Source organism: Dermacentor andersoni, chromosome 8 (genome assembly GCF_023375885.2).
Source record: "Dermacentor andersoni chromosome 8, qqDerAnde1_hic_scaffold, whole genome shotgun sequence".
Taxonomy (NCBI): Eukaryota; Metazoa; Arthropoda; class Arachnida; order Ixodida; family Ixodidae; genus Dermacentor; species Dermacentor andersoni.
In genome coordinates, this window is record NC_092821.1 from 152,553,338 (window position 1) to 152,697,516 (window position 144,179).

General features: G+C 45.8%; 2 protein-coding genes and 1 long non-coding RNA gene across 6 annotated transcripts; 1 reads left to right on the top strand and 2 right to left on the bottom strand.

Moving 5' to 3' along the window:
- Positions 1 to 6,116: 6,116 nt before the first annotated feature.
- Positions 6,117 to 38,850, bottom strand: LOC126525906 (transmembrane protein 104). 3 transcript variants are annotated; one of them, XM_050173876.3, is made up of 12 exons: positions 38,627 to 38,850; positions 34,886 to 35,007; positions 32,583 to 32,721; positions 27,856 to 27,928; positions 27,586 to 27,653; positions 27,475 to 27,505; positions 26,473 to 26,572; positions 22,872 to 23,001; positions 21,045 to 21,138; positions 15,227 to 15,519; positions 13,721 to 13,969; positions 6,117 to 10,426 (listed from the first exon to the last, which is right to left on the bottom strand). In XM_050173876.3, the coding sequence occupies exons 1-12, from the start codon at positions 38,669 to 38,671 to the stop codon at positions 10,118 to 10,120; spliced, it is 1,653 nt and encodes a 550-aa protein (XP_050029833.1). In that variant the 5' UTR covers positions 38,672 to 38,850; the 3' UTR covers positions 6,117 to 10,117. The 3 variants fall into 3 exon arrangements, with proteins under 3 accessions (XP_050029833.1, XP_054923679.1, XP_054923678.1); XM_055067704.2 differs by lacking the exon at positions 13,721 to 13,969; XM_055067703.2 differs by lacking the exons at positions 32,583 to 32,721; positions 34,886 to 35,007; positions 38,627 to 38,850 and adding an exon at positions 29,913 to 30,063.
- A 261-nt stretch (positions 38,851 to 39,111) lies between these two features.
- Positions 39,112 to 90,857, top strand: Arpc1 (Actin-related protein 2/3 complex, subunit 1A). 2 transcript variants are annotated; one of them, XM_050173886.3, is made up of 9 exons: positions 39,112 to 39,236; positions 41,450 to 41,534; positions 44,913 to 45,194; positions 45,856 to 46,033; positions 52,360 to 52,469; positions 59,057 to 59,235; positions 69,407 to 69,507; positions 79,823 to 80,003; positions 85,590 to 90,857. In XM_050173886.3, exons 2-9 carry the CDS (start codon positions 41,471 to 41,473, stop codon positions 85,626 to 85,628), a joined length of 1,134 nt encoding a protein of 377 aa, XP_050029843.1. In that variant the 5' UTR covers positions 39,112 to 39,236; positions 41,450 to 41,470; the 3' UTR covers positions 85,629 to 90,857. The 2 variants fall into 2 exon arrangements, with proteins under 2 accessions (XP_050029843.1, XP_054923680.1); XM_055067705.2 differs by lacking the exon at positions 39,112 to 39,236 and adding an exon at positions 39,454 to 39,547.
- A 6,989-nt stretch (positions 90,858 to 97,846) lies between these two features.
- Positions 97,847 to 100,008, bottom strand: LOC129383234 (uncharacterized). Its single transcript, XR_008611117.1, has 2 exons — positions 99,658 to 100,008; positions 97,847 to 98,324 (listed from the first exon to the last, which is right to left on the bottom strand). It is a non-coding gene; the product is annotated as an uncharacterized lncRNA (long non-coding RNA).
- Positions 100,009 to 144,179: the final 44,171 nt, after the last annotated feature.

A 144,179-nucleotide genomic window follows, 5' to 3' on the forward strand; every position in this document is an offset into this window, starting at 1 on the left:
TATGGGTGTGGTTTATAAAATTCCCCTTAGCTGTGGCCAGTTCTACGTAGGGTAAACGGGACGGTGTATCAATCAGACGCTAATGGAACATAAAAGGTCGTTAAACGGTGGATCGCCTTCTAATCTTTCCTACATTGCCAAGATTGTAACTGCACGCCAGAGTTAGATGAATGCGCGATATTGTATACAGGCACAAGAATGAAGATACGCGTCTTATGGTAGAGGCATGGTATATCTATAATGGTGGAAGTGCATGCGTGAGTCAGCCTACTATTACTTTACATAAGGAAGAGATTAAGTGCCTTAACAGCTATCTCTCACGTAGACCGGCACATGTACCCGACTGACACGTGGTGATACCATTCCAGAGCTTGCGCAGATGAATTTTGTCTTTCTTTTTTCGCCTCAGTGCTTCCTCCAGTTGATAGTCGGCGTTCGTGTTGTCCACTTGTGTCCTGTCTGCACGCCTCACCTTTTTTTCATAATGAATACTTACCAGCTAGCTCAGCTTTCTGTAGTTCTAAACGGTTGAGAGCGCTGTCCACTATCTCTTCACATTCGCCTTAGTCCAACAAGGCTTCTCTTGAGAGGAGTACAAACGATGCTCACGGGGACTATAGCAAGAGGCGAACTCGGCATTAATTTATTTATGCGAACGCACAAGATGGCCCATTGAGCGAAAGAGCCGGCGGCTGTAGCAGCGAAACGGCACCTAAATTCCCAATGGCTGCGACGTCACGTCAGGTGCGCACCTCGACGGAGCACAGCGGGGGGAAAGGGAACATCTGCTGGCGTGCCAGGTGTTGCGTGAGGGGAGAGGGCAACGCCACGGCACCCTCGCCCTTGGAAGCCTCTGCGCAAGCTCTCGCCCGCGCCTCAGTAATCGCTATGAAGACATCAATGTGCAAAAAAAGTAGAATAATTTCGAAAGGAAAAACGTTCGCGCTAGCGAGTTTCGAGCCTACGACCCCACGCTCAGAAGCCGCGTGTATTACAAACTGGGCTAAGCCAGCGCCTCTCAGATAGCACGTCCGTGCACTCCGCTTTACGACATCGTGCTGCTTGGTCCGAAATTTCCACTGCCAAGCCCGGCGTGACGAAAGAGGTGACGTCAAAATTACACTGGCTTACTCGAGACCGTCCCCGTTAGATTATATGGCAGCCGGGCAAGGTAGCATGACGTCACCGATCGAAGTGCACCGGCCTTGTGCGCCAAGCGTCTCAACGAGCTCGCTTGGCCGCGAGGAGCTCATAACTCGAAGGTCCGCTCGGCGGCGTTCAGCTGGACATTGATGTTTTCGCATTCACAACTCGTAAGAAGTGCTTAGGTGTCCGCGCATTTTTAATTTATTTATCTTAATCGTTGACAACAAATATATATTTTGTCACCAGCTTCTCCACGACGATAAGTCGTGTTGTGTGAATGAATGACGGCGACAGGCGGAGTGATCATCCTTATGCAGTTATTTAGCAGCTTGGTACCACGCGAAGAACAATAAAATGCAAATTAAAAGAAAAGAAGAAAGCGGTCGCCGCTGTTGCATCTTGAAGCCGGCGCGAAAGGATGGCACAGAGACACGGTCGGCGACACATTCCTACCGAAGTCTATATCGCTCGCTGCAAGCGCTCGCGGCACGTTCACTTGGCGCTGTGACGTTATATAACCGCTTCATTTTTTAGGACAGAGGGATGAGGAGCAGGCGCAGCGCGCTTTTCGGGTATTCATTTCAGATATGTATTTCGAGCTTGTCGGAGACGATATAGGGAAAGCCTGCGTCTGTTGACAAAAGACGACGCTCCAGACTGTTGAATGCAGTTTTCTTGCACACTGTAATGGTCGGCTGTTATTTTTTGCTCATTCTGGTCGAATGACACTAGGTGACCACCGAACGCACGAAACCTATCTCTGGCCATAAACTTAATTTGTGTGTTCCTGTCACTATATTGAATACAACACCTAATAGTTCGTACCACGTACCATGCGTGAATATCATCTGCCCGGGACGCACGTGACCTTATTCTTAAATTTTCTGCAGCGTTTTTACACCATGCACATATTATTGTTCTTCCACTTCCATCTGTAATATGCTAGGGCACAAAAATGGGATGATAAAATAATATAATCTGAAATCGCACAACAAACCAGAGACTAAGACGGGATAAGCATTTAGTACGGTCTCCAATGGCAGCTCAACGCTCAACCAGCAGAAAAGGGTACGCGCACATTTCGCTCCATGTTCGTCGAAAAGGATCAGATACAAAAGCAAGCACAGCAGAGAATGACTCGCCCAGAATTTCATCACCGGCGTGCGTGCCGACTTCATACAGCGTTTTACAAGCGCGTTCATGGCTGCGACCTGGAAATGCGGGCACATCACAAGCGGAAGAATGCCGCACATGCGGCGCGCGTGTATCCCAAATCATCTGCTCGGCCTTCCGAACAGCAGGTGCAGTGCCCTTTTCCAGGCGTTATGTATATATCATCAACACTAACTACGATCACTGTACACGTGTATCAAGCTTTGAGCGCATATTGCGCAGTAGCAAGGGCCAATGAGGTCCAAACTAAGGCGCGTTATTCGTGCCATCCTCCTGGGCCGCCTTTCATCTCAGTGAAACATTTTTCTCTCTCTCCTTGAGCGCAAGTGTCGGCAAAGGCAAGCGATGCTTTTCCAGCGTCGTTTCCGGAGATTCTGCTGTGCGCTCCGATAGATTTGTATAGGGCGTTGTGTGAAAGCGAAGTAACACACGCATAGCTTCACCGAAAGCAAATAAGTGAGGAAACTACACTGCGCCTACGCCTCTGCGAAATTATTTGACTTTCTTGCGGAGGGGAGCGGTTACACAACATGGTAAAATACATTGTAAATGCGAAACTATGCGTCGATATACAGGTTGGCGAAAAATGTTTGAGAAAAGAAGGCACAAACACCACGAGAAAAACACAGGCAAGCTTAATAAATTTGCAATACTGGACACGCAAGGACACAGTAGTAGAAGTTACAGAAAATAGTTTTCTCATCATACACTGTCGCAGCACAACGCGGACTGTAGACAGCGAGACGTTCTTCAAGAACAGCAGGACAACTTGTTCAAAAACAAACAGGCCAGAGGCACGTCTTCTTCGTCCTCGCCGAATCTCACTGACCCACTAGACGAAGTCCGTTAATGTCTCTATCGGATTCGTTGTCGTCTGCATAGAATACACGCGTCAATACGATGTCACCTAATGCGTCGTGATGTTGAATAGCGGCTAGCGGCGCCAGATACCCGTAGCTGGATGTACGCGTGCCACTTTTGTCAGACGTGCACCGTGTTAGAAAGAGATGCACGTCGGGGGAATGCGGTGCATTGCATCTCCATCTGGTAAGCGTGGGACTCGATAAAGGGGCAACTATAACGTGGGGCGCAGTTGTTATCGGGATATACCTTGAGGCGTGCGTTTAGGCGTCTCCAAACTTTACAGCTCCGAACGACCTCACAAAATACTTCTGTTTCGCCCAAGGAGTTAAGTTGAAAAATATAATTCCTGGGGTCACAGCCACCGCAGATTCTTACAAGAAGAGGGGAAGCCAGCGCTTGTCTCGACTTCACCCTTCAAAGCGTGCCGAACAAAATGGAAGACCGGTCGCACATATGTGTTCAACTGTTTCCTCTCCGTTAATAACCGGAAAATAAAGGCTGGTTGTTTCGGGCTAAAAGTTGCGAAGACGTCGAACTCATTCATTCCGAAACCAGTGACACAGCTACACATCAATCGAGATTGGTTGTATTAAATCCCGTTCGAAGTGAGGAAAAAAAAGAACAAGAAATGCTCTGGGGTTTTACGGGCCGAAACCACGCAATTATGAGCACGCCGTAGTGGTGGCCTCCGGATTAATTTTGTCCGCATCGTAGTCGTGCGTATACGCGAAAGCACCTTTATCAAACGTTAGCCTAGCTGTATATTCAAAGGAAGAAAAAATATTAGAAAGAATGCGGTGCATATTACAACTACAAGATATACAGTGTTCGGTCGTCAGAACTCCAAGACCTAACACAGGAGTTCTTAAAATCGTATCTTTCATCGTTATTTATTTATCACCACGCTATCTTTTTTTGTTGTTGAGCAGTTTGGCTAAACACCCTACATACCATTTGCGACGCCAAATATCAAACAGTAATTAAACCACACGTTCTTAATCGACATAGGCCCCTATTTGTCGCCCTAGTGACACTGACACAGTTAATGAGCTTTTCGTTCAAGGTCTGCGCTCTTGTCCGTAAACACGTTGCCGCTTGCAGGCTGTGGCAGACATGCGGGATGCTTATAGCAGCTGCGTCAGGGAAGGCCGCCCACTTAGCCAACTTATAGCTGCGTGCCCCCTACACCGTACAACCAGCAAAATGCTAGGTAGAATGCAGTTTTTTACATGCATAAATACGCAAAACGCGCGGCTGAATATTGCTGTTTTTCTTACCTTCATGGGGTGCCAGGTCAGTTGATCTGCGCTCTGATCGTAGCTATAAGAGCGCGCAGGCTGAAATAATCCGTCGAGTGACCGCCCTCAAGACGTTCTCTTGGTGTCTGGTTCTTACTGAATATGAATATTTAGTACGAATATTTAGTGACCTAAAGCAATATTAATTTTGCTTTAGATTATCAGCTATATTAAAATTGGCGTAAATGCGTGCGCAGCATGTCACCGCTCAAGCTTTGAGGTGGCTACTCATAATTTTTTTTTTCTTTTTAAGTGCAGAAGAATGTACAGTGCACATAGTTTGGTAGCATTTATGCCGCACATTCATTTCTGTTCATATCGTGTGAAGTCGGAAGACTTCGTCGTCTGGTGGAGCAGGTACGGCGAAGGACAACACGAACGGAGAACCCAGAGCGGCCGCCGCCATTTATTACAGAAAGAAGCCGAATATACCGTGGATATCACGCGCTCTCGTCCCCTTTACTTAATTTACTTAACTACAGACAACCTACAAAGCACTGTAGTGTCTAGCCGCACGTCTGTTAGTGGATATTGCGTATGCGCGCTCCGCGGATGAGTACAGTGAAGTACTATTTTTCGTGGTCCGTAGTTCCGATCGGCTCGCGTCAACTCTAACTTCCCCGCACCCAACGCTGCATTGCATGGATCAGTGGATGAGCATAAATGCATTTCTTCTGTAAGCATTGCTTTTCTAACGCTACAAGTTTAGAAATGAGCTCAAATGTGGGCTAAAATTGAGCGGACCCATCATGCTGTCATTGCCAGTTTTGGCGACGTCCGCTGTACTAGGGTTCCGATACCATGATCACGACAAATCAGTCGTGTTACAACAGCTACGAACACTTATATCTGAAAAAGAACACTGGGCACTCTGCAAAATGGTCATGTCAAACATGTCAGAACATGCCTGAAGATTGTTGCACAGAACGCCCCACTCGAGAGCTGGCGTGCTTTGGCATGCACTTTGTTTCAAGCTTCCCTCAAGTTCCGCCTCAGTTGTAAAACAAGTAGTACTACCTGGCACATTGTATCCCACAATTTACTAGACAAGTGCCTTCTGCAAATCCTTGAAGGCAGACTACGGATAAATTAGGACAGGCGCTTTGACCACACAAGCCACGAGCTTTAGCCTTGCAACATTAGTTTGCTGCCCGTTAAATCGTTAGAGGCCATATCTCGAGACTGGCGATTCCGCTGCTGTCGAGGAAACTTGCGAAACGCGGGCCTTCTTCCAAAATGATCTGACGGTAGGTTCGTTTGCGACCTACGAGTAACCCAGGTACAGTTCTGCGAAGCTAGCGACTTCTCGGCGGTGTCGGGCGACCGTTCAGCAGAACTAGGGAAGCAGCGGTCAGTTTGTCTCAAGTGAAAAGAGAGGAAATGGCAAGAAAGCAGCCCAATGTACACTTAACAGTGTTCCTTTCCCGCCTAATCAATACCTACTACATACAACTTTACCATATATTTCCTAGCTTATGACGCTGCTGTGCAACCTATGCATTGAACTTGCCCATTCTTATTCTCACTGAGGCTTACTGAGGTTGTATTATACGGGGTCCAAATTAAGCAGGGGTACTACAATGCACTAATGTTTTGCAATTTCTTGAAATATGAAATATGCACAAGGCCACAGTGTATTCGAAAATACAATTTATTACTCGTTCATAGCTAAGACGGAAAACAGCCCTGCATATAACACAACTGTAAACACATGGAAAGTAACATGTTCAATTCAAACCAGTTTAATTCTAGAGTAAATGAGTAGGAGGGTTGTGGCCGGTGAAATTATACAGAGCCTTATTCCCTTCAGTAATGGCAACAGCAAAATAAACACGCACAATCGCCAATAGGAAAGCTTAACGAGCAGACTCTACACGATTGACAAATAAAATATCTGAGTTAGAAAGCAGAAAAATTCCTGTGTTTCATGTACTCAGCTTAGTAGGGTTAAAATAAAAAGAGAGGGGGGAGGGGGGGACTATCATAACATTTGATGTTTGTATGACTAGACAGGGTTGCACCACAGAAAAGTCCACTGGACTAAAATTAGTAACTGAAAAAGATGGGAACTTGCAATAGTGAACGAAATACAATAAACATAGCATGTGCACATCACAAAAGGCCTAACAGGAGACTGCCAAATCGGATAACTCAGATGTTCAAAATTCAAGCCAAGAACAAGACAAAGCCATCATTAGTACAAAAATATTCCGAGCATGTGATCATCCACAGATTTGAAGGCAGGATGCCACTTCTTGGCAAATATAGTCACTTTGTACAGTGGGGACATATTCTAAGCATTTGAACAGCGATTAATTTGCTACAGACACCAGTGACATGCATAAACTAAACTAATCAGACAAAAAGAAACGCAAAGAGGTATGCGGGTAGTTTGTCAACACTGACCACAATGAATGTGCAGACATTGATGAAGTTTGAATGACTGTAGTGTGGAATGGCTGCAAACTGCCCGTTCATTCTTGCAGATGACAAGGGAGTCACCGAGATGACAACTGCTTTGGACGGAATTGCACATTGTTGGCAATTAAAACAAGAAAAGAAAGAAAGTATGCAGTTCAACACACGGAAATAGATACCACAAGTTCAGAGATTAAAATTAGTGGTCCCATCATTCCGATTATCATGGTATGAAATGTGCACAACCGTGTCCCATGCAGCAACACACAGGATTCAGTCGTATTCCACATCATACCCTTTACATCTACAATCAAAAATGGCAAAAGAGCTAAGAACTACTAATAAAAAAAGCCACTCTAGTTTTCTATGCCATTTCATAGAAAATTCTCAGCTGCAATATTGTGAATTTGCATCTGCAGAAACTGTGCCCCACCAAAGGAGACCAGCTGGAGTTTACCTAAATTATGATGTTATTTGAAAAAGTGAAAACTGACGATGTGCACTTGACGGCGGCGGCAAGCTAAAACCCAATATAAAACTAACATAATACTGCAAAACAAAACAATCTTAAGATTACCCACAGTAAGCCACAGTCATTAAGCAGCCATGCCAACATCCCTGCAGCAAACATTTTAACAGACATGAAACGAGAGCATATATGCAACAAATATAAGTTAGTATTTTGTATAGAAGACTCAGACCTTAAATTGTACCTTTTTGTTTACTTGTGCCTATGCCTGCAGAATTGCAGGTACTGCTAAAAGCGAAAAATGTCTATGCCATACTTGCAATCCAACAAGCAGTAAAAGCTAACTGATGAAATCTATAGTTAAAAATGAGAGCATGTAGCTGTCAAAATTGTTTCACAGAATGTACATCAAGAAGCAACTAAGTTGTCCACAAAAGTAAATATACAAGGACTGTGGGGCCAACTTCAGGTACACAATCAATCCCAACACCGATCCTTCACCTCTCCAGAATAGTAAAACTTTTCATACAAGGTAGAATGTTCCAAAGATTTCCCCCGGTACTTAACTAGGAGAGTTTTATACCTTGCGACAATTGCAGATATGAAACCACACCAGGCAAAGGCATAAGGAACATAGGCAAAGTGGTAAACCTGAATTTCTTTGCCTTCTAGGCATGCAGTCTGGCATTGAAAGTAAAAGTCTGAACCAATACCTTTTACATTACGCACCTATACTGTGAAAAGCTTACATGATTTTTTGAGGGACCCATGGTCTGCCTTCTTTTGCTGGCGGGTGCATGCTGTGAATGAATGTTGCTGCTCCAATTCGTGCATGGAACTGCTGTCTACATATCCAATATAGAGGGGGCTGTAACGGTGTGCATTGTTTCACTGCTTAACAATTTGTGTCCCAAATTAATCTACAATAAAATGGAGAATAAATGCAACTGCATCAGCAGTGCATGGAGGTTGGCCAGTGCACCTATTGTAGTGCATAGGGCAACACATACAGCAAGGACTAACCTTTACAACAGTCAATGCCACGTGAACCAAAGAGTTGAACAATTGCAGTGTTCAAGAAGATGTAAAACAGGTGCAGTAAACTGTGAAAGCTAGAAAGAAGCACAACGACACTCTCAGTAATCACTTTCACTAAAAGAATGCATGCAACTAACGCTTGCCGCCATCTGCACTTCCCCCATCAGTATTATAGCCACATTGTGTTACCCAACACACTGAACGGACAAGCAGCAAAACAGTCATGCTGTCATTAAATGTCCATATACAAGTCATGCTGGGCACTACAAAACATGAAGGTGAAAGTATGCCTAAAGGTGATTGGCTGAGAACATACTAGTAGTGCCAGGGGTGTGCCTTCTTTCTCTAACTGAAGACATGCTGCTTGTGCTGCGATGAGGAACACTCCTTCAGAGTACAGGATCATAATCGCGCTCAATTTGCGAGTGAGTTTCATGGCCAAGAGCATACTGAACAATTATTGGTGCCAACCAGTGCAAATGGTAGGCAAATGCAAGTTGCAGAGCATGGAAGACTTAAGCAGAGGACCACAGTTAGTGACACAAGGCCTACACTGGTCTGGTTGATCACCATACCCAACATGTTCAATGTTCTGGAGAAATATGTTCAAAGGCTGGAACACAAAAGAGGCAGCTTCATCGATAATCTGAGTAAAATATAAACAGGTCCATTAAACCAGGGGAGAGCTCAGTGTGAATGTACCATTTTATCTAAACACTGGAACAACATTTTGCAATGGCTGCTCACATTTAGCACACTGAATTTTATGTCACATAAACGCCAACAGTGCTGCACATCTACTGGTGCATCATGCAGGCTGAATACCAAGTGCAGATGTGCCCTGCTTTTGCTGCAAGTCTGAACACAACTTTCCTCACATTTAGGTTGCCCATATAAGTAAACAAATCTGTCAATGCTTGTGCTAGTCCACAATTGAACTTATTGTTGCTTTACAATCAGAAATCGAAAATAAATGAAAACCGAAATCTTTGGTAGTGCTTGAACTTGGCAAAATCTCTTGGCAAAGCACTAACAGATTGAAAGTTCAGCACCAGCTGTGCATTTGCAGCAGTTCCACATGCCTGCAGTAATGAACCTGGCAATGTATGCACATGAAGTGCTCATTGACCAAAATGCAGCAGCAACAGCAGCAGAGGCAAAGTGTCAAGGCCATAGGTGATGCAACTCAGGGAATGTGTTGACGTGAGGTAGCTCACCACGAAGTACCAATGCCTATTAACGGTTCTGCAGGTTATGCAGTGACTGAAGGATTATGCAGGGTCACAGTGCCACTGCGATATTCACCAGTGGTCTAGCTGCGCCACCAGCTGTGTGCTCTGCTGAACCAGGTTCATGAAAATGCACTCCAAGAGCAAGATTTAGGATAGCGGCTTGGGCACTAATGTTTTCATCGAAATCCAACAATGCTGAGACTGGGCTGCAAGTTAACAAAGGGGTATGAACCAATCAAGACCCCAAGAACTCCCACCTTGCGCTGCACACTACACAGCTGGTGGAAGCACATGGCAGTGCATGTGGTGCACGAACAGGAAACTGTGGTATCACTGGCACTTGTATCAACGGTAGAGTCCCAAGAAGTGGCAAACATTGGACCAGGTCGGAGGAACAATGTACACGGTAAAGCTGTTGCGGTCACATGCACACAGTGATGCTGCCATGCCACCGGCGGTGGCAGTGGAGGAAAGGCGTGCTATGCCCTTATGATGATGTGGTTTACGGTCACCAGTGTCACACATGCCACTGCCCACACCAGCACAAAGATGAGCCAAGCACCATGGCGGAATGGCGAGGCATGTTGGTTTTTGACACCGAGTCCGAGCGCCTCGAGCACTTGCTTCCTGGCTCGATGCACCAGCGCCACTGGTATGATGTACTGGATGAAGGCACCAGCGTAGGAACCCGTGAAGCCAACCAAGAACTCTACGCTCTCAGTGGCTAAAGCAATGGCAACTGGTGGAAGCAAGGCCAGCAGTGGGAAGATGAAGCGCTCTACAAGCATCTAAAGAAAAAGAATGCAAAAAATCCCAAGACATTTGCATTTGCTTATTCAAAACTTAACCAGAATAACATTGCAACTTTTCAAGTCCAATCTGTTATAGTCATTAGCTACCATGCTGATATGCCTTTATTAATTGCCGTATGACACAGTGGATAATAAACAATGGTAAGAAAAAAGAAATTCGCTACCTGACCCTGGTATCACCAGCAATACCTATTCTTTAAGGTTTCTGGCACTAACGTCAGATTCATTATTCGCTTCCTTGCATTGGTGCATTAGAAACAAGGCAAGCGAGAAGAGTTACACATGACATGGATCATCTACCCAAAATTGCAACCATTGTGTAAGCAAAAAGCTGTGTGGACTTTTGTATAGTGGTTTACTGCACTGCACTCCCAATGCAGTTGTCATGGCAACACAGTGTATGGCCTGTATTCAGCATAAAGACAGCACAGTTCACTCTAGATGAAGGGTCATGCCACTGAACTAAATTACATCTAGATGTAGTGCTGTGGCACATCTACTGATCTACGGTTTACAGTTGCTGACAGACTGAGCAGGGACCACCTAAATGTCTAAATTATCAGGATCTAAAGTAAAACAGAGGTCAACCATGCTCCACTAGACCAATGATCGCAAGTTTCTTAGCAAATGCCATGTTTCACATTTCCCTTGTTTTGTTACACCTGTCAGCGTCGAGGGTGGAGTTGACACCATATAAAGCTGCTTTGTTTGAAAGGGCAACAATTTGTAACAGCACTTGAAACCATGCCACAATTGAACACTAAGGAACAAAAACTGGACATCTGAGACACATGTGACAACCAACCAAATGCAGCCTTGACAACTTGGCAGCTTGGCTTACCTCTTGTTTTGGTGTGGCAGCTACTACTGGATACATAGTTTCCTACTAAAATCACTAGCGGTAACTGTGGCACTGCTGTCATGCAGCGGTGGCGCCCTCTGGATAAGAAACAGATCTTGAAGGCTACAATTTTTTTTGTTGCATGAGGTGGAAGCGACTGTGAGGGCCAGGCACATGTCACAGTTGTCAGGTTTTGGGCACCACAAATATTTTGCTGAATAAGATCAATTTGCAAAGTCCCAAAGTCGCCTGAAGCCAGAAGGAGAAAGGCCAATCTATGTACTAACCATCATTCCCATGCTGAGTTGAGCCACCATGCTTGCAGCTGCCATAGACACTAGCACCGGAGTTCCTACAATATTAATTTTTGTAGGAAATTGACTGAGTCGAATATGTCATGGCTATTGTTGTGACTGGGGGCCCGAAGATTTGGGGCTTTCATGCACAGTGAAGGAGTAGCGATTGTTGGCATTGGCCTGACGTACAAGATGTTTCAAAAACACATTTATATTTACATTACTTACAAGAAAATAAGAATGAATATGACAAAAAGTTTGTTTATAACTCAAGCTGCCGATTCCTCAAAAACCGACTGTCTTGTCTTGTATCCCTTCAGCCTTTCCAGTCGTGTCATCTCCCTCCAATCCAATGCTAGGAGGCAGGTGATATCATTACGGCCAATTAGGTGCTAGGAAGACAGATGTCATTTTTGGCCAGCCGAGAGGTTCGAAGCACTCTCCCTCCGAGGAGAGAAGGTTAGCGCAACGGCACTGAGCACAAACATGGAGAGGGACACACCCAGCGGACACACAATCCACATTATCCGAGCAGTAACAGGAGAAGGAAAAGCACAGCCAGTTCACCTAAAGAAATGCTCCTTCCCAATATGCCTAAACACACCTTGACTTTGTCCAATAGGCTGGCATAAAGCAGCACACTTTGCATCGGCAATTAGCTAGCTCTGGCGAGAGTGTTAGCTAAGGTACCTTGCAGAGGTAGAGCACTCCCCCCCTTTTTTTACACACCCTTTCCGAAGAATTTCTAATCGTGTTCTCATGAGGAAAGTCATCAATCAACAGCTGCTACTTGACCACTACGCTGGCTTTGTCTGACAAAGGGGCTGCATATTTGAGCCTCGTAATGTGGGTTAGCAGCTGGTGCTGTGGGGCCAACGCACAATCACAACACTATCTATAGCCGTAACGTCCTTCACTACTTCCATTTTTGAGGAGATGCTGGCAACATGTCAAAACAAAAACATCGGCCTTTATCTCATCTTAGAGGCTGAATCAAAATGTGGTCAGGTAAGTGGAGTTCGAATTGTTGAACACTATCCTAGAAGGTGTCCAAAATTTCAGTTCACATTACACATTATATCTATGGGGTGTTGTTGTAAAGCTGTTCAAATTATCAGCAGGCAACTGTAGAGCACTCCCTTTCAAGCCTGTAATCGTGCCATGCTGCGATCATAAGAATGGGTAAGATGAAATTACAAGGATGATCTTACACTTCTCATAGACCTAGCGACAGACAGAAAAGGTGGCGAACTTTGGGATATTCAAAAAGAGCCGACCGACCTGTTCATTTTTGGCACTCATAATGGGTGCTCATTTTCAACACGCAAGTTATGAATGCTTCACACACCAAATTAGGCAGGGTTAGCTGTTTGCAGATAGGATTTTACTTTAAAATGTATACCAATCACGGACACTACTATCAAGGCATGGATCGTAACATTGTTATTATTGCAAACGTTGTTGAGCTAGTGCCTGTCCCACAATATGAAAAATAAAAAGCAGGAAGCATGCAACTGTCAGTCCTCAACATGCAATGCCTCATATATGTAAGTGTTAAAGGCAAAGTATGACAATATGTTTTGAAAATTTAGGCTAGCAAGCACTGCCTGCATTCAATGCTCCAGTTTTCTGGCCCTTGCATTTTCCAGGATTTTGAATTTTTTTTTTAAAGTATACATCAATAGAGTACTACCATATTAAAGGGATGCTAAAGGAAAATATGAAGTCAAGCTAGAGTGAAAGATAAGGCTTCTTTAATAACGAATGCGTAATGGGTACGAAGAACAGGGTTTCTGTAAGCGAGGAAATGACAACAATGTAAAATTGGAGTGGCACCAGCAAGTTTGGACTGTGGTACTTCTCATGTGACAGCGCTGGATGCCTTCTAGAGAGTGGCACACAAAGAGGTCAAGTGGGGATTATGTCAACTAGTCCGTTTTGGTGCAGGCAATTCAAATTTGGGACCTCTGGTGGCAATTTTCTATGCAAAAAAGTCGTATATTGGCATACAGATTACTATAACAGACTTCTAGACTAATAATCTGTCAATCTAACTCAACTCCATACTTTCCTTTAGCAACCCCTCAGTGAAAAACTTAAAAGCTGCGCATGTTTGAAGAAGGAGTTCCCCACCTGCTTGCATGACTGTGGTGGTGGTGTTCCGACATGGATGGAACTACCCGATGATGATATGCTGCGGGATTTCAACCCCAACTGGCTGGATGCGGATTCCTCACGGAGGAACAGGGAGCGCAGGTTGTTGCGGAGTGTGATGGCAATGATGGGGAAATTTGTGCTTAGCGTGAACACTGGGAAGAGCGACAGGAAGTACTGGAGCACTGGAATGCGTGGAATGATCGAGCTGCCCGTGTCGCTGTTCGGCTGCATGAGGGGGGAAAAGAAACATAGTACTAAAGTCAAGTGAAGACTCAACCCATCGCAACCAAATTTCACAACACTTTCCCAAAGTGTGGCCCATGATTGGCTATTGCCACGACTGTCTGCTTAGTTTGGTAATCATTGTGAGTGATGCCTGGCCGAAGGCCAGCTAATGAGGAAATACTGTTACATAAGAGCAGAAGTTTAGACAGTCCGTGCCCAGGTGGACAAGAATCATGAAAAGATGAAGTCAAATGCACTTGCCAAATTTAACAAAGCATAAGTACATCTTTGAAAATTCTTACACACTTGAACGCAGCACTGTACTATGAAGGAAACTTATGGGTACCTCAGGAAGAGCTCTACAGTGAAAGAAAAATTCGTCTTGGTCGGTGTGGAGATCAACGCAAGAACATCAGGCCATTGGACAGTTGCTTGACCAACTGAGCTGGGCAGGACGCTAGTAGCTGGCAATAAAAGGGCAAACTAATTGCATAAGAAAATAGTGCAAAGAAGAGACAAGAAGCAAGTACACAGCACTTCCCATCCATCCTTTCCACTGCTTTGCTTCACATTCCATCCAACCAGCCAACTTCAGTGAACTTATGTGATTTATTCGATAGGTCAAAGCACAGGAACACTTCGGCCAGAGTAAATCAGCCAGGTGCAGGTAGACTTGCGAAAGCTGGTATTCTCTTGAATTTTAGCAAAAAAGCTAAAAGCACAAATTTGTTGGATTCTGGGGAACCCATACACATTCTCTTTCACAGTGCTCAGGCTGTACACCTACACCCAACTGCACAGAAAGCTGATAGTGCTTCATCAAGCTGGCAATGCTTCATCCCCCCCCCCCCCCTACTGTGTCACAGCACAATAAGTTACAGAGGAAGAAACTAGCAACTTATTTTACCGAAATCACATGGAAAATGCATCTGCCAGGTTAGGTCACTCTTACAAAAACTTAAAAAAAAAAAAAAATTGGTTAGAGATGTTTTTCTTTTGTTCTTGATTTTAGGTGTCCAGCTTGTACTGTGAAACCTTCAAAAGTTATCTCAATAAAGTTATGTCAAAAGTTATGTCAATAAAGTTGTTAGTGCTTCTCTTGTTTCCTCAGTGTTTTGGAGTTTCATGGCATGAGCACAGCACTGCACGGGCCTGGGCTCGAGCCAGTTAAGCAATGGCTAACTCAGGTCTAATTAGGGTGGGCCCTGGCCTCAAAAATCGGCCCCTGCAGTGCTCTAGCTCAGAGTGCTCTCCCACCTGGAAGTCGAGGGTGTACATGTCGTGCAGCTCGGGAAAGGTGAAGATGCCAGTGAAGCTGAGCAGGGTGTAGAAGCCCAGGATGAGCATGTAGTCGGCAGCCAGCAGGGGGAACAGGTTGCGCTTCTCCCGCCACGGGGTAACCAGCGAAGGCAGCGAGTGGTGGCACATGAACGAATAGACGCACACCCCAAACAGGTTGGGCAGGCCTGTGGGCACGGCCAGGGCAGGGTGGCCCTGACCTTTACCCTGGCCGAGGGCCAGAGCACACAGCACGATCATCGAGGTGAACGCTGTCACAAGGGAGGAGCAAATGCAGCGCACCATTTCTTGGAACAAAATAATATTTATTACATACAATATCAAAATACAAAAACAAGACTGCTGAAGCCAAATGAGGGCTTGAGAGGCAGTACTCAGCAGCTGAAGACACGAGGGCACAAACAAGAAAAAAATACACAAGAATTAGTTTTATATACAGTGAATATAAAAAGCTTTCCAGCATTTCTATAAAAACATCTGTGTAGGTAAATTATTAAATATGACTGGAACATAATACAAGAAAACCTTGTAACAAAGTTGAAGAGAAGCCACAATTACTTTGTTATATCCATTCTTTCATTATATCCTGCTTCATTACGACGAGGTTTGACTATTTGCAAATACACTTTCCATACCTGATGTCCACATAAAAGAAAAGAAAAGAACGCTGATGAGGACAAAGCTCTCTTTCAGGCGTTTAAGCAAGGCAAGACTTGTCTACTAGATGTACTTTAGCACAACTGTTTCCTTACACAACAAAAACTAAAAAAGGCAGGAGCCACAAGATGAGAATGCATAATCAGGTGAAACTGAATGAATAAACAGAAGTTGTTACACCAGTATTTACTTAGGATTGGATTTTGTAGTCTCACGTGTAAAAACCACGATCTGATTATGAGCCATGCGGTAGCAGGGCACTCCGGATTAATTTTGACCACCAGGGAATCTTCAATGTGCCCCCAATGCATGCAACACGGGCACTTTTGCATTTTGCCCCCATCGAAATGCGGCCGCTGTGACCTTGTGCTATTCGCCAATACTACCCGCTACCGCGGCAGTTAGTATTAACTTAAAAAAACAGCTTCAGCTAAAGGGAGACCAGTATGTTCTCCTATAAGTCAGACAGGTGGAATGCTATTAGGAAACTAGAATTTTCAGAAATACTTGTCTTCACTCTAGCTCTTGACATTTTAAAATATTGTACAATAATGTTAATGCGCAGAGCTTCTCAGTAAGTCATTGCTGGATATGTGCCTTTGTACTTTTTCCATAATGGTTGCAAGACCAGGCATAAAAGTAATGAACACTTGCAAAGTGTAGAAGCTTCAAGACAGGATAATCACACTGTCAGTTACACAGTAGAGGATAGCTCGAGAGAATTCTGCACCAAGCACTCTGCAGACACCATGTCGCTACGTGCCCATCGTGTCTAATAAATGTAAATTTGTGCAAAAACTACGGCCATATTGAGGCACTAATAATGCATACTTACAAAAATACACCTGTTGATGAAAAGAGAAGGTAAAGAATCTGGCATTACGCTATCAGTCATAAGGCACTGCGGGTCTGGCACAGAAAACTTGGCATCTTGAAAGGCCACTCATCAGGCCTCACCAGGAATTTAGGCTACACACTAGATTGTAAAGAGCCATCAAGGGAGCACTCTACCACAATAATTTTTAATAAGGTTTTAATGATAGCTGAGGTGGAAGCAAATAAAATGTTGTGAAGTGATAATGCAAGGAGCCCCTTCCCACATCGGAGGTTTTCTCACTGCCTAAACTAAAATAGAATCCAGTTTTTCAGGGGCAGCAGAAAAATAATGCATTATATGGGAAAATGTAAGACTTGATAATGCTTGCCGCAGCACTACAGATGAGGTGAAAAGCTACATGCGTACAAAACTTTATCTGAAGTTAAAGAGAGCCATCAAATTATTGGAAACCCTGCAAATAAAGTTCGCTATGGCGGCTTGACAGACTGAATTCTTTAAAGTCGCGATTTCTGTCTGGTGCTTCTGCCAAATGTTTAATAAAAACAGCCTCTTTTCGAGCATTTGCCCTATTTTTCAGTTTCTTTACAGTCGTGTAGATCGAAGTACTGTAAAAATTTGTATGGTATGGACCCACACATAATACGAGGCGAGATTTGGGAAAAGCAAAAAGCGAAAAAAAGTTTCTTCAGCATAAATATGAGTGAGGCAAACTCCGTGAAAACATCTACATCGGACTTTGTGCGTCAATCATTGTCATCTTCAGTTGCACAGTCTTGGAACAGTTCCTTGTCTGAAAACTTCTTCCAGAGATAGTACTCTTTTGTGCTGTCAAGTGCATTCAAAATGCCACACTTGTTAAGGGGGGGACACATGGGTCTCAAAGACCAAAAGCTGTGAGAAAATTGATTTTCTTTAAATGTTATTTTTGGATTCTACAGAAACCAATGCATGTTCTCTGAAATTTTCACGTGTTCTGGATCGTTAACTTAGTTGTAATACTGTTTAGATTAGACCTGCAAGCTAAATTTTTGCCGACAGATGCACAGATGACGACAGATACCCTTTTCTTTTCTGCGACATGCAACTGCGGCCCTACATTTTCGATACCAGCGACTGCAACCAGAAAGGCTATGTTCCTGGTGCCTACTGATCACTGTTGAAATTGCAAATATTTTCCCATTTTTTTTGTTCCTGTTTACTAAAAATGAGCTTATTTAGCTTTTTTTCTTTTTCTGAGAATAAAAATTTTGGTTCCCAGCAGCTAGAGCTGCAATTTTTCTTGTGGCTTGTAGCTGAATTTTCAGCACACAGGGATAGGAGTGAAATTTTTTAATTAGCTCTCTGAAAATGCTTAATTTCACCTTAAAGTGGAGCATCAAGTAGCCATGTTTGCAACACGAAACTTAAAATACAGTAGGGCAACTAAAAATTATATAAAGAAAGAACTCCTACCCCTGTATGCCCTGTGCTTTGAAGTTTCTAGGTAAGTGCCTAGAGTAACCATCTGAAAAGTAGTTTTTCTGTTATTGTACCTACAAACAATAGTTATATTAGTTATCTCTAAAAACTAACTACAGAAAAGGCAACTGCATATTTGAAATCAGCATGAAAAAGTGAGCCAGATTACTAAGCTTTGTTACATTAACTCAAAAACTAAAAAATAAATTATTTGAAACCAGTGTGCCCGTTAAATGTCACACGCAAGGTCCTCCGGGATGCTCGCCCACGCATCCGCAATTCACTTGCACAGAGTGGCTGGCGATGCCCGCTTCAGCAATTTGGTCAGCATCACTTTGGGTGCACCTGACTGCATCCATCACTTAGCATCGCTCGACCCGCTCCTCGAAGAGCTTGCTTATGTCAGCAACTAGAGGCTTGTGCTAGCTCCTGTGCATTAGCTGGTGTGCTGCATGGGTGTGCACTCACCAAGTCAGCACAATATGGTGGCCTAACCCACTCAATCTCTAGGTGGCACTTCCTGTATGCTAGTGGACAATGAGGATCATGGAAGCCATGCAGCAATAATAAAACCAAAACTTTATGAGCCCGATTTTTGGCAGTAATTTTTGTTCGGATCCACATAGAGTACGAGGCGGAAACTTGACACTGATAATTGAAAAAAATCTTCATATTATATATACGGGTCTTTACTGTAACCACACAAGGTACCAAAAGCCATGAAAGGGGCAGTTAACCTAAGTGCCACTAATGTATGACGCCATGTCAGTGGTGCACTGTTATCGCCTTTAGGTCCATAGGAGAAGTAAATGAGACTGGTGCTTCACAGCACAAGAGCCATGAAAATGTAAGAAAAGGGAACATATATCAATGAGCTTTTACTCTAGTGTCTGCAAGCAATGTTCCTTCCCTGCATTCTCTTATCAATTTAAGAGCTTGCATCACATTTACATCATTTTTGAGCTGTGCAATGCATTTCCAGTGGAAGTTTTGTGCGTGCTGTGTTTCATGTTAATCCCCAAGTTGTGCACATTACTGCTAGCCGTTTGTGCACAACATGGTCTTGTGATGCCTTTTCTGAAGAAAAGTGCGGCTTTTTTTCAAAAAGAAGGACATGTGGGCATTTATTTTTGCACGCTATATGTCAGTGTAATACCTTGCAGACGCAATCATCACTGTAGTCTGTTTGTAATGCCCAAACCTGGTGAGCGATCCTAGGAACACTAAAGGTGAACACTAACTTAAACTGAAATACCTTCCCGAGTAAATCATCCTTCATTTAGTGTGAAGGCAAGACAGCACTGCACCTGCTCGAACTAACTTGGAACTGAAGTGCACGTATCATTCATGATCTCCAGGGTTGTTAGTGCAGCACAGGAGCCCTGTTCTGTGCCAGCAATCTTGCAAGCCATGCTCTGGCGACTGAGAGGGCGGCAGAGATAAGACTCCATATGTCTGCAAACTGCATAAAGCGGCAATAAGAGGTAGAGAACAGACCTCTCCTGGGGTACACATCACACAGCACCGGTGATGTCCACGGCGCACGTGCAGTAACCCTGGTTGGCAAAACACAAGCCTTTGCCAGCTTTCTGCGTGGTGCAGTCGCACAGTGCTTGGTGTAGGTGGGTGCCACGTGGGTGAGTGTTTTCTTTTTTGTTTTCTCTTCTTTTACGTGATCCTCCACAATTCTCTTTCCAGGTAGATTAGCAGTATAGTGTGTCGGAGAACATCGACACATGTTAAACTGCGTGACGAAAATCTAGCTATGCTGGCCCCCCTTTTTTTTTTACTTGCGAACGTGAACCATGCGGTGGTCTGCGAGAGATTATGAAGAATACCGGCTTATCCATTGAAGTGTGGCACACTTGAGGTAAAGTGTGCGGCGAGAAACAGTAACAATATCGGCTCATTTTTGAATAGGGAAATGGACAACATTATGTGTGTATGTACTACACGATTAGTAATACATTCCCGCTTACGAGACTCAACGCTTGCTGTTAGTAATAAGGCCAGTCGTAGTGATGAGGCGTCGACATAACTTCAGGACCCGTAATTATTGAACATGTGAGTCTGAATGAGACGTGGTGATTAGCGAGTTCATGTATCTCAGTGCTATCTGCACTGTGTGCAGAAAATTAGAAAAAAAAGAAATCATTTCAAGGTAATGTATCGACTGAGAGGAACGACTATGAATGCGCTCCTAGCATGTTTTAAACACTGTTGAAGCTGCGTGTATGCCTTTCACCACGGGGAATTCGCATTCCCACCTACCCATTCGCCACCCAATTAGCATTGTAACAGAGACAAAGATTCGTGGCTAACATTAGCCACAGATCTTTGTCTCTGTTAGAATGCAAATTTCAGTATCTTCACAGCACGTGTGTTAATCTCAAGTAGTGTCTTTTTGTTGTTTTTTGGCTTCCCTATCTTTTGATATGCTTAACTGATGTCTTTAGACCTTGTCATGTTTATATGCTGCGGTATTTGCAATCACCTATGTATATGTTAACTTGTTAAACGATTTCATGACGCTATTCTACGAATATTATTTCTGGTTTAACTAGCACATTTATTGTTGCATAATGCATTCAACAGGAAACTGAAGCATATATCTATACTTATGATGCTGACAGTGGTTGCACTGCGACCTGAGTTACTGCAATAAATAGTGGCCTCAAAAGCCCATTGGAAATTTGGCATGTCAGCAAACAAGGTTGAACTACTGGTTAAACATAGAAACACTAGCAACACTCATTGTTGAGAGGACTGCCAAATTGACTCTACAGATCAGTTCATGCAAGTGAGTGAGAAACTTGTGCTCACCAATCCAGCGCATCAGGGTTGTGAAGATTTGCAAGTACTTTGTCTTCTGCACGTTGAAGAAGGTGAACGGCCCAACGAGACCCAGGAAAGCCAACTGAAGCAACACGCAGAATAAGAGAGGTTGGTCGCTGTCAACTTAAAACACCTTGAATGAACATGCACTGAGTGCAGACCACTTTGCGATAATCATGAGCATGAGTTTGCTGGACCAGCTTGTGCACAGCTTGATGAATGGCAAGGCTAAATGTTCCAAAGTAACACTGATGCTATGAAAGACACACTGGTGGATGGCTATGCACTAATACGAATAATGTGGGGTCCTTAAATGCGGACCCAAGTCTAAGTACAGTTGGCCACACAGATTTACGGAACACAATTTCTACAACAAATGTGAATTTCTTCTCTTTAAGGTGCGGTGCTCTGATTTAATTAATATGCAAGTAAAAAAATACAGTAAATCAAAACAGAATTCAAGAATATGTGCCCAAGCCTCGCCATATTGAGCTTTATTGCAAGTCATGCATGGTATAAACTTTTGCGACTTAACTAAATAAGCATTTCTGTACTCTGGCCTCACCAAAATGCAGCCCGCTGTGGCTGCAAATCAGAACTGTGGCCTTAAAGGGCCCCTCAACAGGTCTGGTTGTTTTGAGCTGACAAGTGCGGAGCGTACAATGCATGCTAATGATCGTGTTTGCGAAGAATTATATTGCTACGTACCGCGGAAAGGTCTGAAATTTTAATCCAAACACAGTTTTCCCTTTCCTCGCGGCGACTGCGCTCCAAGCCAGATGGTGACGTCGCTCGTGGCGACACATGACTTCGATAATTATTCAAGGCAATATCTGTTATTTGTGCGATCTGTTGCTTGAATTGACAAACTGAAGTTTAGAGAAATAACAAAACACGCAAATGGCGTGTCTGCGTGTTTTTTGTTTTACTTCGCACCAAAGCAAGACAGATGTACTTCCGCTTCGTCTGCTTGTCCCCACGGTCGTGCAGTCACATGCACACGTACCAAAACTACAATTTCCTACCGTGTTCCAGCGCGTGATCGTGCTCTGCGATCTGCTTGTTCTGCCTCAGTATTCATGTAGCACTGAATTATACCGCTACTCCCGTGTCCTTGAGCACAGCGTGCAAGATCGTGCGCTGCACTAAACTCGCGAAATCTCGCTGGGCGCAGCACTGCAAGACAATCACCACAGCTCGCTCGCAACGCCGTCAACAAAAAAACACAACACTGGAAAAAAAAGAGAGAGAGAGAAAAGGAAAAGAGAGGAGAAAGAATGAAGTCGGGGCCCATGACATATGCGTCATGCAATCCTTGAGGTCCGGTATGGGCGAACGCGGGGAAGGAATTTTTGCTTGCGGAGGCTAGACGGGGCGAGTGGAGAGAGTGTCTTGCAATGCAGTGGAGCTCACCTCCTGAAATCATGGGTTCGCAGCACTGAAATATTTCTATCTTCGCTATTAATGAGCTGAACTGAAAAATTTCAGCGGCAGAACGCTCCCTAGAGGACACTTCCAGCATATAACCAAAATTTGCTATGGGGCCTGGTGAGGGGCCCTTTAAGCTTAGCAAAGGACTGCAACAGCCACTTATCAACTGTAATGCATACCACACGGCTTAAATTCAAGGAGTACCACAAAATGACAATGACAACAGGTCAAGAGCATTAACATTCTGCTAGGTCTGTATTTGCAAACTAGCCCTCTGCTAGAGTTCAGTGTGTGACAATATTTTCGCTCACACAAAGACAAAATTCCCAACCCCAGCCTTACACAGCAGAAAAGACTAGTCATAAAGAGGAGGGAAATTCCTACCAAAAATATCCTGTAAGCATTTCCACGTGTGATGGTGGAGCTTTTCCAGCATGGCAGGTCATTTGGATGAGTTTCGTTTGAGATGTTGGTCGGAGTGGTTAAGTTTTCTATAGAAGTCGCTGGTAGTTGGCTACGACAAGGACAGAAAAACAATTTCATTAACTAGCATTTCACTTCAGTGAATGCAAGCACCAAACTTGTGCGAAAGTTCTCGAAAAACACTATTGATGTTACTCAGCCCAGTGTAGAGCACGACATTTGTTAGGGTACCTTTATAATGAAGAGGCATTAAAGAAACATGCAATAACCAATACAATCTTCTGTGCAACAGGACCTCGCGAACAATATAGTTAGGCAGAACACAATGCATAAACAAAAATCTACCTTTGAATTATAATCTAGCTTATGCAGTAAGACACAGCCATTTATTCCAGCAAAATTTTACATGATGACCCCCCCATCTCCCTGGGTACCAAAAATGCTCAATTTCACCGAGTTAAGAGGAAGCTTTAGCTAGGGCCCAATGCCGCCTATTCAAATACATGTAAAATGCAGAAATGCAAAAAAAAAAGTAGAAAAACAAGTAGTGGACCAATTTTAATGATATTTGTTGCATTTGAAGGGGCCCTGAACCACCGCTCGGGCTTGGTGAAATAACATAGTCCGTGGGTCGCACACGCTGCTGTGAACATCTCAGCCAACTTTTGTTGTTGTATGCGGCGTGTGGAGCTTGCAAGCGGATTGCAAAGTTACCTTTCTCTCACACGCTCTCTTTTCAACAGAAGGCCCTGTCCTCACTTTCTTCTGGGTGCTTTATTTTGTCATCGGACGCTTTATTTCGTCATTCCCCTAAGCTTGCTTTACATGTAAGTGACGGCGCGGTGGTGGTCGCAGTGGCTGAGCGGCGCCGCTGCATGCAGACGTAGCTGCGTTTCACACACTTTGTTTCTGCACGACGCATGCCACTTTAATGCACAGTGTTGCTTGCGAAAATTGCCCGTGAGCCGCGGGTTTCAGTGGTCTTCAAGAGCTGCGCCTTGCTCCGCATTTCCATGTTTTGGCACGCTTGAGCTGTGGGGTTTGATTGGTATAATGAGTTGGTGCTCCACTTTCGTGCTTGTAAACCTTGCAAAGAATGGAACTCGAAAACAACGGAAACAAATGGCAACTCTGAGGCCCCAACGGCCATGGCTGATTCGAGTGACGGCGAAATTTATTTTATGGACGTATGCGTCACTTGCGGTGACGAGTCCCTTCCGCTTCAGTCCACAACGTCTTCTCAAAAAAGCCTCCTCTTAACTTTGTTGCGAAAACCCTTCATTTAAGCATTCCAAACAAGTGGACATAGCACAACTTGAAAGATGAACAGCTCGATGAAGACCGCGTGAGACATTTCAAACTGGCAGCAGGCATAGCCTGCTCAAGTGGGCGAATTCCCTGGTAGGGTCCCCGGTTCCCCGCGCCGCGCCCGCTTCGGCCATGCCCCTGCCATGTGATCTTAATGTCACTGCTCAAGGCGCCCCTTCATTGGTTGCCACTCTTGCCACTAACGAACTTTTCCAAATGTTTTGATCGGGATCGCAGCGGCGTGCGCCGCTCGGAAAACTGGCATTGGGAAAGGAGGCTTGCTCGCACACCATTTCTGGCCCAAAATTGCTTGCATGCTTTAAGAAACAGGCTTTAGATGGCTGCTATTGCCCGACAGCTGACATCAAGCTGCGGTTGGCTACGTGACGTAGATACTGCGGCCCCACCGCGGGGTGCCGCCGCGAGTCCACTGGCCAAGCGAACTGTGGCTTGCTAACAACCACCGCGTTTGGCTTACGTTTAGCATGTCGTAAGCACCAAAGGCGGAAGTCGTGGCATCTATGTTAACATCCAAAATGATATTTGAAATGCGCGCCACAGTGACATTTAGAAGGCAGAGCGTTGTGGGCACGCCCTACTGCGCCGTAGCCTTTGCAGTGCAAGGCAGTGAAGAAGGAATGGGAGAACAGCGGAGGCTGTGTTTGGTTGCCTGTAACTCCGCTTCCGCTGAATGCATTCAAGTACTTCTTGCGGCAAAGTATTTCTGAAATAGCCTATTTTCCCTTTTAATGCCTTTTTTCCCTTCGATAAAAAGTGGTTCAGGGCCCGTTTGAGAAAGTAAAATTCTAGTGAATACCGTAAGTGGAATTTTGATTGAGGTTCTGAATTTTTAAAATTGCCCCAAATTGATAAGCTTGAAAAAAAAAAAAAAAAAAGAAAACCAAGTTTACAAATTCGTAGCTCTGCACCAAAAAACATATTGCAGTTCTGTAAACTGCATTTGTTAAATTATCTAAAGCAGACAAATTTGGTACATTAATTTACAGCTCACATTAATTTATTACTCTGTTTGCAATGGTCTTGCAAAAGTCCTAGTCACAAATAAGTAATATATTTCACGGGAGTGTGTAATATATCAATTTTGTCTACTTTAGATGCATTATTAAATGCAGCTTACAGAATCTTTGTCATGCTTCATTGCTGAGCTACAGAATTGTAAACTTCATAGCTTCATTTTTCTCAATATTGCAGTTTTCAAGAATCCTTATTAAAACATTGATGGCCTAAAACAAAAATGCACTTTTGACGGTCACTACATTTGAGCTTTTCCTTTTAAATCTAACAACCTCACGTCCGGTGCAATGGTTGCCGAGGAAACAATTTCTGCTTTCCCATGTGATTAGATAGGAGTCCCCGAGATAAAGGTTTCTGTTAACACCAAGAGGCCCTGAATACAAATTGCAATCGCTCTCGAACAGAAAAACACCTTTTTGACATACAAACATTTGGTCTTGAACAGAATGTTTTGCAGCTACCTCTACAGTCTTGCCATTTGTTGGGTGTGTTGGTAAACTGACATGGAAAAGATATTTAACACCAGCGAACAAGGATAAAAGAAATTTGTGCTGTCGTCGCCCTTCTGTCCTTGTTCGCTAGCACTAAATATGCTCTACAGTCTATTTATGCTGAAGAGATTATATTATAAGGATTCCAATAGGATTATGATTTAGAAGTCTGTCCATCATTTATGTAAGGTTCATGCATGTGTACAGTTTGATCCACTATAAAGGTAAACACCTAATTAGGATTCAAACCAATGTGCAGCTTGAAAATATCAATTTCAGTGAAATAATGTGCTTGAGACAGCATTTTCACTCAACTTATATTTGTAAGAAGATTATTGTCAAGGCCTTTGAGTCAGAACTAAGCTGTAATCAGTCCTGAAATAGGAATTTCTATACACCTCTTAATAATTGATGATGTGTAAAATAACTGTTCTGCATGCTTTTTTTTTCTTCTCTTAACTCACTGCCTCGTAAGAAAAGGCTAAAAGACTAGGCGATACTTTCACTTCTGTGCTCAACCGTCTTCCTGTACACTGGAATACACTTTAATTTTGCATTGTGATGCAATTACCAATGACACTTGCATTATTCTAGAGAATAGAGAAAAACAACAACGAATTTTTAATGTCTGCGCTTGATTAATGCATTATATCACTAAATGGTGCAAAGTGAATGCAGGTAAGCTTCTGAAGCCGACGAGTTCAGAAAACACTACAAGAGCAGCTTACCATGCTACGTCACGAACAGACTTTGAAATAGCCGCACCGTATATGGCCAGGTCTCCATACAGGTACACAGCTATGCAGATGTAGAAGAGATTCACACCCACTGCCAAAGAGAAGCGATGTGAAATGAAAGTAATACAAGCTCTTTGAGAAGGACAGCAAGGGCACTTCAGAACACAAAGCTCAGCAAGTTGCTCAGCAAGTTAGTACAATCACACGATGCAACAGACAATGAGGGTCGCATTGTGGGCTTGTCGGTAATGCATCTTGAGTAAAACTTGGTTTTCAATAGTAAGACATTGTTGGAAGTTAGTGCAATGTGTGTGCTTGTGTGTCTTTTAATTGCACTATGGGAACATCTACTCAAGCAACAGACAATGCAGGAAAATGTGCAGAAAAGCAGAGAATGTTCCCAACTTGAGCACTCACGAGCAAACACAAAGCTAATGACCAAAGAAAAAGGGAAACAAGTGCTTACAAAGCTGAGCGCTTCTTTCATTTATCAATACATTGGTTATGCTGTTAACACACAAACAAGAGGAAGCTGCTTGCTGTACACATTGCTGCATAGTATTGAACCAGATTGGAACAGCTGCAATAAACTTTCAGCATAAATATTTTTGCAAGATGTTCTTAATTTTGGAAATTAGATACTATCTCGATTGATTTAAATGAGACATTGCTCCAACATTGCATTAACAAAACATGCTCTGCAACAGCGAGCATAGGAAGACTTTCTATCATCCGCTACCTAATGAAGACAACCTTCAATAAAAGCTTCGAAGCTACTTGACAAAACCTTTTCATAGGTAATTTACTGGGGGCCCTTGAAGAGGCTTTCGTTTCTTCAAAGCCCCAGCGAACAGGGGACCAGTGCTCCTCAATGCCTTGAGGCTCGGAGTACGAGGTATACTAAAATGGCCTGGCAACAGATCCTGTCTTTTGTGGAGTGGCTTTGAAGCTTTTGAAGAATACTGCACAAGCAGAGACATGATGAGACTTCACCTTTGCTGAAAAAGAGGGACGCCATCTTGCCCTGTGCACAGAAAAGAGCTTGTAAACGAACTGAGCACCACTTGAATAAAAATTGGTGAGGAAAATGAAAAAGATTCGCACCAGCTCGAAGCGTTCAGTGATGGCAAAATAGTTGACGTGTGAGGACTCTGCCATTCGCTCTGCTGCATCTGAAAACAGGTGAAAAATGTTTGATGCAGTAACCTGGGCTCCGAACTTGCCACCATAATCCATCTACAAGTGATAAGTTTTGCAACCCTCTAATCCAGGAGGACAGGTGCCAACAGCCACACATTCGTAATATTGTATCGTAACCTAACATTGTAACAAGTAGCCTAAGAGCAGGCATAAAAAGTAAAACATTGACTCAACTGCTTAAGAGAAGAGGCACTCGTTCATCCTCATCTACACACTTGGAGATGATGTCATCCGTCCTGAGTTCGTTCTGCGAGGCAAACCGAGAAAGGGAAAGAAAGAAATAAGGTGCAACTCTAAGATAAACAAGCCAGCAGACAAATAAAGAAGGAGTTCAGACTCCGAGCTTCCACAGCACACCATGCACTGGGCAAGTCTTCTACCCCCAACCCCGTTCTATCTCTACTCCTCTGCAGTTAACTAGAATAAACGTTCACAATAATGATTATGCTTCAAAAACAAAAACAGAAAGAAAGAAAGCCCTTTATATGCAAATTCTGCATGTGCTCTTAAAAGCTCTTTATGTACAAGTGTTCCACCTTCAGTGTTTTATGTTGCAATGGCATTGATATAAAATACAAACATGGCACTGACAATTACTAGACAATACAGTGGGCAATGCCAGCACCGGTAATGCTAGAAGCACAGCAGGAATGTGCTCCGAACACTGCCACTGACTGACGCTTGGTAGCAATGACTTCACCAGGTGCTGCTGGCATTTCTTGCTCGATTAAAGTGTAGATGTCTGATTACACAAGCAAACTGAGCGATTAAGCGGTTATGTTCAGACAGCTGTTATAAAAAATAAGCATCATCCTCTGCCTGCTTCCGTAGAAGAGACCACCAGCTGCTGCAGTCCCGTGTCAGCCACACACATTGTGTCCCATGCATCTCTCTCACCGCTAATTCCCCTCAACAGTTATAAAAGCAGATTTCATAATCAGGTCACTTTAACTAATCCTTTATAATTGTTTCATTTACCTTGACACCTACTGTGTCACTCTAACAGACCACTTGTTATTTGTTCTCAATACAGTGAGATCCCGATAGTTTTAACTTAAATCGAATAATTCGAATGGTCCAAGCAAAGTCCTATGTACTTGAATAGAGAAAAACTCCCATGAATTCAAACTCCAAAAAGGGTGCAAGGGTTATTTCCACAAAAAAATTTGGCATGCCTATGAAACAACTTTTGGACAAACTCGAGCCAAAGAAGAAGGTTTGATATGTCGCTAGCAGGGCGGCTGATTGGGCAAGTTGGAGATTCATAATCTTGAATGCTTGTCCTTGTCACTTGTCTCGTCCACGTTTAAAGTTTGCGCTGCACACTCGCAAGTAAAAATGACGACAAAAGACACTTGGGGAGCCGACAGTGAAACAGAGCCAGCAGAGGGACGTGCACCCTCTTTTCCCAACTGGCTTAAAAGGCACAGGGAAGAGGTTCTCAGTGCGCACTTCAACACGTTTCTGCACGCTTACCCACTCTACCCTGCTAGCGTGCGCTTGACCACACCATCTCCAATATAGGGCAGGAGGGAGAATGACACGCATCAAGCCACCATCCTTCTCGGCTCACCCTTGCATATCTTCTCTCGCACCCACACCAAACAGTATGCACGAGCTTATCACACTAGGACTATACACGTAACCTAGGCTACTCCGGCACATGGCATCACACGCTCATGAAGGAAATATGAGGCCTTTTTCAATACGAGCCCAGTGAAGATTTTGGTTTTGCACTCTTGATTGAAGGCTATATTTGAATGGGCTCTCCTTAGTTTGAACTCCGGTTCTGAATAAATTTGCAGTCCCTTTCGAGTTTGAATTAACAAGATTATACTGTATTACAGGACATGCCCCACTCCAATTCCTTTAATCTTAACATGGGTGCCACATTAAAAGCACATGAGCCAGCGCACAGCAATGGAAACTACAGCATAGGTGTACAAGCAGACTTAACACACAGATAAAGCATTCCGTAGCAGAAATCCCACAGCAAGAAACAAAATAGAAGTGGGGAAGAAAGCAATAAAGGAGCAGAAAATGAATGTGACATCACAAAACAGGCTCAAGGCACGTATCTCGACAGCACGACATGTATGGTGCCAACATATGTATACACAGTCGCCAAGCCTCCAAGACCCAAAGTGTAGCAACGGGGAAGTTGGCTGTCGTCCGCCACCAGATACAGTGTCCGTAGCCAATAGTGACATCCATGCGCTCACTACTCACACAGTTACCCTTTCGATCTGAATGGCCAGATAGTTTCGCTTTGATAGTTTGGCCTTCATGGCCGCTGAGCGACCTACGAGTTGCACGGTAGGCCACGCGCTGCACTTCAGGCACTTAGAGCACCCCAAGGCACAGTACTGGAAGAAAAAGAAAGCCAGGAGCATTGCAGACAGCGCAGCGGGCATTAGTGTGGCTGCCGAGACCATCATGTAAGGGATGATAATCAATATAGGTATGTCTTGTTTTTCACTCTAGTAAAACTTTAACAAAGTTGTTCAAAATCCTGTAGCCACCTACACATTACTCCCTATTAAAGAAAGTTTCACTTGAAGATCCTCAGCACGAGGCAGCTTCCATGTGTATGAACTTTTTCATGAAGTTAAGAAAGATAAGGTAAGCACAAGGGATGGCTTAAGTCTTTAACCTAGAAGCACTCAGCTGAATTATTGTGTAATTCTAAATGATGGGCCCAACATTCCAAAGCATCTCACGGGCCAACAAGAGAGGCTACAAATTAATTTCAACTACCTCATTTTTTTTTAATGCCCACCTAAATCGAAGTACACATATGTTTCCACTTCCATCCAAATGTAGGAATCAAACCTCATTCTCGGCAGCCATAGCCAATGAACCACCACGGCAGGTCCATCGTGAAATTTGCAACAATGTCACGTTTAAAGTACAAGCCTCGATAAGTGCACCCTTTTATATGCCTTTTAAGTGCCTCAATGTATAAGTGTTTGCAATGCTCATAATAACAATAAAGTAATTGATAAATGCTTAGTAATTTCATAGCAATATTCTACACATGCTCTAGTTAACCCCTTCAGTTGCCAATTGATTATGTCTTGACAATTAGGTTCACCCCACTTCTTGCATCTTCAAAATCACAAAAAGTGTATAGCTGCGGAAAAGACTAAGAATTTTAGATTCTTGAATGAGTTTTGTTATGTTTACAGAATATGGACTCCGTGCGAGAACTCTACAGGAACATCGCATATGAGAACATCAACGATTTCATGCCTATAATAGCATACCTGGAAAGCACGTATCAAGCCACTTGAAAAAAGGGGACCCGCTTTGTGATGATATACTGACAAAGAGAGCAAACACTCCCCTTTCAACTTGTTTTACCGAAACGCTATATACATATTCACACTTGCAGCACAGGTCGAGTAATTGTTTCAAGATGTAGCCAACCTGCCTTAAATATTAATATTTTCATCAGTGCCTTTACTTTTCATGGGTTATCTTGGAGGGAATAATTGTGTACACAGCGCCTAAAAGGGGTTAAGTGAATTTTCACTTAAACCTAAAGTCTTGCTTTAAATTTCACCGCCATGCAAGTGGCACCGACTTTTCGGTAATTTGTCTTCACATGAAAAAAAAAAGAAGGAAAGAAATGGTAAAAGTACTTTTACTAAAGCTGGCCAATAGTGCCCCCACCCAACTGTTGATAGTGGTACTATATCATAACACTTTGGTGGCAAGATACGTTAACTGCCCCAACAGCAATCTGCTGCAGAAGTTACTTTCTTAACACTAAAGCAAGAAAACCAAACTATGGGATTGTAGTGCCAAAACCACGATCTGATTATGAGGCATGCCGTAAGGGGGACTCCACAAATTTGGACCACCTGGGGATCTTTGACGTGCACCTGAATATAAGTAGACGGGTGTTTTCGCATTTCGTCACCATCGAAATGCAGCTGCCGTGGCCGAGATTCGGGTTCCCGCAACCTCGTGCTTAGTAGTGCAACACCAAAGCCACTAAGCAACCACGGCGGGTATACGTAGCTTGTACAATGCATTGAATAGTCTATATCTGCAGAATACGTCACACATATTGGGACATGCTTAACGATAATTTGCTTCTATAACAAACACTGCACTGAAGCTAAGATGAAAGTTAAGGTGTGGTATATGCCCAGGAATCAATCACTCACACTGATCGTACTTTCATGTGTGTTTCACAATACACATGACTCAAACAACGATGCAGCAACCAGTCCAGCCTCTGAAAGTCTTAAAGCCAAAGCAGGAGAAGGTGAATGATGTGCTTGTGCAATTAAACTGCAACAAGCCAGTATGCAAGCATAAAGCTGAAGCTCAACAAGCAGAAAGGGGGAGGGCATGGAGAAAGCTCTGCAACAGTGCTGCAGTACGGGAACAACCAAATAATGCCACACAAAGGAAAGAATCAAGAAAAAAAAAATAATGCGAAGAGGGAGCACAGTTTATAGCGGTACATGTTTACGCAAGTCTGCATACAGCAGTGACAAGGCATCACAGCCATGGCCAAAATAATGCAAAACTTCTATTCATATTCAAAAGGCATCTCTGGCTGGTTCAGAGTAGTTCATGATAAAAATAAAATCAGACTAGAAGCTGCTACATTATGCAATCAAACCTTATAACGAAGTTGCACCTGACACCAAAATACATTATTACCCAGTATTAGTAGTTAATTACATAATTACTTCATTGTATCAATAATTTATTATGTGCTTGTTACATTGTGGTTTAACTGCATCAGCTCATATCGCAGCTGGTAGGAGAGAGGATCTAACCTTTGGTACATTTACAACACTGCACAATTTCGCCAGAGATTCCTACTCTGTGCTGAAAGCGGTGTATTGATACTGCAACAACTGTGCAAACAGGTCACTCACCACCATGTCCTCCTGCTTGGCCTGCGTGATGGTGCTCTCCTCCTCATCAACCACACGCTTGTAGTGCTGCAGCGTCTTCCAGTGAACAAGTGCATTGGCTGAAGCCATGGCCTCAATCACAAATGTCGTCGTCAAGTAGCTGCCAGAGTAGGCACCAGGACCAAGAAGAGCAGGAATGCAATGCACCAGGATAAAAATGCTAGTACAAGCATGCACTTAAAGGAACACCAAAGGACAACACAATGTGTTTTGGTGTCTACATAAAGGGGCACTGCAACACATTTTGAACATGGTTTTAAGAAAATTTTTCCAATGTGTAGGGAATCCTGCCACGAACATGCAAGCTAAATGTTATTCCACTACACACGGAAGGGAGCCCACAATATTGCTCAGCAATATTTTTTGAAGAATTAGTAAAGCAGGTACTTGTAAACCATATTGGATGTACAGCGTAAAAGAAAGAAAGAAGTGGCACATATGATAGTGCTGTGTTGTCAGTACATTCTTTCATCTATCATGCAGGCAGTCCTGTCCTGGATGGCTTTTTGAAAAGCTGACAAAGAACAGCACGGTAGCGGCTGTTAAGTATCATGATGATGTACGTGAACTCACAAGCATAACACCAATTTGCATTAATGACAAATGTGAATTAGCAGATATCACATGGCTTCCTTAATGTCATGAGAACAAGGTGCCCACCACATTCTAAGCAAAATAGTATTCTGCACTAGATACCATTGCAAGGATTCATTATGGAATAGTACACAACTAGGGTTCTGAGTTTTCTGATAAATCCTATAAAATTGAAAAAAATTGGAATTTCTGGGTCCACAGTTGTGACCATGTGACCGTGCATCCCTTCATTCGCGGAAAACAATAACAAAAAAAACAAGTAGCTGAAGACGTTTGCCATGAAAACAATCTCGTCGCACAACTTGCTCATCCAAGCCGAGGTTCCTAAAGAAGAATTCAATAAAATCTTTTAGTTAAGGAACTAGAAGCTGACTACACTTCTGCATAATGTGTAACACCTGCTTCCCATGCATCTTCAGGCAGTACTAAGCTTCTGATGGATTCCACCGCTCGTCTCGAATGCACAGGCCACTACGCACTTTCAAGCCACACGACTCCTGTATGAACATTAGGCTGCAGTGTGTGCAACAATGCGTAAGGACAGTAAGGCGCACTAGTGGTAAAGAAAAAAGACAAAGAATAAAGGCAGTGTTCAGTAAACCATATTTGTCTCCGTCTGCAACCTCCTGCTTGCGTCACGTATATAATTTTTTTTCCCCGTCAAGGCTATTTTGGGGTAGGGTGAAATTAAAGGGCAAATAACACTAGAAGGCACGACGGTATGGTACATGGTTACACTGCTAAGGCGGCACATACGAGGACATAGACAAAACAAATATGAACGTTGACATAAACACATGAAGTGAACAGGGAATGCACAGTGTCCCCACGTATGCCACCTTGACAGTGCAACCATACGCAATAGTCAGGCCGCACCAACTAAGCCCCACCAAAGCACCCTTAAGAGGCCAAAAAATCCCAATTTCATTGTGCTGAAAAAGAAAACTTCTATAAACCCCTGCTGTTGAACAAATGAGCTCCAGAAACCTGTACATAACAATTTTCAGATCTGTTTGCACTGCGAAGTGTTGTAAACATGAGGTCACCATTTTTTTGAACATTTGCTCAACTAGACTGTTAAAGAGCAAAATAAAAGTGTGCTTCCAACAGTCACTAGAAGTTGACTGCTTTAAATGCAATAAAAGCTTGTTGCCTAGTGAGAATACAATGAGTATTTAACTGACAAAGCCCAATGCATTATTGCTGCTACACACTTGCATAGTTCAAGATTTAAATTTACGTAATGGAAATTTACCGCAAATGCAAAGCCCAAAGTATCACTTTTTATACACTGGCGAGAGCTTTCAGTTGTGGATATTTCAGCAAGCCAATTACTAATTAAGTAATTGATATGCTAATTTTACTCACCTAGCACTTAATTGTTTTTGGATGAACATGGCCAGACATAAAGGTGAACAAATTATTCTAATTTCCTTGATGTGGAATGGTGTTCAGGCTTTGTGGGGTTAAAGATGGATGGAAAGAACTAAAGGTTTTGTTTTTAACATTGAGTACCCCACTTTCCTTTCTGCCACTTATTGCGTTGTCTTCAGCTCTCTTTCAAGGTTCCAACCCCCCCCCCCCCCCTTTTTGTGTGTGTGTGGATTATTAGGCCTCATGGAGAAGTACTGGCAGAATCAACTGGTTGAACACCGAGTCAATTGACTTACCTCATAAATGCAAGCACAACAACAATGATGAGACTGAGGAGCCAGCCAGCATCTTTGAAAGCTGCAGGCATTGTGAGTGCCCCTGTGCCGACAATCAGGTTGAATATGTACACCAGTCCCACCTGGAAGAGAGCACAAGAACCACAGACCAAAAAGAAGCAAATTCGAGGAATTAGGACCCAGAGACACCATCACAACCTTGCAACATTCATGTAAGGTTCTGCCACCATGACATTCTAACAGTGCAGCTACAAACAATGTTCTTTCAACCTGCAAACCACAAGAACTTGCAAGATGTTCAGCACTGAAAGCATTCTGTCAGACTCAACCTTTGTCAGCATCAGCCTACTATCCACTCCAAGACTCCCAGTTATCTACAACCAGCTCAGTGTTGTGCCTTAATCTCACCACATCATGTAATTCTCTGCTGTCCTTGACTGCGCCTTCCGTAAGGGCAAGGATGAACTTGGGATCTACTGTACAAGTATATGGGAATGGAGAAATAATTTCACTTGGCCCCAACAGAACTTACTTCAATAAAGTCTGCTGCACTTAAAAGGAAAACCTAACGCTAACAACTGTAGGAAGCCCAATCTTCAAGTTACTGCTGGTCACTGCACTAACCTGAGTGTATGGTGGCTGAACAAATGCAAAAGGCATCCATAATAACAACCATTAATCAGCAAAGTGATGGCACACCAATGCCTAGAGCCAACTGTGCACAAGACTTGCACCCACAAGACAAAGTTGCCATTACCTGGCTCCACAAGCTTCAAAATTGGCCCAAAATTCATTGCACAGTTGATAGAGCTTCAAGACAAAGAGGATTCAAGGAACAATAGCTATGATGCACAACAACAAGCCTTGGTCTACTTCAGAGTGACAATCTGAGTAGCACTGTAAGAGCAAGGACAAACAAAGTATGACAACATGTGGCCCTAGCTTCAAACTCTGTGTGTGCTGTCAGAACTGATACTGCTGCCTTGGTCTACTCCAAAGTGCTATACCATTTCCCCTGCATTTTTTACTAAGATACAAGTGAAATGATTTGAAACAGCACTACTGAAAGTTATGCATCTTACTGATTTGCCCAGTTCTGTTTTGTACCAGACTGCCTTTTGAAAGCAACCATACTGTACAACTCGCTCACAAAGCAATCACAACTAATCAATCACAGGAATCTCATGCTCAGGTTCTTGAATCAAAGTCAACGACTACTCTGACTACTTGGTGAATTGCTCATGAGACTGGAAACACTGTACAGCCCCTGTGAGGACTACCAGTGTGACAATATTAACTGACACAAATAGTCTGGATGCTCATTGCGTCTTCCAACAAGGCAGAGTCACACTAACTGCCACCCACATTTCCAACGTGCAATGAATACATGGCCACACAGGAATCTCGTTCAATAGCACTGCACACGACATTTCAGCGCTTTCTATAATGGAACTCGCTACCATCTGCTTTAAAATTAATGAATAAAAAAATTTAATGAATAAAAGCTAACGATCACTTGCTTGAGCTCACACCACGTGCAACAGCTTGAAGTGATTGTTGAGACTTTTGATCATTGAGCATCATGACTGTGTTTAGAGAGCACAGTCATTAGTGTAAAGAAGAAGAAAATAAACTTTATTGAAAAGAATGGTTCGGCAGTTTAGGTTGTGGTAAAGGCAATTTTCTTTTTTAGGCACAGAGCAGGACAGGTCACCAATGTGAAGCAAGAAATGCAGAGGCCCAAGTACAATATCCTAGGCTGGGATACTGCAATAATTCTATTCCAATCCTATTCCTTTTCGTGCTCCATCAGTGGTCTGAGCAATGCTCCACCAACGTTATCGGCGGGATCTGCTGACGGAACGGTGGATGATTAGAAAGGAATAGGATCGAGAAAAAGGATTCATTTCATTTTAGTAGCCCTGAGTACACTAGAAGATGCTGATGCTTCTGAAGAATTACACAAGTTGAAGGAAACATGCGGACGCAAATTATAAACTACCGATTCAGTCCACAAGAAAAAATACAAAGTACAATGAGCAGACACTTAACAGCAGTAGTGTTCCAGCCTTTGGTTCTGACCACCGTTTTAGTTTATCTTTAACATGTCTTTTGCACAATGGTCAGGTTCTGCTTTCCACCACAGATAAAGGCATGACAATGAGTCTCATTCAGGTACTAGACAAAACATGATACGTAGGACAACAGCGACTTGCAGTTGCTTTAGGGATGGCGTTTCGCACTGCAGAACCCGCACTGACAAAGGGTTCTCATGCAGAGGGCTCCAGCGATACAGTTGCATTCTTCCGTCACAGCAAGTTGCGTGTAATCACCCCCGGGAATATTTAGACAGAATAAATTGCGGCAAGCCTAGTGCTTTCTCATTTCTTCGTTTCTCATTTTTGATGAGTGAATGCACTTTAAACTACAAAATACAGCATTCAAGAACAAATGGTCACATCAAAAAGAAAATATATATTGCAGCTAGACACATTGATTGGGTGGGATATGGGTTTACAGTTACCGAGAGCGGACAGAGAGATATGGCGATAAAAGGGTTGATGCCTGCCATTTATCAGACACTAATGCTTATGGACAAAAGATGTTGACCAACGTACGGCCCAAGGAATGGACAGTTAACTGCAGGAAGTTTCTGAGAGTGTAACCTCTGCCTCTCACACTACCAGTTACAAGTGTACGTACAAAAAAAAAAAAAAAAGAAAGGAAAGAAAGAAAGATAAGATTGGAGGTTTTCTGAAGTAGACAACTCCACTTCTTCCACCTATGTGTTCCGACTATTCGCACAGTAGGTTCTGGCTAAGAGGAGAACACCAGGAGGAGATAACGACCTCCTACTGGTTGCCAAAGATAGCAGTCATTACAAAGTGACATGGCACTTCCAAAGTTTAGCGACACGCGACTGCAGCACAAACTGGGCAGCCACGCCAAATTATTTTAACGACACATTTTGAGATGCACATTCAGTAGTATGACGCATGCAGGCTAGTCCCCCAGTTTTGGCAGTACATTTTCTTTTTATAAATTATCCAACATGCCGAACACGGCACCGATGATATTTAAACGGAAGTTACCTTCTGTGCCTGAACCAAGCCAAAATTTATGGTTCTAAGTGCACGACACTACTTTAGGAAACATAGTTGACAGCTAAATAGAGTAACAACGCATGGGACAAAATACACGGAAGGAATAAACTTGTTCTTTTCGCTTGTCTCAAGCGCTATTACTCTATTTAGCTATGACACGCTGTACTTCTGTGGCACCGCTTGAATTATTGTGATGAAGCGATGCAGGAGGAAGTTTCGAGAGTGAGAAAAAAACAGACGATGTGTGTAGTGAACACTACTTCGCACTGGGCAACGCTAAACGCACAGGCGAAGCTGAGAAATAACACGTAGCCGCAGCAATCAACACCTGTTCAGCGCATTTAAGCAGTAGCAGTCAGGGAACAAATAAAAAAAAAAAGAACGCTGCCAAGCTGCTCATCACGAGCTAGAAACCGCCTCGCATGTAATACGTCATTTTCGCTATCAATGTGCGCACGCAAAACCAAAGTCACGCGGGTTGAACTCGAAGAGAGTTTTCAGCATCGACAAGTCTACGCAAGTGACAGCGACAAGCACATTCAGTAAAGGTGAACAAGAAAACTGACCAAGAACGAGTAAACAAGCTGTCCTTACACGCGCAGAAAATGGAGAAATATCACGACATAAAGAAACTCACCAAAGGTGAAATACTGTCCGATGCATCCGCCGAGTCGCCTGCCATGACTGTTTCGGCTTGAAGCTACTAACGAAGCGCTCTAAACTTGCAAGTACTTTGGGGAAAAATGAGTATTTAAAAATTACCTACGATAATTTACAAGCTTACGCGTTCCTGACATCGCAAGCCACAACCCCCCACGCAGCACCGAATACACCAGCTGGACACGCTGGCGACAGTAGCACACCGTCGCGGCTATTTCGATTGAAGACTTGAAGACTACTATGAAGACGATTGAACTCTATGGATTGAAGTAAACGTGTTGCTGATACCTTTTGATGAAGTTGTCATTATAAACAACTACCTCAAAATATTAAACAAACACTTGAAAATTACGATATAGAGAAACATTATGCTCAAATAAGGCTCAAACATCGCCGCATTTGGCCAGATTATGGCCAGACGCTAGCCACTCCGGTATCCGCCGGCAAAGCCAACACAATCCAATATATGAGTCGTTTTTTTTTTTTGTCGCAAGAACCGTGGAGGCAAGCTCCCCGGTCAACGAAACTCGCTTGATTTTCTTCAACATTCGGCACCCGTTTTCATGTCTAAGCTGCCGGACGCAAAGGTAAGTGCCTCAATCGCTGTATCTTTATACTGACGGCTGCGTCTCAGTTAAAGCTTTATTCTCACCAAGTTTTCGGCTACGATGACGGGTTACTCCCCCGCAATGCCACTAGGCCTAAATGTTTGCCGACGAAGGATGTGCCACCGTTCCGGTGATACGACTCGCAATCTTTGTACTGGGCGCGGCTTCGCCTTTGCCTCCAATGACATTGCGCACCTCTCTCGTACCTTCTTCCGTTAGCTTCTGCTGTTAGCGCGGTGGCAGCGTCGTTTTCTCCGTCTTAGCGAGAGCGCAACAGGTTTTCGACGCCGGTGAGTTGCCGTTCTTCGCTCTGTCCGAAAATAATGCTGTGCATACCGAGTCCTGATTTGATTGAGTGACAGGTGCGTTCGTCAAGCTGCCGCCGATGCGTTTAATCTGCCGCCGATCGTTTCGATCATACTTTCATTCTGGTGCGCCAGTTTATTTCAAAGGTGAGGCGTTGCGTCAAGAAAAATGGGGACGCGTTAGCATTACTTCGCATCGTCTTGCCTGCTCGGTGTTTCCGGACTGCAGACCGTTTTCGGAAGGCCTGATTGCCAGCCAGGTTATCATCCGGTGAGCTGACCTCCTTTAAAACTCTGTGCGTCACTTCGTGATTTCAGCCGTTTCAAGTTTCTGCGCTGAAATCTGGCGGTGATTCAACACGGCGGCGGGCGTAGTGGATCCGGCCATGACGTAACTCCCGCGACCAGAATGTTTAGACTGTGCCGGGTTGCGCCGAGGCGAAAACATTCCAAACGGTCCCTAAGCGGACCGAATGACGTCCTCGTTGTGTCTTGTAGTCCTTTGCTTTGTGCTCCAATTGTGTCTTTAACGAACCGCCGTGCGGGCCGGAAAAGGGGCGAAGCGAGTGGGCGTGCGGACGACCGCAGGTTTCCGCTGGCCGAGGACTGAAGGCCGTTGAATGTTGCTTGACGTCGCCCAGCCGTAGGCTAATTTCGTGTAATTGATCAAAATAATAACCCCGTGTGCAAGTGCACTAACAGGTTGTCAAGTGGCAGTGGAGCGAAGAATGCACGCGTCAGCGGGTTTTCAACTGTGCCCGCGCTGCCACCTGTCATTGGCAGGCCCATTGTATTGTCCCACCGATCTTTTTTTTTCTTTGTGTTGAGTGAGCTTTCGTGCAAATTTTCAAGGGCCTGCCGTCGGTTAGTTAAAGGGATGCTCGCGTAACTTCCCGTGTTCATCGAAAGACGTTTCGCTTGTTGTAGACATGGCACCATCCACAGTAGGACAGTGCAGTCGGCGAATTCCGAACGTCTATCATCCCGTAAGAGAGATCATCTTATTACAGAGAACAAGAACTAAAGGTTACTCTTTGTTGATATATGCACTCTAAAAGTACTGATGAGTTACACCTCTCAACCATAACTTTTTTTTCGTGCTTTGTTTTTTGAAAAACTGCTCCCCAACTTATGTTTATCTACAAATGACCTGCTATGTTTGCTGTGTTTGTTTACGGGAGCTGTCAAGCGAACCTGTGAACTCTGCTCCCTTGCCCCACTGCCCATTGTTTATCTTTTGTGATCCTAATGTTTGAGAGTGAGCAGACTTGCTGCCACAAGTCTCGCTCACTTTGTCTGCACACCCTGGTAGAAAAGTGGTGCGTCATTCATTAGTAGGCCGACCCATGCATAAGCACCGATGCGCGGCACGCTTAGGTCATGCCTGACTAGGTGTCCACAACACTGAGAGGGTCGGGATTCACACAGCTCCAAACAAGGCTGTTCTCTTGGCCAATTGTTGCACGTGATGGTTGTAAGCCTGGCTGTCCATGTTATCAACACACTATGCATGATTGAGCGTGCTGTTGAAATCAGTTTCTAGCACACAAGGCAACATTGTGAATCGAGTTGGTGCAGTCTGTACTTATGTGTCTGGTAACGCCTTTCCTGCTGTTTAAAGCCACATAATAAGTGTGAGAACACAGTGGTAGCAGTCAAACATGATTTAGATCCGATAACTAGAGAACAACATCGTAGATTTGAAGCGGGATCACATATATGTTCTTTATGACAGTTGTGTAAAAGCTTGTTATACTTCTAACGGTATCTGCAGACATTGACTGATGATAGCACACATTTTCTTATGCAATGTGACTTTGTGTGCTGACACGCTTTTATGCAATACTGTGCAAAAGTGTCTGAACTCTGCATACACTCTTGTTGCAGTGACACCTCCACTCTTGGGCCATGGATGTACACTGTTTTGGCGTAGAACCAATCACCTGCCACGCATGGAACAAGGATCATACAGGTAAGCCCCTGGAGGTTCTGCCCATTTGTTCACACTTTGGAAAAGCGGCAGGAGAAGATGGAATAACAGTTGATTTAATCAAAGATGCAGGAAGCATCATGCTTGAAAAGCTTGTGGCCCTTTATACACAATACCTCACGACTTGAAGTGTACCAGGGAGCCAGAAGAATACTAATAATTATGCTAATCCATAAGAAAGGAGATGTTAAAGAATTGATAAGTTCACTAGCTTGCTTTCAGTATTGTATAAAAACACACCCAAGATATTTTCCAATAGAATCAGGGCAACACTTGACGTCAACTAAGAGAACAACCTGGCTTCAGGAAGGGATATTCTACAATGGATCACATCCATGTCATCAATAAGGTAATTGAGAAACCTGTGGAGTACAATCAACCTCTCCATATGGCTTTCGTAGATTATGAAAACGGATTTGATTCAGTAGAGATACCAGCAGTCATGGAGGCATTGTGTAATCAAGGAGTACAGGAGCCACGCGGGGATATCTTAGGAAATATATCCAAGGACTCCATAGCCGCCTTAATTCTTTACAAGGAAAGTGGAAAATACCTATTGCAAGTGGGGGTCCAAAGATGTCGAATGTACTTTGCTCATGGAGGAGTAAGAGAAGGTGGGGCTGGGCCCGATATCCAGGACGTTTTACAAGCAAGTTTATATTTACAAGAAAATTCATAGTACAGAAAAAGTTCATGAAGTTGTAGCAGCCAGTCACTCCCGCCGTCCGTAGCTCTTTTTATGCCCTGTGTGGTCATTGTTCAGTCACCTCCCCCAATCCGACGTCAGGAGACAGATGACATCAGGTCCCACCAATCCGGAGGTCTGTTACCCTTTCCCTCCAAAGGGAGCTTTGTCGGAAACATGCGTAAATCACTGGGCACAAAGGAGAAGTGGGATCATACACTGACTCCCTCTCTATCGTCGAAGTGCCAATTTGGGCAGCTGTCGGGAGATGGACCGTATCCTTGCTGATTGCCCAAACCTCTCCTGACCGAGGTACTCCTGTGCTGGCCATAAATAATCTGTTTTGAGAACCGTTTTGAAGAGGCCGTCAACTCGTTCCCCATAATCGTGCTAGCCATGACTGGAGGTTGTCGTGGGGTGAACGGCCGATCACAACACTATCAAGGTCGGGCAAGCAGACGCAATCTCTCCAGTGCTGTTCATTGCATGCTTAGAGGAAGTGTTCAAGCTATTACACTTCGAAAGCTTAGGAGGGAGGATTAATGGCGGCTTTCTTGGTGTGAACTAAATTTTCTGTAGCCCGCAAGGCTTTCTTTGTGAGAAACCCGTATGGGTTTCCTTCATAGTTTCGTGCTACAATTTGGGTAGATGCCATTTTTTCCCTTTCATGCACTTTCCTCTACCTTGCGGGTTTCTGCAGAACTGATTTGTGATATTCAGTGTCCCAGTTCCTCAAGTTGTTGATTAATTCGCCCTTGCCCTGCGATTGGCTAGCCTCCTGAAGTTACTGTGATCTAAAAGCATTTCGTTGCTTGTCATTCACTGCTGTTCCAAGTTCGCTGCATCTAAAGGTAAATGATTGTTAATAAAGTGCATATATATATCCCACAGATGTAGTGCTCTCAGTGCCAAAAAATATGCGTGGTATTCCTACCTCCCTTTTGTGTTTGGGGGATTCTAAGTGTCTTCTATACGACATAGCACAGCTCTGTTGCCATACATACTGACATGATTAGAATTGCAAATAAGTGTATTTGTGTGTTTTATATAGTAGTATCTAGCTGCAGCACATTACTTGTAACACTAAATTGGAACACATTACTTGTAATTCCAAGCACATTCACAAAGGATTGGTAACAGATGACATTCTCATGATCTTGCCTTGAAGGGTTTTCTAAATTGATTGTGAAGGATGAAAGAGTGCAGTGGCGCATAATTGGTGAAAGAAGAGTATGGCACCTTGGATGTAGATGCTAGTACTTTGTTGTAAACAACACTAGCATAGTTCAGTACTCCACAATGCATATTTTACATGCTGCCAACTGATGATGATTTCCGTTTCAAGGTGCTGACTAGATGTGTGTCAAGTAGCGAGTGTTAGCAGTTCTGAAAGGAGTGCACATATGCACCCATTGCAGTTACACGTACAAGTAACCCTGGAACATTTTTTTGTCTTCCAGTCTCTAGCCACCATGTTTATGCAGTGTATGCTTAAAGTTTGCCTGAACTGATGTTCATGAAAAGGAAGTCTGCAGAAGAAAAATATGTGGCTTGCAGTGCATTTGACAAAAGTCTGCAATGCAGCTTATCTCTGTCCTTAAAAAAGGATGTCATCACTTAATTTTGCCACTATCCTGTGGGGCTGAAACTTAATTAAAACATGTAGGAATGCCTTGGGAAACTAAGGTCACTGCAAACGGCGATGAAAATATAATTGACTGGTTAAGGGATGGCAGCCATAGCTTCGCAGGGTGGTGTTGAGCAGGCCATGAGATGGTGAGATGGTGCCAAGAGAAGTGCAGTGTAGTGTGGCAGAAGGTAATTGCAGCTGATGTGGGGTGGGGCTAACTGCTTGTATCTGGTAGTGCTCTTTGCCCTGCAGTGGGTGTAGTGAGGTTAAGAGGAAGCTTTAGCTCGGGCACAACTACGATGCGGCCTATTCAAATACATGTAAAACAGAAAAACATTCTTCTGAGATAATCCCTGGACTGATTTTAATGAAGTTGCATTTGAAAGAGAAAGCTAAATTCTAGCGACTATATGAAGCAGAATTTCAATTAAGAGCCTGAATCTTAAAGTTTTCAAGAATTCGAAAGTTAGAAAAAGATAGCGCGATGTTTACAAGTTAATAGCTTTGCATCAAGAACAGATATCGCGGTTTTGTAAACAGAATCCACTAGATCACTGAAAGCGGACAAATTTGGTATGTCATTTCATATCTTACGTGAATTTGTTAGGTTGTGTACAAGGGTTCTGCAAAAGCTGTATTTCTATATTAAATTTTTTAGATTCATCTGTAACATATCAATTTTCTCTGCTTTAGATGTACTATTAGATGCAATTCACCTAATTGTGATATCATTTTTAATTGCTGAGCTAGAGTTGTAAACTTCGTAGTTTCGTTTTCTGAGAATTCTTGATTCTTGCCACTGTTTAATAAAAAATTGACGACCTCAATCAAAAATTGGAAACCAACAGTCACTAGATTGTAAGTTTTTCTTTTAAATGCAACAAACCTCATCAAATTTGGTGCAGTGGTTGCTGAGAAAAACGAATTCTCCTTTTACATGTATTTAGATAGGAGCACCCGAGCTAAAGCCTACTCTTGACGTTGATGATAGCCACACTTTTTTTCCCTTCCTGTCCTGAATGTTTGTCCCTCACCGTGGTTGCAGAGGTGGCACTGTGTCCCAACAATGCGGATGTGCAACTCTACAAGCGAGAGGCGGGTGGAGGATGGTCACGGGGGCAGACGCTCAGCCGGCACGACCTGCGAGTGACCAGCATCGACTGGGCGCCACACAGTAACCGCATTGTGACGTGTGCTGCAGATCGCAATGCGTACGTCTGGACCCTGGGCTCAGAGGAGCCTGGCACCAATGCCACGGTGTGGACCCCCACCTTGGTGCTGCTGCGAATCAACCGTGCTGCCACCTGTGTTCGGTGGTCGCCCCTTGGTCAGTGAGCCTGACCGCAACATTTTGGAATAGTTATCTTACTTAGTTCAACGTTTCGGTTAATAAAGTGATGGCATGGTAATGTTAAACATGTGCATCTGTGACATTATATGGAAGGTAGCTTTAGATCAAGCTAGGCTGATCGAAGTAGTACAGTATGAAAGCATAATTTGATGTAGTTATCAGGCAGGTCATGTGTATTTAAAATTTCTGTGCCAAGTGTGGTGTGTGAAATTATAGGCATCCCTGAATTTCACAATGTTTTGTGACTCCTGCCAGGCTTTGCTCTCACATTTTCGTGTTCATTGAGCCGAACGAGTTGGCTCTTGTTTTTTCTAGCTGCCATCCGTGAGAGCACATGGAACAATGACTTAATCTTTCACTTATGCTTCTTTCTAACCATAGAGCAGACACACAGGAACTGAAATGGACCTACGAGCATTATTGTTGTGGTGATGTGTTTGGGTTTCCTTTGTGTTATTTTTCACAGTGGTGGCGGGTTACAAAGCACAAGACATCCCTTATGTGAACTGATGCAATGCACAGGCGCTGCTAGTGTGTCGTTACATCCACGCCTCATATCTCACAACTTGTTGACTTACAGGAGACGCAAAGATGCCAACCCACTGCAGTAGGTTTTACGGAGTTGCTCTCTGTGCAGAGAACAAGTTTGCAGTGGGGTCAGGTGCCAAGCTGGTGTCAGTGTGCTACTTTGAGGAGGACCACAACTGGTGGGTGAGCAAGCACATCAAGAAGCCCATCAAGTCAACTGTCACCTCGGTCGACTGGCACCCCAACAACTGCCTGCTTGCCTGTGGCTCCACCGACTTCCGCACCAGGTTAGCACTGCCTCTGCTTCTAGGAGTCGAGGGTATCCTTTTCACCGAAGCTGTTCCTGCACTTAGCACTTTCAGGGCATTCCACTGGTTGAAAGCAACTGGAGAAATGCCCCTTCGGGACTGCACCCGATAACAAAGTTACACACTCGCTGCAGTAGCTCCGTGGCGGTGTCGTTGTGCAGCTGAGCTCGAGGTCGCAGGTTTGATCACAGCCACGGTGGCCACATTCCAACTGGGACGGCATGCAAGAACGCTCCTGTATCGTGCATTCTGTGCACAGTAAAAGAAGCCTCAGGTAGTTAAAATTAGTCCAGACGTCTCCACTATGGCGTACCTCACAATCAGATTGCTATTTTGGCATGTAATATCCCAGAATTTAGTTAATTTTAACAAAGTTGCAGCATTATAGTAGAGGCAAAAATGTGATAATGAGACGAAACACAAGAAAAATATGCCAATTCCTCCAACTTGCTCTGCTTTTAAACATAACCTAAATAATGAAGCATTTTACTGAAGTCCCATTCATAGTTCCTTCCCTTTATTAAGATAATAGTTCATAGTTATAACCGAAATTAGCCGTAGGCTGAATGGAGGATACATTCACCAGATTACTCTGGAGTCTATTATTCTGAATCTACAGCATGCAAGCCAAATGTGCCATTCTCATTGTTTCATACTCCCATTATCGTTGCCCTGCCAATGGCACTGAAAGCCTTCCTTTTTTGGCGAGTCTGCTCTAATTGTTTGATAGTGAGCACAGCTTGTTCATCATTTTGGTTTCTGCTGGAAGCAAGCAAGTGCCTCTTCTATCAGTTCACGTACTACACTGAACACCTTCTTTTGGGACCCCATTTGGAGTTTCACTTTTCAGGACGCTGTACTTGGTGTGTGCCATTTGCATACCTACCGATTCCCCCAAACTTTATGTAAAGTTTACGAATGTGGGCTCATTCTAAAGGGTTACGAAAAATAAATTCTTCTTATGACTATGTTTTAAAGCTTTTGAAAGATGTGGAGGCATAAGATAGTAAAAATGCATGGAAAAAAAGAAAAATTGTGATTCTACTCAAACTGTGCTATCCTGTCAATGCAAGGTGCCTTGCGTTGCCGCTTCTAGTACTTCGACGTGCTTGCTTAGAGCAAGTTTTTTCAGGTAAGTTCCTTTGTAGGCAAAATTGGCAATGGCAAGGTTGCTGAAAAAGTCAGCAATGTAAAAAAAAAAGGGTTACTTGTCAGTACAATGAATGTCAGATTTATCGGTCTTAATGGGGACTGTGAAAACGTCTGAAAATGCAATCTGAAAAAAGAATGAATGCATGCACAAAACACATCATTTTGTAGGTAACGCTCAGACTGAAATGGTCAAGGGCAGAGTAGCAGACCGTCACAACTCTTCATTGAGATGGCTCTGAAAAGAGCTGCTGATAAAAAGAAATGTCAACAGCGAGTGCCATCAAAGTAGCCAGCACTGTCTTCAACACCACTCAGAATGCTGCCTTTTACTGCCTTAGTGACTTCAAAAATTTGTTGATTCGCTTTCGTTTCGCATTCTGCTTGCACACGATAATGTCTGCTTGATATTTGGCTATGGTGATGATTGCTGTACAGTAAAACCTTGTAATTTTGAGGTTTTACTATTATATTACACTTGCTACAGTTTATGTGCCATGTCTAAAGCAAACAATCGTTAATAAAGTGCATATGTATCTCTGTGTGGCTGGCGCAAAATAAAAAAATAATATAAAAAGAGGCGGGCTATAACTCCCATTGTCATGTCGCACAATTTTTTTGAATTTTGAAGTTCACAGGTTGGCAGGTGTACATTTGGTGAAACAGGTGGAGGTGGCTAAAATAAATGTGGGGCCAGGTACATACTGTATTTACTTGTGTAAAGCCCGCCCTTATGTAATGCCCCCACCTCACATGTAAATTTGGAAAAAAGTTTCACTAAGTGTCACATGCATAACTGCATGCAGGCTTATTCTGTTAGCTACTGCTAGATGGCACTCGTCCTGCCAACGATAGAATTAATCATCACTGTATTCTGCACTTGGCACCAAAGTGTAGCGTAATTTTAGTTGCAGACTTTTACAAAGCCACACTGGTTAGACCGAGACGTCAGATGTGGCGGGCAGCAAGCCATTGTGGGAAGTTAGCTCTGAAAAACGTTTGTGCCAGTAGGCCACATCAACAATTGGACGCGAGATCAGGAGCCCGGGCTGGACTGGCACCCGAGTTTGGCTCTGCAGGTGATCTGCCGGCAACTACTGCATTCGTGTGTGCACTTACTGGACAGAACGATGTAATTGAACGTGTGGCCACAATATAGCAAGAGAGCTTTGAACTGATGTTGTGCAGCAGCCTAAACTGGCAGTGCCATGAAGTAAAGGCTGTGTGCACGATACCTGCACTTTGCGACAGCGCACGACGCATGTCGGTCTATGTGATGGGTGAACATGAAATGCACCCGCAGCTTTGGCAATCACAAAATGCAAAGTAAATTAAATTTTAATTGAGCACTACCCTGAACAGGAAGTCTGTTAATGAGTTTTCCACTTTGTTGGAGCTCTAAAAACCAACGAAATAATTTTGCCATCACAATTAGTTTTTTCGTACCACAGTCGAAACCCGCAATAACAAAATCGCCTGGGAAAGCAAAAAATTTCGCTTTTGCGGGGAATTCAGTTAGCGAGAGAATGAGGCAGAAAAGACAGGGAAGGGAATTGGCTTGCAATAATTTAAAAAAAAAATTATTTACAAAGGTCAGTCAGCTTACTTTGCCGATCCTTGCCTTGCAGCAATTTTACTGCTCTCAATTCGCACTGCAAAAAGTGGTCCATTGCCTCGTCGTCATCGTGCTCACTGAAAAATGACCAAACTACATCGAAGGCATTCAACAGATCCCGCGGGTTCACAGTCTTCTCATGATTAGGTATCTGGTGGTCGTCGGCACCTTCGCAAGCGCTGCTTATGATGACCTCACCGGCCATCTCTTCATGCACGACAACACCTTCATCCGCACGAACGTACTCATCGATGCTGAGGCCATCTGGAACACCGTCTGTCACGACAGAAAGTTCAACCCATGCGTGGGCTAGCTATGGCGGCACTGCATCGTCAGCACCGTCATCGAGTGCGCCTTCAGGCGAATCTTCTTGCGATGCCACTGGATCAGTGCATGATGCTTGCCGAGTGGCAATGAAACCTGCATGTTTAAAACAATTAGCTATTACGGCTGGCGATGTCGCAACCCATGCGGCGGCCACCATCTCAAGCGCCATGAACATGTCCACTACGATGGGACACTTCAACTGGAGGTTCAGCAGCAGATGCTGAATCAGCCTCTCCCTGTAGGCGCACTTGACGCTACAAATGACGCCTTGATCGAGCGGCTGCAGTACGGAAGTGCAGTTTAGTGGGGAAAAAACCAATCTCACTTTTCCAAACTCCAGGTCATCAACATGATGGGCACTACAATTGTCCAAAAAAAGGCCGACTGACCTGCCTGCCTTCCGCATGTCCGTATCGAAGGCCTCGAGCCAGCTGCCAGATATGGCCCCGGTCATCCATGCCTTCAGGTTCGCGGCGTATTGTACGGGCAGCGGCCGTTTATTTGTGCCTTCCATGTTAGTGCACAACAAAATTGTTACGCACCGCTTGCTGTTTCCACCCCCCACCCCCCCCCACCCCCGCGTCTTTTCTGGCCTTTTAAGTCCAGTGTTTTTTATGGCAGCATCTCGTAGAATAAGGCCATCTCATCCCTATTACAAATGTCCGAGGGCTTGTACTGGTCCAATACTTCTTTGTTGCTCAGCAGCCACGACGACGTTGTCACAGGGTCGACGGCTGCTGCGTCCCCGGAAATGACTTTGGCCACTATGTCACGGCGGGCTTTTAAACGGCTCAACCAGCCAGGGCTAGCCTTAAAATCAGCGTGCCTGAGAATGCACACGAAGTCCAGCGCCTTCTGCTGAAGCACTCTGCCAGACAACGGCACTTTGTTGGCATGCTCTTCAAAAGACCATGCGAACACCGCCTTGTCTTTGTCCTGAGATGCTGCAGTGCTCACCATTTTGTTCTTTGTGCTCACACCCTCTCTGAGCGCGTCGAGAATGGAGGCCTTGTTTTCGGAATCGTAGATATCGAACTCCACACAATTCCAAATTCTTCGGCGATATCCATTTTCTTCCTGCCCTTTTCAGCTTGGGCAATAATTGCAACCTTATCCTGCAATGTCATAAATTTCCTCTTCTTGACTGGAGGCGGCATCTTAGCAGGCTGGCAAAGCAGATGGTCCGATTGGCACTCAGACACACAGTTGACGCACTCTAGCTCCGATGACACTGAGCACATGACTGTGTGCAGCGGTACACAAAGCCCCACTGATAAAGTGTCATCCGGGTTATCCGAGCCTTCACGTGTAGATGTCGATTTGGCTGTCACAGTGCCACACAGGCATTTAGCTCTGCATTTAGCACATGCTGTGATTGCACACAGGATTCAATAAAATGTGCTCACTGCAAGGATGCCTACGATTCGTCTTTTTTTCTTTATTTATAATTTATAATTTTTATATTTATTTTATAATTTAAATATTAATAATTGCATTTTTGGCCCAAACACTGCGCAGCCACCCGTTGCGACGGGCGAACGACGACCATCTTCATCATCACTGTCGCCTGTCACGAGGTGTCGTGGGGATTTTTTTATTGTAAACAATAATAGCGGCCGCCACGCAAGTGTGCTGTGGCGGTAGTTCATGCAATTTAAGCGCACAACGAATGCATGTGAGCAGTTTTTGGACACAGTATTAGTGTTACATGAGTAGATTATTTGCCGACTGTCGTTTCAGAAAATTTCGTTAATGAGGGATTGCTGTAGAAAAAAGTTTCCTTGTCGTGAGATAGGAAATGCATTGACTCCTATGGGTGTTTGCCGGGGATTCGAAAATATTTCGTTGTGGCTAGAATTTCGTTGCCTCGGGATTTCATTACTGCGGGTTTCGACTGTACCCGATTATGCGGACATTTTTGCGGCAAACTTCGTTGGTAGCTGTAAATGTTTCATAGTCATTCACCAGTGGTGTCACTTATTTTGCATAGCAATCCGAGAATAGTGTGTGACTTCAGTGAGTAGCCATAAGTCTGGAAAAAAATGTGTGGGCCTTGCGCGAGTGAGTACTGCAGTATCCCTACTGTGTTGATACATAGAAGAGCAGGCAGAAGTGTTCTGGTGTTCGCATATGCCTCTCACTGCAGTGAGTCTCTGCACAATTGGGACTGAAGGCTGGGGGGCTAGTTGGTAACGTCTAGCACTGGTTACCAGCTTGCTGAAAGACACAGGTTCATGTTCACAGCTATGGGGTGTATTACACGATAGGTGTACAGTGCTCAGTGATTGAAACGCAGTGCTCAGCATGGCGGCCGACACTTTTTTTGCGCCACCGATGGACGATGGGGACATTGAGCTGATTCACTTTTATGTCCCATGAGAACGAGAGTCATTTTAATGCATAGTGACACAATTGGGCCCCCTCAGCGATCACCCAGCACTCGCCTGTGGCGCAAGAATCACTGCCTGCCACACTGTCCGAATATCGCATTTCAGTTGCCGAGCATTGTACATACATATATAGTCCAACCTTGTTATAGTAAAGCCACATCTGACAGGAAAATAGTACCTTCGTTACACGCAATATTTGTTATCAGCCGATGTGCTGAGTTAATCGGAAAACAAATATTCATGATCGGGTCTATGCGAAAGAAATGCAAACATGCGTGATGCCTCAGACAGGCCAGTGATGGGGTCTCCGGTTGATTGTAACGGCCCACAGGTGGCTTGCAGTGCAAATGCATGCCACATTAACAGCGCTGAATTACAAACATGCTTTGTACTGACGCTCGTGTGTAACTGTGCAATTAGTGTGATCAGACCTGATCGCCACGTTTGCTTGATGGCTGCGAGCTAACCAAGTCGTTGGTCAGAACACGCATAGAAATATTTGCTTTGCAATAACCGACATTGTCTCAGACCTTGCATTTTCGTTTTCGTTATAGCAGTAGAATAAGCATCAAAGCAAAGCATGGCCGACCAGATTCTAGGTCTACTTTGTTATATTCTATGAGCTGCTTCGTTTGAGTTTGTTACATTGAGGTTCCTCTGTAGGTGCACCACATAAAAATGAGGGCACCAACCCCCAAAAAATGTTAAAAATCTGTTCAGCATGGCTTCTGGAAAGGCGTGAATTGAAAAAAAAAAAAATATTCCGTTGCTGTTGATGTTATGCTTTTTCTTGTGACTGTTGTCCTTGGTGCCCGTGTGTGCAGGGTGTTCTCTGCGTATATCAAGGAGGTGGACAGTACTCCTCAGGCGACACCCTGGAACGACAAGACCACCTCGTTTGGCAGTCTAGTGGCTGAACTTTCTGCCAGTGGCAGTAAGTGTCTGCATTGCACATTGTTTGTGGCACAGTAACATAATTACGGCACAGTGGGTCCATCAGTAAACCAAGCACCGTCTTGTAATTATGTAAAGTACCTGCATCACTAGGAAAATAGGTGGTGTCAGAAAACACACTGGACATTCCTTCACCCATAGATTTGCCATTCTCCTGATAAAATGATTACTAATGTGTGTTTTGGAGTTAGATGTGAAGCAGTCGCACCTTTGGCACCTAAATTCAACTTAAAGAAGCAAACCTGGCCTTCTTTGTGCATCTATAATTGCATGCAGCACATCCCACTTTTCAGAGGACAAATAGTGACGGCACGGTGTGCCGAAAACGTGGCCTTGAGATTATGATGCAACATGCTCTTGCAGCGCTAGAAAGCCACTGTCTCGAAGCCATCTAACTTGATGCACGCACAGAGTGTTGTGGCACCATAAGGAAGTGGGACAATGCTTAGTAAAACTGAAATGCTTGGCCGCAACTTCTAGGCCCGTTTTACTACTGCGAGGAAGCCACGGTACCGACAAAAAGCCAGTAATAGTTTTTTTGTTTGTTTGTTATGTTCTCGTCGGTTTCTATTAAAGGGGCCCTGAACCACTTTTTTTTTTTTTTTTTCGAAGTGGAGAAAGGCATTTGAAGTGAAAATTGGCTATTTCAGAAATACTACAGTGCGGCAAAAAGTATTTTAATGCGATCAGCAAAAGCAGAGTTATTTGCAACAAAACACGGCCTCCGCTGGGCTCCTGTTCCTTCTTCCATGCCTTGCAGTGTGAAGGCTGCAGCGGAGTGAAGCGTGCCCACAGCGCTCCACCTTCTAAATGTCATCGTGGCGCAGAGTTCAAATTTCATTTTTACACACCACGACTCCCGATTTTGGTGCCTATGGCACACTAACCGCAGGCCAAGTGCGGTCGTACCCAGCGAGCCGCTGTGCGCTCGGCCAGTGGACTCCTGAAGGCACCCTGTGACGGCCGCGGTATCTATGCTGCGTAGCTGACCACAGCTACCAATAGCAGCTGTGTATGGGAATTCATTTTATTACGAAACAAAGTGTTCAGAGGAGAGTGAAGAGTAGGCTTCTGTTTGAAAAGAAAGCGTTTGAGAGCAAAGTGACTTTGCACTCAGCTTGCAAGCTCAACACACTGCGTACGACAGCAAAACTTGGCAGAGATGTTCACAGCAGCTTATGCAACCTGCGGACTATAGACAGTTTTAGTTTAGCGTACGCTATACGCTAAAATGTAGCGTACGCTAAGCAGTGCACGCTTTCTACAATTTTATAGGCCGGCGATATCTTCAAATCTCAGAGGCCATATGCCGTCGTTGCGGCTATTTTGCGCCTGTAGCGATAGGTGGCGCTGACATCGCGAACGTTCCTTTCGTTAGGCTTCGACTTGTTCGAAACGAGAAGCGATCTCGAAAAGACCACGAGGTTATCCATAATACTCTGTCGTCGAAGCGGCCTGAGACTAAGCGAAAGCCGTTTACACAGTCATTTGCTACGCGCGAAGTGCATTTTACAAAAGCAATGCCAAATTCAATTCCAAGCGGGCAGCCGGGACCGCCGCCATGTTTCCCGCAAACTCTGCAAACCATGGAAAAACGCTAACGCTAACTCGTTTGCGTTGCGTACGCCCGCTATACCCGCTATTTCATTTAGCATTCAGCGCATGCGCAGTGATGACCCGCTATTTTTTAGTGTACGCAATGGTATAGCGTACGCTATACTTATGTTATTTCACCAAACCCGAGGGGTGGTTCAGGGCCCCTTTAATCTCTTGAAGCGGTTGCTGGGAAGGTCTGATGTGGATATCACCTATTGGTATTATACTGACATAAGCGAGAATAATCACTTGTTGTAAGGCTATCACCTGATAGCAGCAAGTACACTGTGGTTTGCTAATAAAGGAAACGCCTAATTAGCATTCAAGTCTGCACAATGTAAACACTTCATCTTACGGGGAAAAAAAGTTGGTGCTACGCATTAGGGTAGAGACCTCTACAGTCGCCAACCATTAATTTGGGCTCCTCGGGGACTGCCAATAAATTTAAATAATCAAGAATCCAAAATACTGGATTTGCCTGAAAATAAGTGGCTTTATTTCACAAGTGGCCAAAAAAGGTGCGCCATCATGTTAGATCATGTTAGATGCGAAGGTTGTGGGTTCGGTCCCCACCTGCGGCAAGTTGTTTTTTCATCCACTTTCATTTTCATTAATTTATTGTTTCTTTATTGCATTTGTTAAGCGCAAGTAATTTCTCCTATGTTGTCCTTGGTGTCAGTGTTTGTTGGCTTCTTATGATATCACTAATAAAAGATTGGGCCCCTCGGATAATCCCCTTCCTTCTCGTTCATTACATAACGAGGGTCTCGAATGCGGCAACATTGATTTCAGGTAGCATGTGTGGGTTTATTGACCAGTCTCCTTCACCCAAAAAGATCATTCTCATGACGCCTGCGGTAGAAAGGATGTTCCACGTCCGCCGCCAAGGTCTGTGAGTGGTGGCGCTGGCTAAAGCCTGTTTCACATGCAAGCGGAAATGCTCGCGAATCCTGCCGCCGCGCCGCAGAAATCTGTTTCGAGTGGTGGCGGTGGCACTAGCGGCGGGAGCGGCGAGGTTTGGAATTTCATCGCAGTGGCAGAGCGGCTGCACCGCTTCCGAACGGCCCGCCTCGACACGTGACCAGTGGAGGACTAGTGCGGGAAAGCCTGTGCATAGGACGATGTTTGTTTACTTGCTACACGTGGTACGGGCAACATGCCAAGAGAGCTTTTCAATGAATTGCTAATTGCTAAGCGCAGGATATGTATTTATAAAATAAAAATTTGAGAGGCAGGGACAAAGCAATGCTCATGTTGATAGCCGCAAACTACCGAAACTGGCTGAAAGTCCCGTGTTTTTTGCCAGCAACATTGCTATTCGCAGCGGCCGAAAACGCGCGGCAGCAATGCATGTGAAACGAAACCTTGCGAAAAGCTTCGCAGCGCCGCGCCGCTGTTCGCTCCATTCGCTCAATCGCTTGCATGTGAAACAGGCTTAACACTTTAAGGGTTCTACTAGGAAACATAAATACCCAAGAAAGTGGATGGAGAAACAGCGCTGCGGTAGCTCAGTTGGCAGAGCATCACACGCGAAATGCGAAGGTTGTGGGTTCGGTCCCCACCTGCGGCAAGTTTTTTCATCCACTTTCATTTTCATTAATTTATTATTTATTTTTTAAACAATACTGTAGGCCTTTGCACAGGCCCAAACAGGAAGTGGATTGTAAAAATACACATGAGCATGGAAAAGACAGGGGGGAAAAGGGGGGGGATAAAAAAATAAAGAAAACAAAAGAAAACTGCCATACAAAAACATTGGTATTCAACACAAGACACTTTCTTTGTTTCTCATGAATCAAGGAATAACAAAAGGTGCTCAAAACAATTGCAATATTAGTTGTATAACATTCTTGTAGTTATTGGGGGTCAATAAAACACCACTATTCAGCACATTGCAATATTTACATATGAAATCATAAGGCTGTATACAATCACACGTGCACTAGTGTCCAATCATTCAACCAACTCATTATCTTTAAACTACGCGCTCAAATACTTTCATGAGCAACCAAAATATGGCTCCAATTTTGCGACAAAGCCATCCACAGAATCTGGTTCCACAATTTCCTTTGGCAACGCATTCCAGATTTCGATTGCCCATGGGAAATGTGAATATCTAAACGTGTCGCACTGTGTCGGGTACCGCCTGATGTGTTTATTATGACAGGTTCTATTGGAGTGTCGGTGTGGTGATTGCACGTAATCTCACTTATTTATGTTAATGTTGTCATTACATAGCATAAAAAGAAATTTCATGACAGCCACACGACGTCGACAAACAAGTGTAGGCAGTGCTGCTTGGTTTCTAAGAGCACTTGCGCTTTCGTGTTGAGAATACTTATGGTATATAAATCGCAACGCTTTATTTTGAATACGTTCTAATTTCTGTGAGAGACCTTTCTGGTGCGGGTTCCACACTATGCTACCATACTCAAGAATTGTCCTTACTAAAGTCTTATATTCTGCTAGTTTCACATAGGATGGTGCTGCACTTAATTTTCTTCGCAAGAAACCGAGTGTTCAGAAGGCCTTCATACATGTATTATCGATATGGGTATTCCATCTTAACGCGCTTGTAAAGGTTATGCTTAAATATTTTACCGTGTCAGCTTGTATTAAATCGTTACTCATTAATGTATAATTGAACCTAAAGATCAACTTTCTATGAGTTATGGTCATATACTGTGTTTTCTTAAGATTAATTTCCGTTTCTTTATTTCATTAATTTATTTTTATAGTTTCTAGTTTCTTTCATAGTTTCTTTTATTTCATTTTCTTATCGTTTCTTTATTTCATTTATTAAGCACAAGTAATTTTCCCTATGTTGTCCTTGGTGTCAGTGTTTGTTGCCTTCTTATATCATGTTAGATTATCACTTTTGGGGATACCTTTAATTTCGCTTGACTAGTGCAACACACATCAATGTCCAAGGGACAGTATTTTCGGCAGAGTATCAAGCATGCTATACAATCCAACCTCGATATAACAAAGCTCGATTTAATTAAATTCACAATGTAATGAACTAGTTTCATTTCCCAATCTTAGTTGCATTGAAAACCATCCATATGTTTTTGTGATTTAACGAAGTAATTTCGTGACACGGCTTCAATCTAACGAAGTTTTCGGCCATCTTAAGCATGTACTTGAAGCTTTGTATGGCTAGTGAATCTATCCAAAGAATATAAAAAATGTCGGCCGATGCAAAAGTTATTTCAAGTGCCCTTATGCATGAAAACTTTAAGCGGCAAAACTGCCGTCAAAGCGTGTCTGCGGTAGGCAGGAAAAACTGATGCGCCATTTGTTGCATTTGCAAACAACATGTGGAGGTTGCGAGGCGTGCGGCAGCTCACAGAGCTTGGAGAAATACGAGAGCTGACGATTCTGTCTGTGAAAAAAGAATGGGGAGGGAGTGAACGTGCGGTAACGTGATGGCGCACACGCTGGGGGGAGGCAGTGCAGGAACGCGTGCCTATCTGCTTTCTCCTCTTAGCATGTATGCGTCCACGCTAAATGGGCCACGCACTGTATCATGGAGGTGATTTCTCTGCGGTAAGTGAAAAGGCTGAAATAATTGGGGCCTTCACGCGCATTTTGTTGTTCCCGCACGTCTAGTGTTGGCGGTCGCGTAAACTCAAGTTTCCGAGACACGGGGCGAAGCGCTCACTCACGTTGTGGCTGTGAGTTTGCAGTCATCGAGTGAGGCTTGTTAACGTTTGCCTGAGTGCACGTGCCATCAATGCTCTGCCTTTCTGGCAATACTACTATTCATTTTTTTTTCTTGTTTATTTTGCTCAGGACGAATACCGTATCTTTTTACACTTTTATTTTTATTTTGTGGATGCTGGCTGTGGGCACTAAGCGCAGACAGCTATGGTGTCCGAGATTTACGATGCCATGCAATGCAACACACGTGAATCTCTGATGCCGTGAGCCACGTCGATACATTGCTCTCGGCGCGATCTGCACCGCACCAGCTGGCGCTCATAACCGTGCGATTGTGGCCCGACCTTCCTGCAATTTATTTATAAGTGCCCACTAACAAGGTACTATGCACCATGAATGCTCTGCGAACTTGTAAAGTTGTTTTGAACATTGAAACTTGCAAAGCTCAATTTAATGAAATTCGAGATTTCACAAAATTTTCTTCTGCAAGTACAACTTCGTTATATTGAGGTTCGACTGTACTATTATAGCGCAAGAACACTGCCACTCATTGATGTCTGCTGCTAGTCGCACAAAATATTGCAAAAGTGATCGTATCTTCAAAAGGGATCGTCCAAAAATACAGCACAAGTTAATGTGTTGCTACTCTCGCATACGCTTCCCTTTGGGCTAGACAGTGATTTTCTAGCCATGCATTTTATGCTATATATTTCTTTCCACACAGTTCATGCTTTGTTAGTGGACAGAGCAGTGCTCCACCCGCATTATCAGCGGTATCAGCTGGCCATGAACGGTGGGCTATTAGAGCAGAACATAGCTAGCCCGAAAAATCGTAAATGCAGCCTATGTGACTTGGCCTGGCTTGTCCTGCGGTTTGGCCGCGATTGGCAACTACTAGATCGACTAGGCTTTGCTAGTTTCGGTTTTGAGGAGGCACCGGTGGCCTGGCCAATGAGCACGCTGGCGAAAGATCAAAATAAAATAATCTCTATTTCTGCACGACTCAGTGGCCAAATTGGCACATGTTCGTGCAGTTGAAGTCCAAATTTTTGCACAGTGCACCGTAAGGTGTCTGAAATTTCAATCGTCCTTATACATTAAGTGTATGGAGCCAGTGGCGGTGCTGGTGAGCTGTTCAAATAATGAAGCATGTCCAAATTACCAGTGTCCGAATTATCAGTGGGGGACTTTGTTGGTAAAGAATTACTGCTAAGGCCTTCATGTCAAAGCTCGGCTGTAATAAGTCTTGGAATACTGACTTGGTGTTTCTTTTTAACAGTGTACCGCAACCTTGCTGGCTTTTTGCAGTTGGCTGGGTTCACTCAGTGTGCTTCTCGGGCGATGGCACTCGGCTGGCCTGGGTTGGCCACGACTCCAGCGTGTGCGTCGCGGACGCCCAGCGGGGGCAGGCCATCACTTGCGTGCGCACCCAATACCTGCCATTCCTCTCCTGTCTCTGGGTCTCCCCCACGAGGCTGCTGCTGGCCGTGAGTGCTCATTCTTTCCCGTCATGCACACCTTGGCGCCCACCATGGTGGCTTACCGGCTATGGTGTTGCGCTGTCATGCATGAGGTCGCGGGATCAAACCCTGGCCGCCGCGGCTGCATTGTGATGAGGGCGAAATACAAAAACACCCGTTGTCCCGTGCATTGTGCGCACGTTAAAGATCCCCTGATGATCAAAATCAATTTGGAGTCTCCCACTACGCGTGCCTCATTATCAAATTGTAGTTTCAGCACGTAAAACCCATAATTCAATTCCCGTCTTGGCGGTGAGGCCTTATCTTGCTTTCTGTTACAGTGACAGTTTGACAATTCGTCTCGATTGAGGAGTGAGTTCAAATAACAATAGCTTGTTTGTATACATATTTCCCTTTACACTGTTTAACCAGAGCTGTTACAGTAGACTTCCATTACTTCCACTCCGGTTAGTTTGACTTTTCGGTTAATTCGATCTCAGCCAGAGGTCCTAGCCAGCACCCATACATTTCCCTGGGCCAGCGCTCTTGTTATTTTGATTCTGAAATTTACCTTCGCCAAATAATTCGGACTTTACTTCAAGCATATACTTGCCTAACCCCAATCGTGACTCTAATGGCTGCAGCATCTGCCCTGTTAGCAGTAGAAGTCAGTGGATGTGCTGTTTTGGTACGCCCTAAGCAGAGTTTTGACTGAAAATGGCAGCTCATAATGTGTTGGCATACTTGCTCAATTCTTACGAGCGCCATTTTTTCAAACAACATGAATATGAAAGTTTCCCACACGTTACTCTTGGATCCGAAACTGAAATCGTGTTCGTGGTGTTAGCAACAGCCTACTTGTCACATTGCCTCTGTCATTTCAAGATGGTGAGAGAACAAGTTTTCACATAGCAAAGGCTGGCAGTAGAACGGTTGCTTGCTGGGCTAGTTGGTTCAATGCAACTTGTGTAACAACGTGAAACATGAGGAAGGGACGGCGATAGAGACCGAGTGAAAAGAGGGGTGACTTCCAACTGTTTATTCTACTGTCCATGCTATGCATATGTATACATACATATACATTGTCGCCCCTTCCTCATGTTTCGCGTTGTTATGTAAGTCGGCAGTAGTAAGACAAAATGGTGTCTTTAATTATGAATGCTCCTTAAAAAAATAAGTTATTATGCTTGCTAAGCTAGCTGCAGTGGAGCTGAGCCATGTGTTACTAAACTGTCAGAGCCTCACATCGCACGACTAGCGCCATCAGACATAAAGGCCTGGATGGTAGCCTGGACGTCAACGCAGTCACGTGTTTAATAAATGGCAATTCTTTGTGGGCCTTCTGTTCCTACAAGATGGTGGCCAGGATGTGATACCACATCATCACTGTATACGTCTACCAAGTTTCTTCTCGACGCCATGGAACCGGCTGCCGAATAACGATGTCTCGAGGAAAACACATCTTCCGTCGACATACTGAAACTTTCCAATTTCTGGCCATTGAACTGTGAACTCTGGTTCATCCACATCGAGGCGCAGTTTCGCCGTCACTGAGTAACATCTCAGGTGGCCAAGTACAACAACGTCGTGAGTGCGCTTAACCCGACCAGTGCAGCTTTGGTTTGTGACAATTTGCTAGCTGCTCCACCCGATGATCAGTACGATACCCTTAAGCGGGAGTTACTATGGTGCACCACCGACTCTTGAGTCGCGACGGATGCAACAGCTCTTCTCATTGGAGGAACTTGGTGACAGAAAACCGACTGAGCTGCTTTGCTGCATGATACAACTCCTGGGAACCAGTCCATCATCAACAGACTCGAAAATCCTTCGCGAGCTCTTCTTACAGCGTCTACCGAACCAGGTACGCATGATTTTATGTGCTTGACCTACTAACATGTCTGTCGAAGCCTTAGCGATGACGGCAGACCAGATTATGGATTCTTTCCATCCTGTGATATCCACTGTTGACCGTGGTAATGTACCCGTTGCGACACAACCCCAGTTGCAGCAGCACTTTGATGAACCCGACAGTTCAAGCATGCGCCTTGCTGCGCAAGTAAAGGAGCTAACTAACCCGTTGGCTGCCTTACGCTCTCGGGCAAATAACCAGCAGCAGCAGCATCGCTCGCATGACCAGAACGTGTCACGCCCTCCATCTCCCTTTATTTGTTGGTATTAGCCAGATATGGCACTCGCGCACGGCAGTTCAGTCTACCTTGCAACTTTCTGGGGAAACTGTCGGGCCAGTCAGTGATGACAGCTAGTGCTACTGGCTCAGCTGACACCGACCGTGTCACCAAAGCTTGCGACCTTGTAGACACTGGTGCGGAAATTTGTTTAATTCCCCCTACTTTTCAAGACCGCAGAAGGCATCGCCATGACACGTCTTTTCTCACTGCCATCCACGGTTCCAACACTGAAAGGTACAGCCAGAAATCTGTCACCCTTGACCTTGGTCTGCGACGCCCTTTTCGATGGTTATTCACAGTCGCTGATGTCCGCAGGCCAATCATTGGTGCCGATTTTCTGTAGAAGTTTAACCCTCTCATCGACCTTCGCATCTCCCACCTTCTTGACCCCTCAACAAACCTGTCCTTGCAAGGTATCACCACGTCTGCACCACCTTTGCGTCTCGTACAAGCGCACACCTAGGTACTGAAACCGTGGTCCATCAACCTGGACTTTACAGAGCTGTTCGAACCACCCTCGCCAGATCGTCCAACAGTGCACAACGTCATGCACCACATTGTGACTAAAGACGGTCTGGTGCTTAGCACCAACCGTCTCAAAATTGCAAAACAAGAATTCGAACATATTCTCAAGTTGGGCTTCGTTTGTCCTTCCGCTAGCCCTTGGTCATCTGCTTTACACATGGTGCCCAAGAAGACGGGTGATTGGCGACTATAAGCTGATTACTGTGCCTTAAACAAAGTGACGATTCCCGGTAGGTACCCATACCTCACCTCCACGATTTCATCGCATTGCTTCATGGGTGCTGCATATTTAGCAAAGTGAATCTAGTAAAAGCCTACCATCAGATTCCTGTCGAGCCTTCCAACATTCCTAAAACTGAAATCATTACCATTTTGGCATGTTTGAATACGTCTGCATGCATTTGGCCTCCGTAATGCTGCTCAAACATTTCAGTGGTTCGTCTACCAAGTACTCTGTGGCCTGACTTGTTGCTTCATCTATTTAAACGACATTCTTGTATTCAGTCGCTCTGCTGTGGAACACGAATCTGACCTACGTAAGGTGTTTGAACGTCTCCGTTAATATGGCCTGGTTGTAAACATCTCGAAGGGTGAGTTTGTTCTCTCGATTTCCTGGGGCATCAAGTAGACGAGCAGGGCATCCAACCGGTCCAAGCCATTAAAGATTTCCCACGTCCGTCTTCCACCAAACAATTATGGGCATTTCTGGGCCTCATCAATTACTGTTGTTGTTTCATTCCTCGTTTACAGCCTCTGCACATTAGACTCTCTAGCACACCACGAGGTAGCAGGCCTATATCGTGGACTAATGCTGCTGAATCTGCTTTTATCTCTGCCAAGAACACCTTTGCAACCACTACTCACCTGCAACCAGATGCTCCATTGTCTGTTATGGTGGATGCCTCTGACATAACTGTTGGCTCCGTGTTTCAACAAACTCACTACAGCGCTTTCGGTCGCGAATTGCTAGGACTCTACCTTGCAGTCCGCCACTTCCGTCACAATCTCGAAGGGCGTCAGTTGTTTATTCTCACCGAACACAAACCACTCATTTGTGCTATTACCTCCAACAGTTTCTTGTACACTCCCCACGAAATTCGCCAGCTTGCATATATCTCCGGATTCACTGCTGATATTCGGCATATCAGTGGTGCCGATAATCCTGTCGCTGACACTCTGTGACGGATTTATATAAATGCGAGCCAAGTAAATAGTTCTGGCAATGACTTAGTCCGCCTTGCTACCGCTCAACGCACAGACCGTGAACTTCAAACACTCTGGACGGCCAGCGATTCTCTGCACTTCGAAGATATCTTGCTGCCTGGCTGCAACGCCACAGTGATCGGCGACATGTCTATGGGTCATCCTTGACCGTACGTTCCACAGCAATTTCGGCAGCAAGTTTTTGACACACTACACTTCTTATCGTACCCTGGAGTATGTTCTACATGTCTGGTCACTTCCTGCTATCTGTGGCCGCGTAGCTGACGTCCGTTGCTGGGCTCGGGCATGCAAACAGTCCCAGCGCGCCAAGGTCAGTCAACACACTATGAGTGTGCTTGGTCATTTTCCACCACCAGATGTTTGTTTTGGCGACATTCACATCGATATCATTGGTCCACTACCACCATCCTCGAACCAACGATACATACTCGGTTGTATCGACCGCTTCATGCGCTTGCCTGAAGCAATGCCTCTCTCTCACATTACTGCAGAGTCTGTAGCCCAGGTCATCTTAAATACCTGGGTTTCTTGTTACGGTGTGCCACACACCATAACGACAGACAAAGGAAGACAATTTGACTCATCCCTCTTTCAAGCTGTCTCCCGTCTTCTAGGTGTAATGCACATGCGAATGACAGCTTATCACCCAGGTTCCAATGGCATGGTAGAACATTTCCATTGTCAATTAAAAGCAGCACTTCGTGCCCATGACTCCATGATTCCATGGACAGAGCGCCTACCTGTGGTTCTGCTAGGTCTTTACACAGTTCTGAAAGCATATGCACAGTGTTCCTCAGCAGAACCCGTTTTCGGCACGACACTTTGCATACCCGGTGAGTTCTTAGCCTCGGAACCGTCATCTGCTTACCTACAATCCTACACTGGCCGCCTTCACATTACAATGGCCACTGTTTTACCACCGCCGCTTCATAAAGACCGCAGAAATGTTTACATGAGTCCACCTTTACTTCATAGCAGTCACGTATTTATCCGTCGCGACATTACTCGCACTCCTTTACAAGCTCCGTATGACGATTCCTTTAATGTCCTCAAACAAGACGCAAGTTTTTCACAATTCTTGTCAACAGATGTGAATAGACCATTTCCATTGAACGCTTGAAGCCAGCTCATCTTGACTCTGGCTGTGCCATCTCCACAACTTAAACCGCTCAGCGGCAGTGCCTTCATCGCTAGGAGGGGAGCCCTGTAGTGGACAGTACTCATAGAGCCCCGCGCTGAAAGCAGAGACTGGACTAGCACCATCAGTCCTATAGGCTCGACGATAATAGCCGTGAAGTCAACGCAGTCACCTGTTTAATAAATCGCAATTCCTTGTGGGCCTTCTGTTCCTAAAGTAGCATTGAGATTCAACTCTGAAGATGCGACTGTTCCAATACACAGTGCTTGTTTCACGTACAGTCGAACCTCAATATATCGAACAGCGCGGTGATCGCGAAATAGCTCTACATAGTCAGAATTTGATAGATAAAATCACATAAGAAACGTGTCAAAAGCTTTTGTGAATCTCTCAATGAACCAAGGGCACTATCGGGGTTGTTGTTCGGAGCGAGCGTTTAGTTGCGCCACACGCAATTTGCCTAGGCTGCGCCTACTTCGCCAGCTAGGGAGAGCGCGGTCGATTGCACCGCACCCAATTAGCCTAGGCCGCGCCAACTTTGACGGCTATGCGAAGTCTGCATGGCCTAGGCCAGTCATGCGTGGTGCAACTGAATGCGTGCTTCGAACAACAATCCCCAATCGTGCCCCAATCGTGGCGCAGTAAATACTCACTTGATAAAGCTTCACACAGAGTATTTATGTGCTTATTTGGATGAAAGTACTGCAGCAGTGTAGCCTGCTTCTTTTGGCAGCTGCGTGCTTAAACACGAAGTCCTCAACGTAGTCTAAACGATCCACAAGTGATAGACCGGTGCCCTCTATTGCGCCGCAGTAGCGGCATAGAAGGGCCAAAGCAGCTACAGCCTCTGTTAAAGTCAGGAGCGGTTCAAGATCTGCACTTGTGGGATCAAACTTGGCAACATATTTGTTTGGCCACTACTTCTGCCGCGATCTCCACGTCTTGTCAATTGAAGTATTTTTAAACACTGTCAATAACAAAGAATTAAGTGTGGCGTCAGCCAAGGCGTCTTGAGTGAGCCCAGTGAGCACGCGCTGTCGTGCGTCTTTGTGGGTGCAAACCACCAGTCCTCGCAAGGCACGGCAGGCAGCAGGCGCAGAGCATGGCACTGAGGAAGAATCAGTGCGGCAAATGCATTGCGTTGTTGACATTGCCGAACTAGCCAAGCCACTGCGTGCGTACGCCACTATGTTCAAATGGCGCCCTCAGCGTGATCGATGTGTAGTGCTATAGTGCGCAGCAGTCGAGAACGCCCATCGCGCCACCGCTATCTTTGAGGGTGTTGCGGGAAAGTTCACCGCCAGTCAACAGAGCGCATGTGGTCAGGGGCAACGAGAGCACGATATATCCATTGTACGTTCGAACCCATTCAAAATAAAAAATTGAAAATGTGTGCGATTTTCCAGTTGATATAGAAAGTGTTTGATATACGCAATAATTTGATACATCCGTGTTCGATATATTGAGGTTTGACTGTATTTTTTCAACAGAGGGCTGCATTTTTGGAGCATTATGAGTGCCCAGTGGCTGCACTTTGTGATGTCATGTGTGCCAGCTTACAGCAACAGCAGCAGGCATTGTTGTAACAAGGAGTTGAAGTTGTTTCGAAATTGTTCACACTTAAGTTCTGAATGCTGTACAGAAACAGGGCAGCGATTTGCATGTTGTGTCAACAATATTCACAGGCCCATACAGGCACTGGACCATGGTGCAATAGCAAGCATATGCATAGAACGCCTGTGGTGTACGTTTGTAGTCTGTTCCAGTCCACCTTCTACTTGCGCTAGCGCTGTGGTGTGTCCACTGCGGACGCTATACGAAGCTCTCCCATAACATTACACGGAAGTTTCGTGACCAGATGGCCGTGCTCTCTCAGGAGTTGCAGAATCAAGCATCTTTTCCTTTTAGATCTCTATCTAACCAGACTTAAATTATTGAAGGACCCTGCTACTACGGTGCCACAGCACCCTTTCACTGACATGCCACAGCTCTGCAGCAAAGCCGTGTTCCTCTGATAGTCACTGCCCTCGAAGTGTTCAGAGCCCAGAAAGCCGTGCTTGACAGTACCCATGTTGACTGTGATGGGCGTGCAGCGCTAATTCATATCCTTCGAAGCTTCGGCTCTGCCGGAAAGGTACGACACGGCTTGCCTCGCCCGACGATACTTGTTTCACCCTTGCGCACAGTAGCGTAGAGGCATTCTCCTGCGTTGTTCCAGGTGCTTCATTGATCACATTACAAAGCAGCACGCTACACAAATGGCGATTTTGAAGACTTGGGAACAAGCTCCGCTTGTGAAAACAAGTATGCTGCCGCGAGCAACCAAGCATTTGAGACATCGTTTGCCGTCCGTGCGCGTGGACAGATGCGGGCGATGGCTGGCATGCCGGCATCCGGCACAGAGACGTCACTTCCTCTAGTTCACGGCGTGGCCGCTAGATAAGGTATTTTGCGAAAAATGCATTAAACTCTTTATTTTCTGCTAGTTTCTGCCTGAAAACATGGTTGCGTCAACCAGTTTCAGCACCCAAGCTTTCATTTGGGCTACAAAGCTTAGTGGCAAAAGATTTGCCCAGTATCCCTTTAAGGAGTCACTTGAGAAATGGTAAATTTGAAACACAATGGAACACTCTGAGGATGACATGTTGTGGCCGATAACAATAAAGAGGTATCTGGAAGGGTTGTATATAAAATTTCCATTCTGAAGATAGTCTCCAAGTTTTACGTTCTTCCTATTGTCGGGATTGGAGGTATGTTACATTTTTCTTGTTATAAAATTGTGTGCATGTTTGATCTGGATGTACATTATCATCCACTTTGAATTGTAAAAACTAGCTGCACATTTTATTTGGGAGCTTGTCTTTTAGCAGCTGGATAATTCGATCAATTCGGACACCATGGGACAAAATTGCCACATGGTGTAGCAGACCAGTGACCGAAGGTGACTCAGATTGCGCACCGATGCATACGCTGGGAGCAGTGCTGAATGTCTGAAGACTCAGCATCAGCATGCCATACGCTGTGCTAGACCAATCGCTATATTCTGCTTAGCTGCTGTGGTAAAGCACTGGCAGTCATGTAACTATCTGTACGCAGTTCTTTTCTTATTTTCCTTTGATGAGATCTGTGTAGCAGTTTTTTGTTGGACAAAGTGTCACAAAATGTCATTGCCAGCATTGTTACTACCGCCCATGTCCATGAAGGGTAATATACGTATGCAGAAAAGCTAAAGCTCTCTAATATGGTCCACGTTTATTAATTCGACCCTGATAGGACCACTAAAATTTATCGAATTACCTGCTGGATGTAAAAAAAAAGAAAAGAAAATGCCATAACACAGCTAAGTCATTTGACAGTATTTGCCCAATTCTAACATGCTCCCGAATCAAACTCACACCCGCTTTCTATGCTTCCAGAGTAGAAAACTACCGTAGAGGTAACATTAACCCTTTGACGGTCAATGGCGTAAATATACGGCGCCGCGAACAAGTCCGAAAATGGTCGATGCCGTATATTTACAGCGCCCTCTGTACTTTTAAAAAGCGCGCCAATTTCCTAACTTTTTCTTTTCTGTCATGTGCTACCAGTATGTGGGGATACAGGAAGCTTTTTTCGCGCGCCTCCCTCTCTCGGTTTTCGTTCCATGGTTTATTTTAGCGCTAGTTTGTTCCCGCGCGTCTATATACTACCGCTCGCGCATTGGCGTGCGCGCAGGCAGGCGGTCGTTTGGATTTTGTTTCGCGGGCGCTTTCAGCTTCTTGCGCTTGCGAAACTGATAGCTATCTCGTTCCTAATCGCTCAAAGGGCGACCGCTTGTTTCTCGCTCGTTTAGTACTCACAGGGGTGCGCGTAGGAAGGATGCCGCCGTGCATGCGTATCCGTTTCTTTTCTCTTTTTCTTTGTGTGTGACTCGCGAAAACTAATTGCCCTAGCTGGTTGGCGATAAGATGAAGATTAGCGGAAGTTTGTCACGCGTATTGGTTTTTTTGATGGGCACCCAACCAAACAGTTTTCTTGAGTGTGCGCACCTACGCAGTTCGATTACGCTATGGACGTACATATTAGTCTAAGAGCAGGAACATTTGAGGCTTGCGAAATATTCTCGTGTGCGGATTTTCAAAGCCTTGAACTATGTGCATAAAAATGCATCAAATTTTAAATTCTGATAAGTTTATTTCTTTTTTTATTGTTGTTATTCATGAATGAAGAGTACATATATACCAATGCAAAATATTTTTTTCTCACTTTATGGTCACCCTAAAAAAATTACGGTAATTTTTTTTTTCAAAATAAGTCCCTAAGAAGAATCGGAATCTGCAAAAAAAAAAATCGACCCTGGGCGGTCGCATATGGCAAAAAAATCTACCCTCAAAGGGTCAAAGCTCCTAAACAAAGAAATTTAATGTGTTTTATTAGCAAGATAACAAAACGCATTAGCAAGGGTCTAATATGTGTTGTACAAAGACGGGCGATTTCCGAAAGTCAGCTTCATTGCAATACAGCCATATTATTCAGCAAAGCATATAAACACTGTGCACTCTGTTTTTGGTCCAATATTTTTTGCGGGAAAAGGGTGCTCGTTAGAATTTGGTTAACGCCGTAATTGAACATTGTGAGCTACAATTATTGCTTGAAAATGTTCCTAGAGCAGACCAGATATAGGCTTTTTCAACAGGAGATGGCGTGTGTTGAACGTATTCACTGTCCCCTAAGCTCTGCTGAGACAGGCGTTGCCCGTAAGGGGGTTACGTTCAGGGCCACCATTAGGGGTCAGGTGCATGTACATTGAATGGTCAAGTTCGAATTATTCGTCGAAAGCTAATTTTAGGATCTAAAGAACGAGTTTAGGCCCATAAAAATAGATGGGCGCTGGCCAGGACCTACAGGCGAGATCAAATTAACCACAGACGTATTTACAGAAGTCTACTTTATGTCCTCTTGCTGTTTTGGGTCTTGTGCTGTGCATTCAGCTCACTGTTCCTGGAATAAAATTTAGTTGTGAGTTCGCACCAGGGCTGTGTTACTGCACTCGCTTGTTTCCTGTCGAGACTGCCTAGCAGTGCAGTGCCTATTGTTAAGTTGCCTTGTCTGAGCAGCATTCTTGCTCTTCTCAACCTAGGGTTACGACTGCTACCCCATGGTGTACGAGTACAGCAATGGCCAGCTAAGCTTTGTTGACAAACTGGACAAATCACAGCGCAAGGAGGTGGATGGCGTCAGGTGAGAGCGAAATTTGTGCTGCTGAGATTTCCCAACTTTTTCTGACTTTATGCCTTTCGCCACTGTAGAATTGAGAGTGCACAAGTGTCAGTGGGTTGAGAAAAGGCAGCCCAGAAAAGGCAAGGTGTTCTGTAATGAGAGTTTGCAACAAAGCTACTGCAGCCACATTTATACGTTGAACCAACATGGCAATGAGCAAAGGGAGGGCCAGCATAGATGAAGGAATGGTCTGAGCGGCGACTCGCATAGCAGCTGCATCAGTACATTGTGCTTCGTCGTGGCTATAGCTTACCACACAGGATGCTATTTCTTGAACCTCATGGAACAAAGTGGCATCCAACACAAAAATATCTTTGTTGGAGTTGATATTTATTACACACTGATATTGGTTAGAAAAATGTTATGTTTGCTTCATTACATTGATACTCAACTACACGTGGAAGAAACTTGTTTGGGCCATGGTCACCTTAGAGTAAATGTGTACCCCTGGCTCAGCAGCACGGTAGCTGTTGCACTTCTGGCAGCTCGACGAGCATTCACCACTTTCTGCTTAAGCTTGTGCTGACCTGCAACAGTTTTTGCAAGTGTTTCTGCATAATGCTCCACAGCAGCGCTGCTGCTGTTTAGAATTCAGTGAATCACCGATGTAGCAGAAACAGAGCAACGATATGTTACACATTAACAAAGGTAGGGCTACTGTGGTCCTTTGTACATTGCATTCTTGCACGGTGGATGCTGCTGTGTATTCAATAAGTGAATGAGCATGTGGAGTCGTTTGTTTTGACAGACCAGCATATTTGACAAATTTTAGAGATTGAAGTGTTGAAAGGTAGGCCTTCTATGCTGCCTTATAGAAGAGGGATGCCACTGGAGACTTGGTATAAAGGAAACGGCTGCTGAAGTCTGCTGCATTTGGAGACTTAACTCTGTGACTGGCTTTGATGTTTACAGACCTGATGTTCTCTTATGGGCTATGTCATTGCTGCTTGTCCAAAGGTTGGTAACAAGACTGAAAGGCTAGTTGTTTCATGATCAATAACTTGAAGTTCATGACAATGAAAAAAAAGAAAAGATGCCTGGAAGCACATACTTCAACACTGTGTGTCTGTCGCTCTTTTTGTGCCATTGTTGTGTGGTGCAAGTCATTGAAGTTGTGAATTGGAAAAAAAAAAATGCTTTCTGGCTGGTCATGGTATTCTGCGGTGAAATTCTTTTGTTTGTGTATTGTGAGCTCCTGTTCCATGCCATGTGACATGGGCAGTGCTTACGTTGGACTTGTCTCCTTTGTCGTGCACAGCGTTAATGTGGTAACCTCCGGAAGCAGCCAGCACAGCTCGGCAGATGATGACCCCGAAGTTATCAGCCCAGCTGCGTATGTGAGCAACTCCTGTGTGGCGGGAATGAGGCTCGATTAGTTCACCCACAAGGCACACCTGATAACGCTTCTAGACTGGAGTAGCCAAGACTAACACGAATGTCCCTTGCCTGCACACTTCTGCTCTTTGTGGCAGCCTCTAGCTTTGCAAGTGGTGTAGCAGTGTTTTGGTAGCACCTAGGAAGCTGTGGACATCACCTCTAGTGTGCCGCAGTAACAGCCCACCCCCCTTTAAACAAACAAGGTTCGTAGTGGATCTTGGGGACACTCTAATATCAAGGTGGCCCTCTCGAGGCCCCAAGAAATTTAATGAAGCGCTTAAGAAATCTTTGAATCCTTGTTTTTGTCTGCATGTTGTGGAATTCATTTGCATATATGGTCAAAGGTAGAATGTCGCCCAGAAGTCGGACCAGCGCATATTTTTGTTGGTTGGTGGCGTTTTCTATTAACTTTATCCTTTAAGCTTTTTTCTTGTACCTTTATCGTTAGTGTGCAATGAAAGAAGAAAGAAAGAAAGCTCAATCGTTGATAGCAATGGTTTGTTTTCAAGCTATTGAACATAATGTTGCAACAGTCCTTGAAGTTTTGTCAGGACCATGGGAGTCATTAAAGGGCCATTAAAGGGCTCCTCACCAGGCCCCATAGCAAATTTTGCTCATATGCTGCAAGTTAGTACATGTCCTCTAAAGAGCGTTCTGCCACAAAAACTTTTCAAATCGACTCGTTAATAGCCGTGATTTCAGCAGGCAGGCTTCACTGCCAAGCAAGAAACTCTCTCCACTCGCCTTGTCTATCTTCCGCAAGCGAAATTCCTTCCCTGCGTTCTCCCATACTGGACCTCGAGGATCGCGTGACGTATACATCACAGGCCTAGCCTTCATTTTTTTTTCTCCTCGTTTTTTTTTTTTTTTTTTTTCACTACACACACTCGCTGACGGCGTCGCATGCGAGCTGCTGTCTCGTTCGCGCAGCGCACGATTTTGCTAGCTGTGCACAGGGACACATGACTAGTGGTATAATTCAGTGCTACAGGAATACTGAGGCAGAAGTGGATCGCAGAGCGTAATCACGCGCTGCAACACGGTAGAAAATGGCATAGTTTCGGTACCTGCGCACGTGACCGCACAACCGTGGGAACAAGGAGACGAAGCCGAAGTACATCTCTTTGCTTCGGTGCGAAGTAAAACAAAAAACAGACATTCCGTTTGCGTGTTTTATTATTTCTCTAAACTTCAATTCGTCAATTCAAGCAACAGGTCACACAAATAACAGATGGTGCCTTCAATAATTCTCAAAAGTCACGTGTCACCATGAGCGTCGTCACACTGCGGACCCAAATACGTAGACGCAGGGACGCCAGTACGTCACTGTCCGGCTTGGAGCGCAGCGGCCACGAGGAGAATGGAAAACGCCGTTCGGATTGAAATTTCAATTCTTTCCACAGCATGTAGCGATGTAGTTCTTTGCAAACACGATCGTTGGCGCACATTGTATGCTTTGCGCTTATCAGCTCAAGATGGCCAGACCTGGTGAGGGGCGCTTTAAAGAGAAAGATAAGGGGGCCTGTTTTAGTAAATTAACATTTTTTTAATATACCGAGAAAGCCACACTTATAATCAGAGGAGCCTGAATAAGCCAGAAAAAAAAAAAGCAGGTGGCAACGGCAACTCGCAGTTTCCGCACGCCCTCACTGTGACATCATGGATTACGATAATGCTCGCTCATACCTATACTTCGGGACAACTTTCTGTGGCAGCACGGCTAAGGCTATGTGGGTGGAGCCTGTGCACATGTGTTACTACATCAAGTAGTCCATCCATTTTGCCCAGGATTTTGGATTCAATTTGACCAGCGCATTCTGTGAAAGTGTGTTGTTCACAATGTTGCCATGTGAGCATGCAATGAATATCTATGATCCATGTGAAAGTAGCAGAAAGCTTAATTAAATGTGTATAACATTTATAGAAAGGATATATATATATATATATATATTATTTGTAACAGTGGTATAATTTGTGTGTAATCATAAAATTTAAATATTTGGCAATGAAATACTCAATTTTCAGATGACGTCTGCAAAAGATACATATGTATGTCATTTTTCGATAACGCCGTCAATTATGCTTTTTGCTGATCTATATATATAGGTAGCTAGACTGTGTTGCATTGCAGCGCAACAACATGCCATGCAATGTTTCACTGCAAAGGACTGTAGTAAATCCTTCTACGAAAACACTATTTTTAGAGGATTTCTGCACATTTCGCTGTAGGCACAATACTAAAGTGCCAATACACTTATATTAGGTGCATGTTAACACATGCCGACGTGAAATGTTGAATTCCAAACTACACCGCGCCTCATCATATTGTCTTTAACACGCAGAACTTCAGAATTTAACAATTATAATGCTGCAAGATTAGTAAAAGCACTTGACATATGCACAAGTACATAGCACAATGTTGCGGTGGCTTCGGCGACTGGGTTCACATTCCCGTGAGCTCTTCCACTCTGAACATGTCACTGTCACTCACATCACTCTCGCTGTTCTAATTCGATCTGAGTAAAATTAGAAGCTGGTCGAGGCTTGCATCAATGAGACCGTCACATTGCCAGAACTCCTCTTCGATTTTCTGAATGTAAGCAAACGCCCAAAGCTACTTGCCTGCCGTCACAAGATTGATACTTTCATGTGGCAATTTTTCGACGCCGGCAGGGCCAATATGGCATTGTTAGCAGCAATGTAACTTTTCACCAGGCTCCATATCAGTTCGATAGAATTGAACTTGCAGTGATATGGAGGAAGCCTCACGACATCATAACCAGCAGCCTTAGCGACAACATCCATGCGATAGGCGGAAAACATCTTTTTGTGTTGTTTCACTAGCTCCAATAACTCTGCCTTTAATTGGTCCTGGGAAAATGCAGTGCTCTTCTCCGTGAGCCAAGACTGAATCGTACTCTTTCATGTTGAGGACGTTGGAACTTTCTTGAGGCGAACGCTACGGTAAAGGGCATTGTCCATTACTATAACGCTGCACGGTTTGATGTTAGGCAAAAGCTGTTCAGTGAACCATTTCTTGAAGCGCGGCCCATCAATTTTCTTGTGGTAGTCAGCAGTTCCTTTCACTGCTCGGAAAACGAGGCGTGTATCATTTAAGAAGCCATCCTCGCTACCGGCGTGCAACAGAAACAGCCTGCCGCATTTGCCGCTTGGTGTGTGAAGCCCTGTTGTCAAACCTTGTCAAAAAGCACCTTCCCATGTGGTGACATTCACATCCTCCCATACTTTCTCCTTTGTGTGGCTGGCATTGACCCAAGTTTCGTCAAGGTAACATGTCAGTCTGCAAGAATAAACAAACAATAAAAAGTAAAGCATGTCATCAGCTACAAACACTGTATTTTTACAAGGTAGGAGAAGCAATGAAAGAATCAGCACTGTTCAGTTAATATGATGAGACAATTAGCAGAGGCTGCTTGTTTGTGCTACCCAACAACCAAGGCACGTCGTTTAATGCATCATAAAAACGCTGCCCAGGTGAGTGCTGTGAGTGGCATTGCTACTGTCGAAATGCATTGACGCACAACATGAGGCTGCAAAAAACAGCGGCATTTGTAACTTTCACTTTAATGTGTGTTCTGCTGAAATAATGCATGCACAGAACTGGCAAGCAAGAACGCTTGTGTTTGTTTCGATTGTGAGCACCGAAAGCTTGGAAGCTACCATGTCCTTACGAAAGAGTATTGGGCTGAACGTGACGGCGCATCCTCTACGATTCCCTGTAATTGCAGCCAAACGTGAGTTATGTCTGTTGCATCTTCGGAGCAGTGCTTTCATGGTATAGGTTGCTGGGTGTATAAGGAAATGCACTTATTCATCTACATGCTACAAAAGTTACAAAATGGACCTACTCTCGTGCGTACCGTTTTTCAGTCTGGAGTTCTCAGATGGTACACAGGTACTTCTCTTGCCACTTGGTGACGCTGTTTCTCTCGAAGAGCACACAATTTCTCTTCTGTTTGCAAAAGGAAAAGCCAATATCATTAAGCAGCCTTTGCATCGTTTGCACGCTCGTTTCAGGCATGTTTATGTCGCTGTCACTGGCCACATCATGAGCGAGTTTTGCAGCTGTCGGAATTTCATTTTGCGGAAAGTACTGATGCACTTTTCTTCATAGAGCTACAAGGGAGAAGCTGTCATGAAGTTGCAGTCTTGTCTTCCCGGTTTTCGCACGGGCATTTGTGGCTGGGAGACACAGGCATTTGTGCTTCGGTGACTTCAAGGTGCCACTGTGGGCGTCAAATTTAATCCGGAAGACATTGCGTTCGCTAATACCAGTGAGCCTGCTGAGTTTCCCACATGCGGCTCTCACAGACAGCTGCGGGTCGCTTTTCCTTACTTGTGCGTAAACGTAGTGTGCTAGTTTCTTTGCCTGTACGGACCGCTTTCGTTTTGAGAACTCTTGGTACGGCTGCGAAGCTGGTGGATTCGCGAGATGCGGCAGACCTTCCTTCATAGGTGATGTTGACGAGCTGCAACTGGGGGGACACCATCTTTCTTTGAAGGTGATGGGAAAGAGTTACGGATGCCGCAAAACCACAAAACCTGAAAGTGCGTGAAACGGAATTCCTTCTACTCTGCAACATTTGTATTGATTAATTAATAAATTGCATAAAAAATGGTCACTGGTAAATTTTCACTTACACTGAATAGACTACAGATGTTTTCATTAGTGGAAACATTGCAACATTATTGTGCCCCAACATTTACATGTTGGGGTGCAGTAAAACAAGTGCGCTTCGGCTTCGTACCGTAGCCTTGGTGGGGCTGTCATAGAAAGTTGTCGCCAGGTATAGTTAAATTTTTCTTGGTAAAGGTGGACTGCTTTGTATTCTGAAAGTGTTGACAAGTTTCAAGAACTTTAAGATGCCACATCTGCCTAAGTACGAAAAATAATTTGAAGTCCATGATGCCACAGTCGTACTGGCATTGGGATTTTGGTACAAAATTTTGTTATTCTAAACTGATGTAGTGTTTCTTTCACCAAGTGGAGAGCAGTAATACAGTGACACCTTGCTATAACAAATTTCTCAGTACTGCCAAAAGTAATTCGAATTTTTAAAAATTCGCTTAACACTATTCAGGCCCTAAATCGAAATTCTGCTTCCAACAGTCACTATAATAAAACTTTTTCTCTCAAATGTAAAAAATTTCACTAAAATTTGTCCAGGGGTTATCTCAGAAAAGCGTTTGTGCGTTTTACATGTATTTGAATAGGCCACGTCGAAGTTGGGCCCGAGCTAAAGCTTCCTGTTAACTAGTCACTATGAACTTAAACTGATATTTCTGAAATCAATCTGCAAGATAGCCTCAGATATTCTGCATCAGGGTGAGCTTCTCCACGTGATAAAGGAACACCCGAGGATCGCAAAAAAATAAAGAACTAATTTTCACCGCTCAACCCGGAGCGGTGGGCGTCATTAGTACCGCCGCTCACCATGCAGAGAGAACCCTGTTCACAGGCTAGTGATGGTTCTGAGGCAGAGATAGTACTAGCAGAAAGTATACATGAAAATTAAACTGGTTAGTGGGTGAAATAGCACCTCGAAATGAAAGCAGTGCCTTGGTGACTGACAGTTACAAGCACTGTTCACAGTTACATCACCTGCCGCTTAGTGGCTACGATGTTGCACTGCTGTGTACAAGGTCACAGGCATTCCAATGAATGTGGAATGCAAAAACATTCATGTAATGCAGCGCAGCACGTTAAAAAATGCTGTAAGTTTATTTGCAGATCCCCACCATAAAGAGCTTCATAAGCAGATTGTGGTTTTGGCAGGTTTCTATTTTTAAATTTTAATAACGAAATTGGATCCTGCTACTTGTGTCTATCTGCAACATATACGTGTGTCATTGAATATTTCGGAGCAGTGGGTGGTGTTCAGATACAAATTGATTTGACAGGCCTTTCGTGCTAACAAATTGGCAACCATATTCGTAAAGTTTCCGACACAACAAGCGAGTACGTTGCATGAGACCAGTAACAATTGTAATTTTGTCAGTGATTGCAAAAAAAAAACTGCATGTGTGGCAATATGGCACCCCCCGTGAAAGTTCTGCCTGTGTGTTTTTGCATGCATGTGTGTGTTGCACATTTCTGTGCTAAGACATTAGACAGGTCTGAGCATCGCTTACAGTTCGCTCCACCCACGGTTCGCATACTGAGGCACTGTAGAGAACTGTGTTGATTTCACAGATTAGGCCGGTGTGTCCATCAGAGATGCAAGTGACATGCAGTCAGCTTGGTTGGAAAATGACAAAGTTAACTGGACACTCCGCTTGGTGTGCTCAGCAGCAGGGTAGCGTTAACGTTCTCCCTTCAACTGCCAGTATGAGCATTGCGTTCGTGTGCACGAACGTTCTTGCTGAACGACTGAGCAGCTCGGCTGGTCTGGGTAGAGCGGACTGTAAATGGTGAACTAAAACTCTCTGGTGTCAGTACAGCCATGAAAAGCCACCGTGTTTGAGTTTTTATTCCCATCAGCTATATCATTTCTAACATCTAGTATGCAGCTGTTGTACGAGTGTATTACAGTGTCCTTTTGGGTACGCAGATTTGAAGAACTACGGGATTTTCAGTTCAGTGTAGCGAAACATTTTAGTTAATACGAGATTTTGGAAGGTGTAGTTATCCTAATAATTTTAACGTCAAGGAACTGCCTTATGTTTAAATAACTGCAGCTACCGCATGTGTGCAGCAGATTATAGCTAAATGTGTTCACTGCAATGTTGCATTTGGTGCCAAGTATTAAAGCGGGAGTTGGGTCATACAACAAACATTTTTTAATATCTCTATTGTTTGAGTTATGGTGCTGAGAACCTCTAGATATATGTAATATTTGCTTGCCCATTTCGAATATGTGGTTGGCTTTTGTTCTTATTTGGTTCTACTCATATGTGACCTTCCTTTCCTCGATTTTTCAGAATTGTTTAAAGGGCCCCTGAAACGGTTCGGACAAATTTTGTAGACGCGTAGGGTACAGCTTAAGTAGAACATTCACACCACAATTCAAGTGAAGCGTTACGTAATAATGGAGCTACAAGCGATTAGAAGTTACCCTCCTCGCTAGTCATGCTTTTCCTCCTCAACTCGTTCGCCGAGCGATCGGGGCTAAGCTCCGCCTTCACTGGTTTCGCGTCACGATGCGACGTCACATCGTCCACTTCCGGTTGTTTTGGAGCCCGCCTCGCCCGCGTGAAACCTCTCCGCTAGCCGCTTGGCCGTCGACCCCAAGCGAGAGCTATCGAAGCAGCGTGCGTTGCGAGCATTCTGTCGTAGCGCCGAACGTGTCTGGTATTCCGGTAACCACAGGCAAGCTGGTCATTTCGGCAAATGACTGGAGGCATAAACTCAAGCTGATGAAGGAACTTTAGCGTAGACGTACGTGCGGCCTGATCGGTCTGCACGGTCCAGCCACTTGTTGGCGCAGCGCTTAACCAGCCAAACAAAGCGCTAATATTGCTCTAACCAAATGTAAAACATTTTAAACATTTATAAAAACAAAGTGTTGATGATTACACTCCTGCGAAAAATACACACCAGCAGCCAAAGAAGAATACACTTCGTTACTGCTACTGTGTATGGTTGAGCTCTGTGCCACCAGGTGGCTGCACCGTGCAGACTATTCGCATTTGCGATTCTGCTCATCCCATGGCTCATCCCGTTACGGCACAGTCAAGCGGCCAGACCCTGTCCCCTTGCGCTTGCATTTGCCCTAATACCAGACTCGCGAAACGCAATTGCGTTAGTAATCTTCCGGTGTAAAGTGACGGCCACAAACGCGCAAACCCTGGCGCCGATCGGATAGCGGCAGTCCGATGCGCAGCAGCCAGCTCGCTCGTATGCTGCCTTGCAGAGGGACACGATGTCGCAGCTTGACATATTGCCACTCGCTACGTTTGCAGTCCACAAAGCAACAAAGTCGAATAATAGTGCTCGCCAAAAGACTCAGACCGACTCTGACCGTGGAGCTCTCGTCAAAATGGAGTACGTTGTAACACAAGCAGACGACACTTGCTGTGTGCCGGAAGTGCTTAATTGTATTGAAAAATCGTTCTTGTGCATTCTCTTCATGTTACTTTCTGTTTATAAAAACAAATGAACTAACATTCCAACTATTACGAAGATCATTTGTTTACCATAAAGTTGGAAAAATTATTGATCACGCGCCCTGGTCAGCCAATCGGATAGCTCGCCCCACTGACGTCATATGGGTGATTTTCGTCATATGGGTAGGGGCGGCTTAAAATTCCGCCGAGCAGCGTGCTCCGATCGGCAGCGATGTGCATTTTTAAAACCTTATAATAAATTACACGCTTTACGCGGAGCACTTAGATGTGTCAATTAATGATCAGAAGGACCTACTCTAACGACTCAGTACGTTTGTAGAAAATCGTCAAAATCGTTTCAGGGTCCCTTTAAAAAAGAAGGTTCCTCAGATTTCGCTGAACAAAGTATGAATAGCTTCTGCATGATTCAAGAAATCTAAGACCAACTTTATTGCTCCGTGCACACTAGAACAAGAGTAACAAGACTCCAAAGGTTGACACCTGGGAAGACAATTTTTTTTTTTTTCTGGAACTAAAAGACACTTGCTAAAATTATAACCAAAGGAGGTCAATGAAAATGGACCTCATATTTAAAACAAAGCACATAACATTACACAGATCTACAAGTTTACAGCATCATAACTTGAAGAATGAAGATTTTTTAAATGTTTGGTCTAAGACTCAAGTTCCCACCTTAGATAGTTGTAGTGGTATGAGCTGCTGCCAAGTAAAAATTATCCTAGGATTTCACTTCCTCATGAACTTTAGTTAAGCTGAACCCTTATTTAACTTGATGTGGGAGGCACAGTCTTATTGCTTCTCTGGTCTGCAGTGCCATGCGCAAGTTCCTCAACATGGACAAGCATGCGATGGAGAGCAGAGGTGACACCCTGCTGGATACGGCGCACCAGAATGCCATCACCCTGGTGACTTTGGTGCAGGGTGAGCGGGACAATGCGACACGTGTCTGCACCCAGGGCATGGATGGCAGACTCATCCTGTGGGACATTAAGGTACGGGGGGGGGGGGGGGGGGAGCATTCCAGGGTCTGGCTTTTGTTAAGAAGCCTTACAGACCCTCAGTGAGGGTTATAGTGCGCTAATACGCTGTATAATGGAAGCACAGGCATGAATAGCTTAGCAGCCGTGGCATGTTCAGATTTATCACTCTACAGGCTTGTTACCTGCGGTGCGGTTTTTCAGGAGCATCAGATAGTCGGAAAGTGAACATATTGCCCATTTCTAATGCACTCATGACCTTCATGCATCTGTCAACACACATGTCATAGCATGGTCTTTCAACCTGTATGATTGGTTTTGCAGTGCTAATTGCATGTGATGCTTCAATCTACTTTTTGTGAAATCGCTTTAAATTAAGTAATTATAACATCCATTGCGTGTCTTCGCAACCACTATTTTAATGCTAGCCTAAAAGGCCGAGGTGCAAATCTTGCCTTGTGCTGGCACTTTTGACGCAGAAACGAAAAATATCCACAGAGCCCATCAATCTCCGCCTTATGAACAGACATGGGCATCCTCACGAGGGCCTTCAACCTCATCTGCCCTCGTTACTTGTTGAGGTGAGGGAGGGCGGGAGAGGGTGCAGTGACAATGTGAGGTTAAATGAGAAAAAGACAGTTCATATTGTTAAAGCACAGAAAAGTAACTCTGATTGTATGTATGGTCGGTTTAAAGTCTAAGGTTTTGAAGTTCAAGCTCACTCATGAGTCGACTCGCTCGAACTCGGACCAACCCATGAGTCAATCTGAGTGAGCCCTGAGCAAAAAATACAATTTGTGAAAGAGTCTGAGCGAGTTCTGTTTATTTTGCCGACCTAAACACAAAAGAAAACATAGCCAACAACGATTGAGTTCGTCCATCCTGGTGACCCGGTCCAAAGCTTTCTAAGGACAGTCCCGCAAAGCGTGTTGGCGCACTCGCGACATGTACGTGCGTTAGCCTCCCCCAAGACAAAGAGGCACAGGCCATTTACTCCCGTTTGTGCCCGAGTAGCACCACCATTGGGTAGTGTTAGCAGCACAACACTTGCACCCTCTCTCGTACTCATCAGCAACTGCTCCAACTGCCGCCGGCACTTAGCTACGCAAAAGAGCTGGATTACGGGAGATGCAAGAGCCATGTGGGGAAAACATACGGGGTCATGTGAGAAGCAAGCATCCCCACAAGCGTGACGTGACGTCACGGTACTGCGCATTTGCTGGTACTGATGCTAAACTATGCTTGTGGCGTTGCTTTTGATGAGTGGTACTAGTGTTGCCTATGCAGAACAACCAGTGCAAATGCTCCAAATTCCAAATGCTTAGTGTCCAGAGCAACCTTCGAGAAGAATGAGATGAGGCAGGCACACACTTGGTGCCTTGATGGACGGAAAATGTAAATAAACAGGGAGCACGATGCCAAGTGGCTAGCCTCGGCAAGCCAGCCTCTTATGATGCCGCCCCTCGACATTCTCTCTAGAGCCAATCTGGGCAACCAGTTTTCAGGAGTAGGCCCTGCATAGTTATTGGGCTTTTTCAAACACTGTATCGTATGTAGTAAACTTTAGTGGTGCCTTCATCGTGTGCTGTCCATTCCACGTACTCAGCAGGTAAAAATTTCTTTCACATGAATTGGTCAGGGCCTATTTCCCATGCGCTTCTCTCTCTCTCTCTTTAATTATTATTATTATTATGTTTCAGGATGATCACATGACACTCCTTCTCAGATCGTTTCCATCCTGCGTGTTTGATGCTTGCATTCAGCATGACTAACAGCAGATAAGGTTGTCAGCAATGTCACTGCTGGAATTTGCACATCTGTACCTACGGTACATATGTAGTGACATAGACAAAACTACGGTTGATTTTGTGAACCAAACGGGACTTAACAAATTCTAAGTGCCTAGCATTATGTCTGACACCAAAAAGTGTTACAGCAAACCTCCTGCAGTTCTGTAGTAAATTGTGGATAAGTGGAATTGCGCATAGTCAAGCTTGCTTGCCCACATTTCAAGCAGGGAAAACTTGTTTATGAGGCAAGCCTTCATTTAATGGTGCTAGAAAGAAAGAACTGTGACCTATCCCGAATTGCCAAAAATGCACATGCACACTGCACGCATACACAAATAAGAATTTGCATATTCTTTAAACATCCCTTTTGCATACCATATTTACTTGATTCTAATGTGCGCTCTATTGTAATGCGTACTTGTTTATCATGACCAAAAAAAAAGAAGGAAAAAAAGAACGCCCTCGATTGTAACGCGCACCCGTTTGCCCTGGCCTAAAAAAAAGCTTTACAGCACTGCGCACCCCGTTCTTTCGTACAGAAATACAACTTTCTCTCATTTGGAAAAACAGGTGTACTCGCAAACAGCTAAAGTTGTGATAAAGAAAGTTGCAGGCGAAGCATCAATTGTGATAGCAAATTAGTTGACAGCTATACGAATAGTAAGAATAGTAGTTTTACTGGCCATTTTAGTAGTTCTATCTTTATCTCTTTTTTTTTATTATTATAAACATTTAAACATTGGTTTACTAAATAAACAAGCATGGTGTTACACCCACAAGCAAACATGAACACGTCTCACTCAATGATCGCAGAAACTCTATTTCAAACCATTGAAGGGAGGAAGTGCGGTAGCAGGAGCAACCGAATTGACCTTTGTGCGGCCTTTCGTTTCCACGCGAACTAAGCGACGATAACATAGTGCGGTGCGCCTAGTTGTGTAGACTTCGTCTCCACCGCAGATTTCTTTCAAGATAGCAGCCGTGTGGTCGCACACCGTACGCAGCAGCTGCCGGAATAGAATGCCTCTTCTGTTTGTGCTAGTCCCGCATGCAAGTCTCAGGAACTCGGAACGCCCATGATGCGGCTTGATTTCCGTCCATCTCCGCACACACTTTCCTTTTGATTGCGGCTTCATGATGAACTCGGCGTGTCTTCGCAGTCAGCACTTTCATGCTGATTGAGAAAACACAGAAAAGAGGAAGACGGATGGTGGACTAACCTAAGCGCACGTACTACAGCACATGGAGGAAGCTACAGCAGCTGGGCTCAACACATGTACGAGGCAGCCATATTGTAGTGCCGATGGCGTTATGGTAACACAGATTTAGGGTCATACTTGATTCTAATGCGCATGCAATTATTGGACCTGTTCTATCCAAAAAAAAGTGCGCGTTAGATTCGAGTAAATACGGTATTTAGGCAAAATAAATCAGCACTACCAAGGTTGAGCACCATACTTACTTACTTGGTTCTTACAAGACATCATGATGGACAAGAAATAAGGAAAATTTCTTGTATATTAACGACTATCACACAAACTCTTTTCTAAATTATAATCATTTGTAATCCCTCTGCATTCGTTATATATTAGCTTGATATGAAGGTATTTTTTGTCATTGGTATGTTCAATTCAAGAGAAAGTCTGAGTTCGTGAGATCTGTGGGCCAAGAAGACGTTTCTTGGTCTGAATGAGCCCAAGTGATCCTGGCCGTACAATTGAACCCGGATGTAACGAATTGTGTATAACGAAAACGAACAACTGTAAAATCCCCTTGAAAATTTCTGTATAAAATTTTTATTTGATATATTGAATTTTTGATACAGTATATTGAACTATTTTGCAATCCCCTTCGAGTTCGATACATCCGCATTTGGCTGTGTAATTCTGGTGAGTGTGAGTCCGAGTGTACCCAGCTGAATAGAATTTTCTTCGTGTGTCTGAGTCCAAGTGAACTCGGCTGAGTAGAAAAGTTTGGTGAGTCTCAGGCCGAGTGAGCCCAGCTGAGTATAGATTGGTGAGTTTGAATCCAAGTGAGCATGGCTGAGTAGAATTTCAGAGAATGGGCAGGCATCTAAAAGCAAAACAGTGTGGCGCGCTTTGACAATAGGAATGGCACTAGACAATCGGTGTTGTATACTAAGCTTGAGGGTTGGGCAAATTGTTTATTTGAAATTGTAGAAAACAGAAGATAAGAGAAGTGTGGCAGTCGGGGGCATTTGCCCACCTCTGCTTATGAATAACCAGCAGTACAGCGACAGCATGCTGTTTAAAAAGAAGAACTCTTCCCATAGGCTGCACACTTTAAAACCTCAGTTGCACAGATTGCCCAAAGGAGTGTGTTGATTTTTACTGCACTCATTGTTTAGAAGACTTGGTGGAAATCACGCTAGGCACCGTGATAAAAAGTGAAGTTCTAAGACATGTTTAGTCATTTGTTGAGCCATATTTCTTATCTATGTGTTTTGGCTTTCTGTTGTTTTGCAGTGGTGCTCCAAATCAGTTTCATTTTATCACTCACTGATAGCATGTAATATTGAATAACCCATGCAATACGGCTTGAGGTGTTTAAAGCTTAGTTTGAGAACCTGTACGATCATAGTACAGTAAAACCTTGTTAAACCGTACCCGCTTGAACAGTAGTTTCGTTTTAAAAGTAGTAAAGTCAAATCCGACTCAGCGGCCATTGAACATAATGTGTTTTGTATTCGCATAAACCGCATCAGCTTATTGCATACGTATTGGTTAATGTGTAGTGTTTCCACTTTTAGTCGCACAAACACGGCGGTGCATCGTCCCCATCGGGTGGCCCAGCAGAACAACAAGCCTCAGAGATCTGAACAACGGCCTCCAAGTGCCCTGTGCGTTTGCGCGTGAAGCCACATCAACATCATTTCAGCGCTGTCCCAGAGAGCGTTGTGGCGTCGTTTAAGCAAGGACTCGCGTCATGCCGAAGCTCGGACAAAAAAGACGCCGGGTGCTCAGCATAGAAGAAAAATTAGACATCGTTCATGCTGTCGAACGTGACACGAAGAAGTCGGCGCTGGCACACAACATGGGTCTACTGTTGACTACGGTGTGTAGCATTTGGAATGTGAAGAAGTTGCTTGGCAGTGCTGCTGCGACCGCGAAGAGATGTCTGCTGCGAGGTTTGACTTTTCGCCATTGTTGCCTATGTTTTGCCGAAATGTCGCCTAGCGACAGTGATAAGGATGACACGGAAAGCAACAGCATGTACGATTCAGGCCTAACAGTGGCAGAAGCTGCATGTTATGTCAGCCTCACAAATGCAATCGTTGCGACGAGAACAGCACCCCGCAATGAAAAGGTGCACCGCGACTTCTGCAACGCTACCGCGCCCGCGCACGGAGAATATGCAACACTAACGAGGAATCTCCAATGCGAGTGTTTGCCGAGAAGAGGGGGCTGGTTGAAAAAGCTGGCTCGCAGCTTCAGTAAGTTTGAGGCCGCCGTCGTCACTGCTAAGCCACCGCAGCATCAAACGAAAATAACACTTTTGTCACGCAAAGTAAATAAATACTGCATCTTTTTTCCCCTTTCATCACACACTCTTCCGTTTTTGACAGGCAAGTGGGCGATTTCATGCTATTTCGGTCAAGCAGTACTACCATTTAGTACGTACTTTTTCCGAGCTCCGGCCAACTACGGTTTAATGAGGTTTCACTGTAGCATGGCAAAAATGAAGTCACCATTATTATATGTCAACAGTGACGTGTTGCTAATGAAACCTTTGTTTCTGCTTTGTTCAAATGTGCACAACTCTTTTTTTTTCTTTTTTTTATCCCAAGCAGACTCTGCAGTCCTCCATGGAAAGCATGCGCATTGTCTGACCTCCGGCCATCGCAGTAGCTGACCAAGAATGTGGCCGGAATGGGCCACTCTACCGGTCTAATGTTGGCAAAGGACAGGAAGTGTGCGTGTGACCCTGCCGGAAAGGCAGAGGACAGACAGCAACACCCTTGTGGTCCACGACAGTGAGGCAGTGTCTTCCATGCGGACGACGAGCCAAACCAGACAGCTTCCATGCAGACACACTGCTGCCCAAGGCACCTGCATCAAGGGAGGGCTGTGTTGATTTCGTTTAAGTCGATAACTTAATGAGGACATTGTTTACTGAATCGATCATTTGTTTTGTTGGGGACTGTTGCCTGTGAGAGTGTTTTTTTTTTTTCCATCCCTTTTTTACTCTTTTTTTCTTTTTCCCCGACTGTGGTATGTCTTCAATGCTCTGTAATCTGTTTTCTTCACCATCTTCTTGGTATATGCAAGATCATTTGTGGGAATTGTGTGAAGGACACACTCCTCCAATTTTATGGAAACTCTTTTTGCAGTTTCAGACATCTGCATTCAGCCAGTACTGTTCCTCCTCTTTGGTGATGCTATTTGTGATGTTGAATAAAGAAGTAAGTGCTACATGCAAAAAAACAATTGCATGTTGTTTTAACAAAAGAAAAAGCCTTAAGATATGGTCTACAGGCTCACAACTGAGCACCGTTAGTGCTGGCAAAAATATTTTGTAGAACTGTTATAGCCAGGCTATTCTCTACTTGTGTGTCATAGAACATAAGATCCACGCTTCCAGAATGGATTCCTAAGTCTGCATTCCAGAGTACTCTTATCCAAATTTCATAGCAAAAAGTGTTTTATTCATAGCAAAAATCCTCACAGGCATCTAATGCTGGAAACAACGTTTACACTTATGTGGTTACTGAAACAAGATTTGCTTCATTTTCGCTACAGCTTTGAAGAAAAGTTTGCATTTGATGCCTTGCTGGGCCCACTTTAATCCTTTAACCTCCAAATTTATTCTAGAGAAATGAACCAAATTTCCCAAACTTTCTAATGTTGTCATACATTTTTCTACGTCATTCTGAAAATGTATTGATTGATTGGTTTCTGGTCAGAATTAACTCAAAAAGAAAGGAAATGCTGCTCTTGAGGGCATCTTTCCCTCAAAGCCACCCTTAACTTGTCTTTGGCAGTGGGAGCAGCACAGCATCGCGCTGAATGAATGTGAGCCGTCATTAGCGATGTTGGTACAACCTCCCGTGACGAGTACAGCTCGGGATTGGGGATTAAAGGGTTAATGAGTTCTATGGAAGCACTAAAGACAGTGCACTTTACAAAAAAAAAAAAAAATGTTTCATGTCTGTCTCATGCCATAATTAGACACTCTTTTAACCTGCAGAAGCAACATAGCGTTTCTTGAACCTCCAGCTGAGCCATATGTTGCAGAGCAAGGCAAGACTGTGTTGTGAAAGGGATAAGTTCATCCCGGTGGACGAGCTTGCTGATGAATCTGTGACATCACAGGAAATTCATAGGCTTCCTTCCAACAAAAAGCATTCGTACGTAGAATGAAGGAGATGAAGGATCAGACAAAATAGACAAATTGCTGTTAGAAAGTCTGGGAAATGCCATTCCTGAACAGCTGCATCAGGAATTCCTGTGCCAAGATTGATTAGGAAAAGAGCGATGTACTGGCCGAAAGCCACTGCCTGCCAATTTTTGTGTGGCTGCCTTTAAAAAGAACTGCACCTCAGTTGTCCGACGCAATGTATTGTCTTGCCTTCAATTCACGTCTGCTACCTGCCAGCACCGCAAAGTAAAATGGCACCCTGAGCAGAGGTAATGCCGCAATATTATTTTTTTCCTTTTTCTTATTTGCCAGTGGTTTAAGTGACACTCCACCTGTGTTATCACTACAATGAGCTGGTTGTGAGCAGTGAGTGATAAGAAAGGAATAGAACTGCATAAAAGGAATCCTTACATAATATTGGCCCCGATTTAGTGGACTTTCATTAGGGGTGAATGTAGATTGGTTGCCACAACTTGTTGATATCACGACATGATGCACCATCGGCTCTATAAATTGACAACTGGCACCATTGTGTGAATCCACGATTATGCAATAGGTGGAGAGCACATACCTGTTGTAAATTGACCAGTGCAAAATGTATCTGGGAGTATGAAACAAAAGAGCTTGCATTAGATGAACCATTGGGATTCAATGAATCACTTCAAAGTTCACGGTAAGCATGTGGAATCACTGTTCCAGGCTTTCTTTCATCCCTTCCTTATTTATTATCAAGCGAGAAGGTTGTGTGAGCATATGCCCAGGGCTGTCTCTTGGTCTGGTGTTTGCCTTGCTTATGGCTTTGGATGCTGACATCTCTAGCTTTATGGTCAAATGATAGGCTCGCTTGGTGCTTTGATGTGCTGTAGCTGCACTAGCGTCTATTCCGATTGTGAGAATATAATTCATTGTAGTTTGAATAGAACCAACTACCATCAGGTGCTTGGTGATGGGACACTTACCTTAATTGGGCAACTGATGTTAATATTTATGCTTGTTCTTACTAGTTCTGCTCAGAAGTGCAAAAGCAAAACAGAGTAATGTAGTAAGCACAGATTTACTGCAGCAAAGTACACATTGGTGTCAATGTAAGACATCTGTCATTAGGATATGTTACATATCCTGTGCTGATCATCATGTATATTAGGCTTGGAAAACTAGCAGAATAGACGTGTACAGAGCATTACTCAGCACTGGAAGAAAATGCAGCTCCTACTTGTTCTGCTAGGAAAAATGATGCTTTGAAGCAGTCTCTGAGAACCAGACATCTGAAGAACATATACCGAAATTGAGTGCAGAACATGCACAGTAAAAAAAGATTGTCTATCATAGAGAGCGATTTGCATCGCTCTGATGTGTTGCTCTTGGCATGAGAACAAATGCCATGGTAACCTCTACAATCATCTCCAAAGCAATGGCAGTATCTTTACAATAGAGTGGTCGTTGACACAAATACATAGAAGTGGAATGGCACTCTGCAACTTCCTCACTAGTGCCACGTCACATTCAGTTTGAGGACTTTTGTCGGAGTTTACTTCCCCCTGGATGACTCTTTCATGAAGTGTGCTCAAGTATGCGTAAGTTGCTAGGGCTAGTCTAGGAATCGTTAGCTGTCGCATCAAGACATAAAAGAGCAGGATTGCTGCTGGCTGTCATCCACGGTGCATTGTTTGCAGCAAAAACTGATGTGTCCTATATGACTGCTGTAGTGCTTTAAGCAATGTAATGCAACACTGATCTCTTGACACAAGTGGATTCAGCTGAACTTATTTGATGGGTTTGTCACATCTGGAGTCGTGTTCTCGGGTGATCACTTTCGGCTGTATCACTTTGCAAGATTCTACAAGAATCTGCACTTGATGTAAGCAGGGCAAAGGCAAACACAAGCAAGGAGCTCTCATTGGTTTTTGTGGGCGGAGTCTTGCCAAATCTTGCGAATGTGGTGCAATTATTAAAAATTGCTGCCAGAGAATACGTCCGCTGGTGGTGATTGTGTAGTTTGATGCATTCTCAAGGGCTGCAACTTCATTTTTATGCACCACATGAAGTGTGTATCGTGATGGAAGCTGTGCTGTAACCGTGCAATGTGTAGCAGCTGGCAATTGTCCAGCTAGTATTAAATCAAATTTTCACATTTTCTTGCCTATTATAGACGCTTGAGATGACTACAGCTCTTCTGGCATCAGAGGATTCTCAGCAATACCCTCGTCTATTTCATCATTTTGTAGTGCTGCAGATTATGGCTACACTATTTCGTACAGTCGACGCTATTCTTTTGTCATGACAGTAGTTGTCATGTCATTCTTGTGGGCATTTCCTTCTATCACTATGTACCCGACACAAAAAGAAAAAGCAGCGGAAGGCCAGCTGCAACTGTAGAATCGCTGCTTGGCTATTCTTTAGCCCCCATGCCTTGAAACCTGCTGGTTCACTGGTTGATCCTCAGTGCAACTATGGGAGATTGACCAAGAATCAGATGGTAAAAGCACCTAAAATTATGATATACAAGATGAAACGAAGCAGGAATATTTGGATATAGCATTATCTGATGCAGATCTGCATTGAATAAATAGACATTACTGTAAGGAAAATGAGAATAAGAGGAAACTAAGATTTACGATTAAATAATTGTGTCTTTGCTTAGGGAATAGAATATGGCATACTTCGCACCATGCCACTATTTCATCCTTGTACTCCGCTTTTGGGTTTACTGTAATTTTCAGTCTGGAGATCTTTCCACATGAACCATTAAAAACTCAGTATGTTATTTACTATTAGCTTTTTTTTTTTTTTTGAGGACAGATGTTTGGTCGTAATGATAACATTTTATAAGGCACTGCCTTGAGTTTTATTGACATATGAATGCTTACTAGTGGCGAGAGTTCCATTCGTTGGCATGGCATAGTGGTAAAGACATTTTGACTTGCATTACTGTGGATTAATGACTATGCTGCCATGGCACTTCAATCTTCATGTTAACTAGGTTGCATGACAATCTATGCTGCATTTGGTCAACATCACATTAAAAATGTAACTTGCTAAAAAGGAAATGTCCACAAGAATAGTGATCGTCATGTGACAGCAGTGAACCTCGAAAGATTTAAAATGTTTGAAAAAATTGTTGACGTTTGAGGCATTTTCCTCGTCACTGTAGACATTCCGAATCCAAACTGCTCCGTTTGTATGCATGTGGTAAACAACTGAAGCTGCGAGCTGTGAAAGTATGGCTAATGTGTCACTAGAACAGTTCTTGTGAAATAACGCAAATGAGAAGTACACTGCAGTAGCTTGTCACTGAACACACTGCTGCAGCACATTACTTTTTTGCAACAGCAACCTTTGGCTTCAAAGTGCTAGCTTGCACAACCTATAAACTTGTAAATTCTTGCATTGCTGTGCTGTTGAAAGCTGACTACCATGGCGACATATGCTGCCATTTTCATTTGGCAAAGCTTTACTGTTTGTAACATAAATTGTTGAGAGTGTTGCTGAGCCGTGGGATTTGAAATTTCGGGCTGTGAGAACAGCTAAATTGCTTATTTATTATTTCAGGTGTTCTGCATCTGTGATTCTTTGTGCACTGTTTAAAACTGCATCTGAGATGTTTTGATGGTCGTGCCTCCAAGCTGGAAGCCCTGGTCTCGAAGTTGTAAGATAATTATTAATAAACAACACATGCCTTTCTTCTCTGGGCTCTTCAGGATGCGAGTGAGAGGCCCATGTTTGTTTGCACGTCTGTGAGGTCTACACACATTAGCTGGTGACGATGATACTTTACTGCACCAAGCAGCTGTGACAGCTTAACATGTTTACTGTGGCAGCAGTTTTTGATTTCCCAGTTCTTGTGCACCATGACTTAAAGGTGGGTCACACGTCATATATTTCGCGTGAATTTCCACCTATCGAGGAGTCTCTCATTTTTATTGAGCTCCAGAGATATGCTGCCACTGTGCTCGCATTCGGAAGCAACAAGGATTTATCACTGGCATTGATTTTCTGCAATGTCACATTCACATTAAAGCAAAGATCTGCATTTGCACAACCACATAGGGGGGAAAATATTTGCTTGTTGCCAGCCTGTAACACATGCGGCAGCGAATGTGCTGTTAGAGAAAATTTGGCCTTGTTGGTTTATGGTCTTGTATAGCGCTGGAGGAATGACCACAGAAAGAACAATGCACACTAAGTGCAAAACAACCAACAAAGGTTTATTTTTTCAGAGCACAATTTTATACGTTCACACGAAGCCACCAGGAATGCGTAAATGATTACCTCCTAAGAACAACTACTTCCTTATCGGAAATAACAGCTGGGGTGCTTTTGTACTCGGGACCTAATTTTAAAATATTTTCAGCCTCAGTGATTTACCTTGTGAGCCTGTCATGCATGAAGCATGCAACGGTGCATTAGCTGAACAATGGTTCACATTTTCAGGATTTACGATGAATGGAAAGCCACCCATAATGTGCATTTTAGGCATAGTTCTTTTGTTGTCTATAATTAAGGTACGTGACTGTCTGCCCAATGTACTTCTTGCCACAAGGTAACCCCTAATATGAAAAATGTAGCACACCAGTCAAAAACAGTTTTTTCAGCCCCTCTGAAACTTCTTGGGGCCATGCATGCCATCGTAACGGCGGTGATAGTAGACCAAAGGAATGTGAAAGGAAACACAAATCGCCTTCGTTGCCTGCACTAGCGATGTCATTTATAGGATTGCCCTTTCTTGTGGTAAGAAGTATATAGGGCAGATGGGAAAGTGTCTTACCTCCGTATTCAGAAATGCGACTTAACTTTAAGCTCATGCTTGACTTGATATAAATGACGCCTGCTGCGAACGCGCCGAAGACTCTCATTGCGTTTCTTTTGGTGCATTTACGACAGGCGTCGTTTAAATCAAGTCAAGCATGGGCTTCAAATTAAGATGCATTTCTGAATACGGGAGTTAGTGATTTTATAAGACTTTGAGAACACAGTAGCAAGTTACAAATACACAAGGCTTGCTATTGATTGTAAATCCTGTGGATCTGAAACATGGTTCAGTGCATGCACCATTGTATCTAGTCATCTTTGACTGGCTAAAAGCCCACATGGCAGAATGTGACAATCTCCAGTATAGCACCAGATGTCAGTAGTCGTGGTTACCGCACACAAGTGCTGTTTCTCAAGTGGCCAGTTCCCCTCATGGCTATGAAAGTTTCAAGGCCCCAACTGCATTTTATAGCATACCTTTGCCTTAAATTGTGCATGATTATGAATCGTTTCATTATTGCTATTTATTCCCGCTTTGCAAGATTGCGTTAAATGAAACTCCCCTATTCCTGCTGATAAGTTTTCTAAGCTAGTGCGAGACTCGTAATAATAGATTTTCTCACCTGTTCGGTTCTCAAGAAAAACTTGTTCGTCATGCCATTGTGCATGTGTCTTGTCATGTATAACCCATATGAAGAAAACGGACAGTGTTCTGGCTTCATAGTTACTTCATAAGGCTGTAAACGTAAGAAAAAATCTGGCTCTTCCGATCGCCTTATTCTTGCGCTGAAGTTATAATGCTGCATCAGAAACATATTCGTTTGCTGATTCATTTATGTCAAAGATTGCATGTCCAGCAGTGCTATTCTTGGCGAACTCGCCAGCTTGTCAGCTCTGATGGGCACAGTCGGCTGCTGCCATTACAGATTTTCACAATGTGGCGGGACTTGACGATTTCCAGAATAGAACCCAGCATAAATTACATTTGCTGCCTTTATACAAATTGTCAATTATGTTTTATTGCATTTCATTAAAAAATAGTCGCAGTATCGCCCGAAAGACGAAGCATCGGTTGCGATAACAAATTAGTAGGCAGCTATACGAAGAAAGGATAATATTTATCGGCCGTACAAACTGGTAAGCATTCGCTTACTAACTGAACAAGCATGGTGTCACGCGCGCACAGGTAATCATGAGCACATGTCACTCGCTATGAAAACACTGGAGTGAGGAAGGGCGGCAGCCATAGCGAGCGAATTGGCCTTCGTGCTCTCTCGCATCAGCGCGAAAACACAGCGCACACGAAGCTATTAGCACTCTGCGCACTCTGTCCAGATCGCTTTCAAGATAGGGCCGCGTCAGCTGCGTGAGTTGAACGCGCCGTCCCCCATTTCGCGCGCGAGTTTGAGCCGCCATCGTCCGCTTACCCCCGCACATATGGCGTGCGGCGATGTTGTTGCCCTTGGACTTTATGTAGAACACCACGGCGACAGCGGTGGCATAAATGCGCCTGGAGTGTCCGTGTAATTGCTATCACAATAAAACGATGAATCAACCAAGCAAGGTTTGGAAGTTTGCGCCAGGAAGGCCAAAATACAACATTTAATACTTGAAAATGCGTGACGTCACACTGACGTACCGGCGCCGATGTTTCGGCGCGAAACTCGAGAGTGTGGCTTTCGTTTCTGATCCACCAGCGACCAGCCCTTTTCTGACCAATGAATGGAAGTATACTTGAAGGAATACATCTTACCAGCCTAAATCGTTTCGGTTTTGCTCGTTTCACTGTGCCACGGTTGATGCGCGGTATCGCCGCTAGCATGTGGAGGACGTGCGGGGACCCAGTAGCGAGTAGGCCGCAGCAGGGGAGGCGTCGGTGCGCGTCGCGGGAGCGGAGGAGGAGGCAGGGCTGCCGCTGCTGCCGCCGTGGGACGCACATGTGCTCTTCATCATCGGACGACGACGACCTCGCGCGCGAGAGAGAAGCCTCGCTAAAAGCGTGCAGTGCAAGTCACCTCCCCATGCACCTCCATCGCCAGCAACTCTGATCAATCTTCATCCAAGACGCAAGAGCAAATTCCGCGCAAATTCTCTCCAAGAGAGTTTACACAGGTTCGCCAGTCAACACGTTCGCTCGTTTACGTGACGTTGCAACACAGGCGAACTACCGATATCGAAGTCATTGGGGAAGTGTGTTTGTAGCGCGGTGGCACGGCAGGTGGCCGACGCTGTAGCGCGGTTTTGCGGCCGGAGATTGTAATTTTTACGTTGCACACTTCACAAGTCGTTTTCGATGACTCGTGAGAAGCTTTGGAGGCCGTTTAACAATGTAAATGTATCTGTGCCGACGACAACCACTTCTATAGCATTAAAAAAGCCGAAATAATGCAACTAAAGTAATTTTGTAACAGAGTAAACGACCAGTCGAATGTAACAACAGGTTGTCGCAGAGTTATAGATCTGGTGATCAGACAACAGCAGCAGCGAGTGCAGCGAATAGCACGGCGCGCATACGCGCTCGCACCGTCGTTTGGAGTACAGCGCATGCAGCTTGACGACGGGACAGGAATGACAGACGCGAGAAGGTCGATCGGTTTTATCAGATGACGGTTTTATCCCGAACAGCGATAAACTTGAAACATTAAAACATCAAGAAGCGAAAAGGGGGGAGCCGTAAAGTGGCAATCGATGGTGAAAAATATTCCGGTCGCGCCGCGACCGGAGGGCCCACGACCAGTGACATATTCAGCAAGGTCACGGAAGAAGCAGCGCAGCAAGCAACGTTGGTTCATGTTTGTGCATGTATACGGCCTCAGTTCGGCGCGATTTTGGCCCTGCGTTTGTTTCCCGTGATTAAGAAATGTTTTGTCCTTGGGCTCACAGCGCACACGCGAGCTCATTTGTGTTAGCGGCGCGCCGCAGCTGCATTTGGGGGACTTTCTCAGACGTGCAGAGCGTTTAGTCTCTTCCTGTACTCCTGAGTGCAGTTTGTGTGGAGAAGCAAAATACAGTAAGCGATAAAGGAACCGGCGGCCGTGGCATCAAAGGAACAGCGATCTGTAAACAGTGCTGACACAACACCGTGAATCGCTCATTCTCGGTGGTCTGTCTTCTACCAACGCGAGCACAAGCGGGCACGCACGTACGCCTTGTGTGTGCGGACAGAGAGAGGGCACCAAATTCAATACAGAAGCCTTTGTTCGGCTTCTGTGAGAACGTAGCTATATGGTGAGACGGCTATATAGCCATTGCGGCGGGATAAACGAACCGAGTAACCTTTCCAATCACGGCAGTACTTTATTTTGGATTATAGAGCAAAAAGCAAGAATAGATGAATGAGACGAATATATATCAATTTGCCGCCAGAAATGTTGCGGTGCCTTGCCATCGCGCGTTCGGCTTCTGTGCCCTGCAGCCCAGAGGCTAGAGGGTTTGCGGAGGCCGCGTTCGCGCTTGGAAATGGTTGGGTGACTATTGAACAATTTTTTTTAAAATGTTCTTTTATAAGCTCAGTTCTAAACGAAAAATAAAAAAAAAGAACGGGCGGAAGCAATGAATACAATAGTAACATGTTAGAATATTTCACAAAGTGTAAGACTTCTAACTGCAGTGGCAGTGCGTAAGATAAATAAAATCGGGATGATGTGCTAGGGATTGTATGTTTGAATCATGCCATCGGACAACTTCATTTGTTTCTTAATAAAAGCCAACGCCTTTCCTAGCGAATTTACCACCACTTTTCCGTATCGGGTATGTTTCAAACCTCTTTCGTGGGCCGACCCCGGATGTTGTGCACAGCCGCGCCAGTGAAATTACACCATTTTAAGGTTTGAGCCCAGTTAATAGAGAGTATTAGAATAGGGGCCCCGAAGAAATAGCGTTGGGGCCACTGCGCATGCGCGAGACGCAAACTGCGTTTGGGTTTTGCGTTGAGCACGCTGTTTCACTGATTTAGCGGGAGCCCCAAAAGTTGCCCTAAAAGATTAGCGTAAACAAATATGGCGGCACCCATCGAAGCGACGACCTAGCACCACACTGGGTTCGATTCGTAGTAACGCGTGGAGTTCACAAGCTAGGAGAAGTGACTGTTACAGAATAACCTCTAAGTTGTAATTAAACGCGAATACACGAAAGTGAAAATTACTATTCTTATCATAAAACGGTATATTTTATTTAATTATTTCTAATAGCTTTTCTTTGACGCCGTAGTGGCGCTGTCAGCGCAAGACGCTATCCGCAAACGCAAAGCCCTATTCTAAACTCTTCACTCCTGCGTGCCCCAACCCTAACACTCGCAAAGCTCTTTGGGGCCCCAAACTATTGGGGCCTCTATTCTAAATCTCTCTAATGTTCCGCACTTTTAATATTGATGTCTGACAAGATTTAAGATGAAAGACATGCGCCGTCGGTGTTTTGTGCCATGCATTTGTTTGTGGGCTGCTATTCTAAAAATTCCGAGGAATAATGGTTGTCAAGAATGTAAGACCTGCTATGAGCAACTTTAGTGATAGAATGGTGTGCCAATATAACCCGCGTATACCGCATGTAGCGTGGCGTATACCATGCACATATGCAGAACGTCACGGCGACGCCGACGGCAAAAGGCCGCTTGGAGTGTCCATATATTTGCTATCACAATAAAAAAGGGTTTAATCCTTAGAAACAAACAAACCATGTACTTATACGACTGCTAACACGCTGTTTTACATGAATTTGTTTACATGAATAGCTACGGAGCCTTCGTACTGGTGCACTTGTTATGATAACGTTCTTTAGAGAATAACAGAAAACGCATCCGGTGTTTCGCCTCGGTGCTTCCAATAAAAAACAAGGCTGGCTGCAAACCACTGACAAGGATAACTTTATCAGTAGAAAAAAAAAAAAAAACACGCCCTGATAAACACAGACTAGGAATTACCACAGCAAAGAAATTGCGATGATAGTTATTATACCAGGATATGCACTGAAAAGTTCAAGATCGAAGACAGAGTTCAGTAAGTAGCCTAGCGGTAACAAAACAAGCAGAGGTCGCGAGCAAATAAAGCGTTCACCAGTTATAGGCGGTGATGGCTGTCCACGAGTCCACTTCGGGATAGCACCAGCAAAACGTAGCATGGGGTCGGACGCAGGTCAGGAACGGGTGATGTGACGATGTGCTCAACAGACGTCTAGCCGTCGAGAAGTAGTCAGAGCCTGATTCCTCGAGTTTTCCCCACTGTGATCGAGTGGATGGTCTCGGAAGTTTCAGTCGCCTTGCACCCCACTCATGCGCGCCTCGTCGTCCATGCTTCCGGAGAGCGCTCAGTGTCATGAAAACCGCAGCCTGCTGCGGGAATACGCCAGGTCGTCGGCAAGTGCAGAGCCGTCCAGGCCTCGTGAGCCCGGGTCCAAGCACCCGTCAAGTTCACACCCCTGCACTGTAGCCGCCTTCACCTGTTCCAACCGCCCGACGTCTCTCCGCTCTCCACAATTGTTCTGCTCCGTTCTTTAGCTCCAATGCTTCTCGCGGAGACTGAACCCGTCACTATTAATCCGGTCCGTTCAATAACTTCTTTATTATGACTTGCTTGAACTCTAGCTCCGCCAGTTTAAGTCGTAACCCTAGTATCCTTGTCTCTAATTCCAAATGCGTCTTCGCAGCCTCTCGATCTGCGAGCATCTCCTCGTGAGCTTTAGTTTAATTTCGCGCCCTGCAGCCCCATGCGTTCGCCCAACGCCAACAAGCTCTGCCGCACGCATCACCATTACTGTAAGTTCGGGCAGCCTCGAACGAACGGTTTCGTCTCTTTGCACTGAGGCTTTATATTTAGCAGGAGTACTTGCAGCGTAACAGCCAGCTTCGTCCTGTCGCGGACGCCATTTGTGATGATAAAGTTCTTTTAAGGGATCAATGAAACGCATGCATCCGAGATGCTTTTAAAAAAGACAAGGCTGCTTGGAAACACACGAAAGCTGACTTTACCAATAACAGAAACCGACACACATTTTAAAACACCACGCAAACTTGGAGTTACGCTAGGCTAACATTACATATCAAATGCAGAAAGATGGTCAAGGCCCGTCACACACTAATAAGCAACGGAGTCAACAGATACGTCACTAAGTTATCAAGGGATAACAAAAGCTGAGAAAATCACGAGCAAATAACGAATTCACCAGTATGCTGTGATGATATCGCCTTTGAGCAGTCCAGTTCAAGATGGCGGGAACCACCTGAGGCAGTAGTCGGAGTTGAGTAGCCAGTTACGGGCAGCCTACATGACGATAGGCTCGACTGTCACCTTGTGGTCTGGAAGTAGTCATAGCGGGACGTCCCAGGCTCTCCACGAGACAAGCAGCGATCGAGTGGAAGTCGTTGGTGCCGGCGATCCGCTCTCCCACGGTCTCGTCGCCCAGGTTCAGGAGAGCCGCCACGGCCCTGCGAAGATGCAAGGTCGTCGGGAATTGAAGAGTTGGTTGCTGTTACTATCGGTCAGCAGGGGCAGTGACCTTCTGGCCTCTCCCAGTCCACTGCGACGAATCGCTTCGTAAAGCTGACAACGCGCCCCCTCACGAACAGAATACCGGCGCCCGCAAGGCGAGACACGTTTGGCGGACCGAGTATTGTTAGCTGGTTCACTTCACGGACCAATGGGAGCAAGATAGATAGAATAAACTTAATTCTCCAACGGATAAGGTGATCTACCCACCCCCCGACACGCAGGTCAGGGGGCGAGTGCCGCCGCCTCAGATGCAGGCTGGGAGGTCTTGGGTCCCAGCAGCCTCTTCAGCCAGTTGGACGAGCCGGAGCTGGAGCTCAGAGTCCGAGCTGCGCAGCAGGGTCTCCCAGGTGTCTCCCAGGAGAGTACGGACATTCCCATATTATGTGGTTGAGGGTCCTTCTCGCCCCACAAAGATTGCACCTATCGCTCCTGGCCTCGGAGAACATGTGGTTCGCCATAACAGGGTGCGGATACGTATAAGTTTGCAGTCGTCTCCACGCGACTGCTTGTCTGTGGTTTAATTTCGGGTCTGGCGGGGATACCAGTCTACGAGCCAATCTCTAATGCTGCGCGTGATCTCCCCATATTTTCGAATGCGCTCTCCGCTCCCTCGGTCATCGAGGGGCCCCGTAGCGGCTCGGCGGTAGAGATCTCGAGCCAGCTCGTGGGCCCAATGGGAGCAAGAAAACTGGAAAAGGGTGTTCTACGGCGGTCCCCCACGGACTCCGGTAACCGCCACGGTCGTTTGAGAAACGCCCCAGCTAACTGCGGGGTCACCTCAGAAACCAAGACGCGCCAGCTTGATTCAAGCGTGACAACCCCTGTCTACGAAGCCCCTTCCTTTCTGTGTGTTCAGTAAAACAAAGGTGCGAGAGAGAGTGTGTGAACCCTCACCCTCCAATGCGGGTCCTTCGATAACTTTGGACGCTCCGATTGGACCTAGGGAGGACAGAGGGGGTTTTAAGCAGCCGTTTTTTGGCTCCTCGGTGTGCTTCGTTTTAGTCATGCTAGACTGATGAGATGTAATGGTTTCCACTCTTCATGTAGATTTGGTAAATAAATCCAGTACTCCGCGTTCTCTATGAGAACACGTTCCTCCCTTCAACAACGTCCTTAGCGTGGATGAGCCAGAGGACAGTATGGGCCAGCTACCCCTTTCGACATGCCCGACCGTAACTCTTTCACTAGGGACAGGCCTCGCGAGCCCAGGTCTAAGCACCCGTCAATCTCGCGCCTCTGATGTTGATGAGCTTTACAAATGACACGTACCCACCGTGCATCTCAGCCGCCTTCCCTTCTTCCAGCCGCCGACGTAGATGATGATTATGCTGAACCTGTCATCGCTCGCACCCACAAACGGTGATAGGCCAAGAATCGGTAGCCAAAGAAAATTCTTATTTGAAAACGAGAAATGCAAAGTAAAAGAAAAGAAAAAAAAGAAACGTTCCGTTCTCTCTCCTCTTTCCTTTCTTCTTCACCTTCGGCGTTTGCATCCCGTGTAATTGCCAATTGATGCTTGTTTCCCATTTTTCGTTGCGACGCTTGGCGCGCTCGTGCCAAACTCGCGCATCGTGTCGTCTTTGTCATCGTCTATTGCTCCTGGCCACCCGACGCACTACGTTCGCGTCGTCTCGCACACTTCCCATATAATAATAATAATAATAATAATAATAATAATAATAATAATAATAATAATAATAATAATAATAATAATAATAATAATAATAATAATAATAATAGTTGACAGTACTGAGATAAACGTGACTCATGACGTACGCATAGAGTGTACGTTGACATGGAAGTATTTGCCTTTCAAAGTGGAGCATATATTATGCCCATGATCCAATACATGCAAAGACGAGACGGGCAGCCTTTTCTTGAATGTTGCTCTGCACTGTCGCTCACCACGGAGCCGCGAAGGAGGCCACGTGCACGCGCATACACTTGCGCGAAGCGGTAGAGGCGAAGACAGGCGTGTTGATCCCGACTAAACTTGGTACAGGTTCAGACAACAATGCTGGCAAACGCTTCGCCGCTGAGCAGTGTTGACAGCGACAACAACTGGACATTTGCCTTGCATAGTCTCTCAGCTGTACACTGGAACGTTTCACCATTTCGCTGTACATGCTGCTCCGACGTTGTCACCCTCGCGCGCTTTCTATTAACATAGAACGGCTGTGCCACACCGCACGAAGAAGCATAACGAGGACAAAGGCGCACGCCGTCCTTTCCTCTGAGCGGTTTCTGTTCGCGTTCTTGTGCATGCGTATTTCCGTTTTCCCTTTGCTGCCAATGGCTCTTTGTGCGGACTGTGTACATATTAGCCTCTTATGGCTGTAGTCCTGGTTTGAAAGAAATAATAGTTGTCAAACTTTTGCAAACACTTGGTCTCCTCACAAGTCAATCAGGAACACCATTAAGTAAGCCTGTTTCCTGATTTCCGCCCAAAGTAGTTCTGATTAAGGTAGACATAGATGTGGGCGCATTGCAACTAAAAGCGTATTTCCAGCTGTTTGTAGTAGCAGAGGTTCTCTATTTTTCAATACATTCTACAATCAGCGTCCAAAGCGTTGCATGCCAATAAGAAGGGCTCTCACGTCACATCCTTCGTTTTGTCATAAACGTGACGTACGTCATGTTCGTTTTAAGACAATCGAAAGCACAAGTTCACCGGTTGAGCACCAAACAGTCGGTTCGATCAGCCCATGCACTTCGTGAAGTGCTTCACGCCAGTTCGTTGCCAGTCCTCGTTCGCGCACAACCGATCCGGCAACGCACGAGATCTGCACCCACATCGCTCGCGAAGTGCAGGGAATGCCGAGCTCGTTCCTGCGCGGAACCATGCACCGCCGTGAAACGAAGGGCAAACTACAGTTCAGGCAGCAGCGGCTTCAGCGAATGATTTTTTTTTCTTTAAAAGGGTATGAATGCGGAGCTAGTTGGTACGAATCCATGGGGGAAAACAGTGCAAAATAAACACGGACAACGGAGGAAGACAGCACGAGCGCCGGCTGCCAACTAGTAGGGTTTATTGTGCGCATGCATACACAAACATACCTATGAAAAAAAGAAAAGGGGAGGGGGGCGTGGCGGCCGGCACTTCTTGCGCCACCATTACGAGCTTGGTGATCGCTGGGAGGCCAGATGCAGTCACAATGCATTACAGAGGCCCTCGCTTTCGTTGTATGCATCACAAGCGGCATCAGTTTGGTGTCCCCAGCGTCCACCAGTGGCACAATAAAGTCCATGCGGGTCAATTATCGCGTCGTTTGAATCGCTGGGAACTGCTGTACACGTGTACGCGCCATGTCGGACCATTGCAATGCACAGCGTGTGCCGATGAGACTCGAGAATTAGCAGAAACATTTGGAAGAACGAGAGCGTCACTCGGCGGGGCACACAGGTCACCGCAGCAGTCCCGTATATAGCCGGCCACACCGTCAAGGGACGCCCATGCGCGGGGAGAACGTGAAACGCATTTATAAGGTGCGATGTGTGATTGAAATTACAAGCACACCGCTGGTGAAAAATGAATTCGGAGCCCTCCACTGCGCCGTGCTTCACAGACCGAGACGTGGAAGATCCGCTCGTCCTGCCGTCCAATCTCTGCGCAGCTGATGATTACCTCGCCCGCCACCCCCTTTCATACAACGTACCACCAAAGCAAGTGCACGCACATGCACAAGGACTGACACAATGAGAAAATGATTGATTGATTAGTAGAGTTTATTGGCGCAAGGGCCAGATGTGGCCAAAGAGCGCCAAGTCGATGATCCGTGCTTGTCAATGTTATGTGAGTGTTGATTGTGGGGAGTATATGATACACGGCTGCATCACAATGAGAAAAAGAAACAGTATTTTTCCCCCAACAGATCTGCCGCGGTAGCTCAGCTGTGGCTAACAGGTTCTGCTGCTAAACACAAGGTCGCAGGTTCGATTGCCGGTCATGACGGCGGCCGCATCCCGACGAGTACGCAGTGCGAAAATGCTCGTGTGCCATGCTTTAGGTAAAGAACCTCGAGTGGTCGAAACCACAATCAGCAGCCGGGACCCCCTACGGCGTCTCTCGTAGCCTCGTACGTGTGTCGCTTTAGTAGCCGGCGAGGTCACTATTCCAACGGGAAATCGACTGGTTTTAAAGTAAGGCCCACGAGTATGCAAGACAGAACTGTCCGCCACGATGTAGGCTAGCACGATCGTTTAACACTGAGTGTAGGCGAAAGCAAAACGAAGAAAATAGTTCCAGTAGAACTATCTCGCGACGAGCGTCGACGTTAATGCGATTGTAGCACTGAAGCAATGTGTATGGCGACGCATCGTACAATGCCATCGCCGAAATGCGCGTCACGTGCGGCGCGCGTACTGCGGCCGGGCTCCTCTCTCGCGCTTCCCTCTGAGCACGCTGCGCCATCTACCACCGCCGCCACGAAGTCTGCGCGCTTCTGAATGTACCCGGTGCGTTATTTTAACGTTAACACAATTTTTTGAAATCACTAAGACAGACAGACAGACAGACAGATTGCACATTGGGTGACAGTTCCCAGAGAATGCAAATCACATCAAAAGCTTCGCTCGTGATGTCGTAATCCATATCTTCCGATCTCTCCGGCTTTTCCCCGCGTGCGGACTACGCGGCACGTGACGTACGTGTGACGTACAATCAGCATTAGTGCTGCTTGTATACACTGTACACAGAGGCACTCACGTAGCTTCGACGCTCCAATCATCGCTTGAATGCGTCGTTTCTTTCCGCCTCGCTCTCTCGCGTTCACACTTCGGAGAAGGAGGGAATCGCGTATCAAAGTGCGAATGGCCGGATAATTGTGCAGAGCATCATCAGACAGCTCTTTTCGTTTGTTGCGACAACAGGATTGCTCTTTCTCTTCATATTTTTGTGAGTGGGGGAGCGAGAAATGAAAAGCTTTGTAACTTTGATATCTACTGTTTACTTCTCATGCGATTAGTTTGTGCGTAAGTAAGTTTTGAGAGAAGCACTGACTTCACCGTTCGAAATACCGTGCATGTCCATTTTTATTAGTTCGGAAGTGTTTCTAATCGCATGGTGGTGGACGTCACTTGCATGACTAATCACGATGTGCAGGGGGCTAATAAGACATTCACTGGTTATGTTATCTAATTATTAACTTTAGTGCACATATTTCAATTGCGAATTTGAGGCCGACCACTGTACTGAAGTAATGTCTCTTTACACTCTCAAGAAAAGTTTGCGCCCTTAAGGAGACACAGCCACACTCAAACACATGCTATTGGAATGTAATAATGCCCAACGCAAAAACGAGTTAAACTCCGAGACCCTATCGCTGGGGTGGGCCGCCGCTCTGTGCAGCTCCGACCTCGGCGCCCAACTCTGGGCCGTCCAGCAGGCCCGCGAGGCGACGGACCAACCTACAGGACAATTCAATAAAGTTATTACCCACCAACCAATTGGGGTTATCTTGTCCCACAACAATAATTGTCATCTGCCTTGCTTGCGTTTCCCTTATTGAAAACTCGGCGCTCGCTAGTTTCCTGTCGGGAACGCTTTGTCACGATGATAACGCGCAAGCCGTTCGGGACTTTAAAGTACCGGGCTCGCAGAGTTAAAGAAAGGAAATGCGGGCAAGACGGATGACGATTATCGTTGTGGTACAAGGTACCACCAAAGGGTGTAAACTTTTTTGATGTAGCAGAATATTAAGTCTAGCCCCAATTTCGAGATGTGTGCCTCCAAAAACAGCTAAAAACGCACGTGCTTTACCGTTAGGAGTACTCTGAACTACACGGCGAACGGTTTTAAGAAACTCAACTGGAACGCGCATGTATTTTGTAGCACAGTTTAAGACGGCATATCTCGCAACTCATCATCATCATCATCAGCCTAGTTACGCCCACTGCAGGGCAAAGGCCTCTCCCATACTTCTCCAACTACCCCGGTCATGTACTAATTGTGGCCATGTTGTCCCTGCAAACGTCTTAATGTCATCTGCCCACCTAACTCTCTGCCGCCCCCTGCTACGCTTCCCTTCTCTTGGAATCCAGTCCGTAGCTCTTAGTGACCATCGGTTATCTTCCCTCCTCATTACATGTCCGGCCCATGCCCATTTCTTTTTCTTGATTTCAACTAAGATGTCGTTTACCCGCGTTTGTTGCCTCACCCAATCTGCTCTTTTCTTATCCCTTAACGTTACACCCATCATTCTTCTTTCCATAGCTCGTTGCGTCGTTCTCAATTTCAGCAGAACCCTTTTCGTAAGCCTCCAGGTTTCTGCCCCATATGTGAGTACTGGTAACACACAGCTGTTGTACACTTTCCTTTTGAGGGATAGTGGCAACCTACTGTTCATGATTTGAGAATGCCTGCCAAACGCACCCCAACCCATTCTTATTCTTCTGGTTATTTCAGTCTCATGATCCGGATCCGTGGTCACTACCTGCCCTAAGTAGATGTATTCCCTTACCACTTCCAGTGTTTCGCTACCTATCGTAAACTGCTGTTCTCTTCCGAGACTGTTAAACAGTACTTTAGTTTTCTGCAGATTAATTTTCAGACCCACCCTTCTGCTTTGCCTCTCCAGGTCAGTGAGCATGCATTGCAATTGGTCTCCTGAGTTACTAAGCAAGGCAATATCATCAGCGAATCGCAAGTTGCTAAGGTATTCTCCATCGACTTTTATCCCCAATTCTTCCCACTCCAGGCCTCTGAATACCTCCTGTAAACATGCTGTGAATAGCATTGGAGATATCGTATCTCCCTGTCTGACGCCTTTTTTTATAGGGATTTTGTTGCTTTCTTTGTGGAGGACTACGGTGGCTGTGGAGCCGCTATAGATATCTTCCAGTATTTTTACATATGGCTCATCTACACCCTGATTCCGTAATGCCTCCATGACTGCTGAGGTTTCGACTGAATCAAACGCTTTCTCGTAATCAATGAAAGCTATATATAAGGGTTGGTTATATTCTGCACATTTCTCTATCACTTGATTGATAGTGTGAATATGGTCTATTGTTGAGTAGCCTTTACGGAATCCTGCCTGGTCCTTTGGCTGACAGAAGTCTAAGGTGTTCCTGATTCTATTTGCGATTACCTTAGTAAATACTTTGTAGGCAACGGACAGTAAGCTGATCGGTCTATAATTTTTCAAGTCTTTGGCGTCCCCTTTCTTATGGATTAGGATTATGTTAGCGTTCTTCCAAGATTCCGGTACGCTCGAGGTTATGAGGCATTGCGTATACAGGGTGGCCAGTTTCTCTAGAACAATCTGACCACCATCCTTCAACAAATCTGCTGTTACCTGATCCTCCCCAGCTGCCTTCCCCTTTTGCATAGCTCCTAAGGCTTTCTTTACTTCTTCTGGCGTTACCTGTGGGATTTCGAATTCCTCTAGGCTATTCTCTCTTCCACTATCGTCGTGGGTGCCACTGGTACTGTATAAATCTCTATAGAACTCCTCAGCCACTTGAACTATCTGGGGCTCAACTTGGCATTTGCGCTAAGCAAGCATGCCCTCACACTGCTCGGTTTTAACGTAGCAATCGCAATAAGCGCCGTAATAATTAACTAGTTTTTATAGCTAATCTTTTTAATTAGGCCCCTGTATATTGTGATTAGCCTCGCAAGCAACTTCCGCCTTTTCATTTGATTGATTGAATAAATGTTTCATTTCGTGGGATGATACGTTGGCCAATGCGAAGAGGAGAGAAAGTCTGTCGGGAGTGGAAGGTGCGCTGCGAAGTGCAGGATCTACAACCGGTGTAAAAGCTCGGATTCAACGCATGCACCTGAAAGGTGGAACAAAGCTGTCGCAGGCGTCTTTTCTTAATCTGTCCGAATTAAAAAATAAAATAATATACAGGTAGCATATATTCTTGCATCAAATAAACATAAAAGCGAGTTACAATTGTGCATTGCTAACCAAAGCCAAATATTTTTTTGGTTATCTCTTTCTACACCCTTCTCCATTAGGCGAATCAGCCACACTGAACAATACACGGTTTTTAATTCATTCGTTATGCCAAAAGTATAGAGATTGAAACTAGTTTCGCCAGAGCACGTAATATGCATATATATATATATATATATATATTGTCACGTGGTAGTGACGGTTAAGAAGGCAGCAAAACTGTGATTAACGAAACGAGCGTTTTATTGGGCGAACTTGTGCCCTTAAAGACAGGCTAAGCTCAAACAACAATGGTAGCGGCGAACACGATCGGCGGTCGTCGAAAATCTGATCAGCGGGTCGAGCGCGTCGGCTTTTATAGATCAGTCGTCGAACGTTCCAGAGTAATCGCTGGGACCCGCATGCCTTCCACAAAGTTCTACGCCATTCGCGTCGCGCATACATGCAATCAGATTACACAATTCGGCGACAACAGACAACGGATGGAACCGTCGATAACATTCCAGAAACTTCCGACACATGCAAGCGCGCCCTGCGCTGTGCGATAACACTTGTTAGGCGGTGAAACGTGTCGCCCGATAAAGACAAGTACACGTGTCAATATATATATATATATATATATAATTTGGAACTGATATACGTACGTTGATTACGGCTAGTGTCACATATAGAATGTGGTCGTAAGAAATAAGCGGATGTTGAAGCGCTCTTTTGCAAGTCAGGTGATTAAAGAAGTGAGCGTTGCTTCAAGTATCCTATTAATAAGTTATGCCTGAAGCACCGTTCCCACCGTCTCTAATGACACAGGTCAAGCGAAAAAAAAAAAAGGAAACAAAGAATTTGGGCAGAGGGGGTAAGGAAAGAGGCCAGAGTAGAGAAAAAGGGTCATTATGCTTGTCGATCCCTTTCGACGAAAGTACTTCCATTTGCCGTCCGTTTGTTGAGGGCATTCTCCACAAGATATTTGATGGAAGGTTGCGTAACATCAGCAATCCGACGCTTTCTAGTAAGTTGAGCCCCCTAAGAGGACAAAAACAGAAAGCAATGAGGGAGAGCGCTAAACAAAGGTGGAGATAGAGAGAAAAAATTAGAGATTAGAGCAACTGCCCGGTTTATTACTTCGCACTGGGGGGAAAGGGTAGAAATGACGAAGAGAGATGAGGCAAACAAACAAACAAACAAACAAACAAACAAACAAAGAAGATATGAAGGGTACCTGTCCACACAAACACGATGAGAGCACATGACAACGATCATTCTTTCGCACAAATCAGATGCTTAAACAAATAAACAAAAAGCATTAGCGCGGTTACAGCAAGTTGGGCTAACGTCGGCTGGGACCAGGTTCTACGTAAGGATTGTACTTTCCGTAAGGGGACGTTTGTGTAATTTGTCGACCGTGGCGCAGTGTACTGTTCCTTGTGCACTGAAACGAAAAAGTTCAAATTCATATAATAATAAAAATAATAATAATAATAATAATAATAATAATAATAATAATAATAATAATAATAATAATAATAATAATAATAAAGTGCTCGATCGTCACTTTGGGGCAAAAGACTTCGCTTCCGATGAGGCATTAGTGAATGCTCTTCCAAGACTGGCGACCTGGTGGAGAGATTATTCCAAAGAAAGAATGCGCTGTAACTTTCTCACACAGTGGTCGGCACCTCCTCTCCTCCTCGACCACGTTCTCCAGAGACCCGTAGAGTCCTGAACCAAAGTTCTCCAGAGACCGTGTAGGAAGGAGAGTTTGTTTTGGGGATACTTGGTATATGGTCATGGGATCGCAGAGTACAAGCACGAAACAAGGAAGGAATACACTACAGACACGTATATCACTTCATGCGTTTGCAAGGTGCCCGTTCAGTTTGCCCTTCTCGTCGCATACATGCATGCATGCAGAAAGAAAGGAAGGCAAAAACGAAAGAAAAATGAAAGAGAGAGAGTGTGCAACAAGCAAAATAAAGCCACGAGAAACAGACACAATATAGGAGATCGAAGAGGGATTCGCGGCTCTGTTAAGCCGCTTGGGTGTTCATGAAGGGTTTCTAGGACGACAAACCTTCGGCGCCTGAACGTAAACACCGCACTCGCCTTCCTCCGTGATCGTGTAGCAGCAAGAAAAAAAAAAAAAAGACGAGCAGGGTGGAGGCGGTTCGTATGGTGGTAGGTTTGGCGGCGGGCGTCACCGTAGCGAAGCATCGTGGTCCGCTAGCTGTGATGTGGCCAGCGTGCCGTACGGGTTGACAAGAAGATCCGTTGCGGCGCGAAGCGAAACGCTGGGTGAGAGCGTGACAAAAAATACGCAAAGGGCACACGATGCCGAGTTCTCCGAGCGCACAGTGAGTGAACAAGCTCTCTCGCTCACCCGCTTCCAATGCCCCCAACGCCTTTCACCCACGCCCAGCGAGCGGCGGGAACGAGCAGAAGGGAGAAAGGCGGAGGAGGAGGGAAGCCCTGCACACGACATCTTTTTCACCCCCTACCATTCATTATGTGACCCTCTCTCTACATCGGCGCTCGACGGGGTCTTTGCTTTGAGTAGTAGTACCTCGAAAGCTCGGCTCGTTCTCTCACAAGAATCTCTCGGAAGGGAGGGAAACACACCCTGACACCCCTCTCGACAGCAGGGCTTTTTTTTTTTTTCACCCGCTCTGCTACTCTCTCGCACCGCTTTCCGCAGATGCGTAGCAGAAAGAAGCGACACGGCTTCCACCATCCTCCTCTTCCTCCTTGCGCTCTTTTCATCCTCTCCTTTATGCTGCTCGCTCTAATGGTTGCTGCCCCGGCGTTGTGAAAAGCGATCGGTGCGCCGTTTCTGCGAAAGGAACGGGAGGGGGCAAACGCCATTATATTTTGTTTCTCTCTGGACAGCTCCTGCAGTTTTCTTGCTAGAGAATCCCTTTACCCTTCGTCACTCGCCCTCCTCCTCTTCGAAACACCCGCCGCGTCGCCTCCTTCTCCAATGCGAACCCACGAACGGGCCCGTCCCGAGTGCTGCTGCTGCCATCTTCTCTGGCCCGGGAAAACGTGTTTTCTGCCACAGTAGTGACGGACTGTGTCTCGTGCGTCGCTCACTCCGTGGAAGGCATTCTGCCAGGCCCTGATCTCCCTATTACACTGCAGCTTCGTTTGACATCGCTTTTCCAATATCCGCCTCTTTTCGACAGTGGTCTCTGTGTTGGTGATTGTGTTGTGTGCCGTAAAATCGCAGTGTTAATCGCTGTTCTTTGTGCGTGTGCGAACGTCGTCGTCTGCTCCGAGGTCGAAGAAAGTCTTCTGTATTTATTTCCGGTGGTTCGTCCGTGAACCGCGCATCCCGTGCGTGTGTGTGTGTGTGTGCCTGTGCCGCCAGTGCCTGTGACAGCTGGTCAACCAAAAAAACCGAAGGATTCTTGATATTTGATAATCGACTGTTACAGCGAAAGACAAGGTAAGTCTCTTTTCAGCGTTGCCGCACTCGCGATAATGTGCCCACCCGACACCGCTCTCATGACAATCCCGACAAAGAAAACTCGCTAGAACGCTGGGCGCACGTTCCTGTTGCAGACAAAGCGCACGTCTGTCAACGCCGCTCCCGAGTCCTGCCTCGTTCGTCTGCTAAGGAGGGAGCGGGCGAGGAAGGAGATCTTGTCATACCTGACTCTCCGCGGTAAATCGAGAGAACGACAACCCCGACGTCGTCAGCGGCGCTTTACGCTTGCTTTTATTTTTTCGTTTTCCGTCCTAAAGCAACAAAATTGGGTTCTTGCGAAGCGTCGATTCTGTTGTGGGAGGTCTGAGAGAGAAAAGTTCGGTGCACCGCAGCCGGCACAGGACTCGCATGAGGGCGCGCCTGTGCACCAAAAGAATCGAATGCACCTTTTTCCCGCGACCGGACGCTCGCGTCTGGGTCCCCGAGTAAACTGGTTGTCGTCTGCATGCGAGAGAGCAGACGAGCGCTTCTCCCGAGAATTTCCCGCCGTGCGCTCTGTGGCGTTGCGTTTCTATTGTGAGCTTTCAACGGACAGTTTCAGTGTTCTGTGCACACTTCTGAATGAAAAGAAATAAATAAGAGTATCAAAGGAGCCAACCGAACAAAGCAAACGACTCGCTGACGAGAGGTCGATGGAAAACGACAGGCTTCATGTTTTGCCGACGAACGGTTTCGATTTGAAAGGTCGAGGGTGTTGACAGCTTTCAGCGTCTGCGGCTCGCCGATAGGAAAGTTCCTGTACGCGCTTTTGTATCGCGGTTTCTTTTTCGCTTCTCCAAGTTCAGCATTTTTTTTTTCAGGGCTCCCTATCTGTTTTCTCTTCGATCGCCGCAGGTGCCAAACACTTCTGGTACAGACGTACTACTACCGTTAAGACGCAAGAAAAAGGCAAGCAGCGGCCGAGCCCCACGTGAGAAAGGCCCAGCGAGCGTGCCTTCGAACGAAGCGGCAAGCCAGCGACGCACAGCGCAGACTCGGGAACCGCGCGGCGCACCATCAGCGAGCAGAGAGCGTCGCTAGGCCTAAAGGCAACGCACGGAGAGAAGCGCACAGCCGCCGCGAGCAGCGCGGCTTGACGGGAAGGCCGAGAGACCCAGTCGCACAACCCCTCCTTCCAACCACGGCGAACGATTCATGGCGACCACCCGTCTGCTGAACGGAGCCGTAGGACTCGTTCAAAACACCGGCTCGCCTCTCGACATCGTCGGCAAGGAGAAGTCGTCGGCAGGGACGCAGGCAGACGGCTACTACAACGGTGCCGTCTCGTACGAGGCACTCGGCGGCATCGACCCAAAGGTGAGCAATGAATCGCCTTCTCCGATGGCTTGCCGATTTTTTACTGCGCGCAGCGCAAAGCGACCTTTCGGAGCAACGCTCGAGTATGCGGGGAAAGGGTGCGATATCTGACCGCGGCGAGTCAGAATTGGAAGCCGTGTCGCTACGGCCCTCTCTCCTTTCTTTATCAATCGCGAGTGCCGCGCGCGTATCACCGCGTCTCCGGGCAACGCGCGTGCGGACGATGCGACTACTCGCACATTTCGCGGTGCGTGCTATCCGGGGAAGCCCACCTCCGCCCCCATTCTGCGACGCGGGAGGCGAGCGAATTGCATCGATCCTTCTTTGTCATCGCGACATGCGCGGCCAATGTGGAATAATAGTGATAATATTAATAATAATAATTTTAAAAGAAAACATGCTTCGGTAGGGAGAGTGGGGGGGGCCGTCACTGTCCCGAGGCTTCTTTGTCGCGGTCGTCTTCCGCGGAACAAGGGGATCCTCGCGTGAATGACAGGCAGACAAGGCGCGTCCACAGCACAGATCATCTGCGCGGCATCGCGAGCAGGCCGGACGTCGGACGGACAGACGCGCGCAATTACAACCGCTCCACGGGCTCGCGCGGTGTCAAAAGTCTTAGGCCTAGCTGCTGTTCGGCGTGTCTGGGATTATTAGGCCCGGTCAAGTTCGTGGATTCCTTGTGTAAGAGTTCGTCGTCCATCGCAATCCCCGAGCCAGACCACGCAAGCACCCGTGGCGCGCGCGTTACATGCGACGTTTGCGATGAGACTTTTCCACACCTCCTTTGTGCATTTCTTCCGCGCATATCACGACGACTTCTGCGATCACCTCCTCCTACGCTGAAAAAACTTGCTGGCTGTTTAAGCACACGACGCCAGACGCATGTTCGTTACCGTTTTGTTTCGTGCAGCGTGCTGTCGTATACGTCACGATTTCATTTTCGTCTGCGAAGCGAACAGCTGCGATGTGAGCAGACGACCTCTTCCTCGGAGCGCGAATCTGTCGCGTGTTTCATTTTTTTTTCGGAACTCAACCTTCAGGCGTAAGCACTCCGTTATTACGTTCGCGAAGCGCCGCGTGAGCGTGCCAGCCATCCGCTGCGCCGACAGCAGAGGCGACGTCGAAATAAATACGAAGAAGCCGAGCTGGCGCTCTGTTTTCTCCCCGTAAAATCGATCGTGAGCTTCGTGGCGAGGGCTGGCCGCGCGGCCTCTCGCATTGACGTTTGTTTTGGGAGTGTCAGAATGAGCGTCGGGCAACGCGTGCAGGTTGCGTCACTGAGGCCGTATGGCCAGCTAGCGTTTTGTTTCATTCATTTCTTCGCCGCGGAATCGAGTCAATAAGTTCGCCATGCGCATAATTACTATGGCCTGGCCAGTTTCGGTTCAAACGCTGCCGAAGCCAAAAGCCAGGACGCTTTCGTTATCGCCTGACGTAGATACGCTGAATGTGCGGGTGCAACGTGGTGCTTCGTGAATGAAGACTCTAGAGGGTGTGCGAATGGGCGATTGCACAGTAGGTCATATTCGCTGGCTCCGTGTGATTATCGATGTTAAGACGCTTGCACGTTTCCTCACAGTTACGCTTAGGTGTTGGTCAATCTTCGTCAAATCCGTAAGCCGATCATAGCTTTCATTATCGTCTGGTTTCATTAACGCCTGGCGATGTCGCGAATTAAACGCAGTTTTGATTAACTATTACATAATTACAGTTTTGGGCGTCTTCGTGACGATTGTAAATTAGATAAGCACCACTCATTCCGTGTGCGACCGACATCGCTTCATCGCAATTTGTCGCTGGGAAGAGGCCTGCTATGGTCACAAGCTAGCACTTTTAATTTGATCAAAATGCGCAAGACAAAGAAAAAACAGGCTCTCGCTCAGCCGTGTTTAACTTCAAAAGCGGTGTTTACTTAGACGTGACACGAGTACGGTACGCTCTCGTACGACAGGACTGCAATTTATTCTCGTTTCAACGAAGTGTTGTGGGACAGCGAATAATTTTAATGCACGCGGCATCTCAGTGAGAATCGGTGTACAGTGCGGCAAATAATCTGTTAGAACGCTTGCAGCTTGCAATAGTTCTGATAAAATGCTAGTTTATGAGCATTATGACGAACGCTGCGGTACGAATGGATGCTTTAAAAAGGCGTATCACCAATGGCATGTGACGGTGGCGTCAACATGACGCGCATGTTACAAATGGCACGCGGTTCCAAAGTTTCTTCACTTCACGAATTCGCGTATAAACGACATGCTTTTTAACAAGCATTTACGCCGCCAGTGTCTTGAAATTTTAATGTCGCCGCTAATCAACTTTGCAGTGATTAAGTTTCCTTTGGTAAACTGGCATCTATATTGGGAGCGAGCTCCACCACTGGAAAAGCTGGCGCCACCGTCGGCGTAACGTGACACGAGGGATCACGTGGACACAGCGGTCGAGTCAGCTGCTTCCGAAGCACCGAAGCCAGCTGAAAACGAAAGTTTAAATTCCTATATACGCTACGGATCTGATTGAGCGGTGAGGCTTTCCCGCCTTGGGCATCTGCTTCACACCATTTCAAAGCACTATAATAGGTAGTGGCTGCCTTTGGAGGCGTGCAGCATGGCAGGCTACGGCTCGGGTGCAGCAGTACCGGGCGTACGCAACGGAGCCCGGTGTCAGCCTTATCACACGTAGCTGCAGGACAAGACGCTGCGTGAAGCTTGGCTCGCGAAACTAAGAACCGGCAGATAGCCATCTGCTGAAACTCGGGTATGCAGCAAGCACAGACGCGAGGAAGATTTCTGCTACGGCGCTGGGACTGCGCGATGTTCGGTGAGTAGCAAAAAACGCGCACTGAGACGCTCGCCCGGCTAACGTCATGACGCTTTGGTCTAGGAACTTGTTGATGCTAGAGTTCACTGGACTGGAAAGGGAGCGGTAAGAAGAACATTAAAGAAAGGCATGACATATGGTCATGTTTGTGTTATGAAATAATGAACTGGATTACAAAGCAGAAGCAGTGGGATATCGCACGCTGAGAAGACCGATAAACATACAGTGCGACACAACCTGAGAAATAGTATTGAAACTTCCAAGAATTTATACGAAAAAAAAAAAAAATTGACTCGTCGCGACGGCACATCACAGTCGCCGTAGGCGTTGAAGTCTCTCTAACGAAATTATTTTTAACAACTCTGATAGCGTCCACGCAACAATGGTTGCTAGTGTACAGTCAAATGCTCATATGATGCGGCCTAAAGCTCACGGCACGGTGCGAAAACGCGCACGCAGCGAAAGCGAAACATTATGCGCGGACGTGAATGCAGATGCGCAGTCGGTCGCTGCGAACCCGTGCGATCGCTGCATTGAGGCTTCATTCAGCGGTGCTCCGTTTGGTTATACCGACAGCCCCCTGTAAGAACATATGCCACATAGTTTGCTCTCGGCGTTTAGCTACCTTTCACGCAAGAAGCCGGTTCGGGAGACTCCATCGCGCGGCAACCACGCGCAGTGGCGTTCACGTGCTGTACGTATTCGGTAAAGAGATAGAGTCTGTAAACGATTCTGTGCTTCCAGTTTGCCCAAGATTATTATTGTGACAGTAAAAACTTCCCTCGTTTTGAGAGTATTTACAGAAATGTCCAGGAGTCCTGCCGCGTGTTTTTATTGAGTGCCGTAAGCCAAACTTATGAGGAGCGCGCCGCGTGATCCCTCATACTACGCAAGGGAGGCGCTTCCGGCAGATGGTGACTCCGTTAGTCCTCGTCCCCAATAGTTTTCGAAACATAGAGCGAGTGTATAACGGTGTTCAACAAGATAATAACATGGAGAATCAGAAAAAGTGTTCCCTTAACCAAGAAAGGAAGAAAAGAAGGCGGGAGGGGGAGGGGGAAGCTATGCCTACGGTGTTTTCAGTAGCCCGCCCAAAAAGATCGAGCTGCACAATAATAAAAGTACAACCTTGGTTTCTACCAAGACATAAAATTTCTTCACAGACACATTTGGAACAAATTTCTGCCGCTGTTACTATGTGACCGGCACCCCGATATGCATCAAAATTGTGGTAAATGAGAGAAATAGTTATTTGTGATCAATGCAAGAAAGAATTTCCGACAAAAGCGTAGTATTAAAACGTTAAGATAACACCGTTCTGCACGGTTCAAACATGCAGTCGACGAAGAAAGTAGGTATCAGAATTTACGAACCTCTTTAGAGCCTTTAAAAGGGGGCGACAGTGACATCTCGAAACTGCACTGCGCTCGATCTCACTCGACGCAAAGTTCAGTGCAACTGAACGAAGCGTGTGCGGAATGAAAGCAAAGAAAATGTGCGCAGCTAAGCGGATATCGTGATGTTTTGATAAGCTGATTGGAGGTAACAGGGTCGACAGCAGTGCATATAGTACACGGCCCCCTTAAGGTTACAGCCAGCGACAAACACTACTTGCACAAGAAGGAAGGTTGCCGCGTCCCGTCGTCTTCATGCTTGTGTGTTTTTTCGCTGGAGTTCGCCTTTCACTAACGACTAGAAGTAATTATGAATAAATCTGCACGACGCGCTTCTGCCAACGTTTGCCTCAACCATAACTATGAGATCCAACCTTGTCACAACACATTTCGTGATAATATCGCTGGTTCTCGCTTTAGGCACATAATCCTATATCGGGTATTTCAGCGCACACGTTTAATATTTTTTAAAAATCTGCCTGAGGCAGATGGCTCAGTCCATGAGCTGGTCTACTAGCTCGAAGAGGCGGACATTACTTGCACGATAAATTAAAATGCATAATCGACTAATTAACAGAAATTCAGTAATTAAGTTGTTAACTAATTTCCTTATAGCACATATTGCAATTTACAAATGCTAGCTGGGGAGTTCGCAAGGCGGGTCCACTTGGAACGAATCCTCAGGATGACACCAGATGTGACATACTAATTCCTGAACTTTGCGCAGAAATGCATTGGCGTTCCAGTTACTTGTCTGCTCCAATGCATACAACGACGTTTTGTTGAGAAAGTAGGTGGAACGACAGTGCATTTTTACTGCAAGTTTAGCGGCGCATATCTTGTAAATGGTGTCATCCACACAATTATTTTGAAGTGGACATTCCTTAAGTCTCAACCGCTAGAATTTGTGAATTACAATATGTGCCATAAGGTAATTAGTTAAAGATGTATTAGTGAATTTCTGTTCATTAGTCGAGTGTGTATTTTAATTTATTGTGCAAGTAATGTCCGCCTCTTCCGAGCTAGTAGACCAGCTCTTGAACTAGAATTGTGGTATCTGCCACTGGCAATTCAAAAAAAATTTGAAAGTGTTCGCTGAAACACCTTGTATAATTCATGCACCAAAAGAAAGTGCTATTCCCTGCAACAGTAACACTTTGTTTTTTTCATTTAACGCTTGTCGCATGATTTGAACGCGCCTTCCACGAATAACGTCGCTATAATTCGTATTCATCTATATCGCCTTTCCCTCATTTGCACTGTAATATAGGTCCACTGGCACGGTTAATACCTAGATTTCTTCTTTTTGCTTGATTTGTGTTACCTTTCTTTCTACCTGTATAGGTAAATGCTCGATTTACATAATGCGTTCAGTACTGGTTCTGGTGTTGTATACTTCACATTTATCAACATTTGTATCAACAGGTTTAAACAGCGCGGCACAGAACACAGCAGCAAAACACGCTGTCAACATTTGTTCGCGCGCTGTTTACTGTGTTGTACTTGAGGGGGGGAAAAGGCAAGCTACAGCAACCGCTGAAGACGTTGTCGAGCTTACTTCTCCTATCTCCATTTGACTACAGTTGCTCTGCATTCTCTAGAAAGCGCGTATTGTTCCTGCTTTCTTCTTTCTGTTTTTTTTTTTATGTTACGAGCCTCAAGTTTGGCTTATATATATATATATATATATATATATATATATATATATATATATATATATATATATATATATATATATATATATATATATATATATATATATCGAAGCAGAACGGCCTGTGTTCGACGAATTAATGGGTCGCATTGACTCACGCGCACGAAGTATGAAAAGGGACAAAGCTATGCAATTTTTCGGAGAGCTGTTCCCGACGCTGTGTAGAGAGTGGCGCTTGCGCAGCACGTACGATAGTTTGATGTATTTTACTACGTTCTCTACACTGATAAGAAAGGAAACTGTTCTCAACGTAGATCGTACTGCGACGAGACGTGCCACTCTCAAATGCGGAAAGCTATTCGCTGACAGGCCGGTCGCTTGATTCCCAACAAGCGACTCGCATGCTCACTTGGTTCGTATCACTTACCTGTACACCCGTCTAGCAAGGTGACAGCTCTTCTCACGGGCTCACTCGCTTCACCACTTCTGGCGAAGGCTATACACATACCGCATACTAGTACGGGGGCGTATCGTGTGATGCTGTAGTGCACTGCAAAAGAACTGGTTGCTGACCTATTTGGAGTCGATCTGCACCAAAGGAACGCAAACGGGAATACCGACCGCCGATGTGAACCGCTGTGATGAGGATTATAGAAAAAAAAAATAATACCCGGATGGATCCCACGCGCTGTGGTAATCGATGTAAGCGAAGTTTTCTGTGCTGTTTGCTTTGATTGGCGATTATAAGTGGTGACGCTGACAGCGAATGTTTAATTTCTTCAACGTTTAGTCCAACACGTACGCGAGAGGCGAGTCGACGTTAAACGTTCCCTTGCGTGCACCACCGTTGTTTCCCTGCGTAGCACACAGAACACACACGGGAAGGTGTTTGCTTGAGGCATTATCTTGCGCCACACTTGATAACCTCTGAGAGGGTTGAGCGCATTCATTGCCTCACATGGCACATCGCATTGTGGCAGAAGCATTAAACTTTAATTGGATTATGGGGCTGTACGTGCCAAAACCACAATCGGATTATGAGGCACGCTGTGTAGCGGACTACAAACTAATTTTGACATCCTGGTGTTCTTTAACGTGTCCCTAAACCTAAGTGCACGAGCGTTTTTTTTTTATTTCGCCCCCGTCGAAACGCGCTGCTGCGGTCGGCATCAAACCCGCGACCACGAGCAATGCCACAGCCACTGAGCTGCCGCGGCGGGCACAGAAGTGCCGATTTGGCGTGTGACCGTTTCCGTGGTGTCGCCTAGACCGTATACGGTGCGTTTTAATGCCGCTCGGCTTCTGCACACCTGGCGTAAGTTGTCCGCTTGACGAATGTGCATGGCGTTTTGTTTTTCAGAAACATACCAGAAACGTACCGTACAGTACCTTGAATCTAAATTGATCCCATTTGCCCGCAACCGCTGTCGTGTCTATAATAGTAGCGTTTCCTTGCCTTCTCACGTCACCTTTGTAACCGCAACGGCCAAAATACGAATATATATATATATATATATATATATACTTTACAATTCGTGACAACACGTTCATGTACCCACCCTAAGGATTCCGCGCGACATTTGCAACTGAATATTTGACCGTCATTTTTTTTCCTACTAATAATTAGCCTATTACCGCGAAATGGACAAATGTAGAGCTCTTCAAGAACACTTTATCGATATAAAGTGATTCAGTGTGTCACTTGATTTAGTGTCCCTTTGAATAAAGCAAGGACACGCAGGATAGATAACGTTTATTGCTTCGGGACGAGAAAAGCACGGAAGGGTGTTAACTTTTTCTTTAGAGTGTAACTACACGAGCGTTCTGGCATTCCAGCGGTCGCCGCAACTGGGAATCCAACCCGCGACCTCGTGGTTAGCTGCGCAACACCCTGTGCTACACCGAGCGCGATCGCGGTGGACCTCGCTATTTTTAAGGCTTCATAGTTTCCGATTGTTCATGGGCATGCTTCTTCGCACTTAAAATGCTGCGAAAGTCGCCAGCTGCTAAGTGCGGGTTTGCATCGCCTTAGAAGCGTGGACTGTGCACGCATTGAGAATGTCCAACGAAACGCAAGAATTAAAATGTTTCACGCCGCGCACGAGTGCACGCGCGAGCTCGGCTACAGGCGAGCGGGCGAGAGAGAGAGAGCTGTGTAGCCATGGCGACGGGCAAGGAAGCAAAATTAGAAGACGAAGGAGATTGCACGCTGAACGTGTAGTGTGCTTGCGAAGGCTCATCAGAAACCGATTGGGCCCGAAATGACAACAACCGTTCTCTCGCGAAGGGGGCCACATGCAACGCCGGAAATGCGGGAGGCTCTAACACGTGGCGCTGTTTTCCTCGCGCATACGCTCCTGCCTGCTGTTGTGTGCCTCGTGTAACATTTGTCGAACCGCGCAGGTATGGCCGAGGTCGCGTTCTTCCCGCGCGGAGCGAACGTGGTTCCACAGAACACCTATGCAAACTTAGAGAAGGGAAACTGTACCTTCCACAGTGCAACGGAAATAAGCGTAGCGGTGGCGTCGTGAACTAAAGTATGCGACCACAGGTGGCGCTGTACAACAGGAAACGGAAACGGGGTTTTGCACAGTATGGCCGCAGGTGTTCAGTGGCTTTACTGGGTTTCTGGCTGCTGCGCCTCGATCGTGCCCCCGCCAGTTTGGTTGCTGTGTGGCAAACGTAGCGCCGACATATATAAATATATGTAGCGCTGAGTCATATCGAGTTAAGGCATACTCTGAACTGACTTTTAAGGGCATCCCGAGCGGTTTTTCGTTTATTACGCCGCCGTTACCCCGAGTTGTGCCGCCGCGCTCCAGCTGTTGCATTTCGTGTAGGGCTACTGACAGAATGCGGTTTCCAGGCGGCACGATGGCCTCGACTGGAATAAACGCACACGACACCAAAGATTGAGTAAGCCTGAAAATATTTTATTTGCATTTTACAAGCACAACAAAAAGCACACGTCTACGCATCCACACAAACGCGGTTACATAGTCAAGAACATAGTCAAGAAATGGCTCATTAATAAAGGTAGCACAAACGCACAAGAAAGAAGACCTAAGCTACCAAACGTACGGTCGGCTGCTAAGTATAATAATTTCCCTGTCACCGCGTGTCACTTTTATACAGCATCTTTACAGCACTACCAGGCCGGGTAGTTTGGCGGAAAGAACGCAACAGCTTACGGCCGTCAGCTGCCTCTTCTTTACGGGTGTCATAATTATCCTAATCTCCGCATCAACGTCGTGCAAGTCCGCATACAGATATCTGAGCCATATGTGCCAGCTTAATACATATGTAGTGAAATTATGATAACCACTGCGTCTTATCAAACATGTATTGGTTTTGCAAATGCGCATTACAGTTTACGGAACGAAAAACTGTAAGTGAAGCACAAGAGAACAAGGACAAAAGGAGGATACAACACTTGAAGAAGAAATGAAGGATTAGTAGGCGTACAGCACACAAGCGATGACGGAGAACACAATGATGCATCGGGTGTTCTGTGACATCGGTTTGCGTACTTACGGTGTTATGGAGATCAACGGCATAAAAACGTACTTTCAAGCGTACTCCCTCAACCTCCGCCGCATTCATTATGATAATCAACGCCTAAACAATATGAGGCACTATTTTTTGCCAAGAGTAGACCTCTTTATAGCAAGTCTATGTAATGACTCGCAGACGAAACCAGCATGCTTTTCGAAAATGTTTTACCGCCGTAGTATTCGAACGCCAACGGCCAGGAAACACATCGATACCAATAGGCTGTCGGTGGTTAATCAAGTACAAAAACCTTAACGCTATGACTAAAAAGCACCTTCAACAATCGAATTTTAAAAAAATCAGCTGCCTATTTGCCTGAGGTAAAAAACATCCTTAGACACCTCGATTGTTTATGTCAATGGTTTGTGTAAAGTAAAAAATTCAGCATGTTCAGCGCCCCTAGCAGAGAAAGCACAAATTAAAGTATGCGACCAAATTACAGTAGCTCCACTTGCGCGCTTACGCTGAAACGCGCCTCGATTGATTTTTCGCCCTCTCTGGCCATTTGTTGAACTTGAGAGTGTGCGGGGCCTGGTGGTTCTTTGAAGTTGCGGGCCGGCGCTACTGGCACCTGTACAAATGAACAAAGAAAACGCGATACCGCAAGAACAAGTTACTGTGCTGGCGTTTTACTAGCCCGCCAACGTGCTCTCAGCCGTGCTTTCTAAATTTTTTTTTGTCCGGGACTTGTTACTTGTCTTCATCACTATCTTCTTCCATATTGTAGTTTTTTGTTTCTGGATTGAGAATGATGGCGCTGAAGTCAGCTCCTGTGTTGTTTCCTTAACTTCTTTCCTCGCGTTCTGCGCTGTGCAAACATGCCGATATTGAATCACCAATTCGCCCTAGCTTGCACTTTATGTAATAGACGTCTTAGCGGGAGTACGTTCTCCTCCTTTTGGCACCGTCGTCGTACGTATCTTTACGCTGTTGTGCTCAGCAAAAAAGAAGAAAAAAATACAATGTTGGTTGATTTTTGTTCCATAAATATGACTCATACCCACTATGAATTGTCCAAGAATGGGATGAGATTAGCGAGGAAAATCTTTTAGCCTTGCCTACAGAAAAATGTCGCCTCGCAGGTGCTACTCGTAGCCCAGACTTTATTCGGGCGCCGCACTGAGCAAATAGCGCGAGCGTATCCAAGCGCGATCTCACAGCGTGGTCGGTAGAGTGGCCGTGTGGCTGCAATCGAGAGGGCTCGAGTTCAGCCTCCGGCTTTGCCAGTGGCCTACGAACCGGGACCTTGCTCTTTCGGCCATCTGTCGAGCTTCACCGCAGTGCACCAGTGTAACTCGGCAGGCAGCATTACGAAAAGGTTGAACTTCAATAACTTTCAGTTAGCAACGTCGAGCGGGTGTTTGTTTCTAATGACGTACGCATTTACGTCACTTAGCCGTAACTTCCCTGCTTCGTTGTAGCTGTGTTTTGGTCCCGTTAAGAACACCGATCCGGCTTATTCCGCAAAGTTTCGGCGCGAGCGCGTCGATGAGCTCGGCTGAAACCAGCATCGTTATATGCGCCGCCTGTCGATTTCCAGGTTCACAACGCCTTCTTCATCCGTGGTGAGAGGGGAAGTCTGCCCCTCGGTTAATTGTGCGTGCAGTCGCGATCATGCAGTGGACATGCAAAGGCGCGCCAGCCGGAACGACCCACTAGAGTAACACCAGTGGAGGAGGAGACAAAGGGGAGGAAAGACAGGGAGGTTAGCCAGTGTAAGTACCGGCTGGCTATCCTGTGTAGGGGAAAGGGGTAATGGGAATAAAAGGAGAAAGAAGAAGAGGAAAAAAAAAATCGAAACCGGAAAATTCACACAGGAACGCGATACTACGCGCTACAACACTCAAAGACGGTCGCACAATTCGCATGTCCTTAAAAACTTCAGCAAAGCCCTGAAGGCCTTGAGTGCCGAAGTCCGTCTGGACCAGTGCCCTAGAGCTTTTTCCTCTGTAAAGGGGCGATTGTCCAAAAACACCAGTGGGCGAACCGTCACAGCAAGCGCGGAAACACTTTGGTCACAGCGGATGGCACCGTTGTGGCGCAGCGTGTCGTCGGACCAATAGTTTGGCTGCGAAAGCCTAGTTCCGTATTTTTGCACACTCCCTGGATTTATCGGAATAACGTTCGAGGAAAAGCACGCGGAAAAATTATTTGCGAGTACCGCAATTTCGGCGCGCACCTCTCAGTTTTCTCGAAAACGCGCTCGCTCGAAAACGCAGACGTTTCTGCAAGATGACAGTTAGCAAGCTAGTCAAAGTTGTTACGTTTTTGAAACGAAACCGGGGTCCTGTCGCCTCGTTAAAGAAAAGGGCCGCTGTCAGGACAGTCGCACAGACAACGCATACTGATCGTAATCCTCGTAACACTGCGCATATGGCGGAGCCGAACTCTCCCAAAGCTTTTCTTGACCAAAACACTGCGGTCGTACTTTCGAACAATCTATTTCTCTTTCGCTCTTCTTATCCCCCGCGGCGCGGTAGGGGGCCTCGATAAGTTCTCGCGTGGCAAGGCTCCGCAGATGCCTGCGCCAACGGCGCCGCGGCAGCGCCGTAACCAATTACGGAGGCGCAAAGGGGGCGGAGAAGGCGGGATCGATCGTTACAAAATACGGTCCCTGTCTGTGAGTGGCAGACGTGTTCGGTAACAGTAGGTTCACTATCGAACGGCGTCTGTTTGTGACAACTGCTCTAGCTCTGTGTGAATACGGGCCGTGTTCACTAAGTTCCGTGCTGCCCCATCACGGATACTTCATTGTTCCGCACAGCGCCTGCCCTGTCTGTGCAGTACTTTTGTTGGCCGTCTGGTTCCAGCAAGAATCCACCTGTCATACACAAACTACCCCAGCGACATGCTCTTCTTAAAAAGTTCTCAAGGGCTTCAGCCGTAGCGCTTCCTGTAAAAAATACTGGAGGCAGCTGTAGCCCTAGCTTATACACGAGTTGGGAGCATATGCTGGTTCAGTCAGCATGGTAATGATAACGTAGTACACGCATTTGCTTGTGGTCCTTTCTTTTTCGAACGACTTCGTGATTCCTTAAATTGATTATATACAGCGAAAGATCGCATAAATTAAACGCCAAAATTCGCAATGATTATGCATGCGAGCGGACACTTATCGCTTATTGCGTAAAAAAGAAAAGAAAAAAGAAAAACGATTTCTTGGAAATTCTAAAAGACGAAGCGTACTACACAACCCCACAAGAGCGTTTGAAAATTGAATAAATCACTGTACTACACATAATTCTAGCCGGACAATCACAACGCCAATGTTCCCTCTAGCAGTTCTTTGAGAAAACCCGATGCCTTCCGTCTCTCCGATGGACGAGCCGCGTGCACGAGAGAGAGACGCTCGCTTGCGCAAGCATGCACCGTGCACGGCGCCCTCGCTGTCCCGGACCGTTTCCGGCGACATTCGGCTCGTTGAACGCGGCTCTGCCGGGGGCCCACTGTTTCCTCTTTATTTCCGAGCCCCGCAGACTCGCCGCCGGGAGACAATGACGCTTGCGAGAGTGGCAGAGGAGAGGGATAATTCGAGGATGCGGTCGGCAGTATTTGGCCACGGCTCGAGCGTCCTGTCGCGAGCTCTAACGGCAGGCAGATACACACACACTCTGTGTCGTTAGATCTCTGCAGCGTTGCAGAAGGTGCGACGTTCGCGAAACCCGGAGAGAACACACTTTGCTGTGATCTTATCGAAGTAAGTTGTTGGCACAGTTGGTGTGTGTGTAATATATATATATATATATATATATATATATTATACATATCTTCAACAAAATATCAGTTGAGAGTCAGCGCCGTGTCGCCGTTTTATACCTTCTTTTGTCCCTGTCTTGTGTTGCGCTGTAACGAACTTTACTATGAATCCCAACCAATTGGCCCAACTTGCCGTCTTGATGGCACAAGGCAGTTTTATGAAGGTACCCACGAGGTGGCTCATATAAGTGAACACTGTGTCCTGATCACGTGTTGTCAGCGCTCTGTGCGGCGTGACAAAACATGACTTGCTACATAAAACCTGCGCATACGCATATCTAAAGCACACCGATCAATTCACGTAACGGCGCATCATGTTTAACGTATTCTCTGGTTTCCTTTACCTTCTTTGATCTAGCCACTCGGTGTGTGCCACTGCGGCTGTGCTCGCCGTCGGCCAATCCTACGCAAAGGGCGCGCGTCCCACTGTGACGCCGGAGGTGCAGACTCCGTGCGTGTAGTGCGACACGTGCCGTGCTTTCCCGTGCGTACGCCTCTCTCACGAGCAGAGAGTCGCGACGAAGAGCAAAGTACGGTCGGACGTTCTTTCCTTTTCGTACACATTTGGTTTCTCTCGCTGTTCACTTGTGCACAGTGCTGCATCGCTATAGCGAAAGGTCTTTGGATCAGCTGGGGAGTATTCCCAATTCGTTATGTACAACAACAACAATAATAATAATAATAATAATAATAATAATAATAATAATAATAATAATAATAATAATAATAATAATAATAATAATAAACGCTCCGGCCGCCCACTTAGGACCGCTGGCATCAATGGCGGTTGTTCACCCTATCAGGCGACAGAGGTATAACACAGCGTTATACAAAGATCAGGGCCGCACTCCCATGTTATCACGCGGCCGACTTCGGTAATGATATGTCCACCATCAGGATTGGTTAAAATTTTCTCTTACAAACAAATACAGCGTAAGAGATTTTTGTGAATACAGACCCGAAACTTTCAGCAAGAAAACATGCCTGCGTGATATCTGTGGGGTTTGTGCGAGCAATATGCAATGCATAGAGCAACGACAGCTTGCTACCTAACAGGATTGGTACGCGATATATTGCCGGAATTAGGCAACTAAATTCTGCTATGAGCAACCTTAGTATTTGGATACTGCTGAAAAATGACAATAACATGCCTGTATGACTTAGTGAGATACTGCATTCGGTAATTCCTCGGAACTTCGTTCACACACACACACACACACACACACACACACACACACACACACACACACACACACACACACACACACACACACACACACACACACACACACACACACACACACACACACACACACACACACACACACACACACACACACACACACACACACCGTTTCTGGATGGAAACCTGAGAAAACAAAAAACACAAGGTAAGACCGCATGCACTTTGACTTCCATCCGTTCAGCAGTATGAATGTACCGCCTAAATTGCTGTTTTTTTTCTGAAGGCCGTCTGCTTACAGACACGCAAGAGCAGACGGATGAGGTGCACCCCAAGCGTGTTCGCATCCGCTGGCTGCTTTCTGTTGACCGACGCGCGCACTTGAGAAAGCCCCCGCCTATGCCGCACGGCTGTAATGAGACGGGCTGAGGCCACGCCTTCCGCAACTCCTTCACCTTTCGACAACGACGTCCTTCAGGCGCACGCTTTTTCATTGTGTCGCCATCTGCACACGGCCCCTTCTCCCCCGCGTCCGTTCATTTCCACCATTGTTCCTTGACGTTGTCGTGATCCTTGCCGCAGCTTCCGTCGAGACACCGTCGGCTGTTCTCTGTCGTGGACGTTGCGCGCAACGGGACCGACTTCCCCACAACCCCGTGTTATAGTACAGTGGCCGCGCTCCACTAGAGGGTGTACTGCACACAGCGGACACACTGTCGGGCGCTCGCATGCACTGTCGCGCGACTCAATGCTGCTTGGACTGAAAGGGTCGGCAGAGGGTGGGGGCAGGGGAGGCGTGCAGACGACGCACTAGACACGTTGTTTTAACTAGGAGGGAACGCGATAAGAAATGATCGAGGAACAAAAAAAGAAAAAAATAAGAAAAAAGGCAATAAATGCCGGAAAGTTACTCGTCCGAATGAAGCCAACAGTGGGTCCCTTCGGTTTGTCGTCCCGGATTGCCTAGGAGAGGCTGAGACGTTGCGTATACGCAAATGCTCATTGGCTGAAACCAGCGTCTCAGGCAGTCCTGCGTGGTAGCGCAGGAGGACACATAGAACAGACCCAGTGTGTTGTGACCATTTGGGCCATCGTGGCACGTCTGCGAACTGTGCTCTATTGACGGATCGTTTTTCATAGCGCTCGTATGATATCACCTCGAACATTTCGGTTGATCATTGAAATCGTTTATAGTGAAGCCGGCGACGCAATAGTTGCCGACATTTGCAACTTCATCCAAATAACTCGCTCACTTACCTACCTCGAGGGCCGCAGCTGTCGCCCATATTCGTGAGTAGAGGTGAAGTGGAGACGAGGAGAATCGCGGTTGTTATCCTACTAATAGCGCGACGAAGACGACGACACAGGAGAATACGGCACGACAAGCGCTCCTCCTGTTGTGTCGTCTTCCTCGCGCTGTTAATAGGCCAACGTGCATTCGTACAAACGCCCAAATCTAAGTTCGGGAATGTTAGCCAGAAGAGCGTCCGGTCGGTTACCGTAGGCTGGGGGAAGACGAATATATAAACGAGGGAGAGGGAGAATGGCATAAAAGACGCCGTGAATTCGTGCTCGCGCGCGGACGACGTTGTTCTACTTGCGCTTGTCTATAAGCGCACGGCGCGCTCTCCAGACAGCTTTGCTGGGAGAGAGTCAGGTCTTGCCTTCAGTCTGTCGGAATGCAGACGGCAACGCCTCGGCGGAGGTGAACTTTGCCCTCTCGTGGACTGACAGTAAGAGCAGCGAATCGCTCGTCCTGCGTTTACGTTTTCGGTGTGGAGTTCCGACGGCATGCAGGAGTCGACGGACAGCTGGGCGTGAGCTCGTGAGGCCGCTCTAGAGATTCTGGGGGAGCGGACGTTGCCTCTTCCGCTGCCATGTTCCTTTGTTCTCCCGTATTGGTAACCACAATGTTACGGTACACATTCGACTAGTTTCCGCCGCGCTCCAACTGGGCTTGCGGCGATGCTCTCTCGAGATTGGAGCCAAAGAAGCCAGCTGCTCCCGGCGATCGCAGCGAGATCCTCTCAGATCTCGCTCCCAGCACGAAGGGGAGAGCGCCTACCGGCGCTCCGAGGAGCACGGCGCTGCGAACGAACCAGGCGAATGTGCTCCGAGCGCTCGATTCCGACCAGCCGAGCGTAGTGCGCTCAGAGGCGACCACACTCTCACGTGCCGCGAGTTTCCTTCGATTGTTCCTTTGAATCGACTTGCGTGTTGTCAATCTTCCGCAGGCACCACACAGACGAAGGTTTCGTGAGAGTCCTCGCGTACAGTGGCGCGCCCTCTGCTCGGTTGCCAGTCCTCGCGATCGGCTTGCATGCGCCGCGCTCCTTTTTAATCCGTGCAGCCGTGCCCCGCCGAGGGGGCGTCTCCGTCGAGTGCGGCGACGACAAACGGGGGCCGAACGTCGGTTGGGCAAGCAGCAATCGCCGCCGCCGCGTGTGCGCCTATACGCACGCCGCCGTGGCCGCTTCTTCCGCGCTCACCCCCTGGGAACGTACGGTGGGCTAAGCTTTAAGGGACACTAAACAGAAAAAGAAATAGCCTGTTTCAGTAAATTACCCTTCTCCAATATGCCGTAGAAGTCACACTTGCGCGTGCGAAGAAGCTTGGAATGCAATCGAGAAAAGAGCGAAAGCCCGGTGGCGGCGACGCCGCCTCGAAGTTTCTTCACCAACTCGCCGTGACGTCAGGAATTTCGAAGACGTCTGTTCGGGCTTAGCTAACTTTTTTTTTTTATCGTTAAGACGGACTATGCTGCATGCTAAAGGAGACTCACCTTAGCAAGTTTAACTTTCACTGCGCCAGAATGGCCCAAATACTGAAATATACTTTAAAATCCGTGACGTCACACTATAACGTGCCGGCACCAGGGTTCAAGATTGAAGTTTATGGAGAATACAAGTTTAGCCTTTAGTTTCTCCTTTAGTAATCAGCCGTTCAGCGCGGAATTAAAAAAAAGTAATAGAGTTTATTAATCTACTGATTTAGCGTTCCCGTGTAGTGGCTTCTGTAACCGGAAAAGCAGCAGGTGTTATCCACATTGCATCTGTGCATTGGTACATGACATTCAAAGCAAGGCAGAATTAACAGCCGATTGTTCTATATACAGCTGCAATAGCCAAAGGAGAAGAGCGTAAATCACACATTACGCGATGCGTGCACAACCGATGAATATGGCGAGGAAGCTCGCCGGTCAAGTGGCGAGCAGCGCGCATCTGCAGAACCACGCGGGGTGTTGGTGATCAGCCGTTCCCCAAATAGCTCGCCGTCGAGCCCCGGCAGCGTCTTCGATCTTCGTGCAGGCGCACGCCTCGGCGCCTCGCATCACGGGCGACCTTTGTTCAACCTTCGGATCCTCGCCGGCGGCACTGCGAAGACGCGTTCTCCTCTTCCGCACGCCGATGCTCGGATCGATCAATCAATGACGCCAATTAAAGATGCATGCGGTGACTCGCACGTTCGCGGATTCCTCGAAGCGCGAGCGCTGCTTGTGCGCGTTCTGTTCGCTCTCGAGGGGCGAGAGTGCGCGCCGACTGCGTACGCTACAGTGGCCGCCGAAGCGACGTCGCCGATGGTTGACAGACTTCCAGCACTTCCGCGCGCATTTTGTCAAAGTATGAGACGGAGGCTGATCGATCGCTCGGGCTGAAGCGCTTGAAGCGAGAAAATGGTCGAACGCGCTGCGATATTCCGTGTCCTCCCCAGAAGGGTCGAAATTTCTGCGATGAGACAGCGAGCGTCATTGCGGAGTTTCGGCGCGTTATTAATAACTGGTTAGAAGAGGTTACGCAGCGCAAGGAAAATGAAGTAATAGCTGGTTAAAATAACCGTATTCAGAGTGTACACCGCTGTTCGGTCACGAACGGCGATGCATCGAGAACACGTCCGAATCCAGCGCTCCGGTATCGGCAGTGAGGAAATGCGGTGGAAACTACCGAGTGCACGGGGCCGCGTGTCATATTTAGCGAACCGCACGAGTCGATGCTCGCGCTATACCACGGCGCGTCCGTTTGAGGTGTGGTGGGACACCGATGGCGTGCTTGAACAATGACTAAAAGAGCAATGTCACGTCCTCACTCTAGTGCAGTTGCATTCTTGCCGGGCCTATTAAGTCCACGTTGTTTACGTTTTTTTTATTTCTCTTTGTGCGAGTGTGCGTACTTTTCTGTGGTAAATATGCCAAGTCCCACACACAAAATATTTTATTAAAAGGAAGCTTTAGCTTGGGGGCTCCTACCTAAATACAATGGAAAGGAGAAATCGTTTTTCTCGGCAACTACCTTACCGAATTTGATGAGGTTTGTTGCATTTAAAAGAAAAAGTTAACATCTAGTGACTGTTGCCAGCGGATATTCGATATAGGTTGCCGACTTTTTAGGAGGAATGATTGAAAATCGCGAATTTTCAGAAAACGAGACTATCAAATTTACAACTCCATGACTCGGCCTTGAAAAACGATATCACAATTCCGTAAATGACATCTAATAGTACATTTTAAGCGGGCAAAATTGATGTATTATACATGGCTCTTAGACACGCTATTAATATGTAAGTAGGACATTTGCAAACCCTTTGTAATTCACATAAGATAGAAACGAATGCATCAAGTTTGGTCGCTTTGAATGCTCTGGCGAATGAAGTTTACAGAACGGCGACATCTGTGTTCTTGGTTCACAGTTGCGAATTCCTAAACTTGGTGCTTCTTTTCCGACCTTACCAATTTTAGGCAATTTCTTTTAAAACAATTCAAGCCCTATGTCAATATTCTGCTTCCAACAGTCACCAGAATTTACCTTTCTCTCTCAAGTGGTACAATGTAATTAAAATTGGCCCTGTGATTATCTCACGGAAAGCATTTCTGCGCTTTATATGCACTTGAATAGGCGGCGTCGGAGTTGTGCCCCGAGCTAAGGCTTCCTATCTTTTTTTTTTTTTGTTTTATGTACTCGTTTTCTCGTTGGTTGTCAATGTTTTTGTTTTTGCTTTTTGCATGATGTAGCGGAAAACTGCAGATTGACTGTGAGCGCGTGTGATTATTTATTATACACACGGCGAACGGTACACGGTAGCGTTTTTGAATCCCACGGCCGAGAGTCGATCCCGCGACTTCGTGCTCGTCGTCAGTATATAGGCGCCATATAGTCACTCAGCCACCGCGGTGGGTCTGTACGCTCCCTGGCAACGTGTGTATCCACTAGCGCACTCATCCACCGTACTTCCCGACTGGCCTTTCCTGCACTCCAGGCCGTTTCGACGGCATCTTCGGGATTCACACGAGCAACGAAGCAGGGGCCCGCTAGCGCCGCATATACGTCACGCGATTAACATCGGGGCCAGCGCGCGACGGCGCAGAGACGGACGGAGTGGTGATATAACCACCACCGAGACGCGGTGGATGCTTGGAGGGAGGACGGGGAAAGGGGGGTAGGCTTTAAGAAGCAAACAGGAAACGGGAAAGAATTTCGCGCCAGAGCACGAAACAAAAAATCGGTCAGGCGGCTCGACCCGCGAACACCCGACCACGCCTGCTGTGGCTGCTCGCCCGAAACGAAGCGATGCGTGAAGGAGCGTATGTGCGTGTGTGTGCATGCGGTATATAAAACGGGTGGCGCCAACATGCGAGCGACATGACTCGAGGACGTGTGGCCTGCGCGCCCGAGACGGAACGGGGGGAGAAGGGAACGAGCAAGCGGCGGCGGGCAGAGGGACTTCGAGAGGCACGGCAAGCGAAGGAACATCGCGAGGGAAAGAATAAATGCGGCTGCGCGGGCATCTGCGTCGGTACGGTGCGCGGGGCAATAAGGACACGCAGGAAGGAACGCTCGGACGAATGCGGCGGAGATTTCAGATCGCCCAGTGTGCGACGCCGTCGCCCATTCTGTGCGGCACACATCTCTCTTTTGTCGCACGAACGAACCCGTTTCTCGCGGGACAGCGGGAAGAGGGAGAGAGGTAGATTCTCGCTTCGTTTTTGCTATAAACGCGAAACTGTTTCTGGGCTCAGCAAAGTGCGTCAAGTCCCTGCCTGCACATGCTGAACGTTTTCATTGGACCACCCGAACACACAATAATGCCGAAGCCACCTCCCCCCCCCACACAAAACATTCCGTTCTCGCTTGCGCATCATGGTTGCACTGCTCCCAAACGTTCCGCGCACAAACGAACATAGCATTTAGCCGTCTGTGCTGCCGCCGCGTCTGCTCATCGCTATCATGAACCGCCGCGAGGGAAGCACATCGCCGGCGTAAATCGCGCAGTCAAGCGGCAGCCCGCCCTGCTAGATGCTATGTTTCGTTTGTGCGCGGACAGTTTGGGAGCGCTGCAATCACGGCGCGCAAGCGGGTATAGCGCGGTATTTTTTTGCATTTCGCAGGCATCCGCAGCAAGCTGAGAAACACTAATAGTTAACAGCTAGAAAGTTGGAACCTGTCTAATCGGACGTTTTGCAAAGCGCTCTACAACTTTCTAATTAGATTTTTTTGCTTAACTTCGTTGCTTCAGAAGTTGGTTAATTAATCTTGACTAATTATCGAATTCAGCAAAATCCGAAAAATAGCGTGACATGCTACATACAAAGGTGAGCAACACGCGTTTGGTCGCGTCTTGGTATAGAGTGAATCCGCGTATTTTTAAACTCTGGCTAAAGCTAGTTGAAACACCCTGTATAAATAGGCAGTATTGACAGTTACTATTCTGCTGTTGCACAGGAGCACGTACTACAATAAAACAAAGCTAATGCGTTCCGTTCGCGTTTCGTTCCGGCGTGAAACACCGCGGCGCTGGCGTCTACGTGTCGTAAAAGGACGCGGCCGTGCGTTCATTATTGGCCCGACGGTAATTATTCGCATACCTGCTGTCCGTTCAAAGGTCACCGAACCTCACCTCCGGTCGTACCATGTTGCGTTACCGAGCGTAAATGAACGGAAGGAAGAGGGAACCTGCGTAGCGTTCGATCGCTTTGCGCTCAAGCGTTAAACACCACGGGACGAGACTCCATCGTCCTTCATTCGACATGCTGCGCTATAGTCAAGTGGCCACCAACATGGTTCACCTACAGGGACAGCGACACGAGGCTGGCTCTGTTTTCGCACAGCGCATCGCTTCACGACGATCGAAGGCCTTCACAGTGCGGTTCCTCATAGTCACTGTGAGGAATAAGAAATGACAAAAACAAACACGAGTTTACACACAGCTCCGGTAGCATTCGTCTTCAAGCGTGGTACTTCAATGCGCTATTACAAGCAAAAATACATAGTGATAATAATAATGACACTTCACAGGTGCGATTTTCTAATCGTATGTCGGGTATTTTCCTGCGTAGAGTATCTTATCAATCACTATATATATATATATATATATATATATATATATATATATATATATATACGAGAACATAGGGGGTTAACCGAGGGGCCTGATATTCATTGAAACAGCATGTGAAACAGGCTTTAGCCAGCGCCACCACTCATAGACCTTGGCGGCGGACGTGGAACATCCTTTCTACCGCAGGCGTCATGAGAATGATCTTTTTGGGTGAAGGAGACTGGTCAATAAACCCACACATGCTACCTGAAATCAATGTTGCCGCATTCGAGACCCTCGTTATGTAATGAACGAGAAGGAAGGGGATTATCCGAGGGGCCCGATCTTTTATTAGTCATATCATAAGAAGCCAACAAACACTGACACCAAGGACAACATAGGGGAAATTACCTGTGCTTAATAAATGAAATAATGATACGACAAATTAATGGAAATTAAAGTGGATGAAAAAACAGCTTGCCGCAGGTGGGAACCGAACCCACAACCTTCGCATTTCGCGTGCGATGCTCTACCAATTGAGCTATATACCGCGGCGCTGTTTCCCCATCCACTTTCTTGGGCATTTATGCGTCCTAGTAGTATGTGTAGTATGTATGTGTCCACAACCTAGTATGTGTCCACAACCTTCGCGTTGTGGGTTCGGTTCCCACCTGCGGCAAGTTGTTTTTTCATCCACTTTAATTTCCATTAATTTGTCGTTTCATTATTTAATTTATTAAGCGCAAATAATTTCCCCTATGTTGTCCTTGGTGTCAGTGTTCGTTGGCTTCTTATGATATGACTAATAAAAATCGGGCCCCTCGGTTAACCCCCTTTGTTCTCGTTTATTACATAACGAGGGTCTCGAATCCGGCTACATTGATGCCTTCAGGTAGCATATGTGGGTTTATTGACCAGTTGCCTTCACCCAAAAAGATCACGTTCTCGTGACGCCTGCGGCAAAAAGGACGTTCCACGTCCGCCGTCAAGGTCTGTGAGTGGTGGCGCTGGCTAACACTCCCAGGGTTCTACTAGGACACATAAATACCCAAGAAAGTGAATGGGGGAAACAACGCCACGGTAGCTCAATTGGTAGAGCGTCGCACGCGAATTGCGAAGGTTGTGGGTTCGGTTCCCACCTGCGGCAAGTTTTTTTTCAGCCACTTTAATTTCCGTTAATTTGTCGTTTCATTATTTCATTTATTAAGCACAAGTAATTTCCCCTATGTTGTCCTTGGTGTCAGTGTTTGTTGGCTTCTTATGATATGACTACACACACACACACACACACATATATATATATATATAGTTGAACTGTGAGGTGCCGTAAAGTTTCCAGAAGCAAAAACTTCTGTCGCCCACCGATGCCGCGGGGACAGGACGGTGTGGCCGTCATCGAAATTGACACACGTCACCCAGCGGGACGGCCCGTGGTGGTGTCCGTGTCGCCGTCACTTCTGTTTGACCTGTCTACTTTGGGAGGGGCAGGCCTGCTGGGGTCACGGTGCGCTCGGGGCTTCGGCATTATTGGGTGCAAACAGGGCGACGACCGGACGTGACTGAGCGGTCGGCGAGCCAACCGGCAACTGTCGCTGCCATGGCCGCTCTGGGTGCGTGAGTGGACGGCCGGCGCTCCAGGCAGCTGCAGTGAAGCCGCCTTTAAGTCGACACGCCAGGCTGTCGCTGTACAGATGCGCCGGGAGCGTGGGTTGCCTCATAAGAGTGAAAGAAAAAAAAAATAATAATGAACTCGGCCGGCGCAGTGCAAGCTCCAATTCTATTCCTTTCTTATTCCCCGTTCGGAACCGGCGGATCTCGGTGATAGCTTAGGCACAGCGCCGCTCTAACCACTGACGAAGCGCGAAAAGGAGCAGCATTGGAATAGGTTCGCTGCATTAAACCAGGCCTTTTGCTGTTTAAAGCGAAAGCAAAATCTGCATGCATTACAAGCATTTGTTCTGAAATGCCGGGAGAGCATTCAGTCGCTGATAGCAAATAAAAAAAAAGAAGAAGGAAAAGAATCCTGGGGTCTTACGTGCCAAAACCACGATCGGATCACGAGGCACGCCGCAGTGACGGACTTTTTGACCACCTGGAATTTTTTTGACGTGCCTCCAATACACGGCGTTTTTGCATTTAGCCCCCATCGAAACGAGGCCGCCGTGGCGGGGATTCGATACCGCGACCGCGTGCTTAGCAGCGCGACACCACTGCTGCTAAGCCACCACGGCGGGTTTATTTCTCCTCGGGGCCCCGTAACATTGCTGATATGGGAACCCTCATTTACATGTTTCTTTTGCTCGCAAGTTCAATTAAATGTGCAAACGCAAAATAGAAAGCAATTAAGGTAACCGATAGTTATTAAACAACTGTATTGCCAACTGTAGTCGTACGCTCTGAACACTTTAATTCGTCGCTCTCAAAACGAGTTTCACCGAGCCTTACTATCACGCAGACCGAGGGTCGCGATAGCACGACAGCCGTGTACTGCGGCTGTTGTGCAACCGTGCTAACGCACATGCATCGTTCAGTGTCCGCGCAATGTCCACTTCCATGCTCACGTTGAACTTTTGCGCATGCCGTTCTAAAAGCTGAGCAGCCAAGACGGGTACCAACGGAAGAAACGCATACACAAGATTTAGTACATGGTAGAAATGCTGGCGCATGCGCTTCGTGAGAGCAAAGTTCAGTTATTGGTCCAGCATTCATCGCGCGTGCTCCTTTTTTCTTGCGTATGCCTTTATTTCGCTAGTTTTCGTCTTAGTCGCCAAAAAAGTCGCAGTTTCGCCCGAAAGGCGAAGCATGTTTAGCGCTGTTTTTTATCGCTCGTAATCATGAACCAGCCAGCCCAAATGCGTACTCTTCTGCGAAGCATCGATTGAGATAGAAAATTAGTAGAGACACGAATGATAGTGCTTTTATCGGCCGTATAAATACTTGGAAACATTCGCTTAATAACTGAGTTAACAAGACGGTGTCACGTGCGCACAGGGAAACATGAACACATTTCAGTCGATGACCGCGGAAACTCGCTGTCAAAACGATGAAGCGAGGAAGCGTGGCAGCAGCAGCGAGCGAATTGAACATTCGTGCTGCCTCTCGCTTGAACGCGATCCGTCGAAAGCACAGCGCATACGAAGCTACCAGCATTAGGCTCGGTGCACTTCGTCCACATCGCAGATCGCTTTCGAGATAGAGCGGCCGCGCCGAGCGCAGCAGCCACCGGAGTATAGCCTTACCCCCACCCCCGCATCGGTGCCTGGCGTGCGACAGAAGCCGGCACACTTCCTTCCCGCTTTCCTCCCTTGCGCGCGCGAGAATGAGCCGCGATGGTTGGGAGACCCTTGCAAGTTTCACTCGCACATGCACGCATGCGGCGCGTGGCGACGATGTTATCGTGCTTGGATTTTATACGGGACATCACGGTGACGGCGGAAACGCGCATGGAGTGTCCACGTTATTGCTATCGCGATGAAAACTCGGCCAGCACTCAGCCTCATGTTGAAAGTCGACGCCCCGCGAATGAGCCCTCCTGCGCCGTTCCCGGGAAAAAGCAAGCAGTCGCTCCATTCCTTCCCCTGATAAACGATCTTCGGCGCCTCCGTTAGGCGAGCTGCGAGTGCCTGACATCGGCGTCTTCCCTGCCACGCGCAGCGCGGTCGAACCCGCCGCGCGGTCCCGATGGCCATCAATCTTCTCTCCTCGCGCCGACAGCGCGAGACAGGCGTCCTCTTCCTCCAACCGAGAGCGCATCCCGTTCAACGTTGCGTGAAGACGTCCGTCGCCTTCTTTCTTCGCTTCCGCTCGGTTGCGTGGCGATCACGTGGGTATGTCAGTTGCGACCACGCTGGTGGCGACGTTCGAGCGAGCACGAGAGGTTTCGTCGCAAAATGAACTAATGAATGAACTACTGTTGAGGTACAATCTGCGGGGAAAGACGGGGCATGAGATAGAACAGACAATGCAACGCCCTTACTTACCTTGTCTTGCCGCGCAGTTTGTACCAATGCTTCAGTAGACGAACTAGCCCAGCTATCAAACTTTTTACTCGTGTCGGTTCACCGCCCCACTACAGCTGCATTCTGATGCGGCCCTAATGCAAAACACGTCCGTGTAGTTAGCAGTTAAAGGCCTATAGTTAAAGGCCCACAGAAAGGCAGATAAATAAAAAAAAATGTTATGAATAAAAGACGCTTTCGGTGACGCGCATGACTAAGCATAAGTGGGTTATTTTATTAATCTGCAGATATTCTTATTATAAGAGCAAGCTCCCGTGGTTTCAGGTGGGCAGGGGTCAATCTTGGAAGGATTGAGTCGTTTGATGTAACGTCTGTGCTCTGTACTTAAGGCATAGAGTCCAAAAATTCCGAAGCCCCACTACAGGCCTTGTCCCACAGCACAGTGCACTTTGAGGACGATCAACGAATAAATGAACCAATAACTACAATTAACCGGTTCTATTTGAATAAGAAAATTCACCGTGCAAGAAAGAAAAGGCAGGCAAAAAGTGCACAAGACTACCTTCGGTCGAGGTACTTGTGCTTCTACTTTGACGCAAAAGCGCAAAATGGTTCATTGAAAGAAAAAGCCGACGTCCGGCGTCTGTAGCAGCGAGATGGCACCTAAATTCCCATTGGCTGCAACGCCACGCTTTTTCGCCCCGACACGAGCGCGCTTCGACCGAGGAGAGCGCGCCAAAGTGCACACGTGCTGCGGCATTAGTGCGCCAGGTGTTGCATTGGGGAGAGAGGACATCACCGCGAGGCCAAATCACTCTCGCCCCCTCTTTCGGAAGCCTGCGTTATTTGCGCGATTCTTGTCCGCGCAAGCTCTCGCCTGCGTTCTAAAACTGATCCTCGGTTAAGGCGTAATCAAAACGCGCCAAGGGTCTCAAAGCGCTCGCTTGCCCGCGAGTTCATACTCGAAGGACCGCTCAGCGGTGTTCAATGCGACATTAATGCTTTCGCATTCACAACTCATAAGAAGCGCTTGGTGTTCTCGGATATTATTTATTCATTATCATTTGTTGGCGCTCTTACGTATATTCTGTCGCGATGTGTTTTCCGGAGTTTTTATCGAACTCTCGACTTGAGCCGTCCTTGTCGTTCTGGCCTTCTTTTCCGAATTCGTGCCTGTATCCATCCGCTCAGCCAAGTACGAGAGAGAGGAGAGCTGCTGCTTTTCCACGCCTCTATTTGCAAAACAAACGAACGGCGCACGGCGCGGTATACGCCGAGAACATGAGCGTCTATCCTGACAGCACGGGAAAGCTTTCCTTCCTTCTCTCTTTTTTTTTTTCTTCTGTATTTTTTCTACACCGCCAGAAGCGCACCGGTTTTGCCCAAGGCTGGCTTAAAGCCTTGCCAGTCTTTTTCCCCGGTGCGTTGATACACGCAATTTACATGGTGGATGCAGATTCTTAGCGCCAGGTGGTCCTTGCGGTACTCCATGTGTAAAACTCTGCGGTTGCATACAGCAGGTAAACCTCCAGCGCCTGACACATGGTAGGCCAACTGCTGTACCATTTATTGAACCTGGTGGCGCCCCGCATAATATTATGCAGCGTAGTCGTGCAACTGTAAATTCTCTGAGATAATTTTCCGTCAGGTTCCTTTGTTTTGGACATCATTTATCGTTTCACTCTATAGGTACAGATGTTCGCTGCTTTATTTAATCCCCCAATATAGTGGCGCTGAAGTGAACGCGACGAAAGAAATTGGAATCACGTTGGCGTGTTAGGCAGCGAAATCGTCGCCGACCGACGTCATGCGCACATATATGCGACAAATTGACGCCAATCGCCGACACTTTGTTTAACAAGCCGGAGTGCTATTAAACAGGGAGTAAAGGCGACAGGGAGGAAATGTGCATACAGGAACGCGGTGGCAGACGACGCCACCGCGAGCAGAGCAGACGAGACACAGGAAGCGCCCAATCGTCGTTAATGACTCGAGGTCAAGTGACGCGCGCGAAGCCGCGGGGGAGCCACCCGCGTCGTCTGCAAAAAGCCTCCGTGCAGACGACTCTCTCGTCTGTTGCTGTTCCTGAACCGTGTCGTCTACTCCGGGCACGCAGTGCCGGCCTTCTTTGAATAGATAATGCCGCCGCCAAGACGGTTTTGGTGGCGCAGACGACTATATATATATATATATATATATATATATATATATATATATATATGGTGGCGCGACAACAGTGTCGTCTGCAATGTGCAAGGGTGAACGGGAGGACAGCGCATGTCTCTTGTTATTCGACGCACCATGGATAGCGGCGCCAAAGTAAATAGGCCGAGCTCAAATGAGGCCGCCTATTGGCGCAAGTGCCTGGCAGATGACCGGCTACACATGAACGCCTATTTGCCTGTGCGAGCTTCGCTACAATTCCGCTGCGCTAGTCGCGTTCTGTAGAAGCAAAGCAAATATAGAAACACGAATCATAAGTCTAAGAAGCGGAACCTCCGCATATTGGCGGAAGTGGCCGAGGTCAAAAGACTGCCATCACGCGCTTACGGAGCAGCTGAGCAACACCATCACGCTTATCTGTGAAGTGTTTAAGAAGGCTGCTTGGTAATGGCGTAGCATCTCTTTCTCTCGTTTGTAAAGAAGCAATCATACGAAAAATACAAACCAGAGAGAAATCTACATTGCGCAATCAGTAACGTTAAACGAGAACAGCGAGAATGCGGTCAACAATAAACTGGACAAGCCTGTTATCTATTACTTATTTAATCAGCTGCGTTACATTATACCGTATGTACTCGATTAATTCGCGCTTTTTTTTCGTGTAAATTGATGCGATGTGTGGGGGTGCGATAATTACGCGGGTAGGGGCTAAATAAAATAAAGTGGCTGTATATAGTGGTTATCGATCACGCCAGCATCTACAGACACTAATATAGCTAAACATACAGTCACTAAACGGAAAAATAAAGTGAGTCTGGTGCGACCTGTTCAGAGTCGATGTCAACACTGACGTTGGAACAAGCAGACGACTGTCGCTGAAGCCATTCTCGAGGGTTCGATGACGCCTTACTTAACTAATTTTTGCTGGCCACCGTGGGGTGTACGAGCATTACGCGATTAAATACTGTAGTATGCAGTGTCATTTTTACAATCTTTTCGTACTTCTTCGACCAACACGCTACACGTAAGGCGCCGACCAGTTACAGACCCCGTCGGGCCGACGCGCAAACTTTCTGTAGTGCTATGTAAACGGAACTTTCTGGGAGACCGGATTAATACATGACACACCCGCTCTTACGATCAATTAGGCTGCCAAACGCCAAGCCTTCTCGCACGTCGCCAACACTTAGGGTGCCAAACAGACCGAGCACATTTGGAAGCACGATCGACCACAGTAAGCCAACTTGAACTCACTGGAGCGAAGTTATATCGCTGCGGACGCCTACGTGTACTGGGCTAACAAAAAATAAAAGCAGAACGGCGACGCACGTCCCGGAGCAATAGACGGTCGGCTAAATGAGCCAAGCCGAGTCCGCTTGGCGATCAAGGCCAATCGGGGACCGCTGGACCACCGGGAGCCAATCACCGCGTCTGTATGAAAATCAGTGACAAGCGAGACCGCAACGGAGAAACAAGGAAAGAAAGAAAAGAAATGAGAGAAGTAGAGAGAGAGAGAGAGAGAGAGAGGAACGGGGAATCGATCAGTGGCTACATACGCGAAAATTACTAAGACGGAGCGAGGAAGACGTCTTGAGAGCAGGAACTAAGTTGAAGGCAAGGCAATCTAGTAGCAAGCCTCGCGGGGGGACCAGACGCGACCAAGCTTCGGGAAGACTCCCCTGGATGAAAGGAGCGAGGAAACGGGAAAGGAGGAGCACGATAAACGACTGGTAAATACGCGAGACTATATTCGGGATGCCCCCTCCCGAAGATTGGAACGGCACAAGCATGCGCGTCTCCGCTCTGCAGGAGGGCGGCTAATCTAATCGCGTGGCGGGCAGTCGTCCTGATTCGGTCTGGCAAAGGACGAGGAAGAAAGAGCGTATAGGGAACGTAGGAAGTTTTGTTGCCGCGCTCCTACTCAGTCGTGGTCACGTGCCTCGCCCCAAACGTTCCTTCCTTTTGGCTACTTCGCTAGGCGTTGTGCGTATTATTCGTTCCTGCTCTCGGGGCAGCAGTTATAATAGAAAAAGAAAAGGAAGCGGGTGCTCCACGGACAGTTTCCGAGTAGGCACTGCCAATTTTGCGTCCCACTTTCAGCTTTGTTCGCTTTTTACGCACTCGCCATGAAGAGTTCACATGGTATATTGCTTTTGCATTTTGGTTATTTCCGTTGTCATAAGAGGAAATCTAAAGCTCCGTGAAATAAACCCTAGAAAGAGACGAAAGCTATCTTTTGTACCAGCACCGCACCACTCCCACTTCTCTTTTTTTTTTCTAAATAAAAAATATGAAAGAAAACGCAAACTCTAATACTCAGACCACCTCCCCACCCCCTATTTCTGCAGACAAAAGAAAAGCACTTCAATGAAAAAGCTTTTTTTCTTGTTCTGCTTTCTTGGGTAGCTGCAAGTTTGTGCAACTTCATTTACCTTTGTGCGGAAGGAATTTTTCAGGAAAGTTTGGAGACCACATTTTTTATCCCGCTATAGATGTGCTTTATTTTCGTTTTAAACACTATGTACATAAATTCGCAGAAATGCTTGTAGCCCCTGAGGCCATGTATGTATTTTTGTTTTTATGATTCAGTATTCATAAGGACGGTTCGTCACTCGCTCAAATACCACGTGCCATTAGCCCAACAGCAAACTCTCTTGAAGAACTCCTTCTGTATCAAAGGCAAAGGAAGTTCCACGTGCTTGTAGCTACTGAAGAAATGAACGCTGCAGGCCTGAAGAAATAAATAAATAAAGAAGAAAACATTATTCAGGGAAGCGCCTTCGTTTTGTCTGGTGAAAGAGGGTGTGGGTAAAGGATTGGAGAATATATATATATATATTTTCATTTCTCGATTTAAGAGGAAGCTTTAGATCGGCCGCTCCTATCGAAATACATGCGAACAAAGAAATCATTTTTCTCAGCAACCACGGCAACGATTTTGATGAAGTTTGTTGCATTTAAGAGAAGTCAAAATCTAGTGACTTTTATATTTAAATAGGCTTTTATTTATGCTACCAATTTTTAAAGAAAAATTTCTGAAATTTGAAACGCGAATATCAATATTACAGTTCTGTAAACTGCACTTAATAATATATAACAGATCTAAACTGTATATGTACTATGCACCGCTATGAAAAAAAAAAAAAAAAAGAACACACAAATTTGAGAGATGAACTGTTACAAAATCCTTGTGAGCGTTAACAAATCCACGTAGCTTATAAACTCATATCAACTTTCACCGCCTTAGATACTCAATTAACAGATGCAGTTAACATAACTATCTGTTTTTTATGCAGAATTACAGATTGGTAAACTTCGTGCTTCGGTTTCTTTTAAACTTTCCAGTTTTGGGGAATTTTTGTAAAGACTTACAGGGTCTAAATCAAAATTCTACTAAATAGAGTCAGTAACATTTTAACTCTCTCTCTCTCTCAAATGCAACAAATTTCATTCAAATCTATCCAGCGGTTGTGTCGTAAAAGCATTTCTGCACTTTGCATGTATTTGAATAGGGGATCAATGAAACGTTGTTGGGCGAGCTGGTTCGTACTGTGAGTAAATAAATGCAATGCGCAAAATTCAACGCAAGGACGTAGTAACAGACACGGACCAGCGCTAACTTTCAGCTGCCTTTATTCTTCGTCGCTCATCAATATATGCGCTAAATCGTACATGCGCGAAACCATGCGATCACATTGTCACAAACGCAGATTATAGCAAGCCGCGCAAGAAACACTTCTCACTATCCATTAGAGAAATTGATGTTTCACTTACACAAGCTTTTGCTCATATATATATATATATATATATATAGAATGCTCCCATCAGATCCGGGAGTGGTGGTACCTTGGTTTTCACCCGAAATGTTGATTTCTCGGAAATCCGGCATGCACATGCGAGCTTGACAGTGCGCATTCCCTTTATTTTCAATTGAAAGCTCGTGTTCCCGTGCACGATCGTTAACACACCGTCCAGTTCGCCCTATATGCAAGCCTTTCCACAACCTCGCAGACGACGCCGACCGCGCGTTTATTCACTACCGCCGAACGTGCTTTTTGGCGCATCATCCGGGCTCTTTCTTCAGAAGACATTCTGGGTGAAAAGCCCAGCCAGCTTTCGCGGGGCGGCAAAAACGATCGGCACATTAGGACTGCTCGCTATCTTTTTCAGGTTGTGGGATAAGCGATGCATATACATACATATTGTCACGTAGTAGCGACGGTGAAGAAAGCAGCAAAACTGAGAATGATGAAATTAGCGTTTTATTGGGGCCCGAACCTGTTCTCCCAAAAATAGGTAACGCTCAAAGAACGGCGATAGCGGTGAACGCAGTCGTCGAAAATCTGATCTGCCGCGTCGGCTTTTTTATACACAAGTCATCGAAGGTTCCGAGTAATCGGTGGCGCCAGCGTTTCTTCCATAAAGTTCTACATAATTCGCGTCTCGCATACATGTTTACACAAGGTTCGGTGACAACAGAACCGTCGATAACATTCGAGAAACTTCCGATACATGCGGGCGCGTCCCGCGCTGAGCGATAACGTTTTCGTAGACAGTGAGAAGCACTCACCCGTTATATATATATATATATATATATATATATATATATATATATATATATATATATATATATATATATATATATATATATATAGCTTCCTAATAACAGGTGAGGTAGAACAATTATATTACATATTGTACACAAAAGAGACTGCTTAGAGGAGGAGGTGAAATTCATCATGCCAACTTATGCTAATTTAGTAATTAGGTACATATGTAGAGTGGTGGACCAACTGCTCCATTTGCACCATTTTGCTTAAATTCAACTTGCCTGCTCAAGTGCTGTTTGCGCCAATAGCGCAAAAGTGCGGTATTATCGCGTTTTCACCGCAGTGCAATGTTCTCAGCAGGGTTATGCAACCGCAGCCAACGACCGATTTTTCGGACGTGCCCAATCATTCGAACGCCTTCGCGGCACCGCCACGGTACACCATAGAGTCAGTGTCTGAAATTTCTGATGCAAATACCGTTCGCATTCCTATTCTCCGCACTTTTCGCCATAACCGCAGGTCCAAAACGGCATTTATCGATGCCACCACCGCCGACATCTTGATATCTCGCCGCCTCGAACAGGCGCTCTCGCACGCAGATCCGCTGGCAGCCGTAGCCAACACCGCGGCAACGGTACTCCTAGGTACTTCGACGTTCGCTACCAAGCTTCTTGCGGTTCAGTGCCGTGTTTTTCATTAAAAGAATTCACCACTGTTAGCAATGGCACCGACTCCGCCTTTGTAATCCTCGCAAATGGCTTTGAAACTCGGAAA

Bases quoted from the DNA above. Each gene is read 5' to 3' on its own strand.
- LOC126525906 (XM_050173876.3), bottom strand. From the start codon at position 38,671: ATGGCAGGCGACTCGGCGGATGCATCGGACAGTATTTCACCTTTG. The intron at 21,139-22,871 runs GTAGGAATTTCC...GTGTTGCTTCAG, and splicing joins ATGCTTACAGGATATTTTTG to TTGGCTTTCCTGGGTCTCGT. The intron at 13,970-15,226 runs GTGGGAGAGCAC...CCCCTCATGCAG, and splicing joins TGTACACCCTCGACTTCCAG to CCGAACAGCGACACGGGCAG.
- Arpc1 (XM_050173886.3), top strand. From the start codon at position 41,471: ATGGATGTACACTGTTTTGGCGTAGAACCAATCACCTGCCACGCATGG. The intron at 46,034-52,359 runs GTTAGCACTGCC...CCGTGTGTGCAG, and splicing joins TCCACCGACTTCCGCACCAG to GGTGTTCTCTGCGTATATCA. The intron at 69,508-79,822 runs GTGAGAGCGAAA...TCTGGTCTGCAG, and splicing joins AAGGAGGTGGATGGCGTCAG to TGCCATGCGCAAGTTCCTCA.